We start from the raw sequence: 105,103 nt of genomic DNA, 5'->3' as shown, positions 1-105,103 counted from the left end.
GCCTAAAGGTGCAACACGAGCGTTATTTTTTTTAAGAAGGATACCCCATACTCTTTAAAAAAAAAAATAGGATTAGGATATTTTTTTCTTAACACAATTTAATTTCTATGTTTTGTTTTCACGAACAATAAACTACGCTGTGTTTTATTCTGATTTTGGGCGTCTGCAACCCCTCCATTTTGCGCACAAATACCCGCCCTGCGAAAGCCGAATTATTGTCTTGCAGCCAATAATTTGAATTTTGTGCAAAAAGATAATTCAATAACTATACGTCGGTGGATTTGTTTGTTTAATTCATTTTCCCCTTCAAAAAGTGAATATCAATTGAAAAGAAAAATCCATTTTTCGAGGTGTAACTTGAAAATAGCACGGGGAGTCCATCTTGGCCCCCCACCACGAAAATAAAAAAATGGTTCTTAATACACCCTGGTTCAAGCCTTGTGTATAAGTTAAATGTGAAGTCATTACATGAGAACTGCTGCATGTACCTGAATACAAAGTCTTAAATGGCTCAATTAACTTCCCTGCGTTGTCAACAAATAAGAGAGGAGTTACTGAGAGATGGTTTGATGCCCCTTTAGATATTGTTGCATATAAACAAATCATTTATCAAATGGCCGCACACGATTTCAGCATACAGAGCTAGCTCCATGATTTAAGCGAGTAGGAGATGGGATTACTACATACGGCGCGGATCATAGAGTGACTGGATATAAGTCTATATGTAACAAGGTCGGGAACTCGTTAATAACTTTCTAAGCATCAAATAACAAATAAACTTTAGTCGGACTTTGAAAAGAGTTGAGTCTCCAAAAAGGTGTCATTGGGCTCTCTGTATAGGAAGATTACAACGCAGACAATGTCAAACTGCCAAGCCCTGCTAACATCCATCATCATTCAGCCCCATTAAATAAACAAGACACTTCAGACTTCTTTTCAGCTAAATCAATGTTATTACGGGCCATTTTTTATGCGTTGGCTGGACCTTGCCTGACAATTGGAACCCATAATCGATTTTTACTCATATGGTATAATTTCACACGCCAACGGGTTCAGATATCCCTCCCAACCTATCGGCACAAAAGCCTTAAGTGACAGCTCCGGCCCCTAGTGGATTTAGTGATGGATGAAGAAGAGGTTGGATAAAAAAGAAGAAGAAGAAGAATGAGAAGTAGAAGAAAAGAAGGGAGGCTAGGAAGGGATGAGTTTTGTCAGTGTTTAGTCTGATGGGGACCACCATGGCTTCATTAACTTTATCCGCATGAGTGCGCAGGTCGATGCCGCGTTCGATAGCGGTGGCGGCGACAGCACGTTACCGATACCGTCACATCAGGGCTGCAAGCCCCATCACACAGAGTCACGGCAGACAAACAGGTGCTGTAAGGACAACCATCAGAGAGATCGGACTAAGGCAGAGGAAAGAAGGAAGAGACAACATTCTGAGGGTGATTATCAATAGAGCCCCCAAGCAAGCAATTATCGTTATTAGGCGAATGATCGACAGCCCAGTGCGACCCTCGTTAGATGTGATACAGACCACGCCAGTGATCGCTATCACTCTTCGGGGGAAAGGGAAGGGAATACACGACTATCTCTTCACCAAAAGCCTACGGGACTTTGACGTACCCAACTACTACGAATCCAAGTCAGCCAGACTATTCTTTTTAAAAAATATGACCGCGGAAATTGCCGGCGTTTAGAATTATGCCCCAGAGTGCCTTGATGTCTATGTAATGAATACCCAGGGTGGATTACAAAAGGGCTCGCAAACATGACTTATAATAATTAGTAATTTTGTGTGTGCTTATAGTGCATCGGAATCTGATCAGATGTAGAGATCGATTTTCAGGAAGAAGCTTGGAATATTGTGTAATACAATCAAGTATCGAATAATTGCTTCACTTGAACGCAATATGATTAAAAGTGCATGTCAGACGGTCGCCCGACGAGGCACCGAGACTGCAGGCAGAAATGCGCCGTGCAACCCACGCTTCAGACAGTGATCAGCTTCCTCAAAGATGTCACTGTCCAGTTCGTTTTATATACGAGCAACCCACAAGGAAATCTAAAGACGAAACACAAGATTGGAAAAAGTTATTTTATATTCTGGCGTTGTAATATAGGTGTACTGTACTGTGAGGCTTACCAACAAGTCCCGTAGCGGATCTAGAGGGAACCCCCACCCCCCCCCAAAAAAAAATGGGGTCAAAAATAATAAAGGGAATGTTAAAGTTCCAAAATTTATTCTAAAATTGTCGTATTAGAATTCAGGAGAGGACCTCGTAGATTTCAACATGGGGGGGGGGGGGTTCTTCCATTTCCTGAAAGCTAGATCCACCCCTGATGTCCGAAAGTTTAATAACTAACTTGGGATTAAAATAGAAAAACGATTTCTTATAAATACAGGTGAAGGCAACGCCACCCAAAATTTTAATCAATTTCTGGTCATCATTATGGGGAAATGGTAAACCTAAACGCACCATTTTATGAAACAAGATGCCTTAGTTTAGCATTAATTCAAGAGTCAAATCAATACATGTAGAGTTCTGATGCATCAGCGGTGAGTGCGTATAAGGGCATCACCCACCCACCCATCACCAAAAAAGTACAAGTGTAGAAACAGGAAAGCAATGACATGGATGGAAGGAAAACAAAACTCGGAAACAACGCTTAATTGGTTCGAAAACCTAACTTGATGGAAATGTTAGAATCTTAATCGGTTACTTTACAGCACCTCTAAAACATATTGACCAGCCGAAGAAGGCAAAAAGTAACCCGTATAAGTATCAGTGGCATACATAATCAATCTACTTGAAAATGCAAATGAAGGTTCCTATTAATGGTGTCTTAACATTGACTGTGCTTAATTATTGCCTGCCCGCATCGTAGAAGCTCTAACTCTTTTGAAAATAAAACTAATCATACTGAACATGTTAAGTGCCAGCTGTATTAAACACTCACTATTAAAAGAGCTTTCATTCCCCCAAAAGACAATCGCAGTGCCGAGAGTAGGCCTATACGCTGCTGGAAATTGATCATTGTTTGTAGGAAGAGCCAGGGTCATTGCTAGAGTAATAACTCACACAATTTTAGGATAAACACCACTGTCACTCATTCACTCTTTAATTAGTATCAAATGTTCCTGGTAGTGCCATCATCATTTTCGCATTTTGATCGATTGCATTGGTGACAGTTATTCATTTCGACGATTGTTTCCCGCATTCGACCAGCACCAAAGCGTCATGCTGATCATTGTTAGGTACAGGGGCGGCGGAACGCTTTCCACCCGGCGGGGGGGGGGGGGGGCACCTTCAAAAAGGGGCTCTTGCTCAGAGAAAGGGGAACCGTCCGTTGCGTCGATGTGAAAGTAGAGGAAAATAATATGGTCTCGTTAATTTTGCTATAAAATATGGCGAGGAATTATGAATACGTTGTCCATCTTGCACTTTGTGTTTCTTTCACCTAGTTATGTATAGGGAGACTATATTTTTTTCGCGAGAGGGGAACTGTTGTTTTCGATGGTCAGTTCAGTGATCATTTTATTTGCGTGAAGAACACTATTATTTTTAGGGCCAGTTTTCCAACTTGAATGAGAGGGGGCAAAATTGAAATGTTGCGAGCGGGGCACTAATTGTGCTTTCGAGGGGCAGTTTTCCATCTGGAGAAGGTGCACAATCTTGTTAATGCGAGAGGGGTAGGCCTAGGCTACTTGTGGTTTCGAATTTTAAGGACAGTTTTGCATTACAAGAGAGGAGACAAGTTTGTTTGTAGCGCGATCATATGCTTTCATGTGTGCGTTTGAGGGGCAGTTTTCTTTTCATCTCGAGGGGCACATTTTTAACCGCGAGAGGGGCACTTTTGTTGTCCTGAGAAAATGAGGGGGGGGGGGGCGCCCCTGGTTAGGTATGTTTGATTTCTGTCATTGTAGTGGGGCAGATAGAAATATTTGAGGGAATTGTGCCTTTGATGATACAAGCATGGCATTTGGCACACATTCAGGGTATGTCTGAAAGATACTTGGCTATAGGGCCACCGCAGATTTGTCCTTTGAAGAAACATGGGAAGCCAACAAGCAATTTTCAAAATGTTCAAAATGGCTGCCATTGTTTGTTTTTCCACCTATATCTTTTCAAAGGACAAATCTGCTATGGCCCTATAGCCAAATATATTTCTCATGACATACTCTGACTATGTGTCAAAGGCCATGCGTGCATCATCACAGGCACAATCCCATCACCCATCTGCCGAACTATCGGCGGATATTGGCCCTATAGTAGGCTCTTCCGGGACCGTACGGTCTCCATGTTCACAATCACTTGAAGAGCTTAACTCCAGGGCTAAGCCACCACAACAAAATCGCGCTAATGACTTGAATGGGCTCTGGGTGTATCCGCCTAATAGTCAGACAAAGACATTGCCAAATTGGTTTACCCGAGTTCTCCAAATCTCTCCCCCTTTAAGCCGATGTGACTTCATCCCATTATTCTTTTCCTTTTCTTTTCTTGGACGGATTTTTCCTTCAGTCAGATCGGCTTGTTAGTAAAGTCGGCAGTGCCGCCACCAATGGTGGGGATGATTTTTTTAGCTGACGAACAACACATCGAAGGGATTCGGTTTTCTGCTTGCATTAAATCAACAACTTATTGAACATCATGTCCAATTAAAAGCCTCCCGGTTTTTGAAATAGCGCAATTAGGAGGAATTGGACATCTTTTTTGGATAAGGTTAATCCGCATGGAGGTTGAAGTAGTCAAACCACCCTCAACATGATTAGGTTTACATTACGATCGTATTGGAATTGTGTTGAAAAGCAAGCAATACGGAGAGCTACACTCAACCAAAACAGAAAGTCCTCCCCAATACTGTTTTGTCCGACTTAAAAACTACTGTTGGAAGATTGCGTTAGAGACGAAATGTTCACACTCAACACTGAACATTTCGTCTCCAACGCATTCTTCCAATAAAAAAATCTTTAAAAATTATTTCAAATTTTGTTGGCTATCTTTTTCCCCTTTCCTTTACTGAACCTCGAAGAACATAACATAGTATGCAATAAAGGAAAGGAGAGGGTGAAAAGATAACCAACAAAATTTTAAATTAGTTTGAGATTTTTTGTCGCTGGAAGATTGCGTCAGAGACGAAAGGTTCACACTCAACTTGCACGTATACAAAAGTGCAACTTTTTTTCGGTATCATTTGTCATAAATTGCATAATTGTGTACACATTAATAATAAAAATATATAATAATAATACCTTCATTTAGTGATGGTAGCTATGCAACCTCGGGAATGATTTTCAATGGGCCATCATTAAAACAATTACTATAAAAATACAACATCGCTATTTTGTGGCAAATAAAGACTATGGCTGGATTGCTAAGGAATTTCTGTGCTGATTAGTCGTTATTTGAGCAAAGATATGCTCAGTGGTTTTTGATTTAGACAAAAAAGTATGGGGGGGGGACTTTTTTGGGGTTCAATGTATTTGTTGTTGGGTTTCCTAAAACTAGAAAAGTCAAAGCCTTTGCTTAAAGGGAAAATACAACATTTGCAAACATCAAAAAATAAAACAACCAAATCATTTTGAAATACCTTGCTGGACTGTTAGTGATGACAGTGTAAAGCATCCTGTAAAATCATGGCACCTGGTATACTGTCATTTTCAAGAAAAGTGGTATTTTTGTATCAATTTCCAACGCTGATCGGCCGATCAGCGTTGGAAACAACTGGCTTTTTTTCAAATATGGCCCCAATTGACCATCGCACTTGTTTCCAATCGATTACAAACCTATGAACGGGTACGAGCCAGCTAGACTGGTTCCCTGACCTTACAATTCCCCAATGTATGTAAATCGCTCTGTTTCTTCTTATATGGAGTCAGGGAACCAGACTACAGGAAAATTATCGTTTTTCTTGGTTTTTATAGCATTTTCGAACCCAAAACCTCAAAAAAAATCAGTGTAACTATATTTGCTATATATTTCTAACCCCCCAATTGCATCCATTTCTGAAAATTACAGCCAAAGCAAATGATGTATATTCCCTTTAAAGATAGTGATCGCAGCGTAGTGAGTATTATAGTCTGGTTCGCAAAATGTAGGAGGAATAAATATCTTCGTTAAAAAAAGAAGAATTTCTGCCACAACAAATTTTGCTCGCATTTCTAACATTTCTGACAATGCGCTATATTCGCAAACATAATTGAAAAACCAATGATGAACCAATGCGCAGTACCGGTAGAATATATCAATCTTTATTGATTTTTAAAGTTCATTACAAAGTCACATACAGCATGACTCCAGACAGATTCTAACACGTAGATTAGAGTTAATATAATGTATTTGTATCGCGTATAGCGTAACACGCCTGCACCAGGCAAAAAATATATATAACACCATCCAGAGCTTTGAAAATAATTAGATAAAGCTCATAACAAAATTCTGGAACTCAAAACACAGGCGATAAGTTGTCATGAACAGATACAATATAATATATGAATGTTAAAAAAATTCCAACTTTGTTCTGAACACAGTGGCTTGAGGACACAAAATAAAATACAGACCTTCATGAGTACTTTAAACAGAAAATTGTACGTGACATTTAATTTAGAAATACGGTCTTCGTTGATAAATTAAAGTCTCATAGGTATATCTTGGGGCAAGTTAATAATTAATGAGCAGCTGGACCCAATTGTTCGCGGCTGCTCAGTAGAAAATATTGCATAAAAACAATGTGCTAGGCAAACATTATAATATTGGATGGAGATTGTGTCTAGTACATGTTTTGTGTTTCTGCTATCGCTCCAAGAATCGGGCCACGGTCGGTCGAACCATGAACATTGCGAATTTTGAGAGCACCAACATTGATATTTAATGAATAACTCCCAACCACAACGTGAGGAAAAACGTACTGACAAGAAGAATCTCAACCAAACAATTACAAGTCAGTGACGAAATGACAATTTAAACTAACTGTGACATTTTTTTCCGGCGACAACGACTTGGTTCCATAACAGGTCAGAAAGGAACAGACTCAATTGTCACTGATTCTCTGAATAAAAGAAAAACAATCCAAAATAAGACAAAATAAACAATTGATACCACATGAATAGGCTACAAACAAGCATAGTACTAATTTTGAAAAACAGGAAAATAATCAAGCACAACGAGATTATAGATGTATTTCGAAGGTTCAAGATAGGGCCTTTGTTTTACTTTATCGCAAAACCTACCTTTTCTCCCTTTTTTGGCGACAGCTACCCTCCGAAAATGTTTTTATTTTGTTCTGCTTTTGCGCATAAAGAGATCTGCCTTGCAGATCGACTGGTTCCCGGGTCCCTACATTGTATATATATATATATACCGATAAGGACGGAAACCAGTCATTTGTGGTGGATGTATTATGCAAACATATTATCTTTGTATTGCTAGAAAATAGAAATAAAAAACCAAAACTCTAGTTTTCGAAATTGGTACACATGTACATAAAGGGCAGGCTCCAATTTGTCTACACAGCCATGCATCATCACTATACACATTTTCAGTTTTCTGTGGCCTGGCTGGTACTGTTTTAATGTCACAATGTGATTGCGTGCAAAAATTTTGCACTCAACATGTAATGTTTGCACGACTTTAATAGACAGGGGCCGCTGCCATTGAAGAAGTGTAAAGCCTCTATAGAACGTTTATGTGCGATGATCTTAATAAGAGGAATTGATCATTTTTCTATCCACGTTTCCTATGATTTCGTATACTTGTTTAGTAAGCACAAAAATTGAAATAGTGAAAGACGAAATGAGCCAAGTGAACCAAAAATGGTGGGGGATATAGTACCTATGAAGCTGACATCAAGCATCTCTTCTCTGTTGGCGGGGTTAAAGATCTAAGGAGAAGGGAGCATTTACATCCTTTGTGATTTGTTTACATCTATCATAAGTCACTGTCTAAGCTAGCATCACTGTAGCAGGACGCATCCGATATGCTCCCGGACCCACGCCCGGAGGCTGGTAGGGCCAGGCTGGCGATGGCCGGTCGTAACTGGGACATGGTCTTCTCAATCTCGGAGTCGTTAGCCTGATCTGACTGCTCCTCGTCGGCGAACACCTCCCACTTCATGGTGACCGGCTCCTGCTTGACCTTTCCGTTGACTTGGATGCCGGGCACGATGACCTCCTTGACGTACTTGTCTCGTCTCGGGCTGTGCTCCGGTGACTTGTCCGTGGAGGGAGTCCTAGGATTGTCCTTACCCGTAAGTCCCCCGGCCCAATGGGGTCCGTGACCGTTGGACAGACCGGTCGGTGAGTACCCATTCTCGGTACCGTCGCCGCTATCCAGGCTAGCCCATAGCGAGGACTCATCGTCTAGACTACCTTCATCATAGGCTGTCAGGTGTAACGATCTGGACCGTTTGACCAAAGCTTGGCTGAATCGTCTAGGGGCGCGGCCGATCCCATTAGTCCCCGCAGTTATGCGACTCTCCAGCTCCGAAATCCGTCTCAGGGCTCGCTTCAAATCCAGGTCCTTCTGCCGTAATTTCTTCCATAGTTCATCACACTGGAGAGAGAAGAAGAAGAAAAATAATTAGCTTGAGTGGAGAAGCGGTAATCAGTCTACAGCCCAACGTCTGCCTCGTTCCTTTATCCCCTTCCCCGGTCATCAATTGGCGGCCTGACCCCCTCTCATTTTTATCCCTCGACCTCTGCGGCATCTTCGCCGAGACACTGGAGGTCTAGAAAAACAATAACGAAATTGCCGATGCGTCAAGGAGTCTTGCAATCCAAAGTGGAGAAGACGGGCAATCATCCATTAAAGACGGCAAACTATGAGCCGTAACATCTCCGATTACGGACCCGATTACCCAGCTATTACGAAAATAGGACGTCGACGCATACTTCCTCGGAAGTCATTTTGGAAGTTGCTGGCGATGAACGCTCAGCGAGGGGGGGGGGGGGGTCCGTCGGTTGTTTGGTTGGTTGGTAAGTATTAATCAAGAAGACCGCGCCGCGAAGCAAGTGAGAGAAAGTAAAATAATGTAAACATCAGTCGGGGATTGTCACTGCTCGGCAATCGGGTGATTATTGGAAAGCCATCATCTTCAGCTTTCAATCAGTGGATTTCGTTCGGCGGTTGTACGACAGATCCACTCTGACCCGTTACCGTCTTTCCTTATAATCTCACTCCGGGCCAGAGCGTTAAACATACCTCTCTCTTTCTCTGGCTGTAAAACCCTCGTTCTCCGGCCGACGGCGTGGGTAGGGGGAAAAAACGAGAGCATAAACAACCCGCACGGCAGGTCTGTCATTGCCCCGATCATTACTCTAACGGTTGAGCAGTGGATTAGGGCCATCTCTATTAGCGGTACACCGTGTCTGGTAATGGCCAATTCATTGCAACATGTCAGGCCACACGGCAGACGTATGAATCATAACAAGCCATGAATTATGGCTGTGATACAAAACCGCCATGGCGGCTCGTAAAATCTGGCCATGTTGTGTTGAAAGCGCACGCATAATGTTTCAGCGAACATTGACTCATAATCCCGTTCGCATGTCGCGAGATAAATCGAATTCTGACTTACCTTGTGCGAAAGCTGGTGTATTTTCGCCTTTGTGGACTTCGAAGAAAAGAAAGGGAGAAAACACAGCATTAAATATCCAGTGTAAATGTATCATATTACGCTTGACAAAAGAGAGGGAACTATGGTGGAATGAATGATAAATGAGAAGATATATTATTCAACTTGATTTGCAATGGACACTAATGAGTGCATGTTTTGTCGATAGGGTTTTCCCCCAGATTTAATCAACAGAGGAAGTTCTGCACCAGCGAATTCTCGCTCAAATCAGCACGGGTATAGTCTTACCCGGAAGTTCACGAAAATGAAGGATGCGGATAACAACATGAAAATGTTTTTTTTTTCTTCCTGAGAAGAAATTCTGGGTCTGAAACAGCCGAGAAATTAAAGAGATTTTACTGTTACGTCCAATAATTATCGGCAACATAGCAAGTGAGATGTTCATGCTCTCTAAATTCCAAAGAGTGAAATTAGGGACTAGACGTTTTAGAGTGAAAATCACTCTCATGATTGATTGAAAAAGTCTGAAAAAGAATCACTTCAGACGGAGCTCGATTGAAAACTAGATCTTTACGATTGAAGGAATTTCACTCTAAAACGTCTAGGCCCTAGTTTCCGACTGTGGGAGTGAATCTTCACTCCAATGGAGTGAATTTTCACTCTTTGGAATTTAGAGAGTGACACTTACCATACTGTCAAAGTTCCTGAGTTCGTTGATGATATGTCTCAGTTCACTCATCTCCTTTCCTGTTGATGGGACGGACAATTTGCAAGAATTCAAATTAAGCCATGAATTCCATTTGACGTTTATCTTCCGTCCACTCGAAAATGCAAGTCGTTGTGGCCATTCAATGCAGCCGTTTAAACTGGCTTTTTTATTTAAATGATTGTGCGAATTGTAGTACACTGAATCTGATTCCTTAAAGATCTTGAAAATAACGTAATTTGTCAGTTTCTGTCGTTCTTGAAACCTGAATTCCAGTAGCTATTAAAACACACGTGGATCGTTTTAGCATGCCACATATCGAATAAGGAAAACTCAACACGGCATAAAAAAGATGGCCGCCGACTTTTCTATTTTTTTCATGCACATTTACAACCCTTTGTTCCCGAATGGACAGTGTTCCTGAAAACGGTAGAATTGCGTTTTTTCCCTAGTCCTTTACGATCATCTGCGACTCGTAAGGAAGGCCATCAGTCTGCGAAACTAGCAACAGCTCTATTGTCCAAAATTGACCATTTTACGCCGTCGACATTAAAGATGGAGTATCTTCATTTAGTTTTTTTGTCTTTATTGTTCAGTGGTTTCTCTTGTAATTTTGTGACCATCTTTAGACGCAATATAGACGGAACAACCCTGGCACACTTGTATGAAGACTGTCCATTATTTTTGCAACATTTACTGCTGCTAAAAAGTGTGCACGGCGGGAAATTAAAACCCCAATTTAAATTAAAAATTTCTTAACACTTTTTGGCTACAGTTTTTACCACTGCTTTCAGAAGTCAAGGAGCAAGATATCCATGCTACGGCAGAATGGTTTGCCGTAAATGTTCCCAGGAAATTTTTCACAGTGATGTAGAGCATTATATACCTTTCATGGCCAGTTTGGAGATGAGTTCAATCTGTGCCCGTAGACCGATCTCTCCTGCCTGTCCACCGGCTCCAGCCCGGCCGTTGCCGTCGGCTTGCTCGCTGCCGTTACCGCCCGCCTTGTCGTCTGACCCCTTCGGTAGCTGCTCCTGACCCGGTACCTGCAAGGTGGCTTCGGACTTTCGCCGTTGCATCCTAAATGTAAAAATGATGTTCAATTTGATGGAGCTTTAGTCAAGTCAATCACGAAGCGATATATCAAATCTCATAAAAGACAAATCGCATTTCATATTCATGTCAGTATATCCGGGATGGAAAACAATAAGGAAAGGCCATTGTCGATTTCAGTTGAATGAGCTTGATACTGGATAACATGTGATTGATTTTATTTGGTATACAACCCTGCTCTTTATCTAAAAACCAGTTGACTAAAGAGAGTGGTATTATTTTATTTCAATAACCATTTTCTAGGTTTAAATCGAGGACAAAAACCTAAAACAAGTACGTTTGAATCATTAAGTTGAAATCCTTTTTTAGAAATTCGAATCCACACATACAACTTTTTTTCAAATATTAGTCTCTTTTTTACTATTCTTCTATCGAATTTCTATTTCCTCTGTGAAATATCGACGATTAAAGCCACCTGTATTTTGGTTTAGTGTATTCAGTGTTTACGATGGTCATTCCTTTTAAAACATACATTTGCCATTTAAAAAATACCGGCAAATGTACGAAATCTAAATGCTCTTTTCGGATTCTCGGTGTGCAATCAACTCACTCCACCTTCCGTGTTTAATAATTAGTACCTGGCCGCTTCTTTGTTTTTCTCCATCCTATCCCTGCCATGTTTCTCCAGAACCTTCTTGGCATCCGGGTATTCTACCAGGGCCTGGTGTAACAAAAACAGGGTAGGTTGAGGGTATTCCATGGGAGTAACATGGCATGAATCAGGGTGCAGCACACTAGGATTCCCGGCCGTTGAGTAAAATTGTTATGACACCAACGGCAAAAGGTGGAAAACCCTAAATATAATAATCTATGATATCTACTCTGTTTATAAAATAACCGTGGTAACATTGTGTCAGAAATCAGAAAATAATCCAGTTTATTTTGCATTTAGGATTCAGCAGAATTCATATTGAAATTGATCAAAATTTAAATTCCTTTATTCAGGATTATTGATTGAATATCTATAGTATGCTTTCTTTTCGCAGGTTTAATATTTCTCGCTAATTTTATGAGATAACAATAATATTGGCTTCTGTCAAGCTTTCGGTGTTTATCTTGAATTAGAAACTCATCTCAAACTCAGTGAGTTGAAGCGACACTGATCGTTTGGCTGTATCCTGTCTTTTGGCAAAAAGTAAAATAACAAGTATTTTTCTCTAATGTTTATTTTCGAAGTTGCGATGATCATTTGTTTGTGTGTGGGAACGGGAACATCGAACATTTTGTAAATGATTCATACTAGGTTGATTGATGAATGATTGTTTTCTTCGTGCAATCTTCCGTTGACTACTCATTTAATGCAAATGTATAATTTTCGTTGACCAAATATTCGCAAATGACAATGACAAGAAGAAGACGTCGTGTTCGTGCTGAGATTTGCATAGTGACATTTAAAGTGTCCATGCAATTTTGAAAAGTGCACTCCTTTCAATGTTTAAATTTGTCCATACTTTTCCGGACAACTGAGGGTGCTGTTGCTGTGATGTCATTTCGGGAAGACACTGACTGTTCAGTTTAGGGGTTTTCTGTCAAATTGTGAACCCCAAAATGTGTTCATTGAAAACATTTGTGTGAAATGTTTGCTCGTTGGCTTACCGTCATGTACTGACACAACGACGAATCACCAAAGAAAAGAAAATTCAAGACAGCAAAATATAAAGTATTCTGGCAATGAACTGTTGGTTCTGAAATAGCTGTAGCATTACATGTAAGGTTTCTGCCTGAAATGACATAACACGTTTGCTCATGAACATGGAAATTCGAATAAGCATAAAACCCAAAAGGCACCAAAACACCATTGAAAATGGCAAAACGAAAATTGAAAATAAAGTTTAATTGGGACACAAAAGTGCATTTTCAAGGATTGCATTAGAAATAAATTATATTGCATGGGCCGTACAAGGCGTCGATGTGACTGCATAAATTATCATCAGAAAAATAACCGCTTCTCCCTACAAAAAGTTCACTCCCTCGATTCCCACGTCTTAACCCCTATCTCTCTTGCCTGCATCAAGTCTTTCTTGGAGAGACACAACAACTCCGAGTAGCCCAGCGAGACCACGTCGGCCGTACGCCGGTTCTGCCCCTCATCCAGCTTGAGTAAGCTGATCTCCCCAAAGTAATTACCCTCCGACAGAGTGGCGACGACCATGCTTTGTTGGGTTTCGGCGTCTTGCACTACCACCTGAAGAAATCAAGTCACAAAAGAAAAAGGAGGGGAAAAGTTAAACGACCGAGAAAAAAGAAAGAAAGAAAAATGATTGAGGAAGTTTAAAAAGTTGGATGTATTATTTAATGGATCGTTTCAATGAAGCAGATTGGAATGGTACGTGACGGAGATAGAATTAGTTCTGCGAGTCTTTTGAACCGTGTTGAATCCCACTGACGCCAAAACTGGTCACATGATCACATTCATCAGGCGAGTAGACTTGAAATCAAGACTGATTTGTTTTTCCTTGCTGCGAGGCACGGTAAGGCCCGTTGGCGTATTTTTTTTTTTTGCAGCGTACATCGTATTTTAACCAATCACATCACGCACCCTAACATTAATGTTTATCACGCTGTGTGGATGGAAGACACTTAAGTTCCCGTAGTGTTTTCCCTTCAATTAAACTTATCCCAACCAACAAAAACATTTGATGAAAATGGACATGGGTTCGAACCACAGATCTTGCGATAGTTCATTCCACTATCCGCTATAGGCCACTGTGGCAGCTCGACGAAAGCCGTTCTTTGAAACGCTTTAATGTACATGCATGACTGAGTGATAGCAATAGTGTGACGTCATTGTTATTTTCTTTATACATTGAACTAGCTGAATAATCATGATCCATTGACGATGTGTGCTGCAAATAAAAACACCGCGGCCTGTTGCACTGTGCACACTTTTCTGTGGAACGCCCTCGACGACATCCACTCAAGTAGGCTATAGGCCTTCTTTACCGCATGCAACATCAGGGTGCAACCTCGTATTACATTTACAATTCCCATAGACGCTAGTGCTAAATTCCCATACTTCAAAATTCTTTTAAAAATACTAAAAACTCTCACGGGTATTTAAGCTGCACAGAAATGTGATGATCAACATGTCATCTTTCATTTTCTTTTCATTTTTTGGTGGGTTGACCATTGACTTTTCGAGATATTCTCACCAATGAAAACGACCCCTATCTTCCCCAAAGCGGAAAAGTAGCCATCTTGAAAAGCGATCCCTCTGCAACATGGCAAAATAGTGCCACTTTCGAGCCCAATTGCATCCAAAATGCTCAGATTTGGAAGCTCCAAGTCCGGGCCAAAGGTTCATTACCATATCTCTTCAATTCCCATTTTATGGCGCTCGGAACTCTTTAATATATAATATTTTGAGGGTATAACTTTTATTCATGAGCTCAGCGGATGAGTTTAGGCCTATTTACCGGGGTGCACCTATTTACGCGGTTTTAACCGACCCGCATACATTTTGAGTTGCAGCTGTGTATTTTTTTATAACCAAAACTGAGACTTGAGTTGAGCCTAGGTGGCACAAAAGATGAACAACGGCGGAAGACATCAATTTCCAATCCTAGACGCCCTGTTCGTGCCGTAGGGCTGATAGCTCTGCCTGGTTCGTATACCTGCTGTTACGGGCTTGTTTTCGAAATTCGATGACCAAGTCGCCAATTCAACAATCCAAAAAATTAATGAATTATGCAGGCGCACGCTTTAGGTTAACACTGGGACCACAACAGGGCATTTATGACCATACTCGGATATTAAATGTTCCCCCAAAAGACTCGGTGTTCGGTTTCAATGGACTATCAACCCACGCGGACCTTGTAAAGAAGTAATTTCCACGTCTGACTGAAACTGAATAAAATGGATATAAAAGATTTATGGTACTAGAATTACGTTCGTGTTTCAAAAACAACTTTTCGAGGAAAGTAAATTCTGGTCACCGATGTAACCAGGTTGGTCGGTTTGCTGTAACTTGTAAACATTGGGGATACGACATATATAATGACAGTTCAAATTTTTTTGGACTTTTATGGGCCAAAGATTTCACAGCCGTGCCGGGGAAATAATGGGTTGGCGTTTTAGTCCAAAAATTGATTGGGTTTCCCGAGAATAATTGGCTTTCGTCTCTTAACAGATTTCTTCAGGTCTGTGAGTTGCATATTTCCAGGGTTACTTCCGAAACTGCTGCCAGTGTCAGAATAAATGTTTTCTCGGTGTCATCACTGCTAATCCTTTGCGCTGATCCTTCCAGAGGTTTTTGAACTGTTGTCTGGCGGAAGTTTTGACACCAATTATTAAAACATTCGCTGTCGAGTTTTAAGCCCGGTTCATAGTTCATGCGAATGCGAAGCGAATTTAAAGTCATGAAACATTTACTGCGAAATTCGCCCGAGTTGAAATATGTTCAACTATTACGAATTCGCAGCGCGAATACTGTACTTGCCATGACGTCGCAAATTCTCGTTCGCTTTCGCTTTCGCTTTCGCGCAGAGTATGAACCGGGCTTTAGGCTGCTGTGCGACGTAAAAAAAGTGTTGACCTTTTTCATCGACTGCGCACATGGGAAATTGTTCATTTACATCTGTGGTTATGTTATAACCAATCAGTTTTTAGAGTGATACAGTGGATAATGTCAGATCAATCTTAGAATACTGTGTCCCCGTATTTAATAAGGGCTACACTCAAGCTCCTATCCCCTTGATAGGATGAGAGCTTGCAGAATGATCTTAGGCACAGATTATGTTAACTACACCTCTGCCCTCTCATTGTGCAATCTGGAAAGCCTTAGTGCGAGAAGACACAAAATATGTGTTGAGTTTGCTGTCATCATGGCTAAGAACCCCAATTTTGCCTTTAAGACACACGGCCATTTTCCAACAGTACAAATGCAAAACCAATCGATTCCGCAGCAGCCTGATTCCATAATTGGAGTCTTCAAAATGACCCCTTAATGTTCTTAGCTTACATGTATTTTCAAACGTTATTTAATGTTTGTTGTACTGCGAGTTGCATGCTCATGTTGTGTTTAATTGTAATCATTTTAATTTTAATCCAGTTTTATAGAGGCCTATCTAATAATACTAACGTATACTCCCATTCTTCATATTTTTGTAAAGATGTCCTCAATTCGGCGTTAATAGCCATGAATGAGTGAATGAATGAATGAATGAATACATTTTGAAAGGGGAAATCCACCACATCACGGAATCGTGTTAATGGAATTTTTAAATGATTATCGAATTTGAATTATGTACCTGGACTTTGCCGTGATTAATAATGTACATTTCCCGTCCTATCTCGCCCCGTCTGCAGATGTAGTCGCCCGGGGAGAATATCTGCGACCGCAGCTTCAGAACCAACTCGCATAGGAGACCTTGCTCGCAATCCTCGAAAATTTTGACCTGATGTGGAAAATTGAAGAATTGTCGGTGATTTAGTTTTTGAATTCGGTTGTGAGATTTATGTCACCTAAGATAGGTTTTGAAGTTGTTCATATAGAATAAAGGACAAAATCTAATAATATAAACGCTCTATACAGTTGCTGGACCTCAAGATAGTAACATCACATTCACGGGTGGAGAAGTTCCGCTACCTAAAGTAAGCTTTTTGATAAAAATTCCCTAAGTTGCTTTTGAGATCAAATGCAAATGATCCTAAGGATCCCTTTAAACACCCTTGAAATGACACAAGTACCAACAATGGGACACACCATGCCTATAGGATCGCATCGCAAACTCCCACTGCGTGTCACTTTCAATATTTTACGCCTCTCAGGGGTGTTCGCAAATGTAGCATTTCGCGCGAATGGCACATCCATTTGTTTTTCTTTTTGTAAATACAGTTAACTTACAGGGCTCACGTAATGTAATTACATTTTTTTGATGCGATCCTTGGAAATGCTTCTTTGTGTCCCATTTCACCTCATATTCAATTTTCAGTTTGCAATTTTTAACTGTATTTTGGTGCATTTTTGGTTTTTATGCTAATTCAAATTTACATATTCATTAGCAAAACTGTGATGTCATTTCAAGCAGAAACCTTAATATTACAGCAATTTCAGCATCAAAATTTGCCACAATTTTGGATATTTTGCTGTCGTAAATTTTCTTTTCTTTGGTGATTCGTGGTTGTTTCAGTAGCCTACATGACATTAGGCAAATGAACAAAGTTTTTCCACCAATGTTTCAATGAGCAACTTTGGGTTCACAAATTTAAACAGAAAACTCCTAAACTAAACAATGCCTTCCTGAAATGACATCACAGTAACAGCGCCCTCATTTGTCAACAAAAGCATGGACAATTTGAAATTTTTAAAAAGTGCGCTTTTTCAATAAAATTAACCAAAAGAAAAGGATGCCAAATATTTTTCATACATTCAAGAGGAGTAGAAAGTTGCAAAAAAACATGAGCCCAGTAAAATTCATGTCCTGTGCCCTTTAATAAGCTTACATCGGCATAAAGAGCGATTACGGCAGCATGATACCAGAGCAACCTGTTCATGGATTCTTGAGCCGTGATTTTACAAAATATGCCTAATATTACTTTGGGCGGTTAGAAGTATAGGGTTTAAAGACAAATTAAACGTCGAGGGGAATGTCTCACCTTTTTGAGCGTTTCTAAATGAACATGGATGGCGATTTCTGCCCGTAGTCTCGGAGGAAGGATTTCCAAAAACGTCTGATCATCCAACGCTTGGGTCCTATATACAAAATGGGAATAAGAAAGGTTCAGGATATATTGACACAATTTCGCAAAGCAAACTGTGACATATATGCTCAATTGTTAAGGACTCGGTCCACTTAAAAACGCCGTGATTAATTGTTTTCTTAAAGGCGAGGTTTAATTTACCAACCTGCATGCATGGTTCAAACAGCCCGTGTGAAAACGTTGGTAAAGAAGTAAACCAAGCCGTTTGGAAATTAACCATGCCATAAAAAAGTAAACCAATTCGTTTGAAAACTAACAGTGCCATGAAAAAGTAAACCAAGCCGTATGAAAACTAACCATGCCATACAAAAGTAAACCCGGCCGTTTGAAAACTATGCCATAAAAAAGTGAACCAAGCCGTTTGAAAACTCACCATGACATAAAAAGTAAACCCAGCCGTTTGAAAACTAACAGTGCAATACAAAAGTAAACCAAGCCGTATAAAGCTAGCCATGACATAAACAATTTAACCAAGCCGTTTGGAAACTCCGTTTGAAAAAAAAAAAGAGACCCAAACCTATCTTCTTTTTTTTTTTTTTAGAATACCTTCCCCTTCACTTACCCAGTAAGTGAAGGGGAATTCACTTACTCCAGTAAGTTCAATCCTGAAATCTCTATTTTTTATCGCCAGTTAGTCAGAGGTCGATTTTCTTGGTTCCTGTGTCGTCTTTGTTAGGACATTTTTGTACATTTTACTCTTTGTATCATTTTGCAGACATCACATTTATTAAAAATAGTGGTCAAGTGATAAACACTGAGTACTTTGGCAGCGCATGCCGACATGCAGACAACTGACCAAAAATCACAAGTTGGCGAAAGACACCCCCCCCCCTTTCCTGATCAAAATTTTGGGGAAGGCAAAAATGAATTTTTATTGTTTTAATAACCAACTGAGTGACTCCTCCAGATTCAGAGAATCCCCGTTTCCCCACAGCTTTTGACAAAGGGACGGGTACCAGGTCAATCACCAACGTGGTACTCCATGTAATGGCTCCGTAATGTTACCGTTACATACCTTGAAAAATAGTGCCCCATATGGAACACGTTTTCGAGAGGAACATTAAATAAAAAATAGCTTTGCCGAGTGAGGGGGCTATTTCTGTAATCTTTGTCCAACTCACCGGGACCAGGCATAGTCCGACCATTTCTTGACGCGGGTTTGCAGAACATCAGGCACTTTACGGTGATTCATGTAGAACTTAATTGCATCCATTCTGTCAAAAGAGAGGCAAGGATGAAACTGTGTTAGTACACTTTTATAATTTTTATAATTAAAAGCAGGTGAGTATAATATGCTGGGCATACATGTTTTTAAAGGAACTTGAATTTTTATATTTTGTACTCATAAAGACAAGAACTCTAAAAAAGGCCACTGAAAATATGGGCTAACAGACTTTATGCCTTCAATAACTTGCCGGCAGAAGACATTCAATAATAGGACGTCGGGATACCTTGCAACTGATTTCAGGAGACTTCTGCATTTGCCTATTAGTGTATTAGGTCTCTTCCTGTAATGATCATTTCGCGCACGTGACTAGAATTCCTGTAATGCGCATGCTCCAAGTCCAAATTTAAAAAAAAAATTCTCATTATTTTACTGTCTATGTACCCTTTGTCTGTCAATGGGCAGTGTTGTAGTCGAGTCACAAGCCTCTAGTCCGAGTCCGAGTCTCGAGTCACAAGCCTCGAGTCCGAGTCCTGAGTCACAAGCCTCGAGTCCGAGTCTGAGTCTCGAGTCACAAGCCTTGAGTCCGAGTCTCGAGTCACAAGCCTCGAGTCCGAGTCCCGAGTCACAAGCCTCGAGTCCGAGTCTGAGTCTCGAGTCACAAGCCTTGAGTCCGAGTCCGAGTCTTGAGTCACAAGCCTCGAGTCCGAGTCAGAGTCTTGAGTCACAAGCCTCGAGTCCGAGTCACGAGTCACAAGCTTCGAGTCCGAGTCCGAGTCTCGAGTCATAAGCCTCAAGTCCGCGAGTCTCGAGTCACAAGCCTCGAGTCCGAACAGTCCGAGTCTCGAGTCGTAAGCCTTGAGTCCGAGTCTGAGTCTCGAGTCACAAGCCTCGAGTCTCGAGTCGCAAGCCTCAAGTCCGAGTCACGAGTCACTTAATTGTTTTTAGTTGTTCACAAAACTAATCACATTAAAAAAAAAAATATTGTTAAACATCCACTCTGTCTTTTAAGTAAATCCCAGCGTTATAGTTTACCTTGTGTGTGTACATGTTGTTTAGACCCAAAATGTGTTTTCCTTTTAATTCCCATCCATAAAAAAACTCCTCAATCCCTTCCCTCCATGTTTTATCATCCAAACATTACTCCTCAATAATCTTTTACCATCTCACCGTTATGTCTTTTCTTTTGATGAAAATACGTGACTCGAGTAACGAGTCACCAAGCTCGAGTCCGAGTCATCATGGTCGAGTCCGAGTCCGAGTCATTTTCCAATGTGACTCGAGTCGAGTCCGAGTCACAAAAAATGTGACTCGAGTCCGACTCGAGTCCGAGTCTTGGATCCGTGTCCTTCAACACTGTCAATGGATAACACTTTACAGTTTTGATTTGCATAAATGACATGTGATTGGAGCACGCCCCCTGTTGGCCAGCTATTCATGATAATTGTGTGCCACCTACTTTGTAGTAAACTCCTGCCTGGCTGCGTTCATATTGCTGATGACGTCACCAACGTTGCCCACAACAGCCGCAAACAGAAACACACCCACAAGAAAAGTAATTCCGGTAAACACGTACTCCTTGAAAACAAAACACGAAAAGGGGGTCGTTAAATTCAAGAAAACAATCTAAAGTGCATTTTGAAGAAATAATGTTTTCAAATTTGCAAAGTCGGTTAATTTGGTTATCCAATGTTCTTTTATTTTGTAACAAACGCTCCTCTGAAACAGCCACGGTACAAGTGTATTCTTTTCTTTATTGGCCATATTTTGAGTAACCTTTGCTCCAAAACATCGGTCTTGTATTCCATGCACTTTCAATGCGTACCAGCAGTATGTAAGTACATTATTATGCCTAATAGGATCATAAAACTTTGATTAAAAGAGTGAGGTCGCATGGTGCCGCAGACATTTTAAACAGCAAGAAAAAGAGCATCGATTAGCCTTCATCATCGACTTTGAACTATCTTGTCTACGTTGTTGCTTTTGGCTTTTTTTGTACAGTTTCACAAAAAATCTAGCGATACTACGTTTGGACTTTTGTGAGAAGGGTTATCCGAAAGGATATGAAAAGTATTCTGTATTTGTGTTTGTTTGTGGCAAATGTGTAATAATTAATACGAGATGTTTTTTACATACAGTGCGAGCGAGCAGGTCAATAAGGTTGAAATGTCATATGGATAGAGAGAGGATGGGGGGGGGGGGTACCAACAAGCCTCTGGCTGCCCAGTGAGTTATTTGGCTGTCCTCATTACTTACAATGTTGCAGACGGGGTTTGCCGTGCCTCCTATAGTGGTCAGTGTCACCGTAGACCAGTACATAATCCGTATGTATTTACTAAGCAGAGGCAAGAGAAACAAGGGCGGAGAAAATGTAGAGAAAAGCTAAAGCACTGAAACACGATGACACGAAATGGGTGGTAAGAACTCACAGAGGGCGCTGTTCAAAATAACCAGCAACTACGCGTCAAACTTAACCCTCGCTGAGACCTGACATTGCCCAGTTATGGTTTATGAAGCGACGGGTTTACGTTAAATTTGATCTCGATATAATTATGAATACTCTAGTGAAAAACACCGTAATGTGCTTGAGTACACATTCATTCTTACATTTGTGTTTTTGCGTGAACAATATACCTTTTTGTGTGTATTAGTAATGTTTTGCAGAAAAAGGCTTTGTAAAATCGAACGATTGGAAGGTGTCCTTATAATGAACGCATGTATCAGGCGCAAGTTTGATGGCAAACACAGTGATATGAGGACCGAGATCGTAATGCTTCTTACACACAGGAGGGGCCACTCCTCCCCGAATCAGTACAGCGCCCTCAACGGCAAGCTCTTACCACCCAACGTGCCATTCAAATCATGCCGCAGACTTACAATGTCGTTGTGCGGTGGATCCGTCTCGCCTATTGTTGTGAGGGTCATCATTGACCAATAGATGCACAGGATATATTTTCTGAAAAAACGCAGAAACATTTTGGGGACGAAAATATATTGACTGTGTCTCTTCTGGGCAATGATTATTTGTTTTGATGTCAACAAAATCATAATGATTGTAGCGCGAGTCAATTCTGTTGATTGTTTTTGAAAAATTCTACAAATAATGGTGGATGGGGGATGTGACTTTTCCATGATTAAATATATATAAGGCCAAAAAAAAAAAATACTCGGTCTCTGGTCAGCTCGCTCGTCGATTTTAATCATGCGCGTCAACCTTTTTTTCTTCTTCAAATTAACACGGAAGCTACAACAGCGTCCTCTATTGCCGCGCCTCCTCAAATTGTTATACCAAGGAGCACCAAGGAATGGGGAAATTGCACCAAGACAAATGATAAAGGGCACCAAGGCAAATTATGGAGGACAACAATGTATAATGATGACACAAAAAAGCAAAATAGTACCCACCTTGTCTGTGCAATACAAGCTTGAAAAAAAAAAGCCACCCCCCCAAAAAACAAAAAACGCGTCGCCGCATCAATTCCGGAATTCGGTCTGACCAGAGACCGACTATTTTTTTTTGGCCTAATGGAAAATTGTTGGGAAAAGAATTTCAAACTCTAAAAAATGTAGTGCAAATGTAGATTATCGGAAAGAGCTACAAACATAACAGGTATCGAATGATACAGTTTTGTATTATTATGATTCGTCCCGTGAATTATTTGCCATATACATGGATAAATGAGCAAAAAAAAAAATGCAAAACTCTTCCGTCAGGATCATCTCTGACGTCACCGTCTGCCTCATAGCTCGAGCCTCAGGCCTCCACTAGGGAAACTGTGAAGTATTGTTTTGATACTGAAATATTTTGTTTAAAGAATTTTGCCCAAGCAATTAGGACAGGAAAATCAAGAGAGTTCTTGACCCACCTCAAGAGTCCCTGTGATGCTTCCTCAGCCGGGTACACCCAATCGTTGCTACCGAAACCTTCCATCTGCATCACACAAAAATATGAAAAGACAGCAACATCTGAAACAATTTTACAGACATGCGAGTTGCAAAAAGGCAAAGGAGTGTCTAGGGCGAAAGAGAGGGGGTGCTATCAACTTACATGGAGCAACCCACACAAAAAATTTGAAAAATTGAATATAAACTGTCAACTGTTATTGATAAGGTGTGTTTAAAGTGATGCGTTTTTAATACACAAAATATCGGAGTCTTCTCAACCTGAAAAAAGGACGAACAATTCTTTTTTTGACAAACGACCAGCTCTCTGATAGTGATTTTTCCTTTTCCTGTTTTTTTTTTTTTTTACAGAAAGATAAGACGTCAACGGTCCATTAAGAAAAGAATTTTAACTGAGTTGTCAAAAATAAACTTCACTTTAAAGTACAGGGTCACCCCAAAAATTCAACCCTGAAAGTTTTTCCCTTTTTCAAAGATCTGTGAATTTTTTTATGTTTTTGATATCAGATTAAAGCTGAGAGTTTTTTTCTATCATTAAAATATTGGTGAGAAAATGCCAATTTTGTAACGCAACTCATTGGTCCATTCAAATGGCATTACCACAGTTAAGGGATTTACACTGTACCTATTTGTGCATGAAATGCATGTAGCACATTGTGTCCTAATCCTTACAAACAACACGGTACATAATATGACAAGAGTACAAATGAATTTGATGGAAAAACCTTGTTACTTTCCATCGAACAGGTATCCTTTTTAGTTCTATTTTAAACCTTTTCAGCATCATGAATATGTCAAAATTTTAAAGGAATTGCACAAATGAAAGACAACTGCACAGTGGGCTTAGAGTAACATAACATGTTTCACTGTTTGGAGCACCTTTGGAAAGAATGAAAAATCACTTCTTTTACATAATATTGGCATCTTCTCAGCAACCCAATATGCTGTTTTCATGATTTTTTTCAGTATTTGAAAGAAAAAAACTCTCAGCTTCATTCTGATATCCAAAACATAAAAATTCACATATCACGCTTTTGAAAAATGGCCAATGATTCAGGGTTGCATTTTTGGGTCACCCTGTACAGGGCTATGTCACGTTCCTAAACTACAAGTTAATACATTAACAAATGCAGCCTTGCAGGAGATCTCTGCGGTGGTTACGACAAAACATTGTCCTATGGAATAATTCCTTGAGGAAAATCTCTTGCAACTCGCAGAGAATATTACCCGCAAGTACTCCGGGGGAGTATTTTAGGGCTATTTATAGCGATTTTGCATTTGGCATTGTCTTTTAAAATCTATTATGTTACGTCAAGAGTTCACTGCCGAATTTTAAGCATACTGAGAAGAGCGTTGGGCGTATTATGGAGAACTTACTGTGGACATCATGCTTTTGTGCAGTCATAATAGAAAAAAAAAACAGTTTTAACGTTTTCGAATGTTAAATTGTTCGGGGTTTTCTGCTTTTCTGCTATCCTGCTACCCAAAAAGCAGATTGGTCGTTTAAGCCAACTCTACTTTTCTGCTTTTCTGGTACCTGCAAAGCAGATTTTACTTTGCCTCACTCTGCTGGAAATCTGTTTTTCTTTCTTCACAGCAGCAGAAAAGCAGATGACCACGTTTTCGTCCTCCATAACAGTATGGCAATTAAACTAGTTTTGAATCACGGTTCTTCATGTGAGGAAGCCAAATTCAAGGCAATAATAATAATAATAATAATAACGAACATTTGTAAATCGCCGGTATCCGCCTAAAAAGGCGCTCATGGCGCTTGAGGAGAAAGTCAAGTTAGGATTGTGCGTTGTGAGGGTAAGCTTGTTTGTACAGGTGAGATTTTATGTTTGTCTTAAATGTTGTGATGGATTGAGATGATTTGATAGCCAGAGGGAGTTGGTTCCACACTCGGGCTGACGCAATGGAGGGGCGGGGCGAGTTGAAGGGGGGGGGGGGGCGGAACTCACATCTGACAGCATGTAGTAAAAACAGCCGATCCAGTGAATGATCACTCCGAGGTACATGATGAGTTTAAAGGCTCGCACACGATTGGGATTGCTTGTTCTCCTATGATGAGCAGAAAAAGTAAAAAAGCTGTCAAATAAACATGTGCCTAGTATATATCATTCAGAATTGACTCTGTGTCCATTTTAATCCTAATTGTCTTTCCCGTGATTAGCCTCCCATATCAAAAGCCCCTGAAAACAATTTACACGATGCCAGTGCAATGCAATTCCGAATATCAGTTTTTTTTATTAACTCCATAATTTTTAGTTCATGGTTATGGCAGACTCAGTGTACCCTTGCGTATAACTAATTTGCTCAGATCTGCGTGTACCATATGGAGCATATAGTGCGCAGTATAGGGTTTCTGAAATTCTGATATATATACATATATTTTATTGTGAATGAAGTAATCACTTAATGATTATATACAGGGGACCTTCGGCAGGAATGACCAAGGGAATACAGATTAAATATCCCGTCATCTTTTTTATCTTCCTCTGACTTCCCGTCCTCTGCAATGTACAAATCAGACAGATTTAAACACAGAATGCAGACAATTTAAAGAAATACCGAACGTCTTGTTTCGTATTGTTGCGAACAATAGGGTCCACCATTCCGGAAGGTCCACAATAATTGACCATCGCATACAATACATGTGGAAGCTCTTCCTAAAAAGTACGTGCACAAACAAAAGAGGGACACACACACCGAAATGTGTATCCTTGTGGAGTAATTCTTTGTTCTCGTCTAAAAAAAAAAATAATTTCAAAATCTAGTTTCAAGATGCTCCTATTTTAACCAGAATTAATTTCCTGGGCCAAAATTCGGACTTAATATCCCTTACATAAAATACTTCAATTTGCAACCGATCAACACATTTTGGAAATTCCTAGTTTTTGAGTAAAATCCATATACATGTATCTATTTCGTGATAACCTTGAAGACACGTATTCACCTATAGATATTGCCTTGTGGTGACGTAGACAATCTTTTGTTCCCTATTATACCCATGTCTCCACAGGGTACCGTGCACCAGATCTATAGGGGGTCCGCGATTGAATGTGCTTTACATGTATGAGTGTACAAGCGTTACATTCACTGTGTGGACTTCCGAACAAAAGATGTCCACGTAAACCATGTAACAGCGACGTTGTGTGGACTTGTCCACGTCCACACAGTGTTTCCCCCTCTCTGGAAAACAGGTTTAGAGGCATTTTGGGGTTAGGTTTATCAGCGGCAAAATGAAGAGAAACGCCAAAGGGAATCATAGAAGAAAAACAACTTTGGTTGAAAGAGTTTTCACAGTGTGAGTAAAAGGAGTTTTTTCCACAGGTTTTTCTTAACTACACGAGGACAAAGGAATGTCCACGCTGTATCCGTAAACATGGTTGTGTGGGTGAGGGGCTGTCCTGGTTCTTTCTTTAGTACATTTTTATAAATGTGCGATGCACGTCCCATCCAAGCAGGTTACAAATAAAAATACATAATTCACTTTAACATACTTCAGTTTTGTTAAGATTTTCATATGGCAAATGTGCAATTAACATTAAATCTACCTACGTGTCACACATTGATGTAAACGTTTCCATGGTATGCCACTTGAGAAGGCGCGGAAGTCTCAACACTGGAATCAGAATATTATCTGCATGGGGAATAAATAAAATCTAGGATTTTATGTCTTTCTTAAGCCAGTCAGTAATGCTTGGATGATCTCGCGCATACTATAACAGATCCTGGGAAAATATACCGGGCATGTAAACACGGTTAGGCGCATCAAGAAAGGTACAGGGTGGTGCAAAAAGAAGGAAACCAACTTTTGACAGGAATTTTAACCTACTTACTCAACTTATTTGAATTGGTTTTTTTTTTTATAATGTATAGTTAAGTACAGCTGCCCAGCCATACGTGTTGAAAAGAAATCTTAAAAAATCGCAAGACAAGTGTTATATCATGCTAATTTGAATACAAGTCACCAAAATCGCTGTTGTCCACGTGTCTATAGTGTTGGCCTAGTGGTGTTTTTTTTTGTCTTCAAATCAAGCTCCGGAGCTCAGTCAAGCGGATGGAATAAAGCCGTCCGTGGACAAACAGGTTTGGCACATGACATCTATAAACTACCATATCTCAGAGACAAAATATGCATTTGCCAATCATGTTTTCGTCCCTTATGTTTAGAGTAACATTTGTTATTACCTTTTAATTGAATTTGTGGAAAATGCTGAACAAGTAGGTGAAAATTGCTGTTAAATGTGTGTTTCCTTCTTTTTGCATCACCCTGTATAGCATTAACCAATTGCGACTTCGATTTCTTAACTTATGGGACTTTGAAGGTTTTTTTTCGCTTTGGTTTTGTTACTTTCAACGACGGCCTCTGGAAAAACGTTCAAGAAATTACAAAATAAGTATGTCTCTCCACCATCGAATACCACGCCAGCGACTGGGTTTCGTTTTACATTAATCAAACGAATACAATGTTGAGATGAAACAAAAATCAGAAACAATATCATGTTTCCCGCTGAATCCAGTGACTAAAAAATAACTAAAAATCTTACCACTGTCGACATCAAAATGAACGTTGAAAACATCTTTGTCGGCCAATTCTGAATAGGTACGAAGGACAGTGGAAACACAAATGTTTATTTTAGTGGGCGACATAAACAAGGTAATTATACTTTTTTTTTTCCAAATGGGATTTGTCATCTTTGATGTAGGCCTACAGAGTGCGCCAAAAAGTGGAACATTGACAAAACATAATATTATATTGTTGAAAGGCCAAAAACACTTTGATAGAAATCTGGTGTTATGTCATAGGTAGAACAGTTGTACGAGCGGTTATCACGCATGTAAGCAAGAGTTTGGCAGAGTCGTTCATTGTGTGTCGGATCCGTGATGTGTTCACACTTCTTTTGTAAGTGATGTCAATGCCTATTCAATGTTGAGATTCAGCTTGTCCAGGTGAAGGTGTCCCAAGTAAAACTTACACCCTTTCACTTGATTATATTTTGGGATATACGGACCCAAATGGAATAGGGTAAAAAAAAAAGAGTGGGTTGAGAAAGTCAGTCAGGCATTAATGTAATATATTATTTTATTGAAATAAAATTCAAACATGAAACAGTTTTAAATATTTGTTTTCTGAATGTTGCATTTTTTTTTGGCACACTCTGGACTTGCGCACAGACCAAATTGTACAGTAACGATATCAGTATCCAACCTCGCCCCCAGTGCTTACTTCATTTCCAACCTCGTTTTCAACAGTAAGCCCTGGATAGGAAACTTTCTTCCTGTATCCTGATTTGATACCGCAATTGGCTAGTAATGGATTTATATCATGTACTTGGTGTTGTTATTCTAACGTGCGTTACGTGTTTTCACGATCATTGTAATTAAAACGTCCACGCCTTCTCCAAAATACTCTTTTCCTTTCCAATTTGCTTATATTAATATGAAATGTGATACTGCATTTTGGCGGGATAAGATTGTAACATTTTAAATTCGAAAGCAATCCTGTTTTCGTAACTCACGACGCGACGAATTGATTCTCTTTTTACCCCAGACACCGCATACAAAAACAAACGCTTATGTAACGCACGGGCAGGAACCAGACTATTCCTCATTTGCATATGTGTTTTAAAATTTTGCACATGCAAATGATCCAATACCACGGTGAGAGAGCAGGTAGTGGTGGGAGCGTACTGCTCGACACCCTGGGGACGAGGTTGGGGGTGACACTAGCCTGGTATTAAATCGGGTGATAGTTATGTATTGGTGACGGTGGTGATGGTGGTAACTGCAGTTGTAATATTGACCAGAAGGAAACTAAACATATGGAATAACTATAAAATAAACATAAAATACCTCCTAAAAGCAGAGCCATTGTGCCCAAGGGAATCATGGCCAAAATGTCCAATTTAAATCGAACCGACTTCCTGTAATACGCTATCAATCTTCGAGGATCTTTAACCTGAAAATAAATCCAAAAATGGAACAAAGTAAACACAAGTACCACAGTCAGTTAACCACTTCGCGCCGGGACTGTTTTTGCTGAAAATTTCGATTTTCGCAAAAGGCAAAATTTTCTAGCCAACTTCTGATACACAGCCAAATGCCACAAATACTGATTCGCAAAAGTTATTTCAACACTATTTGTACGATATTTCTAGCCGAAAACTTACATGTTTCAATACTCCAGGGTGCGCACTGGAGCGTAAATTGTCACACGCGGTCCGCCTCTACAGAATTGCTGGACTTTGTGTGTGTACAAAAGGCACGAGGGATTAGCGTGTTTAGACGTCTCCCGGAGGCGAGTCCAGGCAATCTTGACGTCTTTACCCGTCAGCCGTACCCGTGTATAAAACAGCTAAATATCACGTTCTCCGACGTGAACTGGTTGAGGGAAGCACTGAGATGTTCATGTCTAATTAACAGACCGGTATGGATAGAATTTGAAAGTGCTCACCAGCAATCCTTGGTCAAGGAACGCTATTCTGATGTTGACGAGTATATCTAGGAAGAAGACAACGTCACTGGCAAAGTCTATTGTGCCAAAGACCCGGCGGTTGACTATCTGTGGTGGGAAGAAAATGGCGACACATTGGGATAGCGTGATCAAGAAATCACAGAAGATATACATTAATAACCAGGTCAACATTATTGACGTATCCTGTAATAGATAAAAAAAAATAGGGGTGAGGCTGAGACCAAAAAAAAAAAGAATTTACGGTGACGTACATCGCCACGGAGGACGGGAATAGGTGTTTCAAAATATTATCTCTCTGGAATTGATGCTCGTATATCGGACAGCCCTGCGTCGAAGGTTCGTAATTCCCCTAAATACTGGCATTTATGGTCTCATCGAAATATTTAATTGTCTTGAACTTTGACCCTAATAAATTGGATGAAACCAATTATGTCTTATACCGTACCTCCTCCCGCATCTCTCTGAAGGCTATCCGTAGGATGATCATCCACACGTTGTAGAGAACAGCAAAGGTCACCAGACCCTAATGAGCAAAGACGATACAACGTAATCGAATTACCACACCCAAGGGTCTCATGGTATCCTTGGCCATTTTTCAAACCTCGGTTTCGCTCGTATTATTTGTTGTTCCGCAATTAACCAAGTTGACTGGTATAAAAGCTGGAACCTGAAGCCGAACCATTGACAAGGCCGGGGCTTGGTAAACATCTCCTTCTTGTAATCTATATTTGGGGTTTCGTCTCCGAAAACGGACGGTGATATTCATGACAATAATCTAATCCAAAGCGAAACAACTGTAGGCCTACAGGTAAACATATACTATAATTAAGAAATTTAAAAAAAGGGAAAAACTAAGACGATTTTATTTCATTGTGCACTGATGAAAAATTCAAATTTAAGAAAAGTCATAATTTTTGGTTTAATGCAAAAATTGATGGTCTAATGCACATTCATAGTCTTGGACCCTCAACTTACAAGTTCACGATAAATAAAATAGATCTGAACTGAATCTTATCAAGGGCGGATCGGGGGGCGGGGGCCATTCCTGCCCCCCCCCCCCAAAAAAAAACCCGAACCCAATTTTTTTTAAAGCGATGTCGCAAAAAAGGCAGGCACTGCGTACACCACCATCTTTTCCTCAACCAAAATTGGTCAAAGTGGTCAGAAATTGCCTCAGATCGCACCACAGAGCATCTAGAATCCAAACAAATTTCGGGGCCCTTAAGCGGGCCCCGAACCCCACGCCGTAATTTTTTGGACCCACTTTGTTTGGCCCCCCCCCCAAAAAAAATGTGTTCTGGATCCGCCCTTGAATGTTATAAATGAGACCCATCCCGGCCCTGCGTATAGCCTAAAATTATTTTGCACCCTATACAAGAGACATTTTTAAAAGTTCCCATTAAAGCGATTTAACGAGATGTATAGGCTAATTTCAAATTATAAATTTAATGTTATGGACAGAGACGACGATTGAATTCGACCTACAATAATTCTACTTGGTGGTTATCTCTTGAGAACTCCTCATGAAAGTCTGACGAAGAGGCTGGAGAAATAAATTTGCTACACTGGAACTGCGAATCAAAGTTGGTAATTCTCTTCGAGTAATGAATTATATACTAAGCGGCCAAAATTCAATTGTAGAAGGTCAACATGTACGCAACAAAGAGATTGAACATCACGCCTACGTTTAGTGGTAATCTAGGCCTTGGAGTATGATTATCATCTTACCATCCACACATAGATCTTATCGCCCTCTGGGTCGATGACAAAATCAGCTTCTGCGAATCGAGTCTGAAATCAGGACAAAAATACTGTGTACATCACAAAATTCCAATAAATGTATAAGAACATGTATGGCGTACGTCACACTTGTTTACAAAACTCCATGATGTGTTCACCTGTATAGCCGACTTTCAATATGAAATGTGAATCCGAAAATGGGAAAAAAATCTTTGAAATGCATTTGGGTGGTCGTGACTTTACAGGTATCAATTTTCAGGTGTTAATGGTCTCCAGTACAAAAGATAAATTTTTAACAAGCGACAACATGACATCGTGGTATTAAAAGGCGAGTTTGAAGTCCTACCCGGACTTTGGAAGGAAATGGTAGAGAAAAGGTCAGGCAATTAATCTCCCTTTCATTCCAATCCCAAGCCCTTTAAAGTTGGTTCCTCGTGCTATTTTTCGAGTTTCATCACGAAAAATAGACTGCCTTTCTGAACTGCTATTTGTTCATTTAAATTTGAAGGAGACAACGACCGAAAAATCGGCTTATGTTTTAAATAGTTATTGCATTATTACTTTACAAATTCGAATTATTGGCTGCCAAAAAATAATTCCATACTCGCGGGGTAAGCTGGTTCCCGCCCAACAATCAGTATTGATAATGTACAGACCGGGAGATAGTCTGCTCGCAAAGAGAATCTGTTTGTGCCCCAAAACAAAAACCCCTTTTCAGAGGGTTGGAGAAGCCGGAAGAGGAACAAAAAAAGATTTCTTTTGGTTGGAATAAAACATAGTAACCGCGTAGACTCGAAAGACATTTAGCACATACAACGAACACAAATCTACAGGAAAATCAATATTGTGTTAAGACTGTTGAAAATTATCACAAGTAGGATTATTACGAATCGGAATGGCAGAAGATTGCTTGAGGTTACAAAAGTAATTTTGGAAGGACAAAAATGCTGTAAAATTCACAAATATTGAGGGGTTCCAAACTACACAATTGCTGACAATGATTTAGTGAGTGTTAACTGTTGAGTCGGGCCCAACGTTGCTAGGAATCTAGCCTTGTTATTCAAATTTCAAAATATCCGGCTTGTTCCGTCAAAACATCTTTATTTTTGGAATCTTAATTTTATTTATTATTCTTCCTTAGGATTTTTAATTTTCAAAATAAAAGACTTATTAATCTTGGCATTTTGGCGACTAAAGTTTTATGTTAGTTTAGCTGTGATGCTGTCAACAGAACATTATTCATCATTGAGCTGGTTTTCAGAATCAGATTCACTACTGTACTGATCAATCAATCCAACAGTAAGAAGCATCTTGCTACCATGCTGCCGCAATGCTTCACAGTAAAAGAAAATATTTACATGTTGTTACAACTGATAATGTAGTAACCAACGGATAATGTATCACCAACCGATAATGTCACACAAATTGACCGATACTGTATCACTAACCGATAATGTAACAGAAATTGACCGATACTGTATCACTACCCGATAATGTAACAGAAATTGACCGATAGTGTAGTAAAAATGTACTACACTATCAGTCGATTGTTGTTACATTATCGGTCTTACCCGATAATGTAGCAAATATTGACCGATAGTGTAGTAACATTTACTACACTATCGGTCAAATTCTGTTACATTATCGGTTAGTGATACATTATCGGTCAATTTGTGTGACATTATCGGTTGGTGATACATTATCAGTTGGTTACTACATTATCAGTTGTAACACATGTATTAATACGGATTCAAGCATTGTTGCTTCTCAAAGCTTTTACTGCACTTTAGGCCTGCATGTAAATGCTTTTGCTTTTGCCTATACTTCCTAGCATTGCTAGTTATTATTCAAACGTCGTATGAATAAAAAAATAACGTTTGCTTAACTTACTGATAGGCTTAAGCATTTGCTTATATTACAATCTGTAGCCCATGAATACCAATGAAGCACCAAATGGCTTGAAAGTATTACGAGATGATGCCTATGTGAAAAAGAAATCCAACAAGCGATAAAACAAAAAAAATCACGGGGGGGGGCTAAACCTTGCCAGTTTTGTGACTGTAAATCACGGTGGACGACAGTGGTGATGGAAACATGCGAACTCGTACAACTCGTAAGACATTATGTACGAGATGACACAGTACGATCGTAAATTCGCGTACCGTATCAATTAACTCGTACCTTCATGCAAGCACAGTTGTATCGAGTCACTGAATTTTGTAACTCAGTCGCGTCAAATTTATGCACGAGTTAATGCGAGTCACGCTATAATCAACGTAAAGACACGTAATAGCCTACACGTACACGTGCACAATGGTAGCTACAATCACCAAGTACAAAGTACCAAATTACATCCGTCCCCTGTGCGCGCTGGTCAATTCAAATTTTCTTTGTGCTCTCATTGGACGGATTTCGTTGGCAGTCTCGCCGGTGCGCGCAAAATAACGTTCATTGCTGTAGGAAATGGGCTTCCCACAATCCTTTTGCAAGGAAGGCGAACGAGATCAGTGGCGACTATAGCGGGTTCAGGGAAACATGGGAAATCCAAAAGCTGTATAAAGTAATACCATTTACAAAAAGGGGAGGGGGTTGTTCTCGTTAGTAGTTTGCAGAGGCATCGGTATCCACAAATGTCTTTAAGCTGTCTCTCATTGGACGGGTTTTGTTACATGGCGCGAGTGCGTGCAAAATGTTTACGTTCGGAAAACGGGATTGGGGCATATAACTATACTGCGCGAAGAAAGTGATCCGGATTAGTCTTGGCCACGCCGTTTTATAGTGCGCGATATAGGAACAATGAAATAAATTGGAATCTCGACAGCATTACAAGGCATGCTTGGTGCTTCGAACGATGTAGGTTAAAACTGCAAGTACTGACTGTTTACCTTTTAAGCCTCTGCTGGACTATTAGCACTTGTTTGAGCCTTTTTCGTATAAATGAAAAGTAGTGACTGTTCCATATTTAATCTCGCAAGCCCTGGGACAACACTAAGTATATGCAGTGTGTATAATATACGTCGGTGAAGGAACAAAACCCAATATTAAAGTTATATCTCCCCCACACAAAATTCCATCCTACAAAAATTTGTAAATGCATCAACATAAAAAAAAGCAAAATAGTAACAGGGACTGCTGAAAAGACTTTCAGATCATTTGGGCGGGAAAAAAAATGCATTTTGTGGATTCCATTAAATTGTACTGCTGGTTGGATCCCTTTAATAATAGACAAAAGTCACCTTGTGATCCAGAAGTACGGAAGGCGAGGTCGATTTGTTGAAAATGCAAATTTCAATGGAAAAAATTCAATACAATGATAGATTGACCCCGCGGTTCCGGATCAAGAATTTTGCTTGTACTTGTGCATAGTGCTGTACAGACATAACAGAAAAGTGGGTGTTTTTCTTCGTCCCGCTGTATCACACAGTATACTACCTCCGTTTCTCTTGCACCACATTTCTGCGTCCTGTTTGAAGAACATAGTAGTGAGTAGATATTTAATATCTGTTTAGTCACAAAATGGTGATATGGGGCCTAACCACCTATTTGTTCTTTCGAGCTGCATAGTGGCATACGCATCCTGTACCCACCATTTCTAATGGTCCCCATCAGTGTGTAGAGTTCCATATAATACCAGATTCTTGGGATGTTCGAACGGGAACACCCCCCCCCCCCCCGTTCAGAACAGACTTAACAGGTTTGCTTGTCCGTTAACGTTCATATAGCCAATATCGCCACCGTCAAATTATTTTGCGGCGAGTTGATTACAACCTTTTTATTTTCATGATTCATGGGTCTTGGTAACTAAATGTATTTTGTGACACTGATATACCGCTACCGCGGCGCACTGTAATCGTTTTGGTTGGTTCTTCAAATATTCCTTTACAATAATTTTTACGTACACGACGTACATTTCGGCCTCTAATATCCATTCTTTTTTAACTCGAAGGTAATACACAACTTTTTGGGGGTCGTAATATTATGAAATGCAGTGAATCGGGGCCAATAATTTATAGCACATAACATCGTTCCGCATGTTATAGAAAAGCAACATAGAACGCTGTTTGTTTTTAATTTTCAAATTGCAGCTCACTGAATTTTGTCCCACATGAAATCCATGTCACAGGCCGGCCGGTGTGTTCTTGCGTGTACCGAGCATACACACAAGGTCAATATAAAAGTAGCTTTGCGCCCATGCATATCATTTTGAGAATGAAAAAAAGCCGTTTTCACAGCGATGGTTCAGTACGAACCAGATCATTATGATATACAAATTGAAAATGACAGCACGCCGGGCACAGCGATTTCGAAGCATGCTTGATATACTATGTTTTTTTTTTTACTTATCAACTTGTTACTTATTATAGGCAGTTGCGTTTTTCAATGCTTTCACATATTGTACATTTAATACCTAGCAATTAATCGTTGTGCTTTCCAAATTAAAATACCATTAAATTAGTTTAATTGCCTTTTTCAGCTGAGTTGACTCTGACTCACTAAGGAACTAGACTTGTCATTAAGGAACTGAACTTGCTTATGTCTCTTGCCTTGGTCCAAAAGGTTGAAAAAGTATTACCCAGAACGCCAATGAATTAGCGGTTACACACCAATGTTCCGACACACACATGTTCCAATCCCTAACTTTAACCCTAACCCTAACCCTAAATGGGAGTAGCACAATTTTATGTGCGGCCTATCGGAACATAGGGGTGTCGGAACATAGAGCAATCACCGAATTGGCTACATCCGGCCCGTTTTGTGTAGGCCACACGATGAAGACTTCTAGTGAGTATAGCCATTCTAAATCAACTGAAACTAAGTTACTGCACTTTGGGACCAGCTTTAATACTAAGCTTGACCTTGTTGTGCTTATCTGAAAATTATGCGGGCTACTAATACAGTCAGTGGTATAAATTATCTATTAAAAATATGGTGGACTTATTTGTCAAGTGAAACTGTAAATTAAAGCTTTGTTATCGAAAGAACAATATGGCGATTTTTTTTTTTAAAGGGAAGATACAACATTTGCAAACATCAAAAAACGAAATGATCAAGTATCACAAAATATCTTACTGGATTGTTCGGGAATGACAGTCTAAAGCATCCTGTAAAGTTGTGGCTCCTGGTGTGCTGACATTTTCAAAAAAAGCTGTATTCTTCCAACGCTGGTCGGCCGATTACCGTTGGAGAAAACTGGCTTTTTTCAAAAAGTGCTCCTAATTTTTCATATTTAGTTCGTCTGCATTTTCTTTGCAATTGATTACACACCTGTGAAGACTACAAGCCTGCTAGACTGATTTTCTGATCTTACAAATCCCCAAAGTCTGTAAATTGGTCCGTTTCATCTTAAGTGGGATCAGGGAACAAGACTACAAGAACATGATTGGGTTTCTTGGTTTATACAGCATCTACAAACCCAAAACGTGAAACAAGTTAGTGTAACAATATTTGCTATAACATACTAATCCTCCAAATCCATTTATTTCTGAAAATTGCAGCAAAAGCAAATGTTGTACATTCCCTTTAAAATATCTCGTTCTGTTCTCAGAACTTTGCAAATTTTTGAGGTCGTGTGCCGCTAATTAATTGAAATTAGCTTTCATATAATGTTATGGTACATTATGTAAAAGATAATGAATTTAAATTAGAAGTGGGCCTATATACCGTATATTGAAGCTATGAGTATAGGTAAGCGAATTATACAATTTGTTTTTAAATATTTACTTTCGATCTATGTTTTTGATCTTCGATCATCGGATGCATGCAGTGGAGTAACTGGGGGTTCAGTTCGCAGGGGGCAATGAGTTAAAAGCTCATTTTTGCCGGGGGGGGGGGGGTGTGCTCACAGGGGGTACGGTTGGGGCAGTCCACGGTCCCCACCTAGTCCCCCTAAGGGCCCTAGGGTATATGCTAAAATATAGGCCGGAATATGTCCTAATGGGTGATTCGACCATAAGGGTGAATCTAAAATGTTCAATTTTGTTTGGAGAAAAAAAATATTGACTTGAATATATAGGCCTGGGAAATATCTTAAATTGAAGAGTAAGCATTTAACAAAGTCTGTGAGTTTAACAAAGTCTAAAGGGATTTGTTTTTACCATTTTGTTTCTACGAGTTCAAGAATTTGACACGGTGGCATAAAGTTATCAGTGCTATAGGTGCATGGTGTTATATTGTTGCTATTAGCAACAATATAACAATTAAAAGTCAGACCATGACACGTCTTGTGAAATGTTTTCACTTTCTCAATACAGTTACCGTCTTCTAATCTGAAGTTCCGGGAGTCTAAACATGGATAGAGTGGTAAAGACCAAGCTTGCCTTCGTTGTTTCGCTCCACGTGAAACATTCCAAGGAAGGGGTGCGGTCAACTACGAACAGGTTGGCTATGGAACACTTCGACAAGCTGAACTGCTCACCGGACGACCATGTCCTGTACGTCGGCTATGGCGACGAGGCGGTGATTTTGGCCACCAGAGTTAACTCGGTTGTAGGTAATGATACAGGGGCGAATCCAGATTTGACTCAAGGGGGTGGGGTGGGTTAGATGTCACGGGGGAGGTGAGAAGACATGTGCTACTTTTTTTTTCTGCAAGATTGACCTATATTTTGCGGCCCAGGGGGGTGGTGGTTATCAACCCCCCTCCCTCCCTTGATCCGCCATTGATAACGCAGCACCGTACGTCAGTCTGTCCACCGTAACCGAGTACGATGCCAAATTAAGACCAAGTTCATTATTCCAAGTTCAAAACATGAAACAGATTAAACACATTCAATAGAAGAGATTTCCCACGGAATTTTGACTTGTGTTGATTGTGTTATCACAAAAATCCATCCTTTGTTTTCCTTAAGTAGTGCGAACGTACTGGTCGTCTGTGTTGACTTATTGTGACGTTTCCCGAGGCTTCGTATCGGGAGGTATAGTCATATCAGCCAACACATCAGGACCAGTAATTGCAAACTTTCACCCTCCAATCAAATTGTACTTCTATACTTGCGAATGGGAGAACGAACAATTTATTTCGCAACGTGTGTTCTATTGAGGCTGTTACAACCAAGCTGACTTTCATCTAAATTATCCCCGTGCCTAAACATATTTTTAGGAGGGGCTAAATAAAGTGCATGTATATCCACACATACATTTCACCAAACGACACTTTTTCTTTTTATTGTCTTTTGATTTCTCTATAGTTATTGATGTGGACCCTGCTCTCCTCGAGATCGGGAAAAGCGACCGCCCAGCTGACAACGTGGAATACCTGCAGGATGACCTAGGGGAAGGGAGCCCCCACTTGGCCAATTGGGGAGAGTCTTTCAGCCAAGTGGTCAGCATCGGCCGCGTCATGTTCTACCCGAATGTCCCTCTCGTCCTGAGAAACATGGTGGGATGTCTAAAACCCGGCGGGCAGTTGCTGTGCGTCATTCCCAATAACGACTTCAACTTCTTTGGCGGGGCAGCCAAAGTTATCGAGGATCATCCGGAATGGGGACAGAGGGTTAAGGTATTATGGTTTAAACTCTCATCTTCACTCGATATATCTGGTTGAATTTTAAACAAAATAACATTAAAATAAACCGAATATTTTATTGGGGATTGCTATTGCCCCCTCCCCTCACGAATCCGCCAGTTTCGCCAATTGGAAATTGTCCAGGTCTCAAAAACAGATGGAACAAATCTTGCTAGTTCGAAACAATTTCTGTTCATGAATTTGAGAGTGATTATTTGATACCATTTTAGATGTGTGCACCTGTTCATTGTACTTGTTAGAAGTCGAATTTGACCCTGTGGAACCACACCGAAGAACAAGCAGAGGAGTTCTTCCAAGGCATCTGTGACTGGTCTGAACTGTCCTGCAAAAGTCAGCGGGTTTATCACGGACTGCCAGAGCAAAAGGCCAAACGTAAGTGTGTATTTGCTCCACTTGATCACACATTTCAATCGTTACGACAAAAAGCAAACACGCTGGCAATGGATATGCAGTGTAAAACAGAAGCTGAACACATAATGTTTATGAAGGGGATCTGCTGCATCTCTCATTGATTTTGTACACGGTTTTGCAATTGAGGATATGGCTTCACATACGTGCCCTAAATCCGAAGAGGCGTTTGTGAAGTGCGAGTGCACAATAAGCTCTGATGAGAAATGCGACGCCGATGACACGTACATGTGGAACGCAGTACTTTGGGTCAGTTTTCGGGGACAGACCGAACACAAAGTGACATGTAGAAGCCAGAGCTTAAAAACAATCACCACAATTCAATCACATCTAATTTGGTAAAGCTGTGACGTCAGTGTCAAAAGGTAAATTGTGCACAAGTTATGGATTAATGACTTCTAACTAGCGCACCTTCAACATAGTTTTATTCATTTAGGGACTTTTATTGTTTTATTTCTCTATAGGTTTACGTATTTTTAATTTATTAACATTGTTTTAGTGTGTCATATTTAATCAGTTGGAGAGCCCCTCGACAGAAACCATGTTTCTTTTGGGGGTGATCCAGCGGGAGCTGGGTAAATATTATAATGTGTATGTTTTGTCTAAAATGTTCTTGTGTATTTCTGAGCATTTAATGTTATTGTTTGTAATTGTTGTAACAAATGTATCCCGAAAAATGAAATAAATGTAAATGAAAATGTAAATGTAAACAGAATGGTAGATAGCTCAGCCGTGGTAGAGCGCTGGAACGGTAATCCGGAAGTCGAGGGTTGCAACCTCGCCCTAGTCAATTTCTTTGCTCAGCTTTATGGGTCCATGAAATGAATATTTCTAAGGAACATAATTTTTCGTACAATTTTCTACCCCTTTTGAATGTATGAAACTATTTGACATCTGTTTCAAGTTAATTCCTTTGAACAAAGTGTACTTCTTTAAACATTTCAAATTGTCAATGCTTTTCTGGACAACTGAGGGCGCTGTTGCTGTGATGTCATATCAGGAATAAGACACCGTTCAGTTTTCTGTTCAAATTCTGAACCCAATTTCCTCATTAAAAACGTTTGTGAAAACATGTTTTAAATTGGCTTACTGCCATGTACTGGGAAAGAAAATGCAGGAAAGCAAAACATCCAACTTTCTGGCAACTTTCTGTGCTGAAATAACTGTAACAATGAGGTTTCTGCCTGAAATGACATTACACTTTTGCTAATGAATAACAATTTGCATTATCATCTTCTTGATGTTTTTGTTGTTATTATACAACATTAAAAAAAAAAAAGTTTACTCGGTCAGTGTTTATTCATTGGAGTACCTGTCTCCTCTCTTCTATAGTGATTTTACTTGATACTCTGGATCAAGTGGGTTCATCTCACCAGGAGGAATGCCTTAAAGCCCTTTGGCAGTGGGCCCTCAATGAGTATGGATGCACCGAGGATGGCTGCCTCAAAAAGCCCTCCGAGTATATGGTGATCTACGGAGTCAAGAGAACCTGAGAGATTCGCTTTGACTTCGATACCTCCATGTGCCATGAGGGGCACAAGTTTACTTTGTATTGGTGACAAGGCTGTCTTTCTCCTCCGGTTGGTTTTGGTGAAGGCGGATTTTTAAAAGATATTTTAGAGACTTTTTAATCTATATGTCTATTCGTGTATATATTTAAGGTTGGGATTAGAAGCGATTCACAATGCAATGCTCAATTAATGTCAGATGATACCGTGTCACGAAGAGGCCATTTATTGGGTGATTTGGTCACCGAGTTCAAATCGTTCGAATTAATCTTCTTTCTTCAATTCTCTCTTTTTTCCCCTTGACAATAATTCTCCGCAAATTTTCTTCCAAACTTGAAACTTTGAACAAATACCAACCCTGATCTCAAGGTGTCGATATTACTTTCACGTCACGATGACGTCATCAGGCTTTTATTCATTTTTAACTCATGTACAAAAGTTCGTACTTTGAGTACGTGAAGCCGCTTGACCTGTTTGTATTGAAAATACAAACACTCAGGCACGCAATTTCGATTTCAGACACGCAAATTCTTACGACAACATTTCCATTTTGAATTGCCTCTAATTTTGAATTGCCTCTAATTAGTTTAAACACTGTATACTCAGTGTGTTACCTCCCGAGTGAAAGTTGGAGAAAAAAAACGTCGGTGAAGGGTAAAACCCTAATTTGATTTATATCACCCCGACGCAAAATTCCATCTTATAATAGTTTATGCGGTACCCGCTGCTATGTACATCAGATTCGAACCAGCTAACCGATCCCGTTAGCTCGGTGGTCGAGTGGTAAGACATCTGCACTAGAAAGCAGGAGATCGTGGGTTCGAGTCCCACCCGCGTGAATTTTTCCAACTTTCACTCGGGAGGTAACACACTGAGTATACAGTGTTTAAACGTCGGTGAAGGGCAAAAACCTAATTTGATTTATATCACCCCGACGCAAAATTCCATCTTATAATAGTTTATGCGGTACCCGCTGCTATGTACATCAGATTCGAACCAGCCAACCGATCCCGCTAGCTCGGTGGTCGAGTGGTAAGACATCTGCACTAGAAAGCAGGAGGTCGTGGGTTCGAGTCCCACCCGAGTGATTTTTTCCAACTTTCACTCGGGAGGTAACACACTGAGTATACAGTGTTTAAACGTCGGTGAAGGGCAAAAACCTAATTTAATTGACGTCATATTAAAAGTGCATATTTTGAAGGCACATATATATCTACAGAACAACAGGTTTGATTAGGTTGAAAGTTGAACCTTGGTATGTACCAAAACCGGGATGTGTTATAGATAACAATTTAAGTGACGTCACGATGACGTCATCATGTGACATGTGACAACATATTAAAAATGACTATTTTGAAGACCAATATCTAGAGAAATGTATTTGTCCTGATCACTCTACCGCACATGTTGTACTATCAGTCTTACATGACATAAACATACAATAACAAGTTACCAAAACAGCCGTATGTTTGTACACAAACATAAGTAAATCTAGTTTTCACATTACATTTGTCTTTGATACAAAAACCGTTTTTTTCCAGTTGGTGGAATTCTTTTTTTTAACTTTTTAGATTTTGTGCGTGTAAGAAAACAAGTGTTTGTTTAAATTCTGTTGTTGAATTTTTTCTATGGTAATTCATATTTTTTATTAATAATTGTATTCTTTATTTTTTTTAAAAAGATTCACCGTTTACCCAAACATCTTTTTTAAAAGGCTTTCATCAAAAAGTTTGCGAAAGATGTGATCCCGCACCGAGACAAAAAAAAAACAAATGCAAAATTTCATAGTTCATTTTCAAGCTAAAGATATGGTGATTGGTGTTAATATAGTTATGTAGTTATCAATTATTAAATTCCATAAAAAAAGGCCAAAAATGTGGGATCATGAATAATAAATTTTTTTAGCAGGCTTGACAGAATTTGACACCATTTCGAGCGCAGAGCCCTGCAAATTTGGTAGTCACCGCGCGCCGAGTTTGTCGGGACGTTCCTTCTCTGTAGAATCCGTGATCAACGTATTAAAGGTATAGTCCATCATTAAATTTTGCAGCCATCCGAAAACTAACTGGCGTAATTATTGTTGAAAAACATACTTGGTTGAAACATAGTAAGGGGACTAAACTCCCTGTGAAATTATTCTTTCTGGCAAGCTGTCATTTTGAAGTAACCAACGAAAGAAGGCCTTTCCAACGGTGCGTCTTTAGATGCACCGTAGGAAAATTGACATTAGTAGTTCGTTTTGTTATTCGGCGAAGCGCGCGCAAGCATTGGCACGATGCACACACGCGCGCGGTTGCTATAATTCGTCGGATCAGTGCGCGACATCGCGTATAGCTGCAATCGGCTCAGTGAGAACGCGTCTTGGACGCTGAATTCAAGCAATTCAAAACATGATTCAGCAACTTTTGATTTGAAATTGAGATCCTAGAATGCTGTTTTTCTCGGAATATACAGCTGAAGCTGAGCTGAAACTTAATCAGGTTACTTGTTAAGCACCCTTCTTTAGATTTTGAGCACGTTTGTTGCTTCAAACGAACAAAATGCACAAATTACAAATGATGCGACTATACCTTTAAGACACGTAATACACGCGCATAATGATAGCTACAATGCGCGCTGGTCACCTCTAAGTTTCATGGCTCTCATTGGATGGATTTTGTTCGCAGACTCAAAATATCGTGTACGTTCGGATAACGGGGTTGGGGCATGTGCGGGTTAGTGATCCAGATTAGCGATGACCACGCCGTATAGTGCGTCATGGGAACGATGAAGAAAACTGGACCCTCGACAGCATTACAAGGCCTGCTTAGCGCTTCGCACGATGTAGGTAAAAACTGCAAGTATTAACTGTTTACCTTTTAAGCCCCTGCTAGATAGACTATTAGCACTTGTTTTATTTCGTATGAATAAAAAGTAGTGACTACTCCAGAGTTAATAAGTCAAACCCTCTGACAATACTGAGTATTTGCAGTGTGTATAATATACAGGGTGGTTCATAACAATGCCCTTTCAAATAAAGCTCTGATAGCTGAGCTCAGTCAAGCGAAGGGAATGTATACCTCCGTGGACAAACAGGTTTCGCACATGAATGTTCAAATTAGCATAGCTCAACGACAAAATGTGCAAATGCAACGATTTTTTCGTCACATTTTCTTAAAGGCCAGTTCTTTAATAGCTACTAATCGACAGTTAAAAATAATTTTCAAAAATAGGTGAAAATTGCAGTCAAATGTGGGTGTCCTTTTTTTTTGAGCCACCCTGCACGTCGGTGAAGGCACAAAACCCAATACGAAATAAGTTACATCTCCCCGACGCAAAATTCCTTCCTACAAAAATGTGTAGTCCAACGTGCAGTTCTAATATTCGTCGTGGTTTTCCCTAAACTGCTTCTGCCTAAGGTAGTCGACACCTCTGTTTTGCTCATGAATATTGAAATGCATCAGCATGAAAAAACGTTAGAATAGTAATACGGACTGCTGAAAAGACGTTTGGATCATTTGGACGGGAAAAAAATGCATTTCGTGGATTCCGTTAAAATTGCACTGCTTGTTGGATCCCTTTAATAATAGACAAAAGTCACCTTGTGATCCAGAAGCACGAAAGGCAAGGTCGATTTGTTGAAAATGCAAATTTCAATGAACAACATTCAATACAATGATGGATTGGCAACGCGGTTCCGGATCAAGAATTTTGCTCTGACCTTGTGGATGGAAAGCGCAGTGCGAAATACCAGCGCAGTCCGAAGTATCAGATCAGATATAGGCCTAAGCGCAGTCCCAAATATCTGCTTCAGCTTTGACTTGTGCATAGTGCTGTACAGACATCACAGAAAGGTGGGTGTTTTTCTTCGTCCCGCTGTATACACACAGTATTCTACCCCCGTTTCTCTTGCACATTTCTGCGTCCTGTTTGAAGAACGTGGTCGTGAGTAGTAGCTATTTAATATCTGTTTAGTAAAAAATGGTGATATAGGGCCTACCCGCCTATTTGATCTTACGAGCTGGATAGTGACACACGTATCCCGTACCCTCAATTTCTAATGGTTCCCCTCAGTGTGTATGAGTTCCCCACTGAGGAATTAGACTTGTCACTAAGGAACTGGACTTGCTTATCGCCTTGGTCCAGAAGTTTGAAAAAGGATTACCTAGAACGCCAATGAATTGGCGGTTACACACCTATGTTCCAATCCCTAACCCTAACCCTAAATGGGAGTAACCCACTTTTATGTGCGGGTTGTCGGAACATAGACTAGGGGTGTCGGAACATAGGGGTGCAGACCAGTAAATCGGTACGAAATTGTCTACGCCGGCCGAATCATGATTTGCATGCCCTGAAATTCGTCAGTATAGAGCACTTTGAAGGCTGTAAACTTGATGATTTGTAAAAAAAAAAATAAAAAAAATTGGCAGCCATGCAGAGGACTGAGAGCTCGTATTTGTGTGAAATGTGGATGATGATTAGGCCCTTAAATGGCTTTATTTGTAATGGAGCGTAGGCGTCCATTTTCAAAATGGCGATGGGCTTCAAGACTGCCCTTAGAGTTGATTATCTTTAGATGGAATTTTCTCCCAAAAGTCATTGGTTAACCGTCAGAAAATTTAACAGAAAATGAAAGATTATATAAGCTTTAATTTGATGAACGTCTTGAACACCTCAGAGAGTTTTGAGTATTTTTTCCTGAATTTCTGAAGTGGGGGCATTTGTCATTGGGGTCTATGAAAATTTATTTACTGGTCTGCAACCATAGAGCAGTCAGCGAATTGGTTTCATCCGGCCCTCTTTAGTAGGCGCGCCATAGCATGCATGAAGAATTCTAGTGAGTATAGCCTGAATCAACTGAAACTAGTTTACTGCACTTTGGGAGCAGCGAGCAGCTTTAATACTAGCCTTGGCCTTGTTGTGCTTATCTGAAAATATGCGGGCTACTTATACAGTCAGTGGTATAAATTTGCTATTAAAAATATGGGAGGCTTTTATATGACTGTGTCAAGTAAAGTGTAAATTAATGCTGTTCTTTTCGAATGAACGATATGGCGAAATTTGTCTTTCGTTCTGTTCTCAGAACTTTGCAAATTTTGGAAGTCGTGTGCCGCTAGTTAATTGAAATTAGCCTGCATACAATTTTATGGTACATTATTTAAAAGATAATGAATTTAAATTAGAAGTAGGCCTATGTGCCTTATATTAAAGCTGTGAATATTACTAAGCAAATTATACAATTTGTTTTTAAATATTTACTTTCGATCTATGTTTTTGATCTTCGATAATGGGAGGCATGCAGTAGAGGAACTGGGGTTCAGTTCGCAGGGGGCACCCATCCTCTCATTTTCTGGTCGGCGCAGCCAAGCTCATGTTTGTTTGCGGGGGAGGGGGGTGCGCATAGGGGGTGAGGTAGGGTCGGGGCAAAGTCCACGGCCTCCATCCCGTTCCCCTATTGGGCCCTAAGGTATATGCTAAATTGTTACACTTCTGTCTTGAATACTGTATTTTCATTGGCCTAGAACGGGATGCTACGTACGTGATATCCCTCAGGCTTTGTACATACGCTACGTACGGTGTAAAACGCTTGTGTCGCTGGCACCCACGCTCTTTTCACCTTGGTTTCACTAAGATGGAAGCAGCGAACTAGCAGACGATCAGCTGTTTCGAGCATGTGACATGCATGTGAGTTGACGTTCGATTGTCATGATTATTGTGTTTACTGTTTGTTTTCGTGATTTTTACATCAAAATCCAAAGAATCCAAGATAGAGGTATAACAAAACAATTGTTGGTTGCTGTGATGTAAGATATGACGTTTCGGGACGCATAGCACCCAAGGCGAAGCGCACCTCGGGTGTTCAAGACGTCACATCCCACATCACAGCAGTCAACAATTGCTAAATATAGGCCGAAATATGTCTATAATGGGCGATTCGACCTTAAGGGTGAATCTGAAATGTTAAATTTTGTTTGGTGAAAAATATTGACTTGAAAAGGCTTGGGAAATATCTTAAATTGAAGACTAAGCATTTAACTATATTGTCTGTGAGTTTGATTGGGATTTTTTGTTTACCGTTTTGTTTCTACGAGCTCAAGAATTTGACACGGTGAAATCAGACCATGCCGGGCAGTTCAAGACTGTAATTAGAAAAGACACGTCTTGTGAAATGTTTTCACTTTCTCAATACAGTTACCGTCTTCTAATCTGAAGTTTCGGGAAACTGAACATGGATAGAGTGACAAAGACCAAGCTTGCCTTCGTTGTTTCACTCCACGTGAAACATTCCAAGGAAGGGGTGCGGTCAATTACGCACAGGTTGGCTATGGAACACTTCGACAAGCTGAACTGCTCACCGGACGACCATGTCCTGTACGTCGGCTATGGTGACGAGGCGGTGATTTTGGCCACCAGAGCCAACTCGGTTGTAGGTAATGATACAGGGGCGGATCCAGGTCTGGCTTTGAGGGTGGGGCCGGGGTGGATTAGATGTCACGGGGAGGTGGGCGGGCCGTCATTGGGTTATGGGGAAGTTTGATATTGTAAGGCAAATGATGAACGAGTTATGGGGACTTTTTGCTGTCCCCACACACATTCTGGAATATGTATCCTTGTGGATACATTTCTTTGTTCTCGTGCACTAACATTTTAGAATCTGAAATTTGGTTCAAAATGCTCCTTTTTTAACCAGAATTAATTTTATGGGCTGAAATTCGGACTTAATATCCCTAACATAATTTGAGACGAATTAACACACCTTGGAAATTCCTAGAATTTGAGTAAAATCCATATAGCTATTTCGTGATAACCTTGTGGGCATTCACCTATAGAAATTGCCATGTGGTGACGAATACAATATTGTGTTCCCTATTGTACCCATGTCTCCACAGGGCATCGTGTATCAGATCAGCGTCTTCGGGCCCAAAAAAGACAATAGGACAACTCGTGTGTAGTCCACACAACTAAGGAACAAGTACATGTGTCAGCAGGCAGGGGCTACTTTTTTTTCTGCACATTTGACCAATATTTTGCGGCCCAAGGGCGTCACGTGGTTCGCCATTGATAACGCAGCACCGCAAGTCAGTCTGTCAAATGCGAGTCCCATGCCAAATCTGGACCAAGTTCATTCTTCCAAGTTCAAAATATGAAACAGATTAAACGCATTTAATGGAAGATGTTTCCCACGGAATTTTGACTTTTGAAAACAAAGAGAAATACTATTCACATGAGTCATGTGTTATCACACATATCCATCTTTTCTTTTCCTTAAGTACAAACTTACCGGTCCTTGGTGTTGACTCATTCATGTCTGGATATCAGCTAAATCAAGTTTTACTGGTATTCTTGCGAAGGCAAGAACGAACAGTTCATTTCGACATGTTTGATCTATCGAGGCCGTTACAACCAACCTGACGTTATTAGCTGTTTCGGCAACTTGCATAAACAGCCTTTGTTTTCGTTAAACTCCCTCCCCCTTCTTTTTCAGCCATACCCAATAACATTTGTACACGTTTTCATGGTGCAAGGCACTTTGGGTACTAAAATCAAACCGATTACCTCTATACTTTGCACACACTTTGATAGACCAGCACCTCCCGCTGTGTGCCGAGCATTGACGTCACCATGACGTCATCACCAGACACGTGACGTCACAATAAAGGTGCATTGTTTTAAGGCCTATATCTCCAGAACTACAGGTCCGATTGGGGTAAAACTTGGTATATACCTGAACGGGGATGTGAATATAGATGTAAATTGTAGTGACGTCATGATGAAGTTACCGCATGACAGGTGACGTCACATTAAATGTGACGTCACCTACATCTGCAGAACTTTAGGTCCGATTTGGTTATAAGTTGGTATGTACTAGACTGGGATGTGCTACGGATGAATATGTAAGTGACGTATTGATGACGTCATTAAACGTCATGTGACGCCACACTGAATGTGCATTTTTCTTTGGCCTATATCTGCAGGTCCGATTTGGTTGTAACTTGGTATGTACCTAAGCCGGGATGTGCTTTAGATGAAAATGGGTGTGACGTCATAATGACGTAACCCAAGCATAAACCCTGAACATACATCTTGAACCTGTGCCTGAACATAATACGTTTTGGAGGGGGGGGGGGGGGGTTAAAATAGTGCATGTATATCCACACATACATTTCACCAATCACATTTTTTATTGTCCTCTGATTTCTCTATAGTTATTGATTTGGACCCTACTCTCCTCGAGATCGGGAAAAGCGACCGCCCAGCTGACAACGTGGAATACCTGCAGGATGACCTAGGGGAAGGGAGCCCCCACTTGGCCAATTGGGGAGAGTCTTTCAGCCAAGTGGTCAGCATCGTCCGCGTCATGTTCTACCCGAATGTCCCTCTCGTCCTGAGAAACATGGTGGGATGTCTAAAACCCGGCGGGCAGTTGCTGTGCGTCATTCCCAACAACGACTTCAACTTCTTTGGAGGGGCAGCTAAAGTTATCGAGGATCATCCGGAATGGGGGCAGCGAGTTAAGGTATGGTTTCGTTGACCTCAAGAATTTGTTCCACACTAGAGGGCGCTGTCCCACCCTTTTCTATTCAATTTTGTATGTTAATATTCAAATACTTTATGGAGGGAAAGGCGATGGGAAGTTGCAGCATCATGTTAAACTCTCATCTTCACTCGTATTATGGTTTAATAAAAATATTTAAAAAAAAACATAAAAAAGAGCCGGCATTTTTTTTTATTGGGGGTTGCTATTACTCCCCCCCCCGTGAATCCGCCAGTTACGCCAATTGTCAAGGTCTCAAAACAGATGGAATAAATCTTGCTAGTTTGAAACGATTTTTGCATATGAATTTGAGAGAGATTGTTTGATACCATTTGAGATATGTGCACCACTTCATTGTACGTTTTTGTATATAAGAAGTCGAATGTGACCCTGTGGAACCACACCGAGGAACAAGCAGAGGAGTTCTTCCAAGGCATCTGTGATTGGTCTGAACTGTCCTGCAAAACTCAGCGGATTGATTTCGGTCTGGCAGAGAAAAAGGCCAAACGTAAGTGTGTTATTGCCTCATTTGATCACACATTTTAATCGTTTAGACAAAAAGCAAACACACTGGTAAGGGATATGTAGTGTTAAGTCTTTCACGAAAAAAGAGAGAAAAAGACATTGACGCCAAAGACACACAGACAGAGGCTTAATGTTTGTGATTGTACTTAGACTGTTTGCTACACCTCTCATTGATTTTGTACATGTTTTTTTTCAATCGTGGTCTGTCCTCACTTTGATACTTGTGGATGGGTGTCCTAATCCGAAGAGGCGTTTCTCGGGTCCTCGATTTACACCACAAACATATTCACTGCAGCACTGTGGCCAAACCGGTGCGCGCGCATTACACAACCAATAGGAGATGCCCTAGACGTTGCTACCGAAAAGTCCGTGTATGGGCGATATTGGTTGGTCGTGACAGCGCCATCTCGCGGCGATGGGTTATCGCGGCGGTGGGTTATCGCGGCGGAGGACCCAAACCTTTGCTGGGATATCGCGTGTAGTGGCCTTGCTTAAAATGTTCATAACATTTTTTTTTCACGATACCACGATCGCTAAAATGTTGTGTGAATACAAAAGCCAAAACAAAAGCAATCGCCACAATTCAATCACACTAATTTGGTAAAGCTGTGACGTCAGTGTCAGTAGGTAAATGTGCACAAGATACGGGTTTATATAGCTTCTAACTAGCGCACCTTGAACAAAGACATTTTAGTAGAACGCTGGAACGGTAATCAGGGGTTCGAGGGTTGAAGCCCCCTCAAGTAAATGTCTTGATTATTTTCGTTCTTATATAGAACCTGCTACAAAAAGACAAGGTGGTTTGGTAAATGTTCATTCATATGAGCATCGGTATCCTCTCTTTCAGTGGTATTACTTGATGCTCTGGATGAAGTAAACCAAGTTGGTTCATCTCACCAGGAGGAGTGCCTGAAGACCCTGTGGCAGTGGGCCCTTAATGAGTATGGATGCACCGAGGATGGCTGTCTCAAAAAGCCCTCCGAGTTTATGGTGATCTACGGAGTCAAGAGAACCTGAAAGATTAGCTTTGACTTCGATACCTCCATGTGCCATGAGGGGCACAAGTTAACTTTGTTTTGGTGACAAGGCTGTCTTTCTCCTCCGTTAGTTTTGGTGAAGGCGGATTTTTAAAGAATATGTATTTCAAAAACGTTTAAATCATTATGTATACTCGTGTGTATATTACATGGTTGGTTGTATATATTACATGGAAAGAGCGAATCACAATGCAATGCTCAATCGAATGCAAGAGGGTACCAAGTCGCGGAGAGGTCATTTATTGGGTGATTTGGTACCACCCGGTCACCTATTAAAATTGTTCGAATTAATCTTTCTCCCCTTCTTCCTTTTTTCCCCTGCAATAACTCCCCGCGGCTTTTCTTCCAAACTTGAAACTTTGAACAAATACCAACCCTGATCCCAAGGTGTGCATATAACTGTGACGTCACGATGACGTCATCGGGTATCAAATTACACCCGATTTCTGTTAAAAAACTGACAAGTTTCATTCATTTATAACTCATGAACAAAATAAACAACCGTGTTCGCACTTTGGGTACGCGAAGTTGCTTGACCTATACACCTCTTGGGTTTCCGGAAGGTCAAGGTTAAGTGAATTGAAATTACAAACATAAGCCTCAAAATCAAAACAACCCAATTTCTTTGAATTGGATCATTGGCTGAAGATGAAACCTGGTATAAAGATGAACCCACTGTCCAAATATGTAAAACTAAATGTGACGTCAACACGAATATTAAATTACTAGCGATTAAATTACGAGGGTCAACATTTGGATGATTAGTTTGCACTATAACTTTTGAACTGAGTGGCGTTCCACTTTTTATATAATTTTTTTATTTCAATACGATTTGTCAAACTTTACCAAATCGACCATAACATTATTTGGACAACCGCTTATTAACTTTTCATTAATCAAGTTAAAGTATTTCATACTAATTTGGTAGTTTGTTTTTTGATGTTTGCAAATATTGTATACCATTAATAATGTTTTCCAGTCCGAATTCGCCAGGTTGGCATTAAAAAGTTTTTTGTGCATTAATTTTATAGCGAATTTGTTCATATACAGTTTCTCCCGCGGTTCATTTTTGGAATCAGATTGAGAGGGATGTAACTTTCAGAAAATAGAAAGGGAGGAGGAGGTTAGATATAAATAGTGGGGGTTGAATGAAGGCGTGGCCAAGGCACGTTCTGCTTGGGGGTCCGGGCACGCTCAGGGAAAAGTCAGAAAATGTACGATGCTTTCTCCAGCATGTTAAGGTTAATTGAGAATATATGTAGGAACTTTAGCATTCCATTTATTCTTTGGCCCAATTTACTAGTATCATAACATTACTCAGCGGCTGAACGATGGGGGGGGGGGGGGGGGGGGGCAGTGCTGCCCCGTAACACCCCCCCCCCCCAGCACAACACCTCCCACCTCGATCCGTTACTGTCAGGCACTCGTATTCGTTTTCGGCAACATTTCAATTTAGAATTTCCTCATATTTCGCCTGACTGCTTGGAATAACGATTTAAGCTCGAGGCTTCCATTTCCGCACAGGTACGGGGGAAATGCAATCAATTTATCCACTGAAAATTCAAACAGCACAAGAGAGACATACGAATTACGTAACCAATGACAGCGGCTTGCATAATTAATTATTGATAACCAAGCATTTTCCTCGTCAATTTTTGCTTGATAGTCATTATGTAATCTTATTCAGCATTAAAATGGTTTTGAATCCGTGTATACATTTTTTGGTCATATTTTCATATCATTTCCACATTCTTTGGTTATATTGTTATGTGGTTGGTAATTGCGTTGTCATAAATTTTAATTGTACATACCTTTCCTAAATTGTTCATTTGATTGTGGGAAGACGCGGCCTTTAAAGCTGCCTTTGCGTACATTTCTTAAATTGGTGTATTAGCCGGGAAACATGTATATTAAAAAGATTATTGTATATTCTCCTGGCAAGATTTCGGAAGACGGTTGGTTTAGCTGGCGAATCAAAAGACTGTTATTGGAGCGATGAATGAAAATGGTTTAATTGATTTTTATGTTTTGATGCAATGGAAAGAATAATCAGTTCAAATAAAACTTTTCAGGTAATTACAGCTTGTATGAAATTTGTATCATAATTTGTTTAATAAATGGGATTTAATGATCGACTGAGTTCGCAGAGAAAACCGATATCAGACGGTGACCAAGCTGGCCAACAGATTTACTACCTCCCTGGTACCTGCCGGGAAATCTGAAGAGCACAGAGTGTGTTTGCACAGCAAATATAGGTTACCAACTAAGACATCCCGCTTGATGTATAGCTCCTGTGACTGGTTCCCACCCATTTTTGCTTAGAACAAAGAAATTATGCTAAGCGGTGTTTTCTGACTAATTAATAGCTCCATGACATTTGCCATGGAAGAACTTTGAGTGATGTGTGACTATTTTTCAAGGTTTCAAAGTGCTTGTTAAATAAAATCATTCGGTTTAACACGGGCTATGTGGAATAATGTAGAATAAAGTTTATATAATAATCGAATATTGGTTGCAGCAAATATAATATGTTCATAACTTCAAGAAGGTAGTATGTCGTACGGTCTTGAGTTTTATTAAGTTCTAGTCATTTTTAAAAAACATTTCCCGATTACTTCAACACTTGCTTCGTACACATTCGATAGAGCGATTCTTAATCATTTCAAAACATGTTTGGGCATCATTGTTGAATTCTATTCGAGAAGTTGACCAATAATGCAGGGTCATTCACCAATGTACCATTCTAATTCGTCACAGCTTCGGCATCATTATCTGTCTCATGGCGATATACATGTAGCCAAAATATGTTGGGTCCAGAAGATCATAACAAAGAAGTCACTTTTTTTAATCCGTTTTGATAAATTGAAATTTTAGTGAGGTGCACGTGAACCACCGAAATTCAAGTGCCTTACCTTCCCGCTTGAGTGAGTAGGCCTTACAGCGCCCTCTATAGTCTGCAAAGTCTACTACAAATCTGAGGCTGCCAGAATATTATATTCCAACCACGTGCCTGCTGTCAAATCGATTGACTACTTACTTGGTATTACCTAAATGTAATCTGACGGCCACTGTGTTCGATCGCCCACTCCCTGAGAGCGAGTGCGACGGGCGAAGCTTTGCATTTACATGTAGTGCACGGCACTTGACCTATATTGCAGCCGGCCCCGGTGTTTAGTTTACACACCACTAGTGACAAGCTTTTATTAATCAGGGATGGTGAAAGGACCGTGGTTTGACAGCATGGCTCGGAAACAAGTGTAGTGAGCAATACGATAGGACATTCGTCAAAAGGCACATACGTGGGAGTGAGACCTGGTTTACATCTTGATACTCATTTTATCTCTCCCAAATGCCTGATATAGGCCTATGGATTGGGGAAACGGAAGCCTATGCGACGTGGTATCTTGACGCAGCAATAATTAATTTCTGGGCAATGAAATCACGTATTTTTTGATGACCCCCTTTTTTCTTCTTGGTCGGTTTTGAGCGTCCAGACGACAGGCGCGCATGGAAATGGGACGTAAAAATACATTACCCCATTTACATCACGAACATCGATTCTTGTTGATTATGTGGGCTGATCGAATAATGCATGTACAAGGCACTTTGTATGTTTGGTAAGCTCTCACGCAGCACAGTTACTGTGTAACTTTGAAGACATTCACGCAATATTGGCCCGTATCTGGCTTTGGCTTCACGCTCCAATTTCGTGAAAACATTATTATTAGTCCCCTGACATTGAGGGATCGAGACACGGGTTCAGTCCATTTCTTGTGTGTTTAGAGATAAAATGATAAATAAGAGGCCAATTGTAGATTGTGATTTGGGAATTAGTGGCCCCTATTTTCATGAGCTGGGAACGAAGCCGGAGGCAGAGACTGAACCAATTCTTTGGTAAAATGATACGTGTTTACCACACCACTACAGAGAGTAACCAGGCTGTGCCCGCTGAAGGAAACCGGGTTTCAAGTGTTAAGAGGGTTGCATGTGACAGTGTTCGTGAGTTCAGCGGTGAGTTCAGTTCATTCTCAGCAGAATATATTGAAAGGCAGCGGGAATATCATGATATTGTAAACCGATCAGACCTGAATCCGACTACACACACTGGATCGAGCTGAATTAAGAGCGACAGTGTAACGAATCATGCAATGTGATATCGACTGATACACTCAACCAAAAAAGAAAGTCCCCCTTCCATTACTTTTTTGTCTAACTCAAAAACTACTGAGCACCTCTCGCTCAAAATAACGACTAATCAGTACAGAAATTCCTTAGCAATCCAGCCGTACTCCTAATTTGGCCCAAAACAGTGATATTGTGTACGAATATATGCAAATAATGACAAATGGTACCGAAAACAGTCGCACTTTTGCAAGATGTGGTTCACACTCACCTTGCACGTATACAAAAGTGCAACTTTTTCCCGGTACCATTCGTCATAAATTGCATAATTGTGTACACATTATCACTGTTTTGGGCCAAACAAAAAGTATGGCTGGATTGCTAACGAATTTCTGTACTGATAAGTCGTAATTTGACCAAGATGTGCATAGTAGTTTTTGAGTTACACAGGAAAGTATTAAGAGGGGACGTTCTTTTGTGGTTGAGTGTATGATACACAAATTTGTATAAAGAGAGCCAAAAAAAGAAAGGAAAAAAGAAAGAGAAAATCACATTGTGCATACAACAGTGTACAATAAATATATATTGGGTTCGTCATATTGGTCGGAATGTCAACACGCGGTACCCGTTAACATTTACTTACTGTGAATAGAGGGAGTATATACAAGCAAGGCTTACTTTTCTCTGGATATACATGTGAGTCATAATATAATAACGATGTCAAAAGAACTGTTGTCAGTGTGAATAATTATGAAAAGTGCTTAAAGGTAGGCTAGTTCATTTGTCATTTTGTGAATTGTTTTCGTTTGAAGCAATCAAGGTACTCAAAATCTAAAGACTGGTGGTTAACAACTCACTGATGAAGTTTAAATGCTGTATATTCCGAGAAAACAATATTCTAGGATCTCGATTACAATTCAAAAGTTGCCGTGTTTTGAATGGCGCCCGAAATCAGCGTCCGGGACACGTTCTTATTCAGCCGATTGCAGCTTCGCGATGTCACGCATTGAACCTATGACTAAAAGCAACCGCGCGCGTGTGTGCGTCGCGTCAATGCTTGTTCGCACCCATTCACGGATTCACCAAATTACGAACCAACTACTAACGGAAATTTCCAAAAATGCATTACTTGACGCAGGTCATTGTCATCCCCGTCTTTAAACCAAGTAAGCTTTTTAAAATAATTTTGGGGGCTTCTTTTTGGAAAGCTGCAAATGATCTACTCTACCTTTACATTATATACTTGATACAGAATTATGCATAAAAAAAAAAAGAAACGAAGGAAATCCACTTACCTCAAAATATTCTCTGATCTGTCTTTTCCGTGCTTGATAGAAAGTCTGGAAAGGAGTAGAAAGTCCGCGATTAAGGTAAACCTAATCCCGAATGATTTTTGACATTTACAGATGTAAAACAAGTTAGTGCATAATTCCGAAGACAGTGATATCTTTCAGTGAGGTCCTACGTTTTAAATAAAAGGGATAAGCATATTCAATACAACTTAACGTGGTTCACGTGTGCCGCTTGTTTGTTCAATGACTTTGGGGAAGAAATGTAGTGTTGTTTTTAGTCCTTGTGTTCGATAACCCGCTTGAAACATTCTCTGATATTTGTTATTCACGGTTTTCCCTTATGTATTAATATAACAGGGAACTAATTCTGCGACGCGAATTGATTAAAAACAGGAATAATAAACTAGGAATAGTAAAAATATTGGTCGGAAAAAAAGCAACAAGATTAATATCCCTGATTTCATGAAATAAGAATCTTGTAAACTTAATAAGATAACACTGCATGTTTTGATGATGTTTCCCCAAGGCTAATGTCACCCTTTCAACGAGAATGAAAATACTATTTTTGCAAAGAGAGGACTTGAGATTATTACAAGGAGCAGCGTAAAGATTTTCCACAACAGTGGTCGTACATGTATTATAATTGCTTCTGTCTTTACTAAGCTTTAGACAAAATATCGTTACGGACCATGAAGGCTAGGCCTCAAAAATCGTTGCGTCAATACAAACAAAATATGACACGATCTCAACCCAAGAACTACCATTTAATGGTAACGATCAATAGTGACCACTGGAATAATGACCTGTTTTCCTAATTGCTAAGTGTCCTGTGATGACCTTCTGAGCCTTCCAACACAATCAACGCAATTGATAGAGCCTTGGTTGGTGTATGCATAATGCTATTAGATGACCTCTATTGACAGCTGCAGAGGGTATTTTCATCAAGATTAGTCGGTTTTGAAGATGTCATCTTCAGATCTCATGCTTGCAAATGCACTTTCCGAGTTAAAGTCAAAGTTTCCAAAATTCCACACAAAAAACGTGCTCGTACCCACTAACGGGCGCAGTTCATTGATCATGCTAGAAAGATACCAACAATGCTTTGCGAAGTCTTCGTTTCCTTCACACACAAAAATGCGTAAGGGAAATTAAAGCAACCTTTGTAATCCATGTGTAATCAACAGAGGTCGCTGTTCAAACAAGGTAACAGAGTCCTATAAGCGAAGGCCACTTAAATCGTGTTAACAGTGTAATTAGGTTAAAGATTATACACATTATGTCATTAAGTCTGAATACACGCGAACCGAATTCGTAAATGATTGATAGAAATGAAAGAATTCGCCGACATGGAAACGTCTGCCATTTTGAACCTCTGAAGGGACTGGTAGGCGGCCGAACGGTAGCTAGGTAACGCTGTAGTGGGACTGTTAAGCGTTTAAGTCTGAACGTCCAAATCACCAATTTGTTTAGTCATTGACATTTTGATAATCCCAATCATTATTACTCGTGAAACGGAAAAGAATAATACTCAGACACTAATAGCGACACTATACGGATCCTGAATTAATACCCAAAAAAAAAATGCTCGATGTGTATTAAAGCAACGCAAACACATTACCCCGCAAAATGCGTATTTGGGCCGCGATCTAGGGGGGGGGGGTAGGAGGGGATGTAGGGTGGACATGTCGCCAATGGCGTTGTCCCCTCCCCTAATAAGTGGGATTATTAATGACTTTATAGCTGTTAGACGAAAGTTTGCTTGTGCACCCTATTAACTGAAATTGGACATGAATATATGTATCCACACATATACATCGTGAAACAACGCATTCTATAGTCAGATGGTGTCCAGCCCCCGCCCCTTTTTTCGAATTTGCAAGCAGATGGTCCCCCCCCAAAAAAAAAACCGAATGGCCGCCGCTAGTATTTAACTGAAGTACAAATTTAAAGGGGATTTTCACAATCTATAATTTCGTTTCATTTCCCTCCATAATTCACACGATGATACCCCTTTGATATCACACAAGACATATAAATAAGTATCGATTTTTCCAAAAAACAAACAAACACGACGTAGGCCCTTTTACTTTTCGCATTTTGTTAAAACAAATGCCGAGGCGTCTCTGGTGTGAAACCAAATGGTATAGGGCCTACACACGTACGTTCTAACAATGAAAACCAGTTTGCCCTTTACATAGAGCTCCGCTGCATTGTTTGATTTATTAACATAAAGAAAACCGTGCATGCAATCACAAGGTTACCTAAAACTACATACATGTGTATGTAATTAATGTGACCTTTTCATCTCATAAACACATGCAGGCTATAGACCATGTGACATTTTGTTTACGACATTGGATGTTGTGGTCATGTGATGCAATTTTTCAGGGAATGGTTCTCTTCTGCCCAGCATTTTTATCTCTTGGACTGTGGTTTAAGTGTTGATATAATACTGTTTAGTATGGTGGGCCAAATACATGCAAAAGATGATTGCATGACGTCACAGGCCACATGGTTAATACCCACGCACACAGCATCCACCGCGTCGCAGGCACTTTGGCAGAATCATTATGCGTCCTCCTACATCATGAGGCAACGCAAGACAAACGAACTGAGCTCATCGACGAGCAGTATGGGGGGTCTAAACCCTCAGACTCCACCTGCTCCCCAGCGCACGGGTCTGGCCTACCTCATTTCGTCGTCTCTCCTCCTCGGTACTGTCCCCTTGTTCCTCCTGTTCGTCTGTTCCCACTTGCTCCGCGGCAGGGAAATTGACGCGACGGTCGGGTTCCCTGTTGGCCATGTTGCCGCCAATGTTCAAATCTGATGGAAAACATATTGATAACAATGACACACAATAAAGCACTCTTGTATAGTTGACAGCATTGCAAATCGCAAAAAGCGAGAGGTGTGGTCAGTCCATCACAAGTCCTTACAAGCCCATCACGAACCATCAAGCCCCGAGTCTAGTCACCAGCATTTTTTGTTCATTGTTCATCCTCTTTTACTTGTAACTGAACGTGTTATAGGGCGTGCGATGTACACACGTTTCCTAATGCAGACTTGTGATGGAATCGACTTACAACACGCCAAAAGCACCTGAATGTACAATATGTCCCCCAAAAGTGTCTGTCTGACTATTTTGTAATAACTACGAAACCATGAAGTCATTTTTTTTATTGTGCAGATAATCTTATCCTTGACCTCAACCCTCACGCGTCACTACTTAATTGTCCACTGATCACAACAACCTTTCGGACACTGTGACCAAATTCCTTGCCTTCTTAATCAATTTCAATGCTTTGTTATGTAAGCTGATGTAAGCAGAGTAAAATCCTTCATGTTGTGAAAAGGGCTAGGGTTTGGGATTGGAATCATTTGCCTGGCTATCAGTCATCATGGCAAGACTTCAGTTTAATGCTCAAGGGCAAATGATTTCAATCCCAAACCACATCAGCCTTTTTTCACAACATCCAGGATTTTACACAGCTTTCGTAACACAACACTGAAATTGATTAAGGCAAGGAACTTGGTCACAGTGTCCAAAATGCTTTGTGGTCAATTGACCATTGTGCAGTGAGGCGTGAGGGAAATTAAATGAAACTTATAGGGGGTTTAGGCCAAGGATATAGAGTATCTGCATAAAAAAATGTTCAGAATTGCCTTCATGGTTTCGCAGTTTTTTCAAAAACAGTCAGACGGACACTTTTTGGAAATACTGTATGATGTTTAATCTTCCGTATTACGTTTTGGTGTTGTTAAGTTTCCCCTCGTCTCTTATATCCCCCCTCTTCTCCGTTGTAATCCCCGACATCTTTTTAAAAAAAAATGAAAATTGTCTGCTCCATTAAAGTCAGCACTGTTACGCATGCATGTACGCTGCGTAATAGGTACCTCAATCTGTATTTCAACTTCCTTCCTCACAGCAAAATCTTGCCGTGCAAAAAGCATGCAATTAGATTTCAACTATGTTTTTTCTCCAGTACCCTTCCTTTTTCTCTTCTAATCTTGCCCTTTCCTTTGTGCTGCGTTACGGCCTTGGGCTTTGCGAATTTGCGATATGCATTACAAAGTGGACTGAAATGAAATTGCATGATTATGCTGCATCACAGACCGTACGTGAAGCAATGCAATTATCTAGAGATGGCCGCGATCTCAATGATGACTTCCTATACACTTTGGTTGGTTATCTTTAGGGAACTATAAGAAGGTAGTATTATATTCCATGTCCATACCCTGGTCCATATACCTCACATTCCGACACTATTATCATATCACATTCAGAAGAAGAGTTGTAACGAGTCACTGATTTTTGTGACTCGAGTCGATCATTATAAATAAGTGACTCGAGTCGAGTCGAGTCATTAGGTCAAGAAGATCGAGTCGAGTCGAGTCACAGTGTGTAGTCGAGTCGAGTCGACTCGAGTCAATTCGAGTCACATTACAAATCAACTTAATTTATGACTATGGTCAATTTGATACGTTTTGAGCACGGTCAGCAGGCGTAGTGCTTAATGACCCAACAAGTGTGAAGAAAAACAAACAAAGTACATCCCTGAGGCCCGTGTCTTAACAAACAAGCCACAGCTCAATGTAACAGGTACCACACTGATTGTGTCATGCGCAGTGATGTCCTGAAAGATTGTTTACCGATCCCAGCCATTCACACGTACCCACGACCGACCGTGAGATATGAAGTGACAAGCAATATTTACAAACTATATATATTCAGAAAGTATACAGACGTGATGAAAGATATCACGATGAAAGAAAAGTGATAAATTACATTAAAATGTGTCTTCAGGTTCAACATTGCACCCTCGCACGTCTTACAATAGTTCACTGTATTCTAGGGCATTAGAGTATGCCTTGTGTACAAAGTGTGTTAAGATATTCATCATACTAGTCAACATCTGTACGATTGGGAGAATCTCTGGCAGGATCAAACTGAATTCCCATAGGTATCAACACGCTAATGCAAAACAGATCAATCATCGGAAATGAATAAAGTGACCTCCCAATCAAATGAGGCAGAACATCGGCATCGAAGCTTCAATTGAAGTGTTAACGAGATTAAGAGGTTACTCATGGTTGTCAACCAATGACTACAGCTGTCAGATCAAACTTATCCCATGCAAAGACGCCACCATTTCGGGAGGACACCCTTTGTGCAGAGACAATTGTCCATGAAGAATAAGGAAATTCCAATTTCAAAAACACCATTCTTTCCCCCTTTATCGAAAGAGACCTCTCAAGCTAGCGGTTTAAGCTGTAAACAGGTTTGAACCACTTCCAGATTTCAGGGCAAGTTGCAGCATTTAGCGTTACATCTTAACTCCTGTCAAAGTTATACTTAATTAATGATAAAATACACTATTTTGTAATCAACACGATGCATGGTTACCTATTGGACAACCTGTGAAATGACCTAAATCGTGAGAAGACAAGGAACGAAGACTCGGATGTTGTAAAGTTTTAGTGATGACACAAGAAAATATAAATTGTGGCCGGCACAATTGTGTAAACAACCAGTTACAACACATTTTCACAATGCTTTGTAAAGTGTGGCAGCAAAAACATCTGATTTCAATAAAGGCTATATTTCTTTATATTCCCTTCTCAGTAATATGCCATGGAAACAAGTTACGCATAGGCCTATATGCTTTCAGTCTAGGGTTGCAATAAACTCTTGCCAAAAAGCGAGACTATATTTATTAAGGGAATAAATGTGTGCTCTGGAGGTTTTTATCACTCTGTTTAAGACCGCTTAGAGTCTGGGTGCTGATAATTACCCGAGCCGGAGGCCGAGCACACATTAATTCCCATTCATAATTACCTTTTCGGTAAAACAAAATCAAATAATTCGTTCAAAAAATCCCGGTTTTGTTCAATAAGTTCACTTCATGCTTTTTGAAACATCCCTCTATCAAAATAATGGAGTGTTCAGCTGGCGAGTAAGATGTAAACAACCCTTTTATGGAGATTGACGCGCGCGTAGCATGTTCTGCGCGATGTCGCGCAGAACGCACCTGGGGCGTTGCGTTTTGAATTTAGAACTATAAAATTCTGAATCGCTGGTAGTGTTGCGCACGCCTACGTGAGGATTGTGAACGTTCAACCGATGAAATGGTAAGAGGCACTGGATTTTTAGGAGTCCACATTTTATGTGACACTGGAAACTTGTTTAAGACCAGCTAGTCATGTCTTTATCATCCGTTTTAGACCGGCCACGTGACGGGCTCTCGACCAATAGGAATAGCTAAACTGTCTGAGGTATTTATGAATCAATAATTACAACTTATAAAAACCTATAACACATGGAAATATACCAGCACAAAAAAATACCATTTTAAAAACTTTTTTTACAATGTTTTGTAAAAGTGTGACAGCAAAAACATGTGATTTCAATAAAGTCTCTATTTATGTACATTCTCTTCGCAGTAATATGCTATGTACGCATAGGCCTAAACCGTGGGATTTTCTGTTGGTTATACAACCCCGCGAAAAGACATAAAAGGAGTTGCTCCAATCAATACAACAGATATTTTGTTCTTACCAGTTGTTTGTAGACATATTACGACTTTTAAACATTGTTTATCGAAAATATGCGTAGCGGGGCGGGGAGATTCATAAATAAAACCAAAATAACGATGAATTACCGCTGCTTTGTTGGTGATGTGTCGGCTGAAAATTGAAATAATACGAAATGGAAAACAAAACACAGTCAGCCAGTAGTTTCTGTTAATTAAAAGGGGCCTATAAACTTATCCGATGATCAATATTAGAAGCCTTTAGAGGCGATTGCCGGCTTACGGTGAAATATCAAAGTAGACCTATCAATAATATCACGGAGGCCCCTCTATCTTCAATGAAGAAATCATTGTGCTAGCTTTCCTTCTGATAATCCATCAGTTGTTTTGTTAGTGTACACGATGGTGTCTCCATTGAAGGGGGCCGTGGGTGTCCAGTCCTAACATGCCAGGACTCGTCTATGAGATACAATTTCATACTCATACCACTTGGGGGATGGACGGTGGATCGATGCCTTCGCCTCGTATACGCCCAGACAGTCGTTACCATAGTCGACGTGGCCATCTTAGATTCCGAGCTAAAGGTGTCTTTTTGACAAACACAATCGCCTCCACCAGCAGCTGCACGAAACCTCAAACTGTCTGCAGTAAAGTGTCCTCTGCTTTGGGTTGACCTTTACAAACTTCGCGATTGCCACTGAGAAGCGTATGGGGAACCTCTAAGGTACCGTCTCCTTACAATCTGTTGACCCTTCTGTCAGGTGACATGACACCAATGTCGAAGCAGAGACACCGTGACGTATAATGTCCTCAAACCGAAGGTTTGCGTTCAAGTTCCGAGATGGCAACTCCAAACTTGTGAAAATGTTGGATTATGCTTTCTAGTTACTGCGAACTTCCAACAAGATTTCTGAACGTTTCCAGACAAAATCCTATCCGTGAATATAGTTACCACACTGACCAATAGTTTTAGCTGTATTGTGGTTTGGTAGGAGACCTTCAAAGTTGGCTTTACTGTTTGATGCACATCAGATCGGCGATTAAAAATTGTGTTCTGCTCCGAATGCAGATAAAACGAATGGAGCTGATAACATAAGTCCTAGTTGTCAATGTCCACTGGGCGTAACTACACCGTAAATCAAGAGAAAAAAAATCACAAACCTACTTTCGTTAATATTCGTGAAGAGAAAATTCACTTCAGCCAAAAATGGATCGAGAGGAGCAGAAAAAACAGTATCGTCCTCATCGGTCGCCTGTTACTAACGATATGTGACGTAGCTGTCTATTTGCGTGACTTACATTGATGGCAGTATACCGTACCGACGTTGTTATTTTGTTATCTGCATCGTCAAGTTACGAAAGAAACTGAACTACACCGTTTGTCCCACATGCGAATAAAAAAAAGATCTACTCCTGATAAACCAGATCAGACTGCAACAATATTGGAATTCTGCCGTGCATATAGTGAATCTGACATTCGACAAATACAATGGCCTCGGCGTCTAAAGGGTTTGAGTGATTCCATTATTAACTCGCTGAGTTAAAAAAAAAACGAATCCGGCGGGCACTATATGGAGAGCATTATAAAGGCAGATACAAAAATCAAGATGAAAAAGGACTTCATGACATTTCCATGAATTTATCTGGAGAGATATTGCTGTTTGCAGACTCTATTTTCTGAGCGTTGAATGTCAGAAGATATCATCTATATCGGGCCAAGGCCTCGCGCGCGAGAGGCCGGTGTTGTATTACAGCGTGTCTCATTGATGGGGAGTCACATACAGCACTTCTCTCTAGAGCTGCTGTAAAAAAAAATCCATTGTGACTTACCGTCATTTGTATATTGCATGTTGCTAGGCTTGCGAACGAATCAGAGGTGGAAACACATTGTTATGCAATATTGCAAAAGGGATGAGTGAATAGTGTCAGTGTGAAAAGATATAAAAACTGTAGTTTTCAAGGAAAGAAAGCTGAAAGCTCAGTTAGACAATTTTGAGCGCAAAATCAGTTAAAGAGGCGCCGCATATGATTATACACGTATACCTGTCACCGATATTTCTGATGTTGATCGACTATGGTGTTTTCTGTTCCAAAATCGGATTATATAAAGTCCCGAGCTGCACGAATTTTACAATGCTCTAGCATTTTGATCAATATAGCTCAAAGCGCAGTGATATTGTGGCTTAAATTCGAGGCTAAACTCCCACACCCACATCCGTGCCTTGAAGGTAAAGTATATCATTTGCAGCTGTCCGAAAAGTAACCGACAAAATTATTGTTGAAAAGCAGATTTGGTTGAAAGATAGTAATGGCACTAGACTCCCTGTGAAATTATTCTTTCTGGCGTGCTGTCATTTTAAAGAAAACAATAAAAGAAGGCCATTTCCAAAGATGCGTCTGCTGAAGACGCACTTTTGGAAATTTCCGCTAGTAGTTCGTTTTTAATTCGGCCAAGCCGTGAATGGGAGCGTGCAAGCGTTGACAAGTCGCACACCTGTATAGTGTGGACATTCCTTTGTTTTCGTGTAGTTACAAAAAACCTGTGAACAAAATCATTTTACTCACACTGTGAAAACTCTCTCAACCCAAATGTCTTACCATGACTCTTTGAGTGTTTCTCCTCATTTTGCGATAAACCTTACCCCCAAATGCCTCTAAACTTGTTTTCCAGAGAGGGGGAAACCTTGTGTGGACGTGGGCAAGTCCACACAACGTATCTGAAACTGGTTTATGTGGACCTCTTTTGTTCGGAAGTCCACACAGTGAATGTAATGCTTGTACACTATTATTCGTCGGCTCTTGTGCATGACTTTTGGTATAGCTGCAATCGGCTAAATGGAACGTGTCCCGGACGCGAATTGTCTTTTCCCAAACGACATCCACATATATGGTTATTTAGCGCCCTCTACGATACTTTTATGATACGTACGCAGGTATATAATTATTTTTCCCTATGTTTTGGCGAGCACTGCGATAGTTCGGTCGATACAGAGTCGTGATTTTGCACCGTGAGGTTGCGAGTTAACACGGTTTTGCACCCGATTTTTTTCTTTCTAACCTGAGGCTTCGGAGGATTTTTTCAATGGGAAATAAAGTCCGAATTTCAAAACGGTCCAATTCATTTTTTTTCTAATTTTGTATTTTCTTCTCATGTTTTAGAAAGTTAAGTCCAAAACGCCATAGCGTCGTTTGGGAGAAAAAACTCGCGTCCCGGACGCTGATTTTGGGCGCATAACTCTGCAACTTTTGAACTGAAACCAAGATCATAAACTATTGTTTTCTCGGAATGTACAGCAATCACAGAGCTAAAATCTTCATAAGATTAGTTGTTAAGTACCAGTCTTTAGATTTTGAGCACTTTTGTTGCTTCAAACGAACAAAGAATGCAAAAGATACACTTTATACCTTTAACAGCAATGAACATAAGGGGCAGGAAAGGGAATTTTTCTACGCTGATTCTATTTAAGAGTCATTTCGTGTAAATACTTCATATAAGTGTCCACGCTCAAAATGTCGAATTTTTTAAAACTTTGTGGGATGAAAGGACTTTGGGAGCCATTATGTGTTTTGGCCATTTTGGGGAAATTTTTAGGCTGCAAAAATTCATTTTTTGCGTTATTTTCAAAGGTCATCAAGCCAAACTGCGAAGTAATGTCACAAAAGTAACTATATCACGACAAAGTATCATCCTAACCTTACAAGAAAAAATAGAAACACTTCTGAAAAATCTCCTTTACATTATTTTCAGGCCCTATAATACAGAATGTTTTTACAACTAGCAAAATTGCATTTTTACCCCATTTTTATCCCTCCAAAATGGCACTTGACAGGGCACTCAGAATAATTTTCCTTCGGCTATGGTTAGTTCAGACATTGGTCTTTTCATATCTGGTGAGAACATTTTGGGTTATTGTATATGCTTTGTGCAGTAGCGCTCCAAAAATGGTAAATTTCACAAAAACCTTAAAAAAGTGTATTTTCAGTGTTTTCCTTTGTTTTGAGTAATAACTTGTATAATTGGTATTGTTCATGAATCAAGCACATTTTCACATACAGAATCAGACTCTGTATCATTTTTAGACAAGTGGATGAACAGCAGGTCGTGTACTCTCCCCCCACACACACACCTGGCTAGGCCCCGCCCACTCCCCCGTGCCACCGAATTTTGAACTTGTGTGTTGCATAACGAAACAAATGTAAATAAATAATATGCAAGTGAACACTTAAGAAATTATATAGACTTCCTTTTCACAGCCTCCCCTTCCCTCACCCTGGGGCCATTGCTTGGGGTTGAGTGTGACCACCCACCAGTAATTTGGCTTTGTCGGTAAAATCATTGTCACATGGCCATATCTCATGTGTTTGCAAGCCGCAATGAATAATAATGGCCATATCCTTTGTCCTCTGATTGAAGTGCATTCATTAATTAAAATAATGATGTCTAGTCCTCCCCTCCCAGCTAGGCATTGCCCCTTCCCTTGCCACCAAATTCAGATTTTGATTGCTACTTGTATTTGCCTACGTTAAAATTGTAAATAGATATCAATTTGCAAGTAAACCTTTCATAATTTACACCAACAGGCGTACCCATCTCACAGCCCACCCCCTGCCACCCCTCTTCCTACTCCAGTGCTCATTATGAGCAACGACCCCGACCCCTCCCAAAGAATTCAACATGTATTATTGTTGAGGTTACATATTGCCTTGCGGAAAGTCCACATATTTATATGCTCTATGTAGGTTTGGCTATTTTTTGTCAAGGTGGGAGTGGTTTGGAATATCTGGAAAGCGGGGGGGGGGGGGGTCTAATATATATACATGTACATGGTACATGTACATAATGCTGTAATTTTTTTAAACGAAATTGCATTGATTTTATTATTTTCAATACTTTTCAATACAGAGAAGAGAAAAATATATCAACTTCCCCACCGAACCACAAGTGCTTACAGACTTGAACCCTTTCTGGCGGGTATTTGGGTTTTTTTTTTAAAGGGAGGGGTACAGCACACTGTTATCCCCATGTTGATTTGCATATGCTTTGACCGATTTTCCTACAACTGATTTGTCAGGAAAATATTGGTTGACCATTACTCTATAATATGACATTCTTGGTTCTATTGCTGTTACCACTAGCGGTGTTTTTTATATATTTTTCCAAACTTTTGTCTAGATAACATTTTGGGCATAATTTCTGTATTTTTTGTGTAAACATTCATCCCAGGCAGGCAACTGTATGCATCCATTGTCAATGCCATAGGGACTATATACTTACTAATTTTATTCCAAAAATATGTGGGTTTTCAACCCGAATTGGCAAAACTCTCTTTTGAGCTTTGGGAGTGGGGGTGGCAGGGGAAGGGGCTAGCTGTGAGACGGCTGTTGGTGTAGATTGTAAAAGGTTCACTTGCAAATTATTATCTAGTATTTACAATTTAATTTAGGCAAATACATGCAGCAATCAAAAACTGAATTTGGTGGCAAGGGAAGGGGCGGGGCCTTGCTGGGAGGGGAGGACTGGACATCATTTGAATAATGGTGCACTTCAATCAGAGGACAATGGATATGGCCATTATTATTCATTGCGGTTTGCAAACACATGAGTTTTGCCAATGTGACAATGATTTTACCGACAATGCCAAGTCATTGGTGGGTGGTATCACCCCACCCTCAACCCCAAGCAATGCCCCCGGGGTGGGGGAAGGGGAGGCTGTGAAAAGGAAGTCTATTTTATTTATAAAGTGTTTACTTGCATATTATTTATTTGCATTTGTTTTGTTATGCAACATACACGTTCTAAATTCGGTGGCAAAGGGGGAGTGGATGGGGCCTAGCCAGGTGTGTGTGTGTGTGGGGGGGGGGGGGGGGAAGTACACGACCTACTTTTCATCCACTGGTCTAATAATGATACACAGTCTGATTCTGTTTGAAAATGTGCTAGATTCATGAACAATACCAATTATACAAGTTATTACTTAAAACAAAGGAAACCACTGAACATACACTTTTTAAGGTTTTTGTGAAATTTACCATTTTTGGAGCGCTACTGCCCAAAGAATATACAATAACCCAAGATTTTTTTCACCAGATATAAAAAGACCATTGTCTGAACTAACCATAACCGAAGGAAAATTATTCTTAGTGCCCTGGCAAGTGCCATTTTGGAGGAATAAAAATGGGGTAAAAAATGCAATTTTGCTAGTTGTAAAAACATGCTTCATATAGGGCCAAAAAATAATGTAAAGGGAATTTTTAGAAAAGTTTCTATTTTTTTCTTGTAAGGGTAAGGATGATACTTTGTCATGATATAGTTACTTTTGTGATATTACTTCACAGTTTGGCTTGATGACTTTTGAAATTAACGCAAAAAATAATTTTTGCAGCCTCGAAATTGCCCAAAAATTGCCAAAACACATCATGGCCCGTAACCATGGCAACGGTCAAAATATCGATTTAAAATGTCTATTTTGGTTACTTGCTCCCAAAGTCCTTTCATCCCACAAAGTATAAAAAACAAGTCAAAAAAAAAACAATCGATTTTTTGAGCGTGGACACTTACATGAAGTATTTACACAAAATGACTCTTAAGAGTCATTTCGTGTAAATACTTCATATGTGTCCACGCTCAAATTAAAAAAAAAAAAAAAAAAAAAAAAAAAAAAAAAAAATAGTTTTTTTTTTTAACACTGTTATGAAGTATTTACACGAAATGACTTTTAAGAGTCATTTCGTGTAAATACTTCATATAAGTGTCCACGCTTAAAAAAATGTGTTTTTTTTAATACTTTGTGGGATGAAAGGACTTTGGGAGCAAGTAACCAAATTAGACTTTTTAAACCGATAATTTCCCCGATGATTTTACCGACAAAGCCAATTTATTGGTGGGTGGTCACACCCCACCCTCAACCCCAAGCAATGGCCGCACGGTGGGGGAAGGGGAGGCTGTGAAAAGGAAGTCTATGTAATTTCTAAAGTGTTCACTTACATATTATTTATTAACATTTGTTTCGTTATGCAACACACAAGTTCAAAATTCGGTGGCACGGGGGAGTGGGCGGGGCCTAGCCAGGTGTGAGTGGGGGTGGGAGTACACGACCTACTATTCACCCACTTGTCTAAAAATGATACAGAGTCTGATTCTGTTTGTGAAAGTGTGCTTGATTCATGAACAATACCAATTATACAAGTTATTACTCAAAACAAAGGAAAACACTGAACATACACTTTTTAAGGTTTTTGTGAAATTTACCATTTTTGGAGCGCTACTGCACAAAGCATATACAATAACCCAAGATGTTTTTCACCAGATATGAAACGACCATTGCCTGAACTAACCATGGCCGAAGGGAAATTATTCTGAATGCCCTGGCAAGTGCCATTTTGGAGGGATAAAAATGGGGTAAAAATGCAATTTTGCTAGTTGTAAAAACATGCTGTATTAAAGGGCCTGAAAATAATGTAAAGGAGATTTTTCAGAAGTGTTTCTATTTTTTTCTTGCAAGGGTAAGGATGATACTTTGTCGTGATATAGTTACTTTTGTTACATTACCTCGCAGTTTGGCTTGATGACCTTTGAAAATAACGCAAAAAATGAATTTTTGCAGCCTCAAAATTGCCCCAAAATGGCCAAAACACATAATGGCCCGTAATCATGGCAACAGGCAAAATATCGGTTTAAAAAGTCTATTTTGGTGACTTGCTCTCAAAGTCCTTTCATCCCTCGAAGTTTAAAAAAATTCGATTTTTTGAGCGTGGACACTTTTATGAAGTATTTACACGAAATGCCTCTTAAATAAATGTCAACCTCACTTAAGATTCCATCCCGAGAAAAAGCCACACTTTGGCCCGGCTGGGTTTATTTCATGCCGATGCTTGGTGCGTCTGTGCTTTTGTTTTCAGTGTCTTGAGGACATTTTGACATCAATTTCATAAATTTCTCCTCACTTTTCCTGTTGACCGTATATAATCGCACCCAATAGTTCATATACTCATTGATGAAAGCGTGGAATAAAGTTCTTTATCCGATTGAGTTATAACTGTGTAGTATACGGATTAAAGGGACATTACAGGCTACAAAACGCGTTTCAAAATGCTGATGACACCCAGCTGTACCTAACCTGTAAGAATGCTAATAACTCAAAGGTTCATCTTGAAGCATGTGTTAAGGAAATTAGATATTGTATGCTCTTGAACAAGCTTGTTCTCAATGATGCGAAGACTCAGGTGATTCATTTTCATTCCTCGTTTCGTAAATGTGACCTTTTGTCAGGTTTGCATGTTGGAATTGATGAGATTACTCCTACCACAGTCGTTAGGAATCTTGGTGTGTACTTCGATAGTCATTGCAATATGGCTACACAAGTTTCTAAGATATGTCAATTGGGATATTTTGCTTTGCATCGTATTAGCAAAATTCGTAATGTTTTAGATGGCACCACTACTGAACGACTTATCCATGCTTTATCACATCACGGTTGGATTATTGCAATAGCCTTCTCCATGGTCTTCCTGATTATTTAATCCATAGGTTACAATTAGTTCAAAATTCAGCCGCTCGCCTTATTACTCGTACTAACAAATTTCAGCATATATCACCCCTGTTCTCCAAAGTCTTCACTGGATTCCCGTGGCACGGCGTAATGAGTTCAAGATCCTTATTTTGGTGTATAAAATCTTACATAAACAAGCATCTGAGTACCTGTTGGATTTGTTGACAGTTCGAGAAAGTTCGATAGCCACTCGCTCCTCCACTGAAACACGCTTAGTTCAGCCCCGTTTTAATCAAGATCACTATGGCAGGCGTTCCTTCTCAGTATCAGCACCCAGTGTACGGAATAGACTTCCTTATTTTATTCGAAATGCACCTTCTTTTTTATCTTTTAAGTCAGCACTAAAAACATATTATTTCCATCAGGTTTTTAAGTAATATTCCAGTTATTGTGATTTTAATGTATTTCTAATGAGTCTTACTGTGTGTTTTAATCAATGTTTGTGATTCACCGTAAATTTTTAATGAGCTTTTAATGTACTGTTATGACTTTTTATGCGATTAATTTTGTAAAGCGCATTAAGATTTTCTTTTGATGTAATGCGCTATATACGAATGCTTTATTATTATTATTATCATTATGTTTCAAACGAACTGATACTAAAGAGAAAGAGCATTTAAAAAGTAGGATATAAACGTCCACACAACTTTAACAACTGGACGTTTTTGTATTATTCTTGCGCCGTAACCATGCAATAAACGAATTTCGAAAAAAATCGAGCTGTTCAGTGCTCGTTGTGATCCTTTTTGTAAATTGTGTACCACACACAATGTGTACGCTGCATTTAGTGGAGACGACTTGAAACAGGTATGGGCTTATGTCCGTCGCGTCCGATGTAAACCGGTTTTATTTCGTCTTTTCTCAGGAACGGTAAGACATTAGGTTTGTTTCCTTTCAACCAGACCTTTACGTAAGTAAACAATCCAAACTTGACATTTTCGGGGATTCCAGGCCGTAATATTACTTACCCCTTAAAGTATTACTTGCCCCTTTAAGTATAGTACCTGTGCCATATTAACTTTTGCTGTTGACGTCATTAATGTGTGTAAGTTCCCTTTGAATTTCTCGCTGTACTGTTGGCTCCAAAATGTACTTTTATTTTTAGAAATGAAAGAAATATCCAATATCTATTCGGTTTCAGTGTAAGACAGCGCGCAGGAAAGACCCTCGAATTGACTTTTGCAACAGAGAGTTATAAAAAAAACACCCAAAGGGCGGAAAGGTCCTGCAGCCCTGCCGAGACGATCCCGTGTCACTGTCCGCGACGTCAGCGCGCTCTTCCTGCAATAACACCACGCCTTTTGTCCCGCAGCTATTTCTGATCCTGCGCTTGCCCAAGAAAAGACGAACACAAGACGGCAGTCTTTTGTCCATGCAGCATCGCGACTGTCCCGATACGAGACGGACTAACCATTGACGTATACCCCATGCAAGCACAATGCACAGCGAAAAATATACCACAATAATATTGTATTGCTCGATAGTGTGTCCGGTAAATTGGCTTATTTCTTGTTCGGTTGACGTCATCTGTCGTTAAAAAAAATAATCGTTTGGTCCAATTCTGTCGTTTGTCATCAAATTTGGATTGGTGAGTCATTGTAGTTTGATATTGGAGTAAAAAAAATATATGTCAACGATAACAATAACTTTAGTATTTTATAGAACATTGGCAGAATGTGAAATGAAGTGAAAAGTTTTTGAGTTATATTAAGTTATTAAACTGTTTCAAAAGTGTTTGCGGGCGGGTGCCTTGTATATATCGGGTCTTAACGCGTTGTGGCATTACAAAAACATGACATCCAAATTGACCAACCAACAGCTTAGTCCACATATCTGATCGAAATGACGTCACAGTTTCAAAAGTCGACTTCGATTGGCTGGCGCCTGGGATGGCATAAAATGTGCAAGTTGGGATATATTAGACGTACGTTCGACCCTGACTCTGCACGCGTGAATGTCTGATCCAGCAGCCACAGATCGAAAGTCGGAGGCGAGAGACCTATGGTCACCGTCATAAGTCAGTGGACAGTGTTGAACATGTCACACTAGGTGGCGCTATTTAGCGTCTATTACCGATAATGTCACTATTTTGCGGGCAGGAACGACAATTTTTGCTGACGGAAACGAGGGATATGATACTACAGGGGCGAATATGAGACTCTTTTCACTACAGCGAAGCCCGTGACCAAAGTCTTCGACACCCATTGAACAAGAAATCAGACTTCTCATGTTTTAATACATGAGAGGACAAGGAGTCTGATATACTGATTACAGAATAATCTCCTTCGATTGGTCGCGACGCCGTAATTGCACATCCACTTTTGCCGGCAACTTTTCATTTTATAATCAATCTCATTCGATTCATTTAAGATGGTATATGTGTCGAGGTGGTGTAAATTTAATATTGGGTTTAACCGGCAAGCTCGGTCCAAATTGACTATTTTTTTCAGTCCAAATTTTGTTTGCTATTGGTTACATGTTCATGAACAGGTGCAGGCCAGCTAGACTGGTTCCATTGCCTTACAATTTTCCATCATCTATAAATTGATCCATTTTATCTTTTGTGGAGTCAGCAAGGGAACCAGACTACTTGAACATTTTTGTTTTTCTTGGTTTTTCCAGCCTTTTCGAACACAAAACTTCAAAAATGTCAGTGTAACAATATTATACTAACCCCTCAAATGGTTCATTTCTGAAAATTACAGCAATAAAAGCCAATGATGTACATTCCCTTTAATGCTTTAATTATTTTTTTAACTCCTATTGCATAACTTGGCTGGATTTGTCTCCCTGCAGCATTATGTAGCACGATATGAGACGGAGGGAACCGTCGCCTCCTTTGAGTTGGTCATTGTGTTACCAGAAATTCATGTTCATGGGATGTTTCATCAATAGCCTAAGGTTTGCATAAGGTATAGCGAGATTGGGGGGGGGGACCCCTTCGTTTCAAATCGTGCTGGGTATACCCTGCAGACATATTTGCATGCATAACTGAATTTATGACCAAAATAATGATTTCGTTTCCTTAATTATTTTGGTTTAAATGTTATTTGTCTAAGGGTGGGCGTCTTTGTTGGTGATAATTAAACTAATTAAGTTATCTTAACGGTGGGTTGCTTTCTCAACCAGCAGTCAATATCAAAAACCTTACACGCACAAGGATCGCTTTAACTACGGCAATAACCAAACCATTAACCTGGATGACTTTAATTTGCCCCGCAAATCAAATAATGACATCTCAGCGGGTGTGTGCACACAAGTCAACACGTCATCTTGCATTGATGGAGAGCAACTGGCTTGATGGAAGCCGCGTAATATACTACACGATGTCACGCGTGTTGTCACAACGTGTTTAACGGTACGGTTAAAATGATGCGAGCGCTCATCATCATGTAGCCTCGTTTTTTTCTGGTTTTTTTTTTTAATGGGCATCCATTATCTGTGATGACGCGGTCGATAATTTCAAGGGATTTTGTTGCAGTGGGGTCTTTGTTTTTATTACGGCAAAGCTTAAACATCGCGTAATTAAAACGCGGTGGAAGAAAGCGGCAGCGGTTATTTATATTGCTGTCCTGAAAGCTCGGGTCCGCTGTGCCGTGAGTAAGGCATCTTGAAAATGCGCTACATGTGCTTGTGTTGAGCGAAAATTTCCTTTTTTTTTTTTGCTGTTTGAAGGGGGGGGGGGGACTTTCAGCTCATCACTGAGAAATCAATCACGTCAGTACCAACCCCTGGCAAAGTACAAGGGCTCTTACCATGTTTACAGTGTCTGACTAAAATGCAAGTGAGGGATTTGTGAATTGCAAATAAGCAGACAAGCCGAAACACTTACTGTTTAAGCTTATGTGCGACACCGAAGACCTTTTTTTTCCATTCTGAACACAAAACAGGACTAATGTCCTCGGCTTCATTGCTAATTTGAAATTCTTATATCCTTGAAGGAGTTGGATACATCTGCAATCTGCGTGCGACCTTTACAAGGAAGACAATTAGATTTAAGGACACGGTACAAAAAGACATACACGAATTATTGCAGTGTGATAAATTGAAATCATGATCAAATCCAGGGACACGATCTACGTCGTTGCATTCTCGCATGAGCTAACATTCTGGAAAATTAAATAATCTCAGTAAATACATGATTTACATGTAAGTCACTCTAGATTTCGGTCAATAGATGTGGATGTTCCATTGATGAAAAACACGTTTTTATCCGAGGACGAGACAAGAGGATTATTCCCCATAAGACTTCGAAAATGTGGCCTACTCATTAGTTTCGAATGATCACATACAATCCATATTTCATTGCGATGCAGTGGCAATGATAATATTGATACCATTTAAAGAGCGCCCTCGTTCGAAAGCACAACCCTACCTCGTCCCCTACCTCTCCTCGATCTTTTCTAAAAATATTTTGTGAAGGAAAACAAGTCATTTGTGATAGAATTAAATGCCTCATTATGTATACGTCAGTGCTTGTCAGTTATACGACTTCATTTGCACTGTTCAGGGCTGCTGACAAATGGGAGCGCGTTAATAAAAACACCCTTTTGTGTCATTACTTCCCCTCCGAACACCCCCCCCCCCCACGCGTCTGTCATTATTCCTTCTGAATACTCATTAGTCATGGTACCTCAAATGTATTGCTTCACAAAAGCTGAACAGGATTAAATACAAGTCTTCCTATCCTTTGTAACTAAGAGATAATGATCGAAATCTTATAATAGCAGGTAGAAAAAACACCCAGTTTTTTTTTTTCCATTATACCTTCTGAATACTCATTAGTCATGGTACCTCAAATGTATTGCTTCACAAAAGCTGCACAGGATTAAATACAAGTCTTCCTATCCTTTGTAACTAAGAGATCCAAATCTTATAATAGCAGGTAGAAAAAACACCCAGTTTTTTCCATTATTCCTTCTGAATACTCATTAGTCATGGTACCTCAAATGTATTGCTTCACAGAAGCTGAACAGGATTAAATACAAGTCTTCCTATCATTTGTAACTAAGAGATAATGATCGAAATCTTATAATAGCAGGTAGAAAAAAACACCCAGTTTTTCCATGCTATATAAATGGGGTTTTTGAAAGGGCAAGAACGGCGCTCCTAAAAAATAAAATATGACGGACGTGTTCCAGCTAGCAAACGTGGGTGAAGCCAGCTTTAGACGAATTTTGCACTCTTTAAAAAAGAAAAATGTCGCCAGATTCGGACTAGCGAAAACTCAAAATTCTACCCAAATGAATACATGTACAGCTATATTGTTGGTGGGTGCATACATAATGTTCCCCTATACCTATGCTCCCCAACCGTCCTATTAAACCCTAACCCTAACTCTTACCCTAACCCTAAATATTTAGGGGAACATCGGTACTGGAAAACATCGGGTAGACCCCACTGTTGGTAGACCTTTTCAAACAAGTTTTTTTTGTCAGATGAGATGATACCAAACAGCGTTGCCTTTATACGACTCAATTCCAAGTGTTTGTTAACAAAATATGTTACAGACTCTTATAATGTATAAAGGTCGTATACCCATTACGTCGAATCTTGTAGGTTTCTGTCCTGCGGTTGTTAGACATGAGATTTTAAATTACAAAACCATTGTTCCCACTGATTTTGTTGCCCTTAATGTAACAGCGAATTATAAGTGGCGACGTGCAGACATGGAGCAATATAAAACATATTGGCGCCATAAATAATTTCAATTTAAATACCGCTTAAAGGGAAGATACAACATGTGCAAACATAAAAAAACGAAATGATCAAATTATCACGAAATATCTTACTGGATTGTTAGGGAATGACAGTCCAAAGCATCCTGTAGAATCGTGGCTCCTGGTTTGCTGAACTTTAAAAAAAAACACCTGTACTTTTCCAACACTGATCGGCCGACCAGCGTTGGAGAAAACTGGTTTTTTTTTAAAAAACTGCTCATAATTGTTCATGTTAAGTTATTCCACATTTTCTTTGCAATTGATGACACACCTGTGAAGAGGAACAAGCCAGCTAGACTGATTCTCTGACCTTACAATTCCCAAAAAGTCTATAAGTTGCTCTGTTTCATCTTAAGCGGGGTCAGGGAACCAGACTACAATAGCATTGTTGATTTACTTGGATTTTCCAGCATCTCCGAACCCAAAACGTGAAGCAAATCAACTTAACAGCATTTGCTATAACATACTAATTCCACAAATCCATTTATTTCAAAAAATTGCAGCAAAAGCAAATGTTGTACATTCCCCTTTAATCTTAGAAGATCAATTTTGTTGGTAAAATATTACTATTCTGCTCGATCTTTCTATCATTTATTAATTGGATGAGCCTCAACTGTTCAAATTAAAGAGATGATCCACTAACACCGAGTATACATGTGCACCACCATTACAAAAATATGGTACCAAAAAAGTCATGTACTTTACCAAATTGATGTAAATTTTGGCGTGCATGCAGAGAGTATGTAAGCACGTTTCTTGCCAATGGATGCACATCAGTGTGTTTCAACATAATTTTATATAGATGGTTTAAAGGTTCGTACTGACATAGAACTAGTATATTCTAGTGATAGTCTTTATTTCAGTTATAGATAACATAACTTCAGGGGAAATTGTTCGCAATTATTCACTCTGTAACTCTTAAGATTTAATTTCAGCAAATCAGTCATCAATCTAAACAGCTCGTTGTTGGGAGTTTCGGTTGCCATATTTTTTTGTCTTGAAATGTTTTTTGAACGACTGTCCTTTTTTGAACGTTTATTGTGGTTAATATTTAGTATACGAGTTTGACTATTCTTTCCTCGTAATTCAGTATATTGAAAAAAATACAATTTTAGTATTTAATACTTAGTTTTATGATGTAATTTCCTTTTCATTCTTTGAATTTTAAAATAAAAGTGGACAAAAAGCAGATATTTAACATTAGCTGAAAACAGAAAACCACCTAAAAATGTTAATCAGCTATACCCATTAGAAGATGCAACCGGTGTTTTTTCAACCAGCATCCATGGTTACTTACCGCTTGGCTGACTCCCTGCGTTTATTCCCCTGCGTGCTGTTATCAGCGGCACTTCGCGAGCCAAGCTTTGGCTACCTGTTGATGTGCCGTGATGTCTGATGTACCGTGATGTCCACCAAGGGAAGAACTCGTTTGTATTATCAGCAGTTCACGTATTCATAGGTGACTGTCTGCGCATTCCCAATGCACACGTACATACTCAGCCTGCACATTGCCCACTCTGATGTATAATGTTGCTGGGTTGTTTTTTGGCCTCACCACTGAGATCCTTTAAACAGAACAGCTTGTTAGTGAAGAGGAACATATGCGCGCTGTTGTATGTTCCCTATAGCGAGGCAGGTCGGAGGTATTGCAGACCCGCGGCACCTTGCTCATTTCAAACCGACATTATTGCCCGTGTGTTTCGCTCTAGCAGTTCCATTCCCCTCCACCTGTCGGGTTGACTTGTAACACAAGAGCGTCAAACTGCTCTCCCGTTGCCACGGTAACGCATCCTAACCAGTTATTAATCTTTTTCCCCGCTAACCTCTCATCATTGCTCGGCCATGTGGCGCGTAAATGGCGCGTGTTTGGGTTGGTTTCTCTTGTTTTTTTTTGTCGTGTATGTATTTTCATACACGAAGTAATAACGCGAATGACGGGGAGGTAAGTGGGCGTTTAGACGGGCGCTTACCTGATGGTAAATATGGCACGTAGGCCCAAGCATTTGTCGTTGATTGCGATGTGTCTCAGGCGCCGAGAATGTTATTAAATGCTTTATTGTGACAACATCCATTGCTAGTCCATTATTGCTGACGTTGGAAAGTGATCGCCGCAGTCAACGTGTCATCATATTGTCTAGATGTCTCGCTTTTCCGATGAAACATTATCCTTTGTGTATGTGTCTTAATTATAGATCAGAATTTGTTGGCAGTGATGGCTTTTTGGCCATGTTTGGAACACGCAACAGTTAAAGTTGTTTTCGTCAACAAAACAAAGTCTCGATCCCTTCTGTTCCTCTCCTTCTGGTTTGCATTTGGACAATTGTGTATGATGGTAACCAGTACATCATCAACTCCCACTTTAAAAAGAATAGAATAAAGGGGTGAACTAACAAAAATGAAGTAGATAGACTAACCGTGCAAACAATTGGTTATTCACTTATCGTGGCTTTATTGGTGGGGTACCCTTCAATTAGATTGATATCACATAATATGTTATCATCATATCAATATTTGGCAAACCAGCACAAATCTCATTTCAATAATCAACACTCCAGATGAAATATTCATCACATCATTGCAAAAGTCAAACACGACACAACGACACAACACAGTATACATGTATATATTCAACACTTCTATCTTCAGTTCAAATCAATATCTTTTTCTTACTTGAGAAATCGTTTGCATGCAGTGGCGCACACAGGATTTGGCTGGAGGGGGGGGGGGGGGGGGGGGGGGGGGGGGGCTCACACATTATTTCCCCATTTTTTTTTAGAAGTTTGATTTTTTTTCTCAAAAACTGTTGCCCAAAATGTTTGGACGTAGAATAAAACTTATAATTTTAGGGGTGGGGCGGACTGTTTTGTCGTTGGCCAAATCGTTTGACTAAAAAAAACATCATCCACCCTAAAAAAAAATGGACAACCTCTTGGGGGGGGGCGGCTCAAGTCCCACGAGCCCCCCCCCCCCCCCCCCCCCCCCCCTCGGCTGCGCCACTGTTTGCATGCTTGGAGTTGACGTAATACTCTGAAAGGAAACACTAACCTAACGTTTCACTGTTCATGAGAAAAGTTGACTAAAAGCACCGGTTGTTTACTTCTAACGCGGAGGACATGTTGTGGCATACGTATACGTATTTCCAGCCGTAATTTCTTTCTTTATTGGACGAGGAGTTTGTCTGTGGCCATGTCGGAGTTAATTCTGTTTCCATGATGTCGGAGAAATCACTGTACAGTACGCGTGTGTGAGCATGTAGCCTACTACTACTAGCACCATTGCGTGTACACGAGGGTTTACGGTGGTATATTTGTGTGTCCTTTTTTTCGTACTAAATAGTCTTGTGTGTCTGTTTTCACTTGTGTGTCCAGACACATAAGTGTCAATGCAAAAAATCGTACAGGATTGGTATGCGTGTTTGTAAATATTGACATCAAGATATACATGTATTCATGTGTTGACTGTGTCCATCACCCCGGACGCTGCATGCGGTCACTGGTACAGTTAGGCCAAATAAAAAAAAAAAAAACATGTGTAGCGTCCTCGCCTGCTTCCTTTTTGGAGGCCGCCTCCTTTATTATTTTTTGTTTGTTTGTTGAAAAAACTTGTACAATGATAAATTTTAAACAGTGACGTTATTTTGTCCTCTTTGTCTGTTGCATATAAAGCTGGTACGTCATTTCCTAAGTCCAAGTGGCAGCCTTTAAAAAAAAAGCTGGCGGCCATCTTGAAAAATAGCCCGACTGGTCGATTTGGGGGGAAAAAGGCGCCTCCTCCTTCCTTTTTTCCAAAAAGGTAGGACGATAAACATGTTTTTTTTAATTTTTTTTATTTGGCCTAAAGGTTCGGTCACTCTATGTAACCAGTCACTTTAGAGTGAACCAGTCACTTTAAAGTGTTGAATCCAGCATTTAAAATGTTAGATCCAACACTTCGTCGGGTCAAAGCAGAAAGGACTTATAAGCCCTATTCAGCATTTTCCAGTTTTTCAAGATAATCGAGTTTGAAGTTCACACTGCTTTGAAAATTGCAAAACGTTATTTAAATAGTTATGCATATTGTTAAAGGGGGTTCTTTAACTTAACAGTTAAATATTACCTGCCATTTTTTGTAACTTAATTATTTAACTACAGCTAATAAAAAAAATAAGACCTTTTGGTGTTTCCCAATATAACACTGAAAGAAATGACAAAAGGACAAAAGGGTGCGTGCAAAAAGGTCCTACAACAAGTTCTTAAGCCCTTTTTGCATTTCCCAACATTATCAGTTATTTCAAACAGAAGGTCTTGCCTGTTTAAAGGGAAAAGGCTTATGAGCTTGTAAGGCCTTTTTGCTCCCAGTTGTATGCCAAGATCAGTATAAGTCCTTTTAAAATTTCTTAATTACTCCTTGATTGGATGAATAATTAACATAAAACCTCTTTGGGATTACGACTGTACTGAAAGTAAACAGTTACCATCAAAAAAAAAATTGACCTAAAGCATGGTATAAGCCCTTTCTGCTTTGACCCAACGACTTAATCTGTTAATTCAACATTTTAACTGTTGATTCAACACTTTCAATGTGTAATACTTTGAAAAATGTTTAATTAACACCGAAATTGGATTTAACATTTAAAATGCTGGATTCGACAGTTAAAATAGTGGATTCAACACATTCAAAGTGTGGTCACTGACCGAACTCATTCAACACTTCAGTTTTTTTATGTCATATGCATTTGGCATGTATCAGGCAGCGCTGCCAGGGCGCTAGCGGTGGAACATACGCTACGGTAGAAAAGTTCCAATTGCTCGCAAGTAAACGCCTAGTCTATGTAACAGACAAGAGCCATGGTCTATATGTGAGCAGATTCGCTTATTAATTATGCCAGACAACCGCCTCTTGACCTCTAGATTTTGACCAATCAGCGGGCGCTTTCTATATCGGGTCTTCATCCATTCACCAGTTGCGCTTCATAATTATACATGCATGGACCATTGGGTCAACCCTGGGGTCAACTTTGCTCTATAATAACTGCTCTCGTAGGGCAGGTTTATTTGTGCGTAAAATGAATGCCCTTTTCAGAGACTTTGTAGACGCCCAAAATCGGAATAAAACATATACACTGTATATGGAAAACTTTCTACTCTCCTTAAATGTATTAAAACTATTTGTCATCTTTTTGGGTTAATTTTACTGAAAAGTGCAATTCTTTAAACATTTGAAATTGTCTATGCCTTTCCTGCCAACTGAGGCGATGTTGCTGTGTGCCCGGCAGAAGGGCATATGCCCTTATGCAATAGCGCGTAATCACCAAAATGTTCCCAGCAAAAGGACATATGCAGAAAACTGCCTCTATTTTAATGAATTTAACATATTTTCGTCAGAAATTAATACAAGTTGTTCCAAAACTAATGATTCATACGTGTGACAAATTTCAAATTCGTACGATTTATGTTACGTGTGGGAGAACGTTGGATTCATAATACGCGTGGGGGAACATTAGAACCTTTCAATGCAATTTTCTTGAAAATGATTTTTGCGTCAGAACGCTATGCCTTTCTGCCGGGCACCCGACGCTATTCAGTTTTGGAGTTTTCTGTTAAATTGTGAACCCCAAAATTTGCTCATTGAAAGTGTCCATTTGAGTGAAAGATTTGCTCATTGGCTTACTGTCATGTACTGAAAAGGAATCACCAAAGAAAAGAAAGTTTACGACAGCAAAGTTGCCAAAATTATGACAACTTTTGGTGCCGAAATAGCTGCAAGTTTCTGCCTAATATGACATCACACTTTTGCTCATGAATATGGAAATTCGCATTAGCATAAAACCTAAAACAAAATAAGGCCACCAAAATCACCCTTAAAAAATGGCAAAATGAAAATGAAAATAAAATAAAATGGGGCACAAAGGCCTTTTAATGCCTTCAAAGGAATATCGTTTAATGGGCCCTTTAAAGGCCGGCTGTATTGTTCCGTGTTCTGAAATTATTGAAGTTTGCAGTTCTAACAGAATTCAGTTCCAGAATGATTCATTCTTGTTATTTCGTCATCAGCATTTTAAGAAATTAAAATTGATATTTTTCCAAGGAAAGAAAATGGTTCAAGTTTTGTATGTGTTCGTGGCAACAATGTAAATGTTTTCCAGTACAAATTCGGTTGTTAACTAAAATATCAGGGTTGGGCATTTTTCACGCCAATTCTTACTGGACTAAACTGTCTCGTAGTCGTTAATACATTTCAGGTTTTCGTAGATATTTCTTTGTTTTTTTGTAAACCGATAAGTAACTAGTCTTGGCCCAAGACGTCAGTGATTAAGGGATGCAACCCTGCAAATAAATTCCCATAGACACTAGTGCTAAATGCCCATACTTCAAAATTCTTTTAAAAATACTCAGAACTCTCAAATGTATTCAAGCTGCACAGAAAAATGATGATCAACATGTCATCTTTTGTTTTCTTTTCATTTTTTGATGGGTTGACCGTTGACTTTTCGAGATATTATATTCTCACCCAAAGAAGACGACCCCTATTTTCCCCAAAGCGGAAAAGTAGCCATCTTGAAAAACGATCCCTCCACAACAAGGCAAAATAGCGCCACTTTCGAGCCCAATAGCGTCCAAAATGCTCAGAATTGGAAGCCCCAAGTCCGGGCCAGAGGTTCATTACCATATCTCTTCAATTCCCCAATTTTGCGGCGCTCAGAACTCTCTAATATAGAATATTTTGAGGGTATAGCTTTAATTCATGAGCTCGGCGGATGGATTTAGGCCTATTTACCGGCATGCACCCCTAGAGCGATAGTAGCAGTGTTCTGTAGCGCCCTTGCATAATTGATTTTTTACCTTCTCTCACTAACGTCTTGATCATTTCGTAGTAATGGGGGCTGGCCATTATTATGTAAATAGGACGTCTGTATAAATTCGAACGAAACGGCAGTTCCCATTCACCGCTCGTATAGCGTGAATTTTGACAACCGTACGTCGGGCGAGCCATTGAATAATTTTTTTTCGATCGCAGATTGGTTCCTAGTCCGAGTATCACCCGTTATCCACGGAGCAAGACTCCTGTATAACGTCTGATATGTCTAGACATATACATATATGCAAGCCGCGCGCCCGCCAATCGGAGTCGATTTTACTAAATTGTGACGTCATTTCATTCCTAAATCAGGACTAAATGGTTTGATTGGTCAATTCGAATCATGATTCGAATGCAATGTTTTATAATGCAACAACAGTCGGGCGCATATCGCGTAACATGATAAAGAGCGCGTGACGCAGGTTTTTTTAATTCCATTGTCTATGACGCGCAACGGGTGAATGAACGAACGCCCGATATAGAAAGCGCCTGCTGATTGGTCAAAATCTAGGTCAAGAGGTGGGGTCTTGCCTAATTAATCAGCGAATCTACTCACATATCATAGACCAATGGCATTCTATGCACAGACTAAAATTTGTTCCCTAGGAAAGCGATGATGCTGGGTCACCGCACTTATATAGCCCGTCAGTGTTTACAACCGTCTGGCGAGCCATTTAATCATCTTCTCGATCGCTGATTGGTTCCGTAGGAAAGCCTACGGACACAATAAAGAAAAAAATAAACCGCTGATACAAAATGGCCAAGACATTAGCGCGATTAGGCCCGCTGGTCTAATTGTTGTGCCATTAGAGGGCGCTCTTTGCACCTGCCACTATCGATCATTAGTGTCTTGGGCCAAGACTAATAAGTAACCTACAGCAATAAACATGACATATAATGTACCAGAAAACCACTTCAATATGTGGCAATTGGAAGGAAATTTAATTGCGATTCCTCCTCGCATATTAAGTCGTCCATGTACATGTGCTTGACTTAAAAAAGCTTTAACAATATTTACAAAACAGATTGTAAAACACACAAATAATATATGTGCAAATATGTACCGTACTTTGAACATGTATAATTATTTGGACACCTCTGAAATTGATGAAAAAGCCCCAAACAATAAAATTAAGCTGTAACAAAGCTCTCCTGAAATCCACTTTGACAATTAAATGCGCACATGTACATGGTATTCAATATTGTTGGGTGCAATATCGATATGATCAATATGAAAGGTATATACGTTGTAATCAAATCCATTGTCCAAAAACAATACACTGTATCAGTGAAAAAATATGGTGCAAACAACAGGGGTGTGAGTGACCACTTATAAAAATAGCTGAAAATAGCTGGAAAAAAGGTGTAAAGAAGCTGAACTTTGGATATCTCCTATACTTTTGTACACAGCAAGTGAGGGAAAAAGCTGAAAAAAGCTGAAATCCAAAACAAAAAAAAGCTGAAAACAGCTTAAAAGCTGAGATTTCACACACCTGAAATAACTAGTGTACCATTTCAAAGAAAAACAATAGGAACGATGACCAGGTGTCTACTGACCAAAACAAGATATTATCAACAGGTTCACTCACAGCTGAGCATGCTGTACATCTGATACAAAGGAACTTAACTTCATGTGATCGTTTCTACACACAAAAATCAAATGTTCCAAAGTCAGAGAAATTCTGTAAAAAAGAGTTATTTCATCAGATTTATTTCTTTAAATTTCTGTCACTTACAACAAATTACATAGGCAGCTCCAAATCTTTAGCAAAACGTCTGTGAAACCTTCTACTGCAGCAATGCTTTTACTACTGCCGCAACTCAAAATATATACATATTCCAGTAAAAATTTAAACAGACAGGCAAAACAAACAAATTAATAGTGTAAACATTTGAAAAGAAGCTGGTTGGAAGGTAGTGCCGATTTCCACCGGTTATCCAGCACTTCATGTAAAGAGATTCTTGACTGGGGTAAGCACAGCACTAGGGATGAAATAGAAAGAGAACACTAAATTCAATGTGAAACAGAAAGAATAGCTTCTGGTACAGTTATATGTAGGTCTACCAGTGTTGTATTTGAGACCATCAGAGGTTCCTGCAAGTCCATCACAAGTCCATGGCAAGTCCATGGCAAGTCCATTATAAGTCCATCACACGTCCCTCACAAACCCATCACAAGTCCATCACAAGTCCATCACAAGCCCATAACAAGTCCATCACAAGTCCATCACAAGTCCATCACAAGTCCATCACAAGTCCATCACTAGTCCATCACACGTCCCTCACAAACCCATCACAAGTCCATCACAAGTCCATCACAAGTCCATCACAAGTCCACCACAAGTCCATCACAAGTCCATCACAAGTCCATCACAAGTCCATCACAAGTCCACCACAAGTCCACCACAAGTCCATCACAAGTCCATCACAAGTCCATCACAAGTCCATCACAAGTCCATCACAAGTCCATCACAAGCCCAAAACAAGTCCATCACAAGCCCATAACAAGTCTGTCACAAGTCCAGTCACAAGTCCATTACAAGTCCATCACAAGTCCAAAACAAGTCCAAAAACAAGCCCAAAACAAGTCCATCACAAGCCCATAACAAGTCCGTCACAAGTCCATCACAAGTCCATCACAAGTCCATCACAAGTCCACCACAAGTCCATCACAAGTCCATCACAAGTCCCTCACACGTCCCTCACAAACCCATCACAAGTCCATCACAAGTCCATCACAAGTCCATCACAAGTCCACCACAAGTCCACCACAAGTCCATCACAAGTCCATCACAAGTCCATCACAAGTCCATCACAAGTCCATCACAAGTCCATCACAAGCCCAAAACAAGTCCATCACAAGCCCATAACAAGTCTGTCACAAGTCCAGTCACAAGTCCATTACAAGTCCATCACAAGTCCAAAACAAGTCCAAAAACAAGCCCAAAACAAGTCCATCACAAGCCCATAACAAGTCCGTCACAAGTCCATCACAAGTCCATCACAAGTCCATCACAAGTCCACCACAAGTCCATCACAAGTCCATCACAAGTCCTCACAAGTCCATCACAAGTCCATCACAAGCCCATAACAAGTCCATCACAAGCCCATAACAAGTCCGTCACAAGTCCAGTCACAAGTCCATTACAAGTCCATCACAAGTCCATCACAAGTCCACCACAAGTCCACCACAAGTCCATCACAAGTCCATCACAAGTCCATCACAAGTCCATCACAAGTCCATCACAAGTCCATCACAAGCCCATAACAAGTCCGTCACAAGTCCAGTCACAAGTCCATCACAAGTCCATCACAAGTCCACCACAAGTCCATCACAAGTCCATCACAAGTCTACCACAAGTCTACCACAAGTCCACCACAAGTCAGTCACAAGTCCATCACCAGCCCATCACAAGTCCATCACAAGTCCATCACAAGTCCATCACAAGTCCATCACAAGTCCATCACAAGTCCTACAGTCTTAAGTCAAGTCACTAACTAATCAAAGGAACTGATACAAAAGCATTCCTTTGTCATTGTTCATCCCGTTACTTGTGACTAGACTTGTGAAAGGACTTGTGATTGGACTTGTGACTGGACTCGTCATGGACTCGATTGAGGCTACATGTTAAACTTAACAACAATATCTATAGCAGTAAAAAACAAGAAACAGCTAACATCTTTTTTCCCCACGAAATTAGAGAAACTATGGGTTTATTAATTAATCTGATAACATGTTCATGGTAGCAGAAACAGAAACATGTGCCTATAATTCAGGAATTTGTCCAACAGAATCTTGCCAGATCAAAATGGAACTCTGTGTGTTAAGTAAACGGTGCAAATTTTGTATTACATGTACATGGAACTTAATTGTCTCCTTTGCATTGTTGAAGTCAAGTCCTTCGAAAGTCCTCTAGTCTACAAATCAAGTCGCAAGCTATTTGAATGAGCTATAACAAAAGCCGTCCTTTGTAATCGTTTGTGCCTAGTTACATGTGACTGGACTCGTGAAAGGACTAGCGAGTTACGTTTGACCGGACCTGTGATGGACGTGACAACAACACTGCTCTATTCCTCACAGAAAAAGGAAAAGCAAGTAGAAGGGACAGAAAGCAAAAAAATGCACCCTTTCTTAAAAGGCTTGGTGCTTAAAACATTGAAATTGTCATGGCCACACGTACTTCACCAATCGTTGGAATGGTCCTCTTGATCGGAGCTGATAATGTGCCACTGCAGTTGCAGGAGGCTGTGGGTTACCGGCTAATCTCTGTAGCCTCATTTGCTCTTCCAGCTGGTACTGCTCACCCTCATGGCGCCCCAGTTGACGAACCTGTACGTCCTGCTGCACCACACCACCTGTTAAATATGAGGGGGAAAAAATAAACAAAGTTGAGCAAAGAAAACGGACTGATGCTAAATTTGAACCTGCTAGAACTCTTTACACAGAATCACCATCGTGAGACTTCTGTTGCAAAGCAGTGGCTCTTTGACGTTCAAATGCAGCTTCTTATCAACCTAACCGAGCAAAGGGCTGTCCAGTCCAAAGTCTGCTGTGGCAAGTTTAACACTGCCTCTGTTCACGGAATTGATGTTATAAAAATTCATACGCACTTTGTGGTCAGGAGTTTTTGCATACTTGGGAAATAGCAGTCAGATTTAACTCAGGGAGAGCACAGGTGCTACTCAACGTTGGACTGCCACTTGCTTGGCACCCATGTGCAAATTTAGGTTTGTGTTCACTCAGATGACAATTATTTGTGAGTACATGTACTTCTTGCAACATACTGTGCAATATTTGTATGACGTGTGTCCTACACATTGAGCTATCCTGAGGGGTCACAACATCATTCACTATACCTCATACATATTCATGATCAAGAGCCGATTTCTCACTGGTCCATTCACCATCACATGCCCGGTGCTATTTTTGCGGTTTACCAGGTGCGCACGTGAGTACTCACACACAGGGTAAATACGCATGCATAGTTGACTATTGCACCGTCCACTACGCTTGCGCTTTACGAAGCAATCGCACAGGTGTAGTACGCAGTACGCACGCACAAACATCGCCCTAGCTACACATGAAAAGATGGTTGCACACGTTAAGGTTAATCAGCATTTTCCCGAGCTCAATGATGCTGTACTGGAGAAAACTGTAAACAAACGGATGCCTCCTCTACAGAAAAAGACAACCACAATGCAATAGAAACTCTATTTCAAAAGAACTGAACTTTGAAGGTTGAGTAATATTCTCCTGGTGAGCTGGACCAATGTCTCTGGAGATTTTATGCCGAGTTGCTCCTGAACTTGTAATGGCAACTGGAGATTTATGGGGCATAGTATAACATGGTTTATTTCGGTTGGATAGTTGATATTATCTCTTCTTGGTATTGGAAGTTGACAAACTAGTTCCTGCAGGGCGAACCTTCCAATACCTTGGGGAGTTAATATCGACTATCCACCTTCAAACCATGTAATACTTGTATACTACTATTCACGGGCAGAGTCCATAAAGGAATGTTGCCCCATTTATAGGAAGCAGTAGCAGCCTTATCATCATTAACGGTATATTAACGTTCTCATAGGTTGATTTTTCTGATCTTCATGCAGGAAGGTTACTGATGTACGTACCTTGTGGGTAGGCAGGTGGTGATTGTGCACTAGCTGTGGCTCCAACCCTAGGCTCTGCTTCCTCTGGTTTGGATGTCCTCTAAGAGAGAGAACAAAGTAATCTGTTCATTTAAATGCAAGACAGAATTGTTTTTCCTATAGATCTGATACCTTTGATTTATTATTGCAATGTACTACAAACATGTAACTTCTAGCAGATAGAACACATGCTTTTTGAGGAGGTGCTACGATAAGTGCTTTTTGTTAGGAACCATTCTAATAGAGCAATCTTAGCACAGAGTCGTGATTGACAGAAATGGTGGCAGCATTGTGTCGCTTTTTTGAGAGTAACCATCTTGGGAAGGCTGACCTGGACAATAGCTGGCAATTTGCTTCTGCCATTACTGGATACCAACATGAGTGCAGTGGCAAACCCACAATTTTGTGTTTCAATTGTTTTTTTATTTCTGGCCGCAGACAAAAAGAAAAGGGTGTTTTTTTTTTGGGGGGGGGGGGGGAATGGACTATTTTGATGTTGGTGGCGCCATTTACACCCCTATTATACTACTCGAAAATAGACCACATACATATCACCATGGTCGAATCGGGGACTAACAAAAAGTAGACCACCCCCTAAAAAAAAATGGGGGGGGGGGGGGGCTCAAGTCCACGAGAGCCCCCCACCCTTTGGTGCACCATTACTTGGGTGTATACAGTCACTCTGTGCCTAGCTTGAAATCTGTGACCAATCGAATGGTCAGAACATTTAACTTAATCCACCATGTATTGAAACCAAATGGCTCATTCTGCCTACTCTAGCTTCCAAGGGGACTAAAGCCCAATATATTGGAGACGCTGCTCCTTCCTGAATCCTACAAAATCCTCCAAAAACCACCTGGTAGATTTTTAGAAGGATATGGAAGGTTTAGGGTTGAAGAAAAATGATGAAAAGCTCCAGGGACCCTATTTATTGACTAATCTAATTTTAGTTGCAGACACAAAACATTCCTAAACACTTTGCTGCCAGGGGTGGGTTAGAAACCATCAAGAAAACAATGGTGCTTGTATGTCACTCCGCAAGAAGCAATGGCATATAAAGAACGCTATAATTCCTAGGACATGTACTGACACTCTTTCTTAATAACAAGCCTGTAAAATACGGTTGGGAATCAACATTTAATTTGGTAGGTGTAATGCAAAACTGTGACACACCTTTTAAACATGTCTTGCATGTACTTAGAGAGGCATGGAACGTTGAAAAACATCAAACACAAAATGAATCCTGTATAATGTATCTTGTAACTTGAATGACAACTCCTGAAAGACATTGAAATTAATTCTACAAATGCTGAGTGTTATCCAAGCCTAGATGTACAAATACAATACAATCCCTGCAATCTACACCTACCCTGACATAGTCCTGTTTGCCCTGCTGGGTATCTCTATCCTCACTACCTGTGCTATCTCCTCTCTGCTTCTTTTCTTGACTTGCCTGACACTCCTTGGCCTGAGACGCTTGGCCTGAGATTAATAGTCAAATCCTTGTGATACCACTACCTCATCATTTGGGAAGTTTCTCTTTTGTGTACACAGATTCTTTGGATGTTACAAAGGCCAAGGCTTTATATTTAGCATGTTATGCTCACTCAGGAATGGCTGAAGCAAATGTGACCCACTATCCCCTACCTATGGCAAAGCAGCCAAAATTGCTTCAGAGTCTACGCTATGTTAGCTCCTGAGTCCTGAGTCAACCCTACGTTAGCTCTTCAGTCAACCCTATGGCACATTCCTGAATAGGATTCATCAAAATCACTCAAAAGCAGTGTTACATTTTGGAGGGTTAGGATTAATTATGGAATTATGCCACTGTGTGAATTTATAATTACACCAACCTTGATTATTCCACACAAAGAATACAATCTTTTGGATCAGGTAAACAACACCAGACGTTTGACGGAAAACAAATCCAATGGACAAGAGTTACCTACATGTAGGATGGTTCGGTCAAGTTGATACATCAACACATGACCTGCTAAACCCTTTAGTCACTGTAGCCCCAGAAACCTCCCTGCCTATTACTCACTGTTGCCACGAAACTTCCCCAGCACTCTCTGGTTATATTGATTTTTCAGTGAATAAATACAATGTAATACAATAAAGTCCAGGTGTTAATGGGTTAATTGAAGTCAAGTAATTAAAAAAAATCCCAAGTTTGTATCATTAGGTAGAGTGGGTATCTACACAAGAATTTAACTAGGAACCAAAACCAAAAGTTTGGTACAGCGGCTGAAAAAACCTTATGATTAGACCCCAATCCAGGCACGCTAACAAGTCTATCATGAAGGCCCCCTTCAATGGCGAAAGCATTATGATAGCTATTGTTCAGTCAATCTTTCATGAGGCAGTTGCTTTGTACAGTAGCCTGCAAGAGGTGTTTTTATTTGCAGCACACATCGTCAATGGATCATGATTATTTAGCTAGTTCGATGTATAAAGAAAATAACAATGACGTCACACCATTGCGATCAGTCAGTCATGCATGTACATTAAAGCATTTCAAAAACGGCTTTCGTCGAGCTGCCACAGTGGCCTAGTGGATAGTGGAATGAACTACAGATCGCGAGATCTGTGGTTCGAACCCGGTACCCGTGTCCATTTTCGTCAAATATTTTTGTTGGTTGGGATTAAAGTTTGATTGAAGGGAAAACACTACGAAAACCTGATGTCTTCCATCCAGACAGCGTGATAAATATTCATGTTAAGGTTTGTGATGTGATTGGTTAAAATACGATGTATGCTGCAGAAAAAAAATACGCAGCCTGCACAATGGCTTCTCCACAGGCGGCCTCGTGACTGTATACAGTCAACTGTGATGATGTGCGTGGATTCATCTATGAGGCAAGCTTACACCTAAACGTATCGGGACCCTCACTTATCCTCTTAAATAAGCCACTTATTTACTTGATGTACACTAACCTTGGGATCTGAAATGATACCTGCTGGTCGTCTCTCGCTTTCTGTTATCAGGGCTATGCAGTCTGTCTCTATTGCGTAAGGAGTACTGCCTGTGTGGCAGGCCAGGCTGCTCCAATTCTTGGTCTTGAATGCTACCGGTGGAATGGAAATAAATAGAATTGTATGGATTGTCATGCAGCGTCTGATCATAAACCATGCAAACTGCCAAAGGTGGTGAATTCTTGTCTTTTTTTTGAGGGGGGGGGGGGGGGGAGGTAGGAGTCCACACTTTATGATACATGTAGCATTTTTTTGTCTTTTGATTTTGGAAGAGTAGAGTAGCGTTCTATTTACTCAAGCTACATGACCAAGAATCAAAAAAAAAAATTGAAATTGTTTTAGACTCACCTTCCAACTTGCTGGTGTCAGTCCCGTTCACTCCAAGACCATTCATACATTTGAATCCAGATTCAAGTGTGCTTTCATCATGTTCATGCAATGACTCAAATTAGTTCCAAAATGAACCCTTCTCTAATTTAGCCCTAACCGTGCTAAATGCAACAAATCAAACTCAGCTCAAATGAGAACCCTGCTAAATGCAACAAACTGCAAATTACTGGATTCGGTTGCATTGTGCAGTGAACCCAGTGTACACAAACCTTGGCACCAAGCAGCTGCCCCGCTTACTGCAACAAACTGCAACATTGGATTCTTTACAATGTACAGTTGACAGTGCCCACCAACCTTGGCACCAAGCAGCTACCCTGCTCAATGCAATAAACCGCAACATTGGATTATGTTGCATTGTGCAGTTAACACAGTGCCCACCAACCTTGACACCAAGCAGTTACCCTGCTAAATGCAACAAACTGCAACAGTGGATACTCTTGTATCGCCTTGGCACTATGAGCAGTTACCCTGCTAAATGCAACAAACTGCAACAGTGGATACTCTTGTATCGCCTTGGCACTATGAGCAGTTACCCTGCTAAATGCAACAAACTGCAACAGTGGATACTCTTGTATCGCCTTGGCACTATGAGCAGTTACCCTGCTAAATGCAACAAACTGCAACTGTTACAGTGGATACTCTTGTATCGCCTTGGCACTATGAGCAGTTACCCTGCTAAATGCAACAAACTGCAACAGTGGATACTCTTGTATCGCCTTGGCACTATGAGCAGTTACCCTGCTAAATGCAACAAACTGCAACTGTTACAGTGGATACTCTTGTACCACCTTGGCACTATGAGCAGTCACCTTGCTAAATACAACAAGATGCAACAAAGCATGGGGACTTGAGTTGCCTGCTAAATGCAACAATATGAAGCAACTTTTTACCGATTTTGCTTGTGGTTGCATTTAGCAGGGATTGGGGTTAAATTTTTGACTTGCCTAGGCTTCAGGTCTTAAATTTACAACTTGTAGAGATTGTATTGGCATTAGATTTAAACACAACACTGAAGCTAGGCTAAAAATATGTTGCATGCAAGGGTCTTTGGATCTGCAAGTCTATTGAAGAAACATATTTAGAGGGTCTTCCGGTCCTGCAAGTCTGTGAAAAAAAACTAGATTTACCGCTTGTCCGAGGATCTTGGTTTCTTAGGCCTGGGAGGGGAAGACGCAAGTGTCTCTTTTACTTCATAACGCCTGGTGTGTTTACGTGCACCAAGGGGACGTGCTTGTGTAGAGGCCTATAGAATGGAAAAAAATAATAAACAGATTGAAAACAATACTCAGGGATTAGATATGGGACAAATAAATCATCTACGAAATATTCGGTGGAGAGGACGTCGAAAGCCCATTGTTGCAAACCTTTGTACAAAGAAAAATACAGCAAAGAAGAATTTTGATTTAGCCATTTTTTTTAATCCAGAAATCTGGAAACTTTCAGACAAATCTCACCCCTTGTGCCAAATTCAGTGTTGTTGACTCGAGTTGCTGACTTGGACTCAAGTTCGACTTGAGTCACTTTAATTTTGACTCGAGACTTGACTTGATAAAAAGTGACTTGCAACTTGACTTGACTTGAATAAATTTGATGTGCTGACCTTAACAATTTTTGTTAAAATAAACACAAACTTTTGCAAATATCAGTTGAACAAAAAGCCAAGGACCTGATGTACATGAGCTAGGTGTCCTGTACATGTGCGGAGATTGTCGAGGTGGTATTTGTGCAGTGCATTTCAGAGAAAAGTGAAAAGTGACTCATGATGTAATATGCTCAGTTGGACTACAGAACTTGCAAAAATGAACTTGAGACTTGTGACTTGACTTGGAAAAGTTGACTTGGGACTTAACTTGACTCTGGAAAGTTTGACTTGCGACTTGACTGGACTTGTGGAAAAATGAATTGGTTACAACATTGGCCAAATCAGGGACAACATGAAAACACCACAGGCTTTGTACAAAGAAATGCACATAAAATTGTTATTGGTCTCTTGAAAAGTGTAGGATCCATAAAACCAAAACTTCAACAGTGTACCATCCTGCTTTAAATTTCGAGTCATGATCAACCGATATCTTATAACAACTGAAGGATTATTTGGTTTTGTATTATACTGTAGCATTTTTTTCATGCTGGTTAAATTTCACAAATGCTTCTGAATTTTGTTAATGGCAAGCTGATATCTAGGAAATCGACAGACAAGTCGGTTCTCGAACCGCGCGTCCCGCAAGCTTTGGCGATAATCTTTTAAGAGTGACCTTGGTGTGTGACATGAAAGTTGCCATGTTGCATCTAAGATTCAAGTTTAGTTCCAACTGGACTTCAACTTTTGAAATAAGACCAATTTTTACAAAACTTTAACGGAAATACCACATACATACAAATTACATAGGTACAAACATAGTGATTGCATAGTCTCTTTCCTGAACAAAGTCCAGGCGAGACAAAAACATGGGTAGAACACACAAGGAGAATGATAAGCTGGCCAGCAAAGTCTACCTGTTCTTTTTGTCTCATTGATTGTGTTTGTGGGGATTGTGACCGGCGTTTTCTTGGTTGTGCACCCACATCTTGCCTGGCCTGGATGTACAATGTAAACATTGAGGCATGGACATTCAGCCGTTGGTTGTGGTGAGTGAAGGTCAGGTGCGAGGCCAGCTTCCACTGTTTTCTCTCTGGAAAAAACAAAACAAAGAAAAGTAGAGTTCTGGGAAGAGTAGCTTTGGGATATTTCACAAAAACGCTTTGAAAGTAGGCCAACCAAAAATCAGAAAACTTCCAATGTGATGAATTGGGCAACAAGTCAGTACAGGATGTACACTTTCACTGAAGATTATGTCATACATGTATGTTTAAATACAGAATATATCATATCACTGTACGTCATATCATATTTTAAAGAACATATTGTCACTGTAGTTTATGTCATCCATGTTCCAGACTGTACAATGTCACTATATATCATGTTGTCTATACATGTACAAACAAATCTGTATCTAGTATAGGTTTTCCCGACCAATTTCCTAACATGTTCATTCACTTCTGAAAATCAGTCATTCATTTTTGTCTGAATTTGAGAATCGTTCTGAACACGTGTTTCATTTTCGCTACCAGAGCATTCGATTTCATTTCAGTTCAATCAATTAAATGATTAAGCAGCACCCTTCGCTTATGTTCATTCAGATTCGTTTACAAGACTTCTTTTTCGCTTTTAGAGGGCTGTTTCAAACATTTACTATTCTATTTCACTTTTGGTTTCATGTTCTGTGATGTAATGAGCTATTTTGAATGAGAAAAATGTACTTTTGATTGCACATTCACAAAATTGTATTCCAAAACTCTGCGCGAAAAGGTATGCTTGCGTAAATGAATGCACAGGTAACGTAATTGCCGTCTGTTTCTCAAAACTGAATGCACGGACAATGAAATCAATTTAACTTTCGTTGAACTGAAAAGGGATTAAAGACGTGCATTCAAATTCAGAGGAAAACAAATGACTGATTTTCAGAAGTGAATGAACATTTCAGGAAATTGGCCGGGAAAACCTGTATTTGCAAATTAAAAAAAATAATTTTATGAATCAGAGTTACAAATGATTCGCAAATTGAAACATATTGAGGCAATTTACTGATCAGCACAAATGAAGTGATCTGCCTGAACCCCATCCCTCACACATCCTTTGAAATCCAACAGAGGGCTTCAAAGGAATGTTGGAGCCCAGCTATATGTACTTTATGAAGCTCTTGAATACAAAAAATCTGCCAAGAGGTTTTCAGCAAAAACTATCAGGGAGTAAGGTTTCAGTTGTACATAAGTGGCAGCCTAGACTCTAGACGCTCACACAAAATCAGCAATGTTGTAGTCAAGTACTTATTTCCGAGTACTTAGGTTGCCGAGTACGAGCACTTCCGAGTACGAGTATTTCTGAGTACGAGTACTTCTGAGTACGAGTACGAGCACTTGTATTCTGAGTATGAGTACTCGGTATGAGTACTCGGTATGCGTACGTGGCAATGGGGCTGAACCCGGATAGGGAGCCGAAACCAGAGTTCAGAAAACAGCCTTGCTCCAATCACCCAAGTTAATCAAATGATCATTTTGAGGAACACCTCAGCGTTTCTTGTACATGATTGGCCATTGTGCCAACATACAGCAAATGGGTCATTGTGCGTAATTAGCCCAGGCCCAGTCAGACCGACAGCGCTGCTATAGGATCTTTTCTCATGGCTAGCTGTTAATTGTGTTTGTCTGGACATGCGAAGAGGACAGTCAGGTATCTTCGATTTCTCTGCAAACCAATCAACCATTTAAAACTGAAAGTATCGATAAAATAAGGCCCTGGTAAGCCAAGCTATACCATTTTTTCCCCCGAGTGCTGCTATTTGAGTACAAGTACCTTGATGATCGAGTACAATTTCGACATGTGGAGTATGAGTACTTTTCTGCCCGAGCAAGAGTACCATCATTACAAGTACGAATACTTTGAGTACGAGTACGAGTACTCTAAACAAGTACTGAAAACACTGAAAATTAGGTGATGTAAATGTATTCAATGTGTTCGGTCACAACCATCATGGAGACGGAGCTTCAAGAACCAATTTATTTCCCAGTGTGCCTCTGAAACACTGCTGTTGCTTTACCTGTGTGAATGATGAAATGGTCAGTCTTCAATGGAGTCAAGGTACCAGACAGAATCACACTGATTGCTTCCTGTATTAAAGAGGAGACAACATCAAAACAATTGTTAGTCGGCCATAGAAATATTAACATAATCAGGCCCTTATGGTCATATAAAGATGATTTTCCTGCTTTAAAAACCTATTTCTCTCTAACAGCATTTCACCATGACACATACAGTACATGTATACTGATCACTATTCCATCATACAAAATATCCTCATCTACCGATAACCATTCTATAACACCTCACTCACAGATTCTGTGTCTTGATTGGCCGAGAGCGCGTCACGTGTCACTTGCTATTTTTACTAATTTTTACTTGCGCTCCAAAAAGACTATACCTCGGTGATCCATGGAGCATTCTATTTTCCCTCGGCTTCGCCTTGGGAAAATAGAATGCTCCATGGATCACCTTGGGAGGCTAGTTTTACTATACCACTCAAAGCAGTCAATATTTGTATACTATAAGTTTGACTATAAAGTTGCAGATCTTAGGAGCCACAACGCAAACACACCTCAATTTCTTGTTGCACTGACTTGACATCACATGGTAGACTGCTGCAATGTTAGTTAAGAACAAACAACAATAATTATGAATTGTGATAGCAGTGGCAAACACATATATTGGCATAAACTTCCATGTACTAACACATAAATAATTGTCAAAAATGTTGAAATTCCTCTCAATTTAAAGCTACATAAATGTACAGTCCATCATTTGTAACTATCCAAAAAGTAACTGACGTAATTATTGTTGAAAAACAAACTTGGTTGAAAGATAGTTAAGGAACTGAACTCCCTGTGAAATTATTCTTTCTGGGAAGCTGTCATTTTGAAGAAATCAATGAAAGAAGACGCATCGCTGGAACTTTCTGTTAGTACATGTAGTTCGTTTTTTATTCGACATTTTTTATGCGATTTTTAAGCGCGCACAAGCGTTGACACGACGCACACGCCTGCACGGTTGCTATAACTCGTTCGATCAGTGCGCAACATCACGTAGCTGCAATCGGGTCAGTGAGAACGTGGGTCGGACGCTGAATTCAGGCCCAATTCAAAACATGATTCAGCAACTTTTGATTTGAAATCAAGATCCTAGAATGTTGTTTTTCTCGAAATATACAGCTGAAGCGGAGCTGAAACTTCATCAGGTTAGTTGTTCAGCACCCTTCTTTAGATTTTCTGCACTTTTGTTGCTTAAAACGAACAAAATACACAAATTATAAATGATGGACTATACCTTTAAAGGTAAATATTGTTTACGATAACCACTACAGGTACTTGTTCTTGAACGGAGCCCATATTCATATGGGCAACAAATTTCAGTGCAAAGTTAATTCATGAGGGGCAAGGTGAACATCAAGTTGGTATACAATGTATGAGCTCATACAGCTCATACAGTATGTCCCCAAAACTGACTATTTTTGAAAGAACTACAAAACCATGAGGTCAATTTTGAAATTTTTTGGTTTACATAATCCTATAAGGCCTTAACTTAACCCCTATGAGTTTCATTTAACTTCACTAATAAAGGCATCACTGAACAACATTTGTGAACTGATCACAAAAACGTCTTTGGACACTGTGACCAAGTTCCTTGCCTTATTCAATTTCAGTGCTGTGTTAAGCAAGCTGTACATGTGTAAAATCCTTCCTGATGTGAAAAGGGCTGCAGTTGGGATTGGAATCATTTGCCTGGCTATCAGTCATTATTGGCAAGATATCAGTTTAATGCTCAATGGCAAATGATTCCAATCCCAAACCACATCAGCTTATTTTCCCCTTAACATTCAGGATTTTACACAGCTTACCCCCGGTACATAACACTGAATTGATTAAGGAAAGGAACTTGGTCACAGTGTCCAAAAAATTTTGTTGTGACCAATTGACAATTGTACAGTGATGCGTGACTGAAATTAAATGAAACTCATAGGCATTTAGGCCAAGGCAGGAGTATCTGCACAACTAACAATTTCCAAAATTTACCTCATGGTTTTGGATTTATTTTTAAAACAGTCAGATGGACAATTTTTTGGGGACATAGGCCTACTGTATAATTAGCTTGATCATTGCAGTGCATTGTATTAATTCCATCCCCACGTACATCTACTTGAGGCACTTTTCTGTCATCAACAAGTTAAGCCCTGCATTGGGCACATTAATGTGGGTTTCCAATTCCAGGGTGGGGCACTTTTTTCATTTCCAGCGTTGGGAGGAATACAGTGGGAGTGCCATCCGTAGGGATGGTCGTTGAGGCCGCTGCACATTACACATACCTTCCTGCCTCTTTGGTGTCGTAAACCAGCTTGATTTTATACACGGTGTCGTTGTGCTTGATAAGTCTGGTGTCCCTACCAGGAAGCTTAAATGTTTCCATATTGAGTCCAACCTGTTGATGAAGTAAAAGAAATCGTAAAGCTTGCACACAGTACTGTTTGGTAGAATAATTCCAGCACTTCAACATATTCAAAACGGCAGCAAATACATGGTGCTCAAATTTTTGAGAATGGCAAGTGGCACTTGTCTTGGTTAACCCCATAAATGTCTCAAATACTCAACTTCCTCTGCATTGTAGGGGTCCGCTCATAAGTCCGACGTCTCATAGGTCCGACGCCTCAAAAGTCCGAAATTTCGGACAGCGTCAGACTTATGAGGCTTCGGACTTAGGAGGCATGACATTTATTTATTCTGCCTCATAGGTCCGACGCTGCATAAGTCCGATGCCTCATAGCTCCGACGCCTCATAAGTGCGAAGCAGCATTTATCCATTGTCGGACTTATGAGGCGTCGGGTTTATGAGGCGTCGGACATATGAGGCAGAATTTATGCCTCATAAGTCATAAGTCCTTCCAAACCCCAGCTTCCGGGTCCATCCCCATTGCAACCTGCATGAAAGGAGCAAAGACTGACCGAAGCCGGGGTTTGGAAAACGGCAATTGTGATCACGTGACGCTTGTACACAACGACATAACACGTACACAACATGCACGCACGACAGCTGTTGTCATGGTAGTACACATTTTTTTTTTCTGGAGATGCCACCGTAATCATCTATATTTCTCACATTTTAGTCACTTTTGTTCTGTTTCAAGTCGATCATTAGCTTCGTGAATGACTGCTGCATGGTATGAGGTATGTATACTGGAATCTGGTTTGGGATAATAGAGGGAAAATGGACCATTTTTGTGATTCATTGGGGATACGATACAGGGTCCGTTTTTCAGGGACTCTTACAATCTAGTTTCTATAACGTAGTTTTAGCTCCAACTCTATATATGTGGAATTCTAGATGAGCAATGGAGCTGGAGTTACTCAAGCTGGTAAAATTATTGGAAAGATTCCCATATCTGGCCGTCACTGGTCACCCGTGAACGTGGCTTTGTGACACAACGCCACGCTCCTCCTGCCTGGCGTAAACTTACACGCAAAATCATCACGCAGCACGTTATTTCACATAACCATGTATAATTTTGCCCTATAGAATAATCCCTTACCTGTAAGCCTTCTGTGAATTTATGGGAGTGTTAGACCTGTCATTGCCAAGAAATCTGATAAAAAATAGGCAGTGGATATTTTGCCGGAGACGGCAAACCTTTAGTAAACGTTAGTTTGCCGGATATGCACTGAACATGCGCAGTTACTGTTTTTTTGTACTCAAACATTTTCCGGTGACAAATTTTAGTCTGGCTCCATGCCAATATTATCGTTGTAACCTTGTATTCACAAGATGGGATTCAGACCATTTTATAATTTCGGACTTAATTTCCCTTTTAAAAAAAATCCTCCAGAGCCACAAATCTGAAAAAGAAAATGTAATACTCTGCAATAAAATGTTTGAGACATGTTAAAATAATAAAAGGAGAATATTCTTATTTATTTGGGGATGGGAAAAAACCCTTTAAAATGTGGCCGGGGTCGGGATCGAACCTGAGTCATCCCGCTCACTAGAGCTTTTGCTTAACCACTACACCAAACGTGCTTCACAACTTTTGGTGGGAATTTAATACATCTTATAATTCAGCCCTATCTTAAAGAGTACAGCGCCCTCTGTTGATATGGATTGCCGCCGGCAAACCTTTAGTAAACGTTAGTTTGCCGTCATTACCTCCGGCAAAATATCCACTATCTAAAAAATATGGCACGACAAACGTGTTCAAAACAATCAGAAAATCAAAGACACTCATGGAACTCTGGTACCCGAGTTCCGCATGCGCAAAACGGTAGGAGTCCCACCAGTGGGTACCCGTCTTACATGGCACATGTGGCAGGGTGACTATAATACCATATTAAAATTTGGTCCAAAAAATTGGGACTCTCATACTTCCAGAACTGTAAGGTTTTTACAAGAAAGATTAGCTGGAGTTACCTCAGCCCTATATTTCATTACTTGGTTATTGTATTAGGGCTGAAGGAAGCAGTCAACATGGACTAGCATGTTTAAAAAATTTGAATCCAAAAATGTGCCATTGAATTAGAAAATGTGCCATTTTGTCCCCGCAACACACCAACTCCCCCTGGGACTCCCCCAAACCTTGCCCGGCACAACCACTTCATGTACATAGGTCCATGAAGAAAGTAACGATCCAAGATGAAGATTCAGCCTGCAATTGCAGTGAAAAAGGAGGCACTACAGACAGCCGATCAACTTCTGTGTTCGCTGGCCAGAGGTCTTGTGGGGGTTTTGAGTACAAAAAAAATTGTGTACAAAGGAATGGCAATGCGCGGTCGATTACCATGCACAGCGCGCGTACCACTAGTCTTGTAGAGGTTTTGTTACAGAAAGACCAATTGAAGTTGCTGTAGCAGAAAATTCTCAATTGTTCCGACCTCCAAACTCTTCTGTCGCGAAGTTCGGCCTCAATATTTCACAAGTTTTATCTTGATGTGGATAGGTACCTCCATCCTGGTGGGTTGCAATCCCTAAAATGTCAAACAAAAATGTGAAATTTACCAGAATTTCGTTCACTAGGAAGTAGGATCATTGGAGTCTTGCATTCGGCCGTCTCTCATCGTTTGCCGTCGACCGAGGGCGCTTTAATTCTCTTGACCAACTACAGCAGCCCAGCTTTCATTCCGAGAGTGCTCCGTGCTTCGCGCGATCCGCACGATGAAATAAAAGCCGCCCTACTAAACATTTTATTTAATATTATGGCTGTGGTTGGTCAATTTTTTTCCCTGCTAAATTTGACTTTTTAGTTTTAGGACACATTATCACCTTCTGATGGCTGATACTGCTATCAATGATAGGTCACTGACATGACTGAAGGGAAAAATTTGCAATGGCCAGATGTGGGAATCTTTCCGGCTACAATACATCCATAAGTTACGTTAGTTAGCAAGAGACTTAACATTAACATTAGTCAAGAAGGATAACGCCTCTATTTTCGACACCACTCAGTTTCCAAATTGCACAAAAAGGGCATGCCATAGGCCTAGGGCCTACATGAGTTTAGATCTTATCCTTGATCATATCCCTACTGGAAAACAAATTATGCATGAATCACAAGATAGTCATTTATAATTTAGAAATTAGTATTAAAAAGGCCTTACCGACCGTGGACCTGGCTTCCACATTCATTCATAATTTGCAAATTGCAAAGAGCGCGCCGCGTTGTAAATGCGAGAGGGCGCCCTTTGAAAACTTTCGGTCTGCTAATAAGCGCTTAGCTAGCTTTATGAACGGACAAGCTGGTTTACCCGATCATAGATCGGGTAGGGCGTAGTGTTGGGGATGAAAATGTGGGGAGTTAAATGTAAATGGGGGATATAGTTGGGGAGACATGCAGTTAAAGACAAGGGCGGATCCAGAACACAATTTTGGAGGGGGCCAAAAAATTTTTTGGGTCCCCCAAAAAAGTGGGTCAAAAAATTACGGCGTGGGGTTCGGGGCCCGCTTAAGGGCCCCGAAAATTTTTTGGATTCTAGATGCTCTGTGGTGCGATCTGAGGCAATTTCTGACCACTTTAACCAATGTTTTTTTGAGGAAAAGATGGCGGTGTACTCATTGCCTGCCTTTATTGCGGTGTCACATAAAAAAAAAAAAATTGGTTTCGTTTTTGGGGGGGGGGGGGGGGGCCATGGCCCCCTTTGGCCCCCCCCCCTGGATCCGCCCTTGGTTAAAGAATAGCAATTTCTGTGGTGTGATCTGAGGCAATTTCTGATCACTAAAACCAATTTGAGCAAAAGATCATCTGTGAAAGTTTTGAGTTTTGAGTAATTGAATCAGCTACATGTATTCTGAGCAATAGAATCATTATTGTAGGCTACAATATTTTTATTCGGGGAAGAAAAAGTGTGGGGGGGGGGACCAAACAATGTCCCCCCTCAAAATGAGTGTGTGTGTGTGTGTGGGGGGGGGGGGGGGTCCCCTGTCCCCCGTCGATTTACGCACATGATAATTATGTACCATGGCAACTGTCTGTAAATGTTGCCGTTGGTCTGTTAAATTGGCTTTTTGTGAGGCAGTCGCATTTGGAAAACGTAGTGAAAAGGTTACTGTAGTACACAGGCGAAGGTAGCCCCATAAATGTGGCCTATTTACTGGACTGCCTCCGTAAACATAGGCCACACATCCACATATATGTACAAAAATCGTGTCGACTTTGCCAAATTTTGATTTTCACATTTAGGCTTAGTTTGTAGGTTTTTTTTGCTTTAGAAGCATACTCACCCTCTTTATAGGCTAATCAGAAAGTGCTGCCTTTTTCAGATGTATATTTTTCGTGAAATTTCCAGATTCAATTTTACACGTTTGCGTATCAAAATTTCAACATGAAATTTCACAAAAATTAGACATCTGAAAAAAGGCAGCACTTTCTGATTAGCCTATAAAGAGGGTGAGTATGCTTCTAAAGCAAAAAAACCCTACAAAGTAGGCCTAAATGTGAAAATCAAAATTTGGCAAAGTCGACACGATTTTTGTACATGTGGATGTGTGGCCTATGTTTACGGAGGCAGTCCAGTAAATAGGCCACATTTATGGGGCTAAGGCGAAGGCTGGTTGTACAGTTTGACAATAAATCATAATGCAATAAAACGTGAAGGCGTCATTTAAAATGAAAATGTTGAGTGTTAAACTTGAACTTCTTACAATTTGCGAGACCGTCTGCGATTCAACTTTTATTCAAGTTGGTTCAACCATCTATATATAAGAGCAAGTTTTACTCGGCCTCCGAGAAATGTTTGCTTCTGAAAGGATCCGAGACCGCGGCGATCCTTCGTTGACCCAAAACAGGCCCCCGAAATTATAACACGACACTGAATTATACGTGGCGGGCAGCGAACTCACAACGCTCAGCCTTGGTAGTGGAAGCATGGAGCTGTAAACACATTATGGAAGCAACAGCACTCTATCACGCGACGTCACATGTTTGCGCTTCAAATAGCGAGCACCGTAGACCCAACCTCGTTTTTAGGGTGTGGAGCAGGCTGCAGTACGCGTTGCCATCGACAGTTTTGCA

General features: G+C 40.2%; 4 protein-coding genes across 6 annotated transcripts; 2 read left to right on the top strand and 2 right to left on the bottom strand.

The window, feature by feature from the left end:
* Nucleotides 1–6,246: 6,246 nt before the first annotated feature.
* On the bottom strand, nt 6,247–64,123 carry LOC119741680 (cyclic nucleotide-gated channel rod photoreceptor subunit alpha-like). The gene is made up of 22 exons (XM_038217524.1): nt 63,332–64,123; nt 59,005–59,138; nt 56,319–56,363; nt 31,372–31,434; nt 30,089–30,166; nt 29,623–29,730; nt 29,022–29,127; nt 27,716–27,763; nt 26,724–26,805; nt 25,124–25,223; nt 23,126–23,190; nt 22,137–22,215; nt 20,719–20,837; nt 19,216–19,308; nt 17,990–18,086; nt 16,642–16,788; nt 13,398–13,577; nt 11,971–12,053; nt 11,166–11,359; nt 10,262–10,320; nt 9,577–9,612; nt 6,247–8,552 (listed from the first exon to the last, which is right to left on the bottom strand). The coding sequence occupies exons 1-22, from the start codon at nt 63,408–63,410 to the stop codon at nt 7,929–7,931; spliced, it is 2,619 nt and encodes an 872-aa protein (XP_038073452.1). The 5' UTR covers nt 63,411–64,123; the 3' UTR covers nt 6,247–7,928.
* LOC119741679 lies at nt 34,733–41,473 on the top strand. The gene is made up of 5 exons (XM_038217522.1): nt 34,733–34,865; nt 37,635–37,873; nt 38,571–38,881; nt 39,148–39,280; nt 40,649–41,473. Exons 2-5 carry the CDS (start codon nt 37,672–37,674, stop codon nt 40,807–40,809), a joined length of 807 nt encoding a protein of 268 aa, XP_038073450.1. The 5' UTR covers nt 34,733–34,865; nt 37,635–37,671; the 3' UTR covers nt 40,810–41,473.
* LOC119741678 lies at nt 44,536–51,929 on the top strand. 2 transcript variants are annotated; one of them, XM_038217521.1, is made up of 5 exons: nt 44,536–44,748; nt 46,996–47,234; nt 49,011–49,321; nt 49,715–49,847; nt 50,712–51,929. In XM_038217521.1, exons 2-5 carry the CDS (start codon nt 47,033–47,035, stop codon nt 50,879–50,881), a joined length of 816 nt encoding a protein of 271 aa, XP_038073449.1. In that variant the 5' UTR covers nt 44,536–44,748; nt 46,996–47,032; the 3' UTR covers nt 50,882–51,929. The 2 variants fall into 2 exon arrangements, with proteins under 2 accessions (XP_038073449.1, XP_038073448.1); XM_038217520.1 differs by having other exon boundaries at nt 44,537–44,657.
* A 20,728-nt stretch (nt 64,124–84,851) lies between the features above and the next one.
* LOC119741737 lies at nt 84,852–103,265 on the bottom strand. Of its 2 annotated transcripts, XM_038217615.1 has the most exons (12): nt 103,194–103,256; nt 102,471–102,563; nt 99,920–100,032; nt 98,159–98,201; nt 97,604–97,673; nt 95,463–95,638; nt 94,094–94,209; nt 92,538–92,668; nt 90,970–91,082; nt 89,583–89,661; nt 88,133–88,307; nt 84,852–85,934 (listed from the first exon to the last, which is right to left on the bottom strand). In XM_038217615.1, the coding sequence occupies exons 3-12, from the start codon at nt 100,018–100,020 to the stop codon at nt 85,898–85,900; spliced, it is 1,041 nt and encodes a 346-aa protein (XP_038073543.1). In that variant the 5' UTR covers nt 100,021–100,032; nt 102,471–102,563; nt 103,194–103,256; the 3' UTR covers nt 84,852–85,897. The 2 variants fall into 2 exon arrangements, with proteins under 2 accessions (XP_038073543.1, XP_038073542.1); XM_038217614.1 differs by lacking the exon at nt 102,471–102,563 and having other exon boundaries at nt 103,194–103,265.
* Between the last annotated feature and the right edge of the window lie 1,838 nt (nt 103,266–105,103).

Source organism: Patiria miniata, unplaced genomic scaffold, assembly GCF_015706575.1.
Source record: "Patiria miniata isolate m_02_andy unplaced genomic scaffold, ASM1570657v1 HiC_scaffold_5, whole genome shotgun sequence".
NCBI lineage: Eukaryota > Metazoa > Echinodermata > Asteroidea > Valvatida > Asterinidae > Patiria > Patiria miniata.
Note: the sequence above shows the minus strand (reverse complement) of the source record. Positions and strands in the feature narration are given on the sequence as shown.

Excerpts from the sequence above, each read along its gene's own strand:
- LOC119741737 (XM_038217614.1), bottom strand. The coding sequence starts at position 103,217 with ATGTGGAAGCCAGGTCCACGGTCG. Across the intron at positions 89,662-90,969 it reads GCAAACAGGACTATGTCAGG|AGGACATCCAAACCAGAGGA; the intron begins GTAGGTGTAGAT and ends TCTCTCTCTTAG. Across the intron at positions 85,935-88,132 it reads CCATTCCAACGATTGGTGAA|TGCTGTGCTTACCCCAGTCA; the intron begins GTACGTGTGGCC and ends TTTCATCCCTAG.
- LOC119741680 (XM_038217524.1), bottom strand. The coding sequence starts at position 63,410 with ATGGCCACGTCGACTATGGTAACGACTGTCTGGGCGTATACGAGGCGA. Across the intron at positions 22,216-23,125 it reads GCATCACAGGGACTCTTGAG|AAAATATATCCTGTGCATCT; the intron begins GTGGGTCAAGAA and ends GCGTTTTTTCAG. Across the intron at positions 18,087-19,215 it reads TCGGACTATGCCTGGTCCCG|GACCCAAGCGTTGGATGATC; the intron begins GTGAGTTGGACA and ends TTTTGTATATAG.
- LOC119741679 (XM_038217522.1), top strand. The coding sequence starts at position 37,672 with ATGGATAGAGTGGTAAAGACCAAGCTTGCCTTCGTTGTTTCGCTCCAC. Across the intron at positions 37,874-38,570 it reads CAGAGTTAACTCGGTTGTAG|TTATTGATGTGGACCCTGCT; the intron begins GTAATGATACAG and ends ATTTCTCTATAG. Across the intron at positions 39,281-40,648 it reads GCCAGAGCAAAAGGCCAAAC|TGATTTTACTTGATACTCTG; the intron begins GTAAGTGTGTAT and ends TCTCTTCTATAG.
- LOC119741678 (XM_038217521.1), top strand. The coding sequence starts at position 47,033 with ATGGATAGAGTGACAAAGACCAAGCTTGCCTTCGTTGTTTCACTCCAC. Across the intron at positions 47,235-49,010 it reads CAGAGCCAACTCGGTTGTAG|TTATTGATTTGGACCCTACT; the intron begins GTAATGATACAG and ends ATTTCTCTATAG. Across the intron at positions 49,322-49,714 it reads AATGGGGGCAGCGAGTTAAG|AAGTCGAATGTGACCCTGTG; the intron begins GTATGGTTTCGT and ends TTTGTATATAAG.